General features: G+C 34.4%; 2 protein-coding genes and 1 pseudogene across 2 annotated transcripts; 1 reads left to right on the top strand and 2 right to left on the bottom strand.

Annotated features, from left to right (window-relative positions):
• Positions 1 to 43,068: 43,068 nt before the first annotated feature.
• On the bottom strand, positions 43,069 to 118,076 carry LOC145277625 (methyl-CpG-binding domain protein 4-like). The gene is made up of 7 exons (XM_080129179.1): positions 117,932 to 118,076; positions 94,237 to 94,350; positions 91,436 to 92,259; positions 63,908 to 64,117; positions 60,956 to 61,105; positions 44,979 to 45,082; positions 43,069 to 43,355 (listed from the first exon to the last, which is right to left on the bottom strand). The coding sequence occupies exons 1-7, from the start codon at positions 117,982 to 117,984 to the stop codon at positions 43,281 to 43,283; spliced, it is 1,530 nt and encodes a 509-aa protein (XP_079985305.1). The 5' UTR covers positions 117,985 to 118,076; the 3' UTR covers positions 43,069 to 43,280.
• LOC145278416 (5S ribosomal RNA) lies at positions 79,629 to 79,746 on the bottom strand (annotated as a pseudogene).
• A 4,217-nt stretch (positions 118,077 to 122,293) lies between the features above and the next one.
• Positions 122,294 to 123,175, top strand: LOC145278163 (uncharacterized). The gene has a single exon (XM_080130442.1). It carries the CDS (start codon positions 122,294 to 122,296, stop codon positions 123,173 to 123,175), a length of 882 nt encoding a protein of 293 aa, XP_079986568.1.
• Positions 123,176 to 144,179: the final 21,004 nt, after the last annotated feature.

The following is a 144,179-nucleotide window of genomic DNA, read 5'->3' as shown; positions in this document are numbered from 1 at the left end:
TTCTCTCTGTAATATCCTAAAAACTTACACCCCAGAACATAGACACAAGGAACACATGCGTAACAATACAAAAATACATGCATACAAACCATGACAAGCAAACTACTTAAAATTCTCACATAAATACACATTTCGAACTCATATGTCGTTTTGACACACCGACAAATCACATTAACACTAGATATATATTTAAATCTGGATTTGTTATCATTTGTACCTTTTTTTACATAGAAGCCACCACTTATCAAGGTCCAGATGCCACTCGAGGATAAGGGTTAAAGAGTGTACAGTAGTCAATGGGACAACATCATAGGAATCGCCATCAGTGTAAAATTTGGTAAATGAGATTACTTAAGGGGGGCAGCTCATCAAGAACTTGTTTACATTGGACTTGAAGACGGCCATATTGTAGTCAGCTGGAAAGCAGGCAAACGGGAGATAGCATCGATTTGTTAAAACAAAATAGTAGTTCAAAGACAGTGATAAAGAGAAGGAGGGGCGAAGAGGAAAGATGAGACACATCGAAAATAAATATGGCAGGGAGAGGCATTTTCCAAAGAAAGGGTTACCATATCTGAAGCTGGTCATTCTTTCGCGCTCGTTATAGATACATGTTCTTCCTTATCAATTTGTTTAATAAGCAATTCCATCCCCAATTAGAATCGATTGTTCAGACGATCTTCATAGAAGAAATTTATTCTAACGAATCATTCAATATGAAGAACGGTACATACTTCACTCCTACTCGATAAATAAGGATCAGGTTGTGGATGAGTGCGGAGGTAGATAACTAACACAATTAAATTAACTCTCATGAATAGATAGTGTTTCGTCTTTATTACGAGTGTAACGAAGCAGTGCACTCCTGTGTAACATAGCTCGTATAGGCACGTGTGAGAAAATCAGCAGCAGCTATAGGATAAATAACTAGCGAAAATATTAGCAGCAGCAGCAGCCGTCTTAACACATATGCAAATTAAGCAAGTATGTACGCACTGATGTCACGGAAAGAATGAGAGAAAAAGAAAAAAGGACAGTAGCGAGTAAGGTGGACGTGTGAAGTGGAGTGCGAGAAAGTTCTGGCTATAGCCGACGTCAGGTGGCGGGGAGAGAGACTTTTAAAAAGCACATGTAGTATTGCAGAGTGTTATGAAGCACATTTTAAAAAAACAGTTTTGAAATATAATAAGATGCGTTATTGTTAGAAGAAACACTAATAAATACTTTTCATTTGAACTTTTAAAAAATGCTGAGTCATAATTTTTTATGACTTTCCTTTGTTTATTTGTTCCTGCGACCATACAAGATAACGTGTGGGTCCCAGTTATTGGAATGTAACGATACAGTTAAAGTGTAACGGCCGCGTTATACGAGGGGCGTTCTAAAAATAACTCCTCCTATTTTTATTCCGCTGAATGGATCAGAGGGGGTTGCAAATTGCATTGTTATGATGACTGAAATTATGCATTCATGGCTTGAAAGCGTCATCTCTCTGTTGAAAATATTGACGATGCGAAATTCGAAGAAAACAATCCCTGTCATGGACGCGTGTCAGAAGCAGAGATGCATCATTGAATTTCTGGCAAACGTGCATTGAAAATAGTGGTAGCTACAGTGGAATGATAAATGGGTCGTCCAAAAGAAAACCACACTACAGTTTTATTCTAAAACTTTTATCGAAAACATCAATTCAGGTGGCTTGATTATTTAGTAAAGCTGACATCTGTTTAATATAGCTGCCTTCAGCCTCAATCACCACCTCGATACGGGTCCGGAACGGGGTGCATGCCTTTTTTCACAAGTGCGAGCAGGAGCTTAGCAAATATTCGGCGGATGGCGGCGATAAGGCTAGTTTTGGTGTTGTGAGAGGTCATGTTAGTGAGGTTCTTGGCGTATGACCAAACGAAGTAGTTCAGCGGGTTAGGTCGGAGGAGGAAAGAGCCAGTGAGAAGAGAGTACAAAGTCGTAGCACTCCTTCTAAAGCCAAGCCTGGGTCTATTTGGACTTGTGAGCCGGCTTCACCCAAGGTCTGCCATCGGCCACCTAATTGCACCAGGGGATCACCACACTTTTCAGCATATGCACGTACACTGTGGTGTTGACTTGAAAGCCAATTTCGAAGATGCGAGGTGATATGATGTGACTCTCACTTGAAACCACACCAAAGACCATAACAGTTGTTGAAAACAAAGTTTCCAACATTCCGAATACGTCCTTCAAGCGTTGAACCGTTTTTTTTTGGGGGGGGAGGGGTCTGGAAATATTCTTGTCATAACTTGGATCGGTAGAGAGCATGATTTGGACAGAGGCGCATCTCTGATCTCGCTCGTTAAACATTGTCTCACTTTCATACATAATAGAAGGCTCCTATCGCTCTTGTGGTTTGCACAACTGGTAGATAAAAACATTAAAAAAAAAAAAAGAAAACCGGTTTTAATCAAACGAAAATGGAATCATGTCGTCTATACTAAGAAGGTAATTTTATCATTCCACCCAGTATGTAGAATAAAAATCTGAAACATAAAAGGTCGCCCGTTTGAAGGTACCACTCATTTCTTTGTAGCTCTTTAACTTTTGGGATTTAAATATTGAAGGCTTTACTTTTAGAACAACTCTCGTATGACAAGCGCAGCCATCGTTCATTGCTGTCAATGGGTATCTATTGTCTCTTGAGACAGAACGGAGGCCATTATTTCAATAATGTTTAATATATTAGTAGAGTTTGGTGTATAAAAATAAATTGTTTGTAAAAACAATATACAGAAAACTTTCTGTTTAATTTCATGGAAATGCGAAAATTAAGCCTCTAAAAAGAAGATATTTTTAGATACATCTTTACCATTTAAAACTATTAGTTTAATATTTTTAGATTCATCTTTACCATTTAAAACTATTAATTTAATATTTTTAGATTATCCTTTACCGTTTAAAACTATTAATTTAATATTTTTAGATTCATCTTTGCCATTAAAAACTATTAGTTTAATATTTTTAGATTCATCTTTACCATTTTAAACTATTAATTTAATATTTTTAGATTATCCTTTACCGTTTAAAACTATTAATTTAATATTTTTAGATCATCTTTGCCATTTAAAACTATTAGTTTAATATTTTTAGATTCACCTTTACCATTTAAAACTATTAATTTAATATTTTTAGATTAACCTTTACCATTTAAAACTATTAATTTAATACTTCTAGATTCATCTTTGCCATTTAAAACTATTAGTTTAATATTTTTAGATTCACCTTTACCATTTAAAACTATTAATTTAATACTTTTAGATTCATCTTTACCATTTAAAACTATTAATTTAATATTTTTAGATTCACCTTTACCATTTAAAATATTAATTTATTATTTTTAGATTCACTTTTACCATTTAAAACTATTAATTTAATATTTTTAGATTAATCTTTACCATTTAAAACTATTAATTTAATATTTTTAGATTCATCTTTGCCATTTAAAACTATTAATTTCATATTTTTAGATTCACCTTTACCATTTAAAATATTAATTTAATATTTTTAGATTCATCTTTACCATTTAAAACAATTAATTTAATATTTTTATATTCACCTTTACCATTTAAAACTATTAATGTAATATTTTTAGATTCTTCTTTACCATGTAAAACTATTAATTTAATATTTTTAGATTCATCTTTACCATTTAAAACTATTAATTTAATATTTTTTGATTCACCTTTACCGTTTGAAACTATTAATTTGATATTTTTAGATTCACTTTTACCATTTAAAACTATTAATTTGATATTTGTAGATTCATCTTTACCATTTAAAACTATTAATTTCATATTTTAGATTCATCTTTGCTATTTATACTATTAATTTAATATTTTTAGATTCATCTTTACCATTTAAAACTATTAATGTAATATTTTTAGATTCACCTTTACCATTTAAAACTATTAATTTGATATTTTTAGATTCACTTTTACCATTTAAAACTATTAATTTAATATTTGTAGATTCATCTTTACCATTTAAAACTATTAGTTTAATATTTTTAGATTAATCTTTGCCATTTAAAACTATTAATTTAATATTTTTAGATTCACCTTCACTGTCTAAAACCATTAATTTCATATTTTAGATTCATCTTTGCCATTTAAAACTGTCACTTTCTATTTCCACACTATACCAATCTACTCTCGCTGTTATCGATGACAGAATTTTAACTGATTTTAATTTTGATATCCAATTCTTAAGTATATTAAGCAGGCATTATTAACATTATTTTACTTGTCGGTTCATTGTCACAACTTTTAAATTTCAATCATATTTTAGTAACAATTTATTTTCATCAGCCATTTTATCAGAGTATTTCACCGATTTATTTTCAATAACTCAAGTGATTGCAGTATATGTTACTGCGCTTAAACCTAAAAGAGTCGTAAATATCTTTAAATTTTACGTTAATGAGACTAATTAATCTTTTCGTTAATTTATATAATGAAACTAGATCTCTAAAACACTTAAATGCGCTTGCCAACTTTTCCTTTTATGCTTTTGTCCTTGGAAATCAATATTTTGTTTCAGAGAAAAATATACATTAAATACGCTGTTGAAGAAAAACTAATTTAATCTCTACTGGGACTCATTTATATTATTAATGGCACTTTTTATATTAGGAGCGATTAATTGTAAGCACTACAGATCATGAATATATATTTTTAAATGTTTGGGGATTACTTAAAACATTTGGTGGCTTTTATATTCAAAAAAGGAAGTAAGTGTACATTAACACGCATTAAAATACAGTATGTTAGGAAACTTGTACAAATATTAAGTTCAAAAAAGGAAGTAAGTGTACATTAACACGCATTAAAATACAGTATGTTAGGAAACTTGTACAAATATTAAGTTCAAAAAAGGAAGTAAGTGTACATTAACACGCATTAAAATACAGTATGTTAGGAAACTTGTACAAATATTTCGTTGGAGGTTCTCTTTTATGACACCAGTCAACAGACAACGGACAATGGTAACCTGATACTGATTCAAGGTAGCTCAAGTAATTTTGTTACGGTGTTGATTCCGGAGCAACGCCGAGTAACCTTATCGTCTGTTTGTAAAATAGAATTTTAACATTAGAATGTGAATTTGATAGACTGGAATGTAGAAACAAGTCAATAATTTTAGTATTGATAAGTTGACAGATAAACAAGAAATGTGACAGACATCAAGCGACAGTCATGAGTGATTTGTGTTGATTGTGTCATTAGAAGGGGGATGTTTTTTTATACACGTAGGTTTTAGCTACTTGAAAGTCAGAGTTTATGGAGAGACAGTCGAAACGGGACGAGCTAGTGGCCGGTGGATACTGGCTTAAGACACCTAAGGAAGCTGTCGGGTTAATGTGGATAAGATGTAGATGTTAAGACTTTGCAATGTGGAAATAAAGCTGGAATAAAGAATTTAAAAAAATACAATCGAGACTTGTGTTTTCTCTGGGATGAGTTTTCCTGAAGCTTATCCAAGACCGTCTAAAGAAGACAAGATGGATCGGGTATGTCTTCTCTATTAGTGGGGAAGATTGCTGAAACAATCTTTCACTTGGTGCTTGTATCACTAAATGTAAGATTCTTATGGAATATTGAGATAACCTGCTCCACTATATTAGCCGATATTAAATCCTCAGAGAATTGTGTTCCGTCCCTTGTATTGTCCGTGCGTTATATGTTCTGTCATAAACGTTATAAGCAGTCATTATCTTAGAGACGATCACAAAACATCGCACACGACAAACTACGTTACATGCGCACACGTTGAACACGTATTAAAAACACGTCCCACACCGTTAAATAACTTTCACATTATACACATTCGTTTATATACAACCCCACAATATAACAATTTAAATTAAATATGTTGCATGGAAACTAAAATCAACGAAACCGTGACGTAGGTCTATCACATATGTGTGTGTATTTAAAAACAAGAACAGGACAACAGAAAAACAGAGAGACTGTGGTATAAGACCGTGGAGATATGAGAGGTATCTACAGAATGGGCAGAAATACATAAATGCAAACAAAAACACATCCATGACACGTGTAGCTGACTACTGATTAAAAAGGTTGAATGAATTATCAACGAAAGAATCTTTTGTTTTTACAAACTAGAAAAGAAAGCATAAAAAACTTTTTTCTTACAACCAACAACAGGAATTTTTCGTGTTTATTTTCGTTGTATCTCGGATCGAAAATGGTTTATTTAATGTTTTTCGTCAACCTTCATCACGCCAGTCAGAATTCTCAACGGTTGTGTGAGAGAGATAAAGTGGAAGAGGGATAAAGATAGAGATAGAGTGGGGAGAGGGAGATTTTGGTCAAACCAACCAAATTATTAAATAAATTAACAACTCCTTCCGACTGTTTAAGAGATCTCTCTTGTCAGAACGATGCCAAGACAAACCTCAATTGTCATAACAACTGGCGGATTCCCTTTTCAGTTATATAGCAATGAGGAAATATATGAATCGATTTGACAGAAGACTTAACCTATCAATCAACTGGGGCCACCTCATATCCCCCAATTGAATAAAAGACCGCCGATGATTCTGCTGGGAAATAAGAATCTACCACGTTTTAACAATGGCATTAGATTAGCTGTGGCCTTGCAGGCCGGAAATAACCAAGACAAACACAATGTTCCTATTTACAATGCCTCCCCACGGGACAGAGTCAGACACCAGGGTCGTTTTTTAACGTGGAGAAAAGGAACAAAAATAAAAATTGTCTCAGTCGTGAAGGATTTCTCCTCCACTGACAGAAAACAAGAAATTGAAGTGCAGCATCTGAATAACAGATACTACACTTTTATCTTGTCCCGAAAAGACAAACACAGTGTTATAGTTAACAAATGTGTATAAACAAAAGTTACAGAAGTATACATCATGATTCTGGGGCTGTAACTGCCATATATCGTTACGTGTGATGTTTAGATGCAACTATATTTATTGTCTCTTGATGAGTCCATTATTCCTAAAATGGGTGGTTCGACATCTTACTGTAGCGGTGTTGACAGGTTACAGAGCTGAATGAAAATTAAGCGACGTCATCATCTTCTCCTTTGATCGGAATATGCATGTGATTGGATACTGCTTGTAGGTTTAATATTCCCTAGAGACTCCATCCTACGGAAGAAATCTGATCAACACACAAGTACAGATACTAGTATGAGAGATGTTCACTCCAAGATCTTCCAATTATTCTCAGTGACAGTTTTTTTTTAAATTTTAAAGGGTTTCAGTCTAATGACCTTGTTCAAGTCTGAGATTCTTTCTTTAGCTCGTGGCAGAGGTCGTACTCAGGCAGTCATAAAGTTCTTGGCAACTCTCACAGATCGCCGAGCTCGATAAAAGCTCAAACTTCACCACCAATCTTGTCAGCGTCTAGTGTCTCATGTTGTGCCTTTGCTGTACTAAAGAGTAGATGGACTCTCACTTGGTTCGATGGCGTATATCTGTTATATAAAAGAGTAGATGGGTTCTCACTTGGTTCAGTGGCGTGTCTCTGCTGTGTAAAAGAATGAATGGATCCTTCGTGTTGTTGGTGGACGTTCCTTGCTATAACGTTCAAAACGAAATCACAACGGACGACAAGTAATGTTAGATAAATATATATTGGGGTAATTTTAAAAATAATTTACAGGAAGACGATCTCCAATAAAGAAGAAAACAGGAAATAAAATTAACAAAGAAAAAAACTAGTGTAACAATCGAACACATGTTCAAAACACACAATACATATATGATTTGTCATTTCCTTCTTTTTTTTTTTCTTGTTAGTTCGTCAATGCTATTAACGTCCATAGTAGTCGGCGGTCATTATCAGAAAAGTTGGGAGAGAAAATAGAAAGAGTGACAACAACAGGTCCGCGCACTGTCCACTTCGCGTCCTCGCATCTATGTTGTGGTCTGGGTTGGCGACCTAACTTCGCGGGCTCTTTTGTTAAGGGAATAATCTTTTCAATAGAAAACTTTTTTTTCGGTCCACCACTCGTAATTCAGTTCGAACGAGATTCCATTTCTCGGCGGTGTATTCTGACGTGTTAATTATTTCTGGGAGATGGGGTGGTCCTGTTATTTCTATTCTCGTGATTTTTGCCTGAGTTGTGTCTCTTATACCCAGTTAAGTGGTTGGGTTAGAGCGAAATCAGACTCATCATAAATCAATCAGTGAGTTCCACCTCATCTCCGACTTTTAACTATTGGTCCGTCATAATCAACAGGAGTATTAACCTTTCACTGTGAGATTTCCGATTCTCACAGAACTGAACTCGGGTCAACTTGGGGATTATCCTTGACACCACCTTTTTGACATCAGCCTATTAGGGCGACTGAGTTTTAACCATAATAATTAGCTTTGCGTCTAGATTTAGAATTTGCGAGCCAAAAGCAAATACAGATTTTCACTCATGGTGCGTAAAAACGTAAATGAAAATGGCTCAAATGTATCCCTTTGGAATCAGAATATCCCTTTATAGGTTCAATCCCTGAACACATAGGGTTAGTCCGCATTCACTTTTCACTCCGCCCGCAAATTCTTGGTCTATTTGACGCAAGGTTTATTATGTCATAGAAATTCGTCTGGATATATATATATATATATATATATATATATATATATATATATATATATATATATATATATATATATAGTAGAAATTTAGAAGGCTATCACAATGCGATGAATGAGATATAGTGGTGTTGGTGAGAGAAGACGAAAACAAGTGGCGATTTACAAACCAATTGTAAATCGCCACTTATTTTCTCTTCTCTCACCAACACCGACTATATCTCATTCCTCGCATTGTGATAGCCTTCTAATTCTCTACTACATACCTATCCCATACAATGCTTCAAGCAAACTACATATCAATTCTATATATATATATATATATATATATATATATATATATATATATATATATATATATATATATAACTAAATTAACATCAATGAGGGCGACACTTGAGTCTTGAACTTCCAATTTGTTGGCTTTCAAGGCTCGTGTTAGCTGCGACGTTGTTTGACTATAGAAATAATTCCATATATATATATATATATATATATATATATATATATATATATATATATATATTACTATAATAATTAAATACCTAGAGACACTAGTGTTTCGGGAATCTTCAGTGCAGGGTGGCACGATTAACACCAGTCGAATGATTCGAATTCGGCAACACGAGACATCTCTGGCTCGATTAGCAAAGACCGTATCCATTCGGCTACTATTAACCGCGTGAAATAACGTTAAATTTAAACATTTTAATTTTTAAATGTTCTTTACGGCAGTCAGACAGTGATCTAATCGTTATACGATGATCTATGCATAAGAGCTAAATTGACCGACTTTAATTTAACTGAAAGCGCTCAACGATAAGAAACGAATTTCTTAAAGGGGCTGTCATAATTCATTTTTTACTATAATAATTAATATATATATATACATATATATATATATATATATATATATATATATATATATATATATATATGGAAGAGATAAGAGAGAAGTAGTAAGATAGTGGGAAAAAGAAGGAAATACACACAATATAATGAAAAGTTAGGCGTCAACCTAAATTGAAATTATGCAAAATAATGGAACAAAAAAAAACTAAATTTATGAGTGTTAATTGTTTCCATCTTTTGTATTTGAAGTGAAATATATATATATATATATATATATATATATATATATATATAAATATATATATATATATATATATATACAAATATAAACAATAATATCCCCTTCCTCGATATAGAAATAAAAGTCGACACTGATAAATTTACTACTCACTCATACAAAAAACCTACCAGTAAGGAATCATGTCTTCTTAATTGCAAAAGCGAATGCCCTGATAGATACCAAATAGCTGTCGTAAAAACTCTCATCTACAGAACTAAACGTAATTCCTCCACTAACGAAATATTCTATAAATCACTTTCGAACGTAAAACAGACTTTAATTAATAACGGCTTCCCAAACTACATAGTTGACCCGCAGATTAGACACTTTTTAACTACCATTAATAATAAGAATAATAATAATCACGATAGCAGCGATAATAACATTGACATATATTATTGTAACCAGATGCATGGGAATTACAAATTAGACGAAAAAATAATAAAAGATATTATACACATACATGTCGTAACCACGGAAAAAACTCTAAAATAAGATTTATTATTTATTACAAAAAATTTAAAACTAGCCAATTATTAATAAAAAATGACCTTACATCCGATGGCAGTATGCTGAAAACTAGAAATGCCGTGTACATCTTTAAATGCCCCATAGGAGAATGCGTCTCCAAAAATAATTCGTACATTGGCATGACTCGAACCAGTATCTCCCGTCGTTTAACACGTCACCTGTCTTCCCCAATAGCTCAATCTATCAGCACCTCATAACACACCACACCCCTAAAAATGAGTTTAGAGATATATTAATAAATAACACGGCCATTTTAACTGTCTCATATTGCGAGGTGCGCCTTCCTATCTTTGAGGCATTGTTAATCCACATTAAAAAAACAACGATTAACCAGACTCAAAACGAAACGGAGGGCACGCTCAAGTGCTTCTGAGTATTTTAATGCTTTTAAGTGATTTTAATCGCCTTTTAATCATCTTTTAATCGTCTTTTCATTTCATCTCGCTACTTTCATTTTTCAATTTCATTTTTTATTTTTTACTACTCGCCTGAGGATGACCAATGGGGGTTGAAAACGTTCGCGATTATGAGAAATTTCTTTTTTCACTCGGAGAAAACGTTCGGAAAATGGTCCGACAAAGAGAAAAGGAGGATTACAAGAAAAACAAGCAAGAGTTATCTATGCTATTTAATGAAACCTATATATATATATATATATATATATATATATATATATATATATATATATATATATATATATATATATATATATATATATATATAGGCTATAGCTTACATCGTGTTATCACTAATTATGGTGTTGTTCTTTATTGTTTATACTGCACTATTCCTATCTTTTTATTCTTTTCTTCTCGACTGTTAATAAACAGAAACCGGCATAAAGAGAGTTATGCAAACAAGGGTGATTAGAGAATCTACAAAATAAGAGGGCGTGTTGAAATAACTTTAAGTGAAAAAAAGTTTAGACGAATAGACAGAAACAGTAATGGGCAAGTTAATTCGGAAATTGGAAAGTACGACAATTAAAATGGATATTTTTCAAACTTAACTCAATTTAAAAAATAATGAATATTTTAACTTGTATTTTTTGTATATATACTGCATAATCACGTTGACACACGGGTCCCCTAAAATCATCGAAGTTAAGCAACGTTGAGCCTAGTCAGTATTAATATTGGTGTATGTGCTCTCCGCTTATCTCGATATTGTTTCTAGTCGTCCTTGTAACTAGATTCAGGCAATACCGACACAGGGGAGATGGCGGATTACAGACAGTATCCATTGTTTCTCAATGTATGATTAAAATGTATAAAAAAATGTCTTAGGGAAGCAAACTTCGACTTCGAAATATACTAGATGATGCTTTTTTTCTCTTCCCTGCAACCTCTTTCAAACAGAAAGACGTTGCGAGCCTGTCTCTGCTCTATTATTATTTACATGGCAAGTGCTCGTCTGAGCGCCAATCTGTAATCCCTTGCCAAACTTTCACAAAAACACGTAACTAGCTACAACCACTATCCTGCAACAATTTCCCCAACTCTCTCTCTCTCTCTCTCTCTCTCTCTCTCTCTCTCAATCTCTCTCTCTCTTTATCTATCTATCTATCTATCTATCTATCTAAATCTAAACGCAAATCCCATGACCAAAGTATCTTTACTAGAACTACCCGCCTGTGGAACACTGTTCCGCTGGCTTGTTTTCCGACTGACCACAAAATGGTAGTATTCAAGTCCAATGTAAATAAGTTCTTGTTGAGCCGTTCAGTTAGACAATCAAATTCTACCCAATTTCCACCATTAAGGATTATTGCACTACCACTTTTCATTTATTAACCCTTATCCTCGAGTGGCCTCTAACCCTTGATGAATGGTGACTTCCTTGTAAAAATAAGAAAACTCTGACTGAGTATAAAATAGATATATCTTTTTAGTTTCGTATTTTTTCATCATTCCACTTTTATTTTCTCCTTCTTTCCAATCTTCTTTCTCTTTCTCTATTACTTTTCCCAACATAGAATTTTTTTATTTGGGAGTCACCATTTATCAAAGCCCGGAGGCCACTCGAGGATAAGGGTTAATGAATAATGGGTGGTAGTATAGTAATCGTTAATTATGTAAATTGGGTAGAATTTGATTATTTTTGGAGACGTCCCAACAATAACTTGTTTACATTGGATTTGAAGCCTACAATTTTATATTCAACCGGGAAGCAAGCCAGCGGAACAGTGTTTGGTTCGCCAGTGATTTACAATAGATCATTATTTTTATTATTTAATGCCAAATCACAATATCGAATGCAAACGATTAATTGCGCAAGAATATTTAAATATCAGTTTATATTTACCCAGAGGTGGGGTAATATAGTGGGTTCATACATTGCCCAGCATTATTAGTGCGTAGATGGTTACAATATATCCGATAGGATTTGAACACACCATTCCCGATTTCATAGTCGCGACTTTATACATTAGGTTAATCAAACAACCTTATTTTCATAGGAAGAAAAAAGACAACAAAAACATTTCCCTTTGTTCATTCTTTCCAAGACTGACGTTTTGGGGTATGGGAGTCTCTGCTCTCTATTAGGAATCAGTGCTTCATCAATTATTACCCCAGATTTAATCGCCCTCCATTGCGCCATGGCATAAGATGATTTTTTTTCTTCTTGTCTAAGTTATAATTACATAAAAATGATAAGCCTGAAACATCTCCCATTTCTTTTTATCATACACTTCTCCTCCTCCTTTCTCTCTCTCTCTCTCTCTCTCTCTCTCTCTCTCTCTCTCTCTGTCTATCTATATAGCTATCTCTCCATCTTTTTCTCTCTTCCTTTATCTCTTTCTCTGTGTTTATATATCGTTTCCTTTATCGTCTTTTCTATTTATTTTTCTGGCTCGCTTTTCATTTCTCATTTTCTTAGCTTTTCTCTTTCTTGTCAACATTCTTTCACCTTTCTATAGTCTAATCCCTTTACTAACCCTTACTTTACTAGCCTCTTTCTCCACTCTCTCTCTCTCTCTCTCTCTCTCTCTCTATATATATATATATATATATATATATATATATATATATATATATATATAAAGCTGAATGTGTGTGTGTATGTGTGTGGTCACGAATAGGCTCCTATATGGTTGACTATTTTAAAAAACTGATTACATATAACGATAGAAGATGTATCGAGACACAGGAATGGGTATGTTTGATTTGGCAGAACGGTGGTTCATTAAAATTGTGGGGTCTGCGTACGCGCCTGGTCCACAAAGTATGGAAATAAAAAATTAAAAATTTCAAAAACAAACGTTTACAAGTGTTTTTGAGATATATGTACATAAGAATACTTTGATACGTATGTTTTAATTTAAATAGGGATGGTATAATAAAATTGTGGGGTCTGCGTTCGCGCCTGGCCTCCATAGAATGGAAATAGGCACAAACTTTAATAAACAGTTTTCATGTCTATCTGGGTAAGTATACTTTGATAATTATGTTTCAGTTTGAAGAAATATGGTATGATAAAATTATGGGGTGTTGGTTCGCACCTGGCCTCCATAGAATGGAAATATGTCACAAAGTTTAAGAAGGTTTTTTTAATATAGATCCACAGAGTATTGTGATAAGTGTTTCAGTGTGAACAGGTATGGTATAATAAATTATGGGGTTTATCTATTTTATTTTTACTTTCATCATATTTTGCTTAGGTTTTCATCCCCCCAAATTCAACCCAAATTTACAATCCTTCCTTTTCATAACCTATCATACTTTCATAAATCAGAGTCCATTTTCTGTAGGCTGTTTTTGAACCCAGTCAACGACGGGTACTTTTGCTAGTATATATATATATATATATATATATATATATATATATATATATATATATCCCATTTCACCCCTCTTTCCGGCGTTTTCTCTCTATTTTCTCGCCCTTTTCTCGTGAATTGCTTACGCTCAGCTAAAACCGATACCCCTGTACATTCTGCTAGAAGATTATTTCCGCATTATTTTTTCTTTATTTATTAATAGCATCAAAGCGACATTCCCAAAACTAACGAAATAATAATAATAATAATAAGAAGAAGAAGAAGAAGAAGAAGAAGAAGAAGAAGAAGAAGAAGAAGAAGGAGGAGGAGGAGGAGGAGGAGGAGAAGGAGGACGACGACGACGACAAGACCACGAAGAAAGAAACGAAGAAGGTAGAGATAGCGAAAAAGACGAAGAAAGAGATGACAACGGCAAAGAAAACAAGGAAGGAAACGAAACCAACGAATAAGGAAATCAAAAAGACAAAGAAAAGACATAGAAAGTGGAGACTAAGAAAATGAAGAAAACCAAAACGGAAAGCGAGACGAGGCAAGAAGCCAAGGTAAAAAAAAAGAAAGAAAAGAAGAAAAGGAAGAATATTTGAAAAGAAGAAGTAGAATAGCAAAGGAAAAAGTACAGAAAAAGAAGAAGACAAAGAAGAAATCGGGTGGGGGGGGGGCGAGACAAGTCAAAATGATGAAAAAGAATTGAAAATAAGGAAGAAAAAGAAGTAAAATAATAATGAAGACAACAATAATGGACTAAGAAAAAAAGGAGAAAGGGAAAAGAAAGAAAGAAAGAAGAAGAAGAAGAAGAAGAAGAAGAAGAAGAAGGAGTTGAATTTCCCACCTTATCCTGCGGTGCCAATAACCCATGATAAGCGACAAACCGTCCGACCATTCTTCTCGCTCCTCTCCCCTACAAGTAAACCTTTTAGACAGGAAACTCGCGTTCTCCTCAATTAGTCAGCCATTGTCCAGATGCCTACCGTATCCGGTCCGAAAAAAATTCGAAACAGAAAATCCAATTTTTTTTTTCTCTTGAAATTTTTACCGACAAAATCTTTTAACTCTTTTCAAAAGCATTTTCGTTCAACAATTAAACAAAACGTTCTTGTTTATACGATGTACAAGGCCATTAATATCGAGTTCCCGAAATCAACAATTTTCTGCGTTAGTTGAGTTTAATCTCTAAATATGTTAGATGCAAATTAATGAAGACCAGCAATTTCATGGGATGAGGAATATATTTAACCAACAAATATGATTTGTTGGTTGGTTGGTTGGTTGGTTGGTTGTTTTTGTTTTACGGCATATCAACCCTTTTCTGGTTATTTAATGCCGAATCCAAAGATTTTGAAGAAAAAAATTTTAATAGAATATATTTGTTGTTTTGAAGTCGGTTTCTATTTAACCCATAGCTGGAACCCTAACAGGTACTACCACTCCGGGTCAGAGTGGACCTGGGAGCAATGGTAATTAAAGGGTGGCTCCACACTCCCCAAAGCCCGCAAGCTGGGGCCTCACCACTGGATATAGTTTAAGGTCATATCCAGGACCCCCATTAAGGGACTTTTACCCTCTGCAGGGAGGCAGTCGGTGTATTCTAATGCCCCACCGGCAGGGCCAAATATGATTTGTATGAAACTGATATTTTTCTGAGCAGAAAACCAATAACACGCAGCAAATTTATTAACATTTCTATGAAAATAGTGTGCCAACTGTATTTTAAATATAAAACTAACCCAAATGAGATAAATTAATAAGTATTAATAAAAACTTAGAAAGTAATATTGTGCTACATAGTTCAATACAAATAATAAAATCACATTGTAATAAACAATATTTAATTCATTATTTCAGTCTAGCACCTCTTGGTAGACAATCTTTTTCTTTTGCCCTGTTTCTTTCAAATATTCTCTCTTTTTACGTAACGCTTTGTTGACTTCTTCGGTGATTAACCGCTGTACGTCAAAAGTACTACGAGTTCCTTTCTCACACCATTACAACAATGATCATATTCGAAAATGGGGCTACGTCAAAGGGAGGTTACTCTCATATTCTTATCCAGAGTTACCAGGTTGGTCCTTTTAAGACCAAATTTTGCGATTTTGGCCTTTATTAAGCAGCTTGACCTTCAAAAAATGGATTTTGCCTTTTTCAAAAGAGTAGCGTACGGACTCAGAAAGGAACAAGCAGAATATTATATAGATGATCACGTGAGAGTTTCTTTTCGTGACAAGAAAAGTTTAAGATAAATTACATACATTATCAAATGACTCATGCTTAAGACAATGGCGGTAGATTATGTCGCATAAGAAAGGAGGTTTGTATATAGCTGAGCTGATTTTGATCGTTTGTTTAGCTTCAGCAACAGTCTCCTCGATAAATGCCAAATACGTCCTAAGACGGAGTACTGTTACCACACACTTTCGTTCCCTGACAAAGCTCAAAACTGGCTTCGAAACCTAGTAGGTGGTGTCTTTTATCTTCTTTATAACCTCTTTTGGTCAAATTATATTCAAATTTGCACCGTCATGGAATTCGCGTTTCTTTCGCACGACTCTTTTTAAGAAGAATCATTTAAGGATTTCGCTTTCATTTTGATACAACCATAATTACAATGAGGATCTCTGTTATTTCCGTCAAAATTAGGAACGTTTTCAAATTTTCACCAGCTATGGGCAAATAGCTCCACTGCCTTGTGAAATATTTTTTGTTGGGAGTAAACCCCGACAAAAAATCTGGTTTGGAGTCCAAATAGGCGGATGGTGAAGCACTGCAACACTTTTCCAGCAACTCTTGCAGCTATGCTGTTCCGACCGTAATGGATTTCCGTCTGATGTCTGCAAACCCAAGGCTCTTATACACATACCTAGGCATGTATCTGGAGAGTTAATTCCAACTTCAAACTGTATAACCACAGCAGACGCTGCAGAATGCCATTTTCTTATTAGACATCAGCAACGTCTTTCATACAGAAAAGACGTTGCGAGCCTATCTCTGCTCTATCGTTATTTTCATGACAAGTGCTCAATTGGGCTTCAATCTGTGGTCCTCTCCTGCAAAACCGTCTAGCTACAACCACTCTCCACAATTTTCCCTACTCTCTATTTGTGTTTAAAACTAAATGCAAATTCTATTTAAAAAAATTTTCATAGAACTACTTGCCTGTGGAATTCTAAACCGCGAGCTCATTTCCAGATGACTACAACATGGTCGTGTTCAAGGCTAATGTAAATAAGGTCTTATTGAGTTCTCTGCTTAAATAATAAAATTCTACCCAATTTTCATTACTACCGAGCATTAAGATGTTGTCTCACCGATTACCTGACACTCGTGAACCTTTATACTCGAATGGCTTTCTGGCTTTGATAAGTGGTGACTCCTATGTAAAAAAAGAAAATAAGCTGATATAAAAAAAAATAATGTCGGGTTTTATTTCTAACTTTAAATATTCATAAATAAGCTTAAAATAAACATTATTAATGAAAATAAAACTGTTGGGACCCGTTATTTTATTTATCATCTTTCGATGAGGTTAGACACAAGGTCAAGTGTGAGTTTAATAAAATTGTTTCTGTGAAACGAACTAAATTCGAACTTGACAAACCCAGACTTTCAGTCCATGTCCTTAACCACTTAGTCAAAGTCAATACAGTCATATCTCTTTGGAGAAATTGGGATAAACTGTTTTCATACAATATTTATTACATTTTGGGGAAAAGGGTGTAAGACTTCCAAATCATGTAGTGAATACGTATACTGTCTCCTGGATGCGTGTGTGTCACAGAAAACGTGCAATCCTCGGATAGTTAGCAAAAATAATTATCGACAATTAGACTCTGGGGCATGATATATTTTACACATATATATTTATTGGTCATCAACAACGATAAAACAGAAACACGTATGTACAAAATAAGAACAAAGTAGAGACGAGGAGTTTACTAAACGTAAAGAGGGTCGTAGACTTAATTAACTTACAGAATAGAAAGCATATTGATCATAATTAATACTGCTAGAAAGGAAAAATATAAATTATGCTAAGTTACAGCCGAATTACGGGAGGTTGGAGGTTTCATACGTAGTGAGAATGTAAACAAAGTTCGTTTAGATAAAAGAAATAATAATAAAAAATTATTCAACATTATTCAAATCTATCTTAAGAGAACAGTAAAGCAATAATTCTACCGGTGATACCCAAATTATGTAGTTTTAAAGGAATAGAGAACTATGCCATAGAGATGTGAGAAAGCCAGTTGAAAGGGATCGGGACGTGCATCAGAAGCCTTAGTTGGTCAACAGATCAGAAGGAAACCTCTAACAAGAAAAAGACTCACAAAAGGAGATAAATATTAGGGGATCTATGCTAGACAGAACAAAGCAAGATTTTCTTTTGGGAACTCTCGCACAACACGTAGTAAATAATTAAGATCGAACTTCGTTTCATTTGCTTTTTTATCGGCTTATAGTATTGTTCATCATCAAACTGATAATCCTGTTCTCGAGTTGTTTTTAGCTTTGGTAAGTGGTTACTCATTAGTATTAAAAATCATCTCACCCTTCCTCAGTACGTGTATTCTCTCGAAAAAGTCAATATGATGTTTGTGGAGATCTTTTCTAGAACCGATTTATCTCCCTTTGAGTACAACGTGACTATCAGGTCAAAGTTATTTCCCCCCATATTTCATGGTGGACACGAGATTTTGTGGAGAACTTTCAGCCCACCATATAATTGAGAAATAAGACCAGCTGTTGTCGTTTTGTTTTCTGCAGTTGTCAAGTTTGTTTTGGTGTTTATAGTGAAGATTGGAAAATTGGAAAGAATGTGTGTTTTAGAGTTATACAATCGGTGGCATAAATTCAGTTAACGAATGCAATAAATACAAAATAAATACATTGGAATCTTTAGTGCGGACACCATCAAATGACAAAAAATTATAATAAGTAATAAAAACACATCTTGAAACTAAATTTTCAAGATCCACTTTCTATTCGCATTTAAAATTCAGTTAAAACAACATTTTTCCCCAAGGCTACACCGGAGTTTCCTTAAATGATTTTTTTTACATCTTGTGACGAATCAAGTAGTTCTGTTATTGTTATACGTGAATAACGTAAAGTTTATTTTCTAATTGTCTCCAGACATGTTTTAACTATTGGCAGACACTTGCTTTTGAATAGTGGACTTTAAAAAAATGTTGAATCTTTATTTCTTTGTTTTATTTTTATATTGAGTTACATTCTTTTCTGGTCTTTACATTTAAAGCTCAAGTTCGTTTAATAAAAAAAAAATTCATCTCAAACCACAACGAAAAAAAAGAGTCAACCTCTCAGTAGCTACGCTTACAGAAAGCTACACAAAAAAGAAAAGTGTTGTCTTGTATTTTTATTTAATAACATTAAAAAACAAAAATGCTGCTGTTTAAAAATTACACTGCATGAAATTAAACACGAATCGCGAAAAGGCGAATTTATTAATGAAATTACGAACATTGTTATCGGTTACAACTCGGTGAATGACAGGATAATCATAGCACAGATAAAGGGCAAACCTCATAATATTTTTATAGTTCAATTTTACGTGTCTACATCCACAGCCACAGAAGAAGAGATGATGATTTATACCGTCAGCTATAAGAGGTCATCGGCAAAATTCCTAATAGAGACACGAAATACTTATATGAGATGCAAATGTCAAAGTCGGGAAATCGACCACAAAAAGTGAAACACAGGATCAATTTGAACTCTGAATCAGAAATGAAAGAAGAAACGAACTGATTGACCTTTGTAAAATCAGCAACTTTGTTACTACCAACACCTGTTTTCAACATCACTGAAGATGATTGGATGTCACTGGACGGAGAAACAAGAAATCAAATAGATTACATCATAATCAATAAAAACTGGAAAGCTTGTGTAACCAATGTTCAGACCTACCCGGGAACTGACTGTAACAGCGACCACCAGCTTCTTGTAGGAAATGCAAAGTAAAGCTTAAAAATATACAAAAACCCTCCACCAATGCTGAGATTTGATACCACCTTGATTGACAATGAATACACTGTTGATGTAGAAAATAAATCTGAAGAACTGCTGATGTGTGAAGAAAAGAAAAGTTCAAATGAAATACAGGAAACAGGAAAGAACATCATAATGAAAATTGCTAAGGAAAAAATCATAAAAAAGAAAAACAAACAAAGTTCTCATAGATTTCTAACGAAACTTTGAAAGAAATAGAAAAAAGAAGAACGATCAAAGCAAACGACCTCTTAAAACCAGAAGGCAGGGCTGCATACAAAGAACGAAATGCAGTTGTCCAGAAAATGATGCGGAAAGACAAAGCGGGCAATTGATGAATAATACAAACAATTAAAAGACAAATCGGTCACCAATCTACAAAACAACGTTGTCAAAAAACAACGTTGTCAAAAAGTTGACAAAACAGTTTAAACCAACTAATGATACTGTAAAAAGTGAGACTTACCACAAGATAAAGAACGATGGAAGACATAATTTGTAAATCTTTACACGAAATCAAACATCTGACCAGCCGACCAAAACGCAAAGGGGGACCAAGAAGATGAACCCTACCAATATGCGCAGAAGTTGAAAAAGTAATTAGAAACTTGAAGCCGGCCAAATCTCCAGGAATAGATGATCTTCAAGCTGAACTTCTGATGAAAAGGGGAAACAACGTTATTCAATATTTTCACAAAATGTTCACAGCGATTTGGAAACAAAAACATGGCCATCTGACTGGAAAACATCAATTTTCGTCATACTTAAGAAAAAAGGCGACACATTTGAATGCAGAAACAACTATCGCCTTGATTAGTCACAGTAGTAAAACCATATGAAAAATGATAGCAAATCAGATGCGGAACACGTTAAGTGCCGAAATAGCAGAGAAACAGGCTGGTTTTAGACTAGGGAAAGGAACTAGAGACCAAATGCTCAACCTAAAAATGATGTCTTAGAAGAACAGGGAGGTATGAACAGATGTTTATCTCAGTTTCATCAATTATAGAAAAGCTTTCGACACAGTGGTACAAAAAGTCTTCTAGAATATGATGGCAGATATGTGATCCTCCATACACATAATTATTCTCATCAGAAACATATATGTCTTCCAGAAAGGAACAATAAGAACAACTCACGGAATGACAGACTTTTTTTTTAAATGGATTAGTGTTAGGCAAAGATGCATATTGTCACCCCGCCTGTTTAATATATATATATGCCGAACAAATAATGCAAGAAGCACTCGAACATCGCCCAGCAAGAATCAAAATTGGTGGAAGAACAATCAACAACCTGAGATATGTTGACGATGTAGTTCTGATTGCAACGTGTATGTAGGAACTACAAGACTTAACAAACAAGGTAAATGTTGTCAGAGAAGTAACAGGACTCTTACTTAAGGTCAGAAAAACAAAGTTAATGAAAGTAACACAGGACCCAAATGATGAAAACCTAATAGTGAACAATCAAAATGTTGAAAATGTAGATCTCAACTACATGGGTGCAGTTTTCACAAACAAAATAGATTACACCAAAGAAGTAAGACGACATATTGCAATGACAAGGACAGCAATGATTGCGCAAACCAATATCTGGAAAGACAGATCCATTTCACAATGCACAAAGAAACGAGTCCTGCAAGCATTGGTATTCTCAATAGCAACATACGGAGCAGAATGTTGGGTCTTGACGAAAGTCGATAAGAGAAAAATTGCTGCTTTTCAATTACGGTGCTACCGTAAACTTCTTTGTGCAACTTGGGTGGACAAACGTACAAACGAATAGGTTCTTCAGAAAATTGGGTCATGCTAAAGACTGCTGGTCAGCATCAATGACAGGAAATTGCGATTTTTTGGAACATGTGGTCAGAACACACAGCCTAACAAAAGATCTGCTCTTTGGTACAACCCCTGGCAAAAGAGGACGTGGAAAACCAAAACTAAGAATGTCAGAAGACATCATGGACATTAGCATGGCTGAGTTGCTCAGAATGGCGTAAAACCGGAGTAAATGACGACGAATCGTGAAGAGTGCCACGGCTGATTAGTAATGATCATTCCATCCAAGAGAGAGAGAGAAAACAGAAAATCACAAATAAAGACCAGCAAATACAAAGCAGTTTTTTATGCGTGATGGCGGAAACGATCGTCATACCAAAAGCATTACAAAAAAGAAAAAAAGTACTAGTACTCCTTATAGAATAAAGGCTTGGAAGGGGGTATTATGGTGACTTACCCATTCACTCGTAATGGAGTCTTTTAATTATTATAAAAACCTCCGAGTTTTATACTCCCGTGGAGAATTATCGCGACACAACGCGAGACTAAAGACAGTCGGAAATACCAAAAACCTTTCTTTGAAACTACTATTGTACAATATATTCTTTTCTACCTAAACCTGGTGTTCGAATCTTTATTTATGACCCTTTCCTAGGGCTACAACAGAAACGGCACAAATAAAAATCGAAGGAAATAGTAGAAGATAAAGGGTATAAAATCTCTGTAACTTTGACATGCAAACAGAAAAACAAATCTTTCAAGCAAGAAAGCAACAAGTGTGTCTTGCTAAAGATGAAAAGAAGTAAACTGAAGATATCGGAATGCATGGTGCTGCCCAACTAAGAAGAGATTATGGCGTTTGGTGATTATGATACTTAAAAATATTTTGAAGGTCTGGAAGAAGACATCATTAAATTTATTGAAATTAAAAAGAAGATAGCAAAAGAAGAATAAAAAAAACTCCATTAAATTATATAGTATAATTAAAGGAATAAATACACGAGTAGAACACTAATGAGATAATTTGAACGATTCATAGGCTGGAGAAAAGAAAAACTTAAGCGTCTTTGTCAATAGACTAGGAAGCTAGTGACCATGCACTACAATCGAAAGATTATATTGACCGAATCTATCTGAAAAGGAACGAAGAAAGAAGAGGACTAATAAGTATAGAAGACTTGGAAAAACACGTTGCACAGAATACATAATAGCAAAAGAGAAGATTAAAATGGATAACATATCACGCAGGGAAATTAGAAACAAAAAAGTGGGAAGAGAAACAATTACATGAATTACGTAAGAATCGAAAATACCTAGACACCGTTAAGAAAAGGACACATTTATATACAAATAAGAACGCTACTGACAATTGCACAAAACAATGTGATAAGAACAAACAACATTAAATCTAAACTAGATCAAATCCATATTTGTTTTCATTATTTATTGACTTGTTATATATATTAATTATTATAGTATTATGTTCTGTGGTGTAAGTTAGTTAAGCTGTGTCTACATTTAAGTTCTATTCTTATATGTTTACTAGAAAATTGTGTTTGAGTTTGCAATGAGCGCTGATTCAAGGAATTTCAGCCTAAATTTGTTTAAGGTGAATTTAAGAAGTTTTAGCTTGTTTGAAGTTAAAAGAATGATCATGCTGCAATGGATGAGAGAATAATGCATTCAAGGAATTGTTTGTTTGTTTTTTTACATATCTTTTATGTTCACTAAACATTTTCTCTCGTCACAATTTCGCAAACGTATATTTGATGACGGTTAATGCATGGGACAGTATGTATCCCTGCATTAGATATGAGTTTGTTTTGGAAATGTTTGGTTGCTTTTAATGTTTGTTTTATAATTTGATATGTGGTTTGTATTATTGGAATTCTTAGTTTGTTTAGACTGTTGTAAATTATTGTATTATTGGCATGGATGGGTGAAAGAAAATGTCTATTTATGAGAAATGTGTCTGCTGTATATGGTTTTTGCTTATTGTTTTTAGAAAATATTTGTCTCAAGGTTATATCTTGAATCCAACCGTCTCCTCAATCTTCATTAATGGTTTTCCAAATCATATTCTGGAATAATTTGTTAACATCTAGACAGACGTCATAACTATCTGTGGCAGTACCTTGAAAAAAATGGATGCCAATTCTCTTTTCAGATCTAGTGTGAGATCACGTGCTCGCATGCTCGACAACAATCACCGACCCCAACCTTAGGTATCATTGATTTCTTGTTTTCATATTCTCTTCTGCCGTGTTCTCGTCTCTCATGTTAGAGGCTGTCGAGGAGTTCGCAGTGACTCACATATATAAAAAATAAAACAATAAAAAGAAATCATAGAAAATATCCCTAGGATATCAGTTGGGCTCTGGGTGCGTGTTTATCACCATCGCGGGAATCGGCCCTCTTAAGATTAAGGTCCACATCTACACAACCTACCAAGACTTCTTTGTCGTTGATTAATGTCAGCGCATTTCGATCTGCTCTGAGGTATGACCTGCGTTCAACTGAGTCAAATTTGCAACTGCTCTCAACTCAAAACTGTCCTCAAGAATCGCAAACCCAAGACTGTCCATAAACCGTCTTTAACTGTTGTAAACTGTTCACAACCTCATTGCCACTCATAAAACTAACTGCAAATCAACTCATAATATATCAACCTCCGTAACAGAGTGCGGACGCACGTATGTAAATGCGCATAAAATGACGTTTCGGGCAACTATTCGTCGCAAAGGCCAGGGGAATAGTTGGCCGAAACGTCGTGAAAAAAAAAACAACAGCCAATAAAAGATGAAAAACAACAACTAATAAAGATGAGAATAATAGTCCGAAATAAAAATAAATTATTATATATAATTTTCATCGCAAAAATGAATTCCAATTAAGGAATAATATATATACCAATCAGTAGGGACCCGACTATGGAAGATCAGATAATAAATAAATGTGGATTTATAAGATCAAAGAATCCAACCTCGATCACCTTTCGGGGTCCGTGGCGCACTTGATAGAGAAGTTGAATCTCTACGGTTCCAGGTGGAGATTGTCTGAAGATAGCGGTTTCAATCCTATCCAAAGCCAGCCAGAAGTTTACTTGGCCAAAAACGTGGTAAAACGACAACGACTACAGATGGCAGTGATTGCTGAGAATGCCGTTAGTAGATTCGAAGTTCCTATCCGTCGCGGTTACCATCTGACGAAGGCCAGAGGAATAGTTTGCCGAAACGTCGTGAAAATAAACAACTAATGAAGGATGAAAAACAACAACTAATAAAGATGAGAATAATAGTCCGAAATAAAAATAAATTACTATATATATATATATATATATATATATATATATATATATATATATTAAGTAATGTGATTGATAATTTAAAATTTAAAAATCAAATTATAATCGAATAAAAAATCCGTTTCATAAGAAGGAACAACAACAGAATCAATTATCTGTACGATCGTTTCGGAAAACAGTGTTTTTATTGTGGTATACATCAAGTTACGTACAATAATTATATATAGTTTTTTAATAAGCAAGGTCTCCTCGTCAGCAAATTTTGAAAGGTTTTTATTGAATTTAAAAGACACCATAAATAAACCTAGCATTAAAAGTAAGGCAGATGAATCTGAAAAAATTGAAATAAAAGGTCTGGATTTAAAATTTATAAGAAAATTAATATGGGTTAGAGATATAAAATAAATAGAGTAAAATATATATTTTTGAATTTACATTATAAGTTTGCTTTAAAAATATAGAGAGATATTTACCTTTTAATTTTTCGCTTTTTGAAATCAGGAACTATGGTTAAAATACTCATTTAGATGTTTGCTATAGCTTTTTATTTTACTGAATGATGAATTTTAAAAGGGGGGGGCGCCCGTGCAATAAATTATTTCCGTTAGCGTATTTTTGATTTAAAGACGATACGGCTTATATTTCAATTGTAAGGGGAGATAATTGTCATGTTTTCTTTACTTTATTTATTTGAAGGGTGTAAGGGAGATAATTAGTCCAACTTAATTTAAAAAGAAAAAAAAATTTAATCTATTTTTACTAATAAGTAATTTTTAATGGTTTAAGGTGGTTTATATTTATTAAATTTAAACCAACGTTTATGACTGCATGTAAATATAAGCTCCTGTCTTAAATTTAATAGTGTGGTTGTATTTTTTATATCTTCATATTTTAAAATTTTTAGGGTCTCTTTTGTACATAGTGCACAAAATTTATCTCCTGGTTTATATGATTTGCAAGTCTCAATTATTCGCCATTTTAAGTTGAAAGAAATGTTGCTATTTTTAGTTGCCAAATATAGTTGGATAGAGTAGTTTGGTTTGACAGGGAGTTATTTTTAAAAGAATGTTTGTGCGTTGAAATTCTATGTTTTATTAGGCCAGATGTGGAACCAAAATATATTACCTCTTGCTTATTGTGATTATTTTCCGTTAGGTCTGTTGTTGGATTATTATATGGTGGGTTGATTTGTAATTGATCGGTAGATTGGTTTAAGTTGGTGTTATTATTTAATCTGGTAGTTGAGTTATGGCTGTTAATAGGTTCATGTAGATTTGGAGTTTTTGATACTGTGCAGCTATAGATAACATTTTTAATTTCACATAAGCCTTGTAGGGGACATTTATTTTTTCTTCTACAGTTACAGTCCGATGTATTTTGTATAGTTGTATTTTGTAGCTTATTAATTTTCTTATTATTAGAGCTAATTATTTTCTGATGAAGGTTAGGCATAGTAGAGTAAGAGACTTTAATTGTGTTCTTATTGAAAATTTTATTATATCTATGGGGGGCTTTAAAGTTCTTATCTAATATTTTAAAAAAATTCTCTGGCTATGTTTGTCTCTAGGTTTTTGGAATATGGGGGGTTGAACCATAGGATCTCCTTATGTCTATTCTTACGTTTACGGGTTTTGGTTTGCTGTTTATTTGTATTATTATCTAATATTTGTGGTTTGGTTTTATCTTTTTTTGTCTCTTGGTTATTTTTCTTAACTCACATACAGGAAGACATTGCCATATATGTTATTACGCTCTTAATAGGTTTATTTTCAATGCAGTTTATGTTTCTATCATTTTTATTTATGAATTTAATTTGTGAATTATATCCAGAGTTTTTAAGGGCCTCATTATAATATTTTTCATTTTTGGTAAATATGGATTTAGTAGAAGACAGTCTAGAAATTCTTAAAGCGATATTGGGAACTATTGATTTTAATATTGATTTAGGGTGGTTTGATTGATTGTGGACATATAGTAGTGATTGGTTAGGTTTATGATAGGGTTCAAAGGTAGAATTCTCAAGATTTAAGGTTATGTCTAAGAAATTAACAATTTTTTTATTAGGGTCGATTTTTATACTAAGTCCATAATTTTTAAATAATTTATGTAGAGCTTTAATTGCTTTTTCATAATTTTTATTAGTAGAGTTAGTTACGAAAAGTGCATCATCTCTATATAGTCCTCCTTCAAGTTTGAACTGTTTATGGAGTATACAATGTATTTCATTTAAAAGGAAAAGGCCAAATAGATCAGTGACCTGAGTCGAATCCGTCGATCCCATTAAAATGTTGAAGTGGTTAGGGGTATTTTTCCTGGTCCAATATTTATTATCAAATGTTATTAAAGACTCTCTAGCTATAAGTATTAGTTTAATCTCGTCTTGAGTTATATTAGTTAATTTTCGTGCCATTAATAGAGATTTATTTAGTAGGATAGGCGATATAGATTGGTAATATGATTCAATGTCAAAAGAAAGAAATTTAATGTTATTTTTATCTTGAATGTTAGAAAACCAGTCGATTACTTGGTTGGAAGATTGCCATAGTGGGTATTTTATTATGGATTTAATTTTGGGGATAATTCTATCTAATATGTTTTTACTAACCAGTCCTATATCTGATTTCGAGGGGCAAATGAGTCTAATAGTAGGGTCAATATTAAAGCTTTGTTTGTGGTCTTTTAAAGTAAATCTCGGGGTACCTGGTACCGTTATTTCTGTGTATTTATCTATTTTAAGTTTAGTTAAAATGTTTTTTGCATCATTGTTTATTTTGTTTAGTGCTGATTTATTTGTTGTTTTATAATTTTTATTAAGTTCCTTATATATTAGATTTTTATATTGTATATAGTCCATTGTGTAGAAATTCCCAGTTTTATCTGCCGGTATATATATATATATATATATATATATATATATATATATATATATATATATATATATATATATATATATGCATGTGTGTGTGTGTGTGTGTGTGTGTGTGTGATTATCCACTGACACGTCGTCTACGATTCACCAGAGTGGCTGAATCTAGCGAGATTCGAAATCTTCTGCAAGTAAGCTATCTTGCATGACAGCTGATTGCATCGTATTTTTATGTACATGTTATTTGTTTTTGTTTTGCGATACTTTTTGAATACATTCAAATTTTTATACGAACGGGCATTTTTACCTAAATGCGAGTTGGGAATAATTTTCCCTTTGACCTATGTGGTACCCTCAAATGGGGAGCGGCATATGTATTGTTAAAATATAATTATTCACTGACACGTGTTTCGTCGTCACATTCAGCAGTCGTGCGAGATAGCCTAGTGGTCTCGATATCGAATCTCCCTAGATTAATCCACTCGGATGAGTCGTAGTGGATAATTATATTTTAACAGTACATATGCTGCTCCCCATTTGGGGGTACCAAATTGTCAAAGAGAAAATTATTCCCAACTCGCATTTAGGTAAAAATAAACTTTTGTGTAAATAATTGAATTTATTCAAAAAGTATCACAAAACAAAAACAAATAACATCTATCTATCTATCTCTCTCTCTCTCTCTCTCTCTCTCTCTCTCTCTCTCTCTCTCTCTCTCTCTCTCTCTCTCTGCTGAGAGAGAGATTATAAACCAAAAATGAAATTGGGGGATGGCAGTATCGTGCGAAAAGAAGTAGACTTGTTTATCGGGCATATGTAGAACAGTGAATTATGGTGCATAATGGATGTCATTATATATCGAAAACTACTTGTCTCCGCCAAAGTTAAAAGAGATTATATTATTCAGCTTAGTTCAAAACCTATAGAAGTCTTCAGTTTTAAAGAAAATTATGTAGGCGGAGCAAAAAGTTTATGTCTGAGTAAGAAAAAAAGAAAAAGAGTCCTCAAAAGAGAACTAAAATGAAAAATAATTATAGTAAAAAAAAACAAATATATAACAAATAAGTCTATTTGTAGGCAATGTAGTGAAGGGGAAATTAGTACTTTAGCGGCGTAAGTTATTTGACAGACAAAAATTATAATCACTGACGTAAATGTAGTCGGATAAAAACTGAATAAAAATTAATGAAAATGAGAATTTCTCTAGGTGCAATTCAGGCGTTGAGTGTAAAATGGGTTTTATCGAATAAGAAATATTTTTTTATGATTTGTTAGTCTGTCAACAAACGAAGTATCTACAGTAGAATTAAATAATAAAAACGCAGAAAAATAGAAATCAAAATGCCCCCTAAAAAAATAAAGGAAAATAAAACCAAAAAAGAAAATATGATAATGTAAGGGTTTAGGAGACGCTCCAAAATCGAAAAATAATTTGTTATTTTTATTTATTTATTTATTTTTTTGCCTGATTACCCCAATCTAGGTGCCATTTTGATGCATGGGGACTACTACAACTCTCTTTTATTAAGAGATTCGTTCATATTTTCATCTCATAAATTCGGACGCCCGATCGAACGATAAATTTTATTAAACCAAAACATTAAAAAAAGAAAGCTGAGACGAATTTTTTTTTAATGTTAAAGACAAATGTTTTTAAAACGCTACCATGATACGTACTGTTAAATAATAAAAAAAAAAGAAATAGTTACTTATTTTGTAAATGTTTTCATATAAAGGAAGTATTGTTGGTTCGTAAGTTTTTTAAGAACCGTACCATATCACTTACTGTTAAATCAAACGAAAAAAGTGCCGCCGCTTCTTTTGTAAATGTTTTCATGTAATTAAAGTATGAGTGGTTCACTGGTTTTATGTTAATACTCGGGTAAAGACAACAGTTTGTATTCGTTTACTCAGAGATCAGTTCATTAACGATAGGAAATTATAATTGATTTAAAACAATGCGTGCCGATGTGTGCGGAATTAAATGTGGGAGTATAACTACATAAAGTTATGAATATGAGCGTGGTAGAATTTTGTATTGGGTTTAATATGCATAAAAGTAATGGTTCGTGTAGATTGAGCGGCCATATTAAATAAGGTTTTACGTGTTCGTTTTTTGTAGGAATGTGTGTAATCCGGAATAATAGAATTTTATGGTCTCAGCCATTAAGAATAGTCGGAATGTTAGTGAGGAGAATTGATTACTTTCGAATAGTGAACTGTAAAGGTAGTTGTATGTGTATGAGTGTTTCGTCCAGTTAGTAAGGGTGCCAGGGCAATGTATTTATAATGGTTAAATAATTACCTGATGTTGACTGGGAGCGGTGGGAGGACTTTTGATTTAGAGGAGAAAATACGAACTACATCATCTAAAGATCTTGGCGATGGTGATGATGTCGTTCGTAGGAACTAAGGAAAGATTTTATTATAACGAGTGAATCTATCTGTGACAGCGTTCGAAAGTTACATAAGATAGTGGGTAATAGTTTAGACATAATAAATTTGTGTGTGGCATTTGTTATTGCAAACCTACCATAATTTGGTCCAGAGGGGAATTTCTGCAATCATTTTATTATATATACTAGCGGGGGTACCCGCCGTTGCCCGGTTGTTTGGAGGTATGTGCGAAAGAAGGGGGGGGGGGGGTAAAGTAAAGAATAAGCGAAGAAATAACCCTGTTAAAATATCAAAGAAAGAAATAACGATGTTAAACTTCTGTAACCAAAACAAAAAAACAGCGAATAGATGTAAAACTTCTTTAAAAAAGAAATCGGAAAAACAGAAAGCATAAATCAGGGAAAAAGATGATGGCGTATTCTGAAAAACGAAAACAAAAAAACAAAGTGCAAAGCGAAAAGTAAAAAGCGAAAAAGTAGCATAAATAAACCTTCGATTCGCTTAAATCCAATGGTGCGTTTCACCCAGTAGAAAACATAGAACGAAAAGGAACGTTAAAATCCCATTACATTTTTTAAGCAACTACGAACCCAAACCGGTGTTTCTTCGTACTGTCCCTTGTAAACGGATCTGCATCGGTGTAAGTGGTAGCGGGGGTAGGAGGAATTTATTAGAGAGAAAATATTTTACAACTTCCATTGATTCTAACCGATTTTGGCCGTGAACTCTCGCCAGAAAAAATGTAGGAATCCACAATTATCGAGGAAGTGTAGAGGTAATAGGCCTATAACACACCTCAGATAATGTGCTGCAGTTTGTGCAGATTACATTTGCATGAAATGCCTTGATTTTCAGTCCTATTAAGGTCAAAATCAGAGGTGAAAAATAAGTTCATTATATATATAGTGTTAAAAGTCCACGTATGTTTTTCTAGGATAGTGATTTAAAGGTTATGAGGTGTTTTTGAAGCATGAAAAACAATGTTACTTTTTGTATTTAATATTTTTATTGTTATCTTTTATATTTCAAGTGTTAAATATATATATATATATATATATATATATATATATATATATATATATATATATATATATATATATATATATATCCAGGTAACTTGATTATGTAGTAGAGTTTATATCTATTCAATGTCGCAGCTTTCATCCTAAATCACCGCCTCGGTACAGCTCTTAAACTGCGAGCATGCCTTTCCGCAAGCGCTGTCAGGAGCTCAGCAGATGGCGGCAATCAGGCTGCATTTGATGTTGTGGGAGGTCATGTTAGTGATGTTTTCGACGTCTGACTAAACGCAGTAGTCCAGCGTGTTTAGGTCGGGGGAGGAGAGAGGCCAGTGAGAGAAGGGAACAAAGTCGTAGCACTTCTGAAGCTAAACGTGGGTCTCTTTGGACTTGTGGGCTGGCACCGAGTCCTGGTGCCACCCAATGTCTTTCAGCGGCTCCCTGATTGCACCAGGGCATCACTACATTAGGTGCACTTTGGTGTTGAATTTCAAGCCAACTTAGACGATGGGGTGTGGCATGATGTGGCCCTCACTTAAAACCACACCAAAGACCATAACCATGGCCGTAAACTTTGTTTTCATCACTCTGGCTACGTCCCTGTTATTCGTGGCAATCCAGCGATGCATTTTGAGGATGCTGGCAATGGTCCTATTGTCATAAATTAGATCGGTAGAGAGCATGAGTTGTATAGCGGCGCATCTCCAATTTCGCTCGTTGAACATTGTACCACTTTCAGACATGATAGAAGGCTCCTATCGCTCTTGGGATTTGTACACAAATGGTCAACTAGTAGATGATCTGCAACATAAAAAAGAAAACCGATTTTAATCAAACGGAAATGGAATTATGTCGTCTTTTCTGGAGCCACAATTTTATCGTTCCACCCTGTATACATTTATTTGGTGGTTTAGAGTAACAAATAGTTTTGCTTCAAAAACTCGCACTACTTTTGCGAAGAAGTTTCCTCAAGTGACGTGAAAAGGCAACTAATCTTTTCTCAACTGCGAAGTACAAGGTTTTGTCATACCACCATTATGAAGAAGATGAAGAAGAAACATAATGAGACGAAAAGAAATTGAGAAGAGAGGAGAGGAGATTAAAGAACAGTTTTCTTTTAAGCAGCACTGTGGTGGTGGGGATGGGGTAATAGTTCCTTGCGTTGCAAGAATCATTTCCACTTCTAATCGGTTAAACTTTGCGCCAACAAGTATTTTGCGTTATTTTTGTAAAAGGTGGAAATATATTTAGTCATAACTAAATTGATGACAAAAACTAAATTTGTACATTATACTTCATCAGCTTCGTTCAATAGGCAAGTGTTAGTAAAAGTTAGGAGTTAAATGTTCATATTTATTGATGGTTGGTTGGTTGCTTGCTTTTGTTTTACGGCATATCAACCCTTTTCGGGTTATTTAATGCCGAATTTATAATGGAGAAAGTTGGGGGCTTATTTAGAATACTTATTAAAAAAAAATTTAATACAGAAAAATCTTTATAATGTACGTACTCGTCACAGAACGAAGATATCATATTCCAAAAATCACGTAAATTGATAAAGTATTTTTTTTTAACTAAGAAGATCAAATTTTAGTGACTACGCGAAACGCAGTGATTTTTGGTCGGTCATGTTTTTGATCCAGATTAAATAAGGAAGAGACAACTTAATTCTAACTATTCAGATCAAAATCAGCCTTATAATGAATACATTTAATATCTTTTAAATACATTTAATATCGAAATCGCTAAAAAAAAATCGTAAAGTTTTATTTCCTTAGTTAAAACAAAAACTACCTGATCAATTTACGTGATTTTCGGAATATAATATTTTCGTTCTGTGGTGAGGATGCATCTAAAATGTTATTTCAAACTTAAGCGTGGCAGAAGAACTGACAAAAATACCATTTCAAATTTAAATATGACAGACTAACCGATGAACATGCTATTTAAATTTTTAAGTGCGACAAACCAACCAACAAAAACGCTATTTCAAATGCGTGACAAAAGAACTGACAAAAATGCTATTTCAAGCATAGGCGAAAAACTTGATAGTTTTAATATAAGTGTGACAGACCTGCCAACAAAAATGTTGTTTGAAATTTAAATAAGGAAGATTAATTAACATACATTTTATTTAAACTTGAAGTGTGACAGACTAACTAATTAAAATATTATTAAAAATTTAAGTGTAACATACGAATTAACGAAAATGTTATTTTATATTTAAATGTGACAAACCAACTAATAATAATTCTATTTCAAATTTAAATATGACAGAATTGATGAAAATTATATCTTAAATTTAAGTGACACAAAACAACCAAATAAAATTGTTTCAAATTTAATTGTTACAGAAAAATTGACAAAAATGCTATTTCAAACTAAAAAGTGACAGACCAACTAACGTTAATGCTATTTCAAACAGACAGATAAGCAGAAGGACAAATTATCTTACAGAGATGTTTGTATGCATCTAAAAAAAAAAAAAGAAGTGTGAAAGGGTGACGTGGTCAAGTGAAGGCGTACACTTTAGACAGATATTGTATGAAGGGGTGGTCCAAAATTAATGTCTCCTATTTTTTAATCTGCCTAAATGGATCAGAGGGAATTGCTTTGTTATGATGACTGAACATATGCATTCATGATCTCAAATTTTCATTTCTCTGTTGCAGATATTGATGGTGTGAGACTAAGAAAGCAACCCTTGTCATGGACGTGCGTCAGAAGCAAATATGTCATTGAATTCCGCCATGCAGAAAAAAATGAACCAATTAACATTCACCGGATCCTGTTAAATGTTTACAACGTCGATGCACTCGCTGTCAGCACAGTTATAAGATGGGTTCGTTGATTTCAGAGTAGTGACAGAGATGTGTGGCAAAGCATGCTATGGACTTTTACAATTAAGGTATCAAAAGAGGTTGGAAAAACGTATTGAGAATGGTGGTGATGATGTAGAAACATAAATTCTAGAGCTCAAAAAGTCGTTTGTTTTAATGGTACCACTCCTGTCTTCATAACTCTTCAACATATTAGTTTTTGAGTTAAAGAAAATAGGAGGGCTTACTTTTGCAACGCTCCTTGTAGTCAACTCATCTGTAGTTTAATGCAAGAAAAAAGTGTTCTTAAATATTGTATGCATTTCTCTCTCTCTCTCTCTCTCTCTCTCTCTCTCTCTCTCTCTCTCCACACACACACATACACACACACACATACACACACACACACACACACATATATATATATATATATATATATATATATATATATATATATATATAATATAAAGCTGAATGTCTGTGTGTGTATGCGTGTATGTGGTGTGTGTGTGTGTTTGGTCACGAATAGGCTCCTATATGGTTGACTATTTTTAAAAATTGATTGCATATAATGATAGAAGATGTATTGAGGCACAGGAATGGGTATGTTTGATCTGGCAGAACGGTGGTTCATTAAAATTGTGGGGTCTGCGTTCGCGCCTTGTCCACAAAGTATGGAAATAAAAAATTTAAAAATTAAAAAAAAAAAACGTTTACAAGTGTTTTTGATATAGATGTACATAAGAATACTTTGATAAGTAAGTTTTAACTTAAATAGGGATGATATAATAAAATTGTGAGGTCTGCGTTCGCACCTGGCCTCCATAGAATGGAAATAGGCACAAACTTTAATGAAGACTTTTCATATCTATCTGCGTAAGTATGCTTTGATAATTATGTTTCAGTTTGAAGAAATATAGTATAATAAAATTATGGGGTGTTCGTTCACGCCTGACCTCCATAGAATGGAAATATGTCACAAAGTTTAATAAGGTTTTTTAATATAGATCCACAGAATATTGTGATAAGTGATATGTGGGGGCAGCCCACATATAAGACCTTGGTCCATGTCGGTGTGAACAGGTATGATATAATAAATTATGGGGTTTATCTATTTTATTTTTACTTTCATCATATTTTGCTTTGGTTTTGATATCCCCAAATTCGAAGCTATCTCTTTACAAACCTTCCTTTTCATAACCTATCATACTTTCATAAATTAGACCCGAATTAGTTTAAAATGATCCAAGTTTATTAAAACAAAAAATTAGCGATTGCCTTTATTTCCCAAGGCTGGGGTTAAAAAAAACCCTTAAGAAAACATTTAAAATACATATAAAAAATACAAAAAAAGACGTCAATCCTTACTTGCAAGAAAGGCTGAAAGAAAGAACATATAAAAAACGGAAAACAGTCCTTGTTTTGAATTCAGTCCTTTTAACGAAATGTTCAGTCTTTCTTTGACAAAATGTTCTTTTTTTTTCTTTTCCGAAAGGACAAACAAAAGTTTCTTTGGCCTAAAATGGGAGAAAGAAGTATTTTTTTCTTTGTGAAGGCTCATTCAAAGAGGAGAAACAGAAGACCATAAAGCCGCTTTGGTAGGCTTTATGCGTACAAATACGGGATAAATTCTCGTATTATAGAAAATTTCCTTTCTGAAGGAAATTTCGGTTGAAAAATCTTTCAAAGAGGTGATATTCTGATCGCCTTTCTAGGGGTGATATTCTGCTCGTCCCATCAGCAAAATTAAATTTTGTTCTTCTTAGAACCCCACAACACACGGACCTTCGTTAGTCCTTTGAGAATAATAATTTACCAGTTGTAAGACTCGTTTGTCTTTTAATAACCGGTATTAATCTTCCAGTCGTAAGACCTAGTTGTCTTATAATGACTGAGAATAAAATAACGTTAACAGTTTAGTACCACCCAAATGGAGTTCTAAACAAACGTCTTTCTCCAAAGGAGAAGAGAAAAAAACCGTAGAATTTAACGTCAAGGATCCTTTTTTGACGGAGCTGAATAGCGTCCTTCTTCTTGGCTGGCTAGATTCGAACTGACGAAAACGAGCAAAAGCCCTTTCCTCCTCCTCCTCCTCCTCCTCCCTCCCTCCCTCCAGATCGTAGGAGTGGAGCCGGCTGCTCGAAAGTGAACTATACCGATGCTGATGATGATGATGCAAAGACCATATGTGGGGGCAGCCCACATATAAGACCTTGGTCCATGTCGGGACAACCCTTCATACCAATTGTCACTATCTAGCTCCCCTACTCCCCGGGGAGTTGGTCCCCATTTCCCCTTCACTCCTCACAATAAAAATCGGCCTTGTGCCTAATTTGTTCGGTGGGGGAGCAAATAAATACCGGGTCAAGATCAAAGTGTAGTATCTGTTCTTCAGATGCTACACTTCAATTTCTTGTTCTCTGTCAGTGGAGGAGAAATCCTTCACGACTGAGACAATTTTTATTTTTGTTCTTTTTCTCCACATTAAAAAAAACAACAACCCTGGTGTCGAACTCTGTCCCGTGGGGGAGGGGGCCATTGTAAATAGGAATAAGAATGCTGGAAGTAAACGTTTTATCTGGACTAACATTATCTGCCTGAGAGACAAACATCCGAACCTTGGAATAACTCTCAAGGAGACTGTCTTATCAGCACGTGCATAATACCGGAGCTGCTGTATTGGCATTTGGTGAACGAATTCTGAACCATGCAATAGTTTCCAGTAGGGCCTCTCGATGCCATATTACCGTGAACTGTTACGGTTTTTCTTTCTTCAATGGTCTATACAGATAATCTTTTTTTCTTTCTGAAGTCCTATTCTTAACTCCTCCCCTGACCTCTTTCACAAATCTTCCAATGCCAACATAAATCATAAAATAAAAATAAAAATGTTCCTATTTACTTGCCTCCCTACGAGAGCAGAGTTAGACACAAGGTCGATTTTTGATGTGGGGAATATCCAGCTCCCAAAAAAAGGGCACTCTGAAAAGGAACAAAAATAAAAAAAAAATGCCTCAATCTAGAAGGATTTATCCTCCACTGATCGAGATCAGAAAAGGCGAAGTGTAGTATCAGAACAGATACTACACTTTGATCCTAGCCAAAATAAGGAGTTCAAAGCTTGAAGTGTAAAGAGGTCCCCATGATTTTTATGAAACCACCAGGTGTTTATTAAAAGGGTTATTATATGCTATAAATTTATCAAAATTTATTTCAATTAATGTCACACTAGTTACAATCCCCTTCTCTCATGCAATACTGAGTACATCCCCAAAATTGAATATTATAAAATATAAAAAAATAAAACAGTATTGTTATATTATGGGTTGACTGAAAAAAAAAAAGGAATAGTACTCAGGTAATACGATGTTCTGCTAGTAAAAAATAAATTGTTCAAAAAAGATTGTGTTTTTTTTGTTTTCTTTTGTTTTTTTTACTCTTGTTGACCCCAAACAAATCATATTGCCACTCGGATGTAATGTTATATAGGGAGGTGGATTATATATTATAAGACAGTTATATATGTTACATTGAGAGGTGGGAGATATTAAAACGGTTATATTGTATTGAGAGGTGGGAGATATTGTTCTTATAACGGCACCCGTTATAAATGTATAAATTGTATGTATTATCGTTTAGCCAGAGGATATGATATTGATGTATAAACCGAGTCATGTTGTATCAGAGAGTTATCAGACGGATATATATATATTACAGTTCATATTTACATACGAGGGGCGTGCAATAAGTAATGCCCCTGATCTTCTTCCAGTTGTCTAATCTAGCTGAAATTTTGCATGTGCAATGATTTATATCTCTACGGGTTATGTGGCAAATTACAGCTCTGAACTAATTGTGGTTTCTGTTTTACAGGTGTTTGAACTGAGTCAGGTGTGAAATGGAGCCTGTTGAATGTCGAGCAGTGATCCGGTTTTTGTATTTGAAAGGACGCACACCACAGGAGACTTTTGATGAAATGAAAGAAACTTATGCTGATAATGGCCCATCATATGACCTTGTAAAACGCTAGCATCGTAAATTCAAACATGGCCGGAAGTCTGTGGAAACAGCTCCCAGACCTGGTCGCCCTCCTTCTGCCATTGATGGGGCATGTCCGTCAAGTTGAAGCTGCCATTTTGGAAGATCAGCGAATTACTATTCGTCAAATAGCCCAAAATATCAAGATTAGTACAGGGTCTGTGGAAACTATCATTCATGACCATTTGCATATGCATAAGTTGTCTGCTAGATGGAATCCTAGGTTGTTTACACCATTCCAACGCGTCGAGTGCTCAAGGATGAATTTGGAGATGTACCAAGAAGATTAGTTAAAGTTTTTCAAAAGACTGTTTGCACAGGATGAAACCTGGGTCTATCACTATGATCCAGAGACCAAATCCCAGTCAATGCAGTGGAAGCACTTGGACTCACCACCTCCAAAGAAGGCAAGGGTTCAACCCTCCGCTGGCAAGGTCATGCTAACAGACTTCTGGGACCAGGACGGAGTAGTGATGACAGATTTCCTGGCAAAGGTTACCACAATTACAAGAGCCTATTATGCTTCACTTTTGAGGAAATTAAGAGAAGCTATCAAGATCAAGAGGCGGTGCAAGCTCAGCAAAGGTACCCTCCTCCTGCAGGACAATGCAGGAGTGGGGGGAATTATTGATAGTGTTTTCAGCTAGACGAGTGTTTCTTGTGAAAGTTTGGCGAGAGGGGACCATAGACTTAAGCTCAGTCAAACACTTTCCATGAAAATAACGATACAGCAGAGACAAACTCGCAACATCTCTTCTGTGAGATAGAGGTGTCATGGAAGAGAAAAGAATATCTCCTACGAGACTATGAAGTCTATTTTGAACTCTATCAAGGCAGGACAAGTCTTTTCTAGAAGCTTCTGCCCAGATGTGGCAACAGTATTCCATCCTTGGATGTACCTGGCTCTTATATAGATAGAGAATTGCATCAGCAGTGAGATATCTACTGGATCGATAGAAGGATCCCACCATTTTTCCAGCGGCCTTGGCAACAGATTTGATGTACCTGTTCCATTTAAGATCAGGAGTAAAGGTCAAGCCCAGAAGCTTGTCAAAACTTGAGGCCTCCTCGAGACGAGAGCCATTTATTCCAACTGATGCCAGATGGGGATCAGAACATTGATGATGTAAAAAGAGAAGCTTGGTTTTAGATGCATTAAAAGTAACCAGCCACTCCTTTCCCCATTGTAACATGTGCTCAAGATCAGAGGAGAGAGAATCAGAAAGAACTTCATCATTTACTGACTTAGATGTGCTACCATAGATGGTAGTGTCATTAGCATAAATGTCTACAAATGATGTAAGAATGTGATTTGGAAGATCATTAATGTAGATCAGGAAAAGAGTTGGGCCCAGGATGGACCCCTGAGGAACTCCAGCATTATTACTGTGAGCTTCTGATTTTTGCCCAGCAACTACTACTCTTATGAACCTATCAGAAAGAAATGATTTAATAATTGAGAAGACATTTCCAGATATACCATAGCTAGAGATCTTGTGAAGTAAACCTTCATGCCATACCCTATCAAAGGCATTATATATGTCAAGAGTAATTGCCCTAGAAAGGTTGCCTCCATCAAGAGATTCGCTAATCCTATGAGATATAACTGTAAACACATCTGCTGTTGATCTAGCAGAATGGAAACCATATTGTGTGTTATTTTTGCTGGGATGGTTGATTACTTCTCTTTTTAACACAGATTCCAGCAACTTACTTATGACGCACAGGAGACTTCTGGCCTGTACTGAGAAGGGGATGAGCGATCACCTGAATTCTTAAATACAGGGCATACTGATGAGATTTTCCAGGGTGATGAGAAGCAATTCTCCTTAAGACAACGTTTAAACAGTTTTGTAAGTATGGGCACTAGTTCTGGTTAAATTTATTTCAGTTGTCTCAAATGGTCTTCACAGTGTCTGCATTTCTTGTCTACATGCTTGTCCTTCACAGCCTCGCTTCCTGGCTTGAAGCACATCTATTCACTTGCGTGACTAAACTCCAACTCCCTCAACTGACTAAACTTCCCGACCTCCTGACCTCAGTTCCATTACGTCATTATTCAAAAAGCACACTATCTCTAACATGTGACCTTTCCACATCTGCCTGCCCAAGGTTATTTTGTTTATTTAACCTAGCTAATTTATGTAAACACCCTCGGCTAAAACCCATTGCTACATTTTATTCTATAAACAATAAATAACTCCCAATATATACTATTTTAACAATATCATTGTATAGATAGATACATTGATAGATAGACAGATAGATCGATAATAATTAATTAACTTTTAAGAATGTTAATTATCCAACAGTAAGAGACTACCATTTGGGATAATATCTACAGGGACACTATTTAGGGAGTTGAGCAGCAAGATGTCTGTTTGTATTGCATTTAAACTTTTACATGCTAGTACAATCAGAGAAACATAAAACAAAGAGGGAATTCCAATGTTTAGCAATTTGAGGAAGGAAACTATTAAGATAGACAGCTTCCCAGCATCTAGGGACCTCAGCAGTGAAGGGGTGAGATTTTGCTGCTTGACAGATTAGTCGGCAATATGTACATCGATGGCGCACAAGTGCTATGTGTTTATAAGAGTACATTCCATTAAAGTACTTGCATAATGGACACAACAATGCAACATTGTGGCAATGAGACAGGGATTGGAGCTTGGTTGAGAGTGCGGGATCTACTAGATTGGAGACTCTTTTTTGGACCTTGCCTGAAAAGAAGAGACTAGCGGTAGATGCACCAGCCCAGATGTGACAACAATATCTCATGCTTAGTATAATGGTAGCTTTGTCGTGATGCATGATACTCTCAAGTGTGAGTAGTTTTTCGAGCATGGTAGAGGGAACCCAATTTCTTTGCAGCAGCCTTGGCAATGTCTTCAATGTATTTGTTCCAATTCATGTTACCTGTGAATGTTCATCTGAGGAGTTTAAATGATGAGCTCTCAAGCAGGGTGTTATAAGTCATGGTTATTAGTGGTTGAGAAAGATTGTTATAATTGTTAAATAAAAGATGCTTACATCATATTACAAGCAGTTGTACAGAATGTATATATAAATTTGCTTGGCATATTTTTTATGCGTACAAATATATATATATCAGTTTCTTTGTACCTTGGTGAAATACACTTGTTGAAACATCTACCATGTTAAATAACAAAATACAATTTCTCTGTTTATAAAACAAGTTTATTATGACAATCAGGCATTGGTTGTGGAGATAGAGAGACATGGGTGGGTTTGGCATGGTGGTAGGCAACAGCAATGGAACATGATCACACATATCTGGTCAATGTTAACTCGTCTCTCCTTTCTGACCTGTTGACCCTAACCAATCCATTTTTATTGCCATTCCATGAATCGGAATTTCCATTGTTCTTTTGTTCAAATTGACGTCACACTCTGGTCAATTTACGTCATTGTTCCATCTGATGTGACGTCAATCCTAAACAATCAATAATTCAAACTTGCAAGATTTTTTCTTTATTTTTGTTTTTAATATAGAGGGAGTTCGGGACAAAAGTCGAAAATATCAGTTAGAAATGTGTTTTGTCTTTAAATCTGAAATGAATGCATGTAGAAATGTAAAATTGGTAACGTTAACCGATAGGGTCAATGCTCAAAATGTTTTCAAGAATCGTTTGATTCTAAAAACCCAGCATTACCCGGTTATAATCCAACACCTAGTCTTAGTAGCATTAAATGTTTTTTTCTGTTTTTTTTTTGTTTGCCTCCCCATGAGGGCAGAGTTAGACACTAGGTCGATTTTTAATGTGGGGGGAAACATCTCCCCAAAAAGGGGCACTCTGATCAGTAACAAAAGTAAAAAATGTATCAGTAATGAAGGATTTCTTCTCCATTAACCGAGACCAAAAAGTGTAGTGCACCATCTGAAGAACAGATACTACACTTTGTGTTATTATATTTTTTATTTACTCTGAAAGTTTACAAACAAAACAGAAATAAACAAAAAAATAGGCACAATGCCACTCAAAAATTGGGGAGAGAGTGTCTATGGTCATCCTCGTCCCTGTACCTTTGCTAGTCTATGCTTGATCCTACCTAAAGTTCTCATTCACCACAGTACCTCAAACACACCGGGGGTCGTCCTACCTAAGATTCCCAAATCATATCATGTGTGTGTGTGTGTGTGTGTGTGTGTGTGTGTGTGTGTGTGTGTGTGTGTGTGTGTGTGTGTTTGTGTTTTGTTCTTTTTTGAATAAACAATAAAATAAATTTGTAAACATCCATGGCAGGTGCTCGTCTGAACTCCAATCTCTGGTCCCCCCCTCGCCAATCTTTCACAAAAAACACCCGTCTGGCTGAATCCACTGTGAAAAATTTCCCCCACTCTTCATCTGTGCCTAAATCAAAACGTGGATTCCATGAACAAAGCTTCTTTCTTAGAACTGCACGCCTGTGGAACTCTGTTCCGTCTGCCTGCTTCCCACCTGACTACAACTTGGATGTCTTCAAGTCCAACATTAACAAATTCCTAATGAACCGCCCCCTTAAGTAAACACTTCATCAAATCTCCACACCAACGTACTGTACTCACAATAACCCTTATCCCTGAGTGGCTTCCGGGTCTTGATAAGTGGTGACCACCGTGTAAAAAAAAATAAATAAAATAAAATAAAATTTTATAAAAAGTTGTTACTACACTTTGATCCTAGCCCAAAGGCCAAGAACCCTTTTTTATGGCCCTATTTCACTACAAACTGTATGCAGTATTTAGTCATGCAAAGCAATGTCAAATTGTTAAGAAATAGATATTGTATTATTTTTTTAAGATTTATAAATGTTTATTTAGATTAGAAAATTTACACAAAATTAAAAAAAAAAAAAAGAAAATTTCACAAAATTATAGAAGAAATGTTTTGCCCAAATATCAAGCAAAACATTTCTTCCAAAAGATTTTGATTGAAGTACAAAAGCTTTCTTGTTTTAATATCACAGCGTTTGGTAGGTGTCTTTCTTAAAATTCAGAGTCCGAGTTTTTCATGATTGTCCCATAACCATCGATGATAATCATTCAGCTTATGATCAGTTGGAAAAACCTGAAAAGAAAAGTTCAAAGATTTACCACAATAAAACCTTACTGTTTATATATTTCTGCAGAAAAGACTTAACATTTTTAGACATTTTTTTATGTGAATAATTGGTTCTTGTCCATATATTAAAAACAAAAATAAAGAAAAATCTGTACGATGCACATATTCGTAACAAAATAAAAATATCAGATTAAAAAAATCACATTGATTAAATAGTTTTATTTTTTATAAAGCCAATCGTTTTTAAGTGATTAATGAGAATTCATAGGCATTACAATATAAACCTTGCAAGTTTGAATTATTGAGTTATCTCCCTTTATTTTATTTTTTTTAAAATTATTTTCAAAATGGCAGACATTCATTGTTTATTCATAGCTGAACATTTTGCTAATTGCATTTCATTTCCTCTGATGATATGAGTCATTACTGAAAATCCATGGATTAAGGAAATAAATATCATTTTTCTCCATAGATTCCTTGTTTCAAACAATAAATTCTTAACCTAAATACATTTCTATATATTTAAATCTACAGAATTTAACTCTAATCATTAAACCTATATATTGCTCTATTTTTACATATTGAGCTTTACCTTTTTGGCTAGGATCGGCCTGAAAATATTACCTCACTGTAATATCGACAGGAAAATTCACTTGATCTCAAATCTATGACTTATCTCATTTACATATACATATATATATATATAAATATATATAAATATATATATATATGCATATATGCATACATATATATGCATATATATATATATGTGCATATATGCATACATATATATGCATATATATATGCATATATATATATGCATATATATATATATGCATATATATATATATATATATATATATATATATATATATATATATATATATATACTTAATATTATATGCACATCTATTAAACATGTACGCGTTTCCAAGCTAAACTAGGGATCTCCATTTGTACTTCGCTTAATAGTATAATCTAGCACGAGACAATGCCTACAAACTTACGAAAACAAGGCATGGGAAGCGACTATTATGGTTCCTGCTTAAAATGAGTGTTTTCCAAGCAAATTTTGGATCATGCATGTTATCCACCCAACCGCAGGGACAGACTCACACACCATAAGTTATGTAATATTATAGTTCTGGCCCGTGGGAAAAAAAGTTTTTTTTTTCTGTTTGTTTTGTTTTCTTGTTGCTGCTTTTGAAAGAACTGACAGCTAACACTAAAAACCAGTGAGATCTGTTGAGGCTATCAGTATTTACATATACACTCTTGTCATTATGTAGAAATTTTTTTTAAAACTTTATCATTTAAGAAATATTATGAAAATTGAAACATGCCCCCCCCAAAAAAAAAAAAAATCAACAGAGATTAGTCCATTCCTGTTGATTTTGGGTCGGAGTTAAGTTCTGTACAGTTCTAGTAGGTCTACCCTCCCAGGCTTAGCCTTCTCTCTTTGAGAAGGGGTTAGCTTATAACTAATCGCCTAAGACGCCCCAACCGGGGAATACCTACAAGCTACCCAGGCACTTTTTGCAGGTCAAAGTGCCCCTTCTCGGAAGCACTGACTTCTCAGTCTCTGGTTCTTGCAGTGGGAGAGAACTGAATACCCTCTCAAACGCTTACCTGTTTCCATTCAGAAACGCAGAATATCCGATAAGAGTCGTTTCCATACTTTCCAATTCCATAAAGTTCATCTGGATATGTCCAGTTCTTTGAGAGAAACTCTTCTGTGAAAGATAAATATATTTACACAAATTTAATTAGAGTTTGGATTGATATTTTCATTAAAAATCATAATAAAAACTAGTTATATTGTTTATTCACAACCAAGATTGATTTTTATATAGACTGCATTTATTTATTTACAAAACTTGAAAATTTTCAAGTGGATTTTCGTGACACAGAATACATCTATATATTTATAAAACAATTTAATTTTCGAGTGGATTTTTGCAAATTGATATTTTTATAAAAAATAATAATAAAAACGATTTATATTATTTATTTAAAAAAAAATCTGTAAACTAATTGAGTGGTTTTAATTAGAGTTGTGTGAATATATAAAAAAAAAAAAACACTCTTGTTGTTTGCAGAGGCAATGTGAGTTCGAAGGTCAAGGTAAACTGATGTCAACCAATATGTGTTCTTTTTGGGATTTTTTTTTTTTTTTGCATTGAAGTCAATTGGGGTCCGTATTCCATACTTCGTCCTTTTTTTTCAATTGTCTTCAATTATCAAAATTCCAGATGGGTACATTTCTTTTGGAGAATAAAAAAAAAAAAAACTATTTCGTTCAATTTATATTTTATTTTTGTAAATCCTTCACAGAATTTAAATGAAAACTTTAAGAATTATTTAATAGAAAAGAAAAAAAAAGCAGAACCAAAATCTTTCCATCAAATGAAACAAGTCTATTTGTGGAGATTTCTATCCGTAAGAGTAACATTAAATTCTCACATGATAGAAATAGGAATTGTCAGGGTTTGTACAGATTTTCAATGTCCATTTTCAATGACTTTTTAAGGCTTTTCAAATTTTTTCAAGGCCTCCTCCAGACAAAATTCAAGTTTTCAAAACAAAATTTGGCATTTCTTTTACATTTCACAGCGATGTGAAAAAAATGGTAAAAATCAAATATACAACAAATAAATGTTACCATAGCAAATAACAGTCACTTTGCAACCTACCTGCCATAAGGCAGTTATATATCATATTCCAAAAATCACGTCAATCAATCAAATTTATTTTTAAATAAAAAATTCAAATTTTATGAGTAACCAAAGAATGTTTGTCTTGTCTGCCACTTTGAAAAAAATGTAAAACAAACAAAGGGAGATAGCTTAACAATAATTCAAACTTGCAAGAATAATAATAAATCAAACTTGCCTACGAATTTCCATTAGTCGCTTAAAAATGATTTTCTTTATAAAAATAAAGTTACTGGATCAATTTACATAATTTTTGGAATATGATATTTTTGTCTCATGGGTATGTACGTCATACAGGTTTTTTTCTTTATTTTTGTCTTTTATATAGAGGAAGTTCTGGACAAAAGCCGAAAATGTCAGTTAAAAATGTGTCTTATTTTTAAATCAGAAATGAATCCAAGTTGAAATCTAAAATTGGTAAGGTTGACCAACAGTCAATGGCTGCCCACATAGCTCGAGTTTATGTAAAAACCCAAAGTGAATGAAACTGAAATGCTCTTTTTTATCATATCTTCAGGAATTCATGTGGAGAGAGCGAAAGAATTGTGCCAAATAAATTTGATGAGATGTTTTGCTGTATAGTATTCAGTTATTCTTAATTTTAAATAAATTTTTTTTTTTTAATAATTACATATTTTCATTAGTTATTTGTTTTATTTACTTTTATTTCTGATTTTTTAATAAAATATTTTTTTTACAATTACACAACACTTTTATTTTGCATTTTATTTCATTTTAGTCTAATTTATTTCATTTCAATTTCATTCAGTTTAGATTTTTATATAAACTCTAGTCACGTTGCTCTCAGCCCCATGTGACCGTTGATGCTGTTGGTCAACATTAGCATAAAATTTTATAAATAATAAAATTATGAGTATCAGCTTAATTATGAGCATATGTGGCCATACATACAGGAGGTGCTAAGGGGCTGAAATTTGAATTAGGGAACAAAAGAGCCAAAATCACAAATGGACTCAACTGTTAGTGAAAAAGAGAGTGAGTATTTTTTATCTCTTCTCAGAGAAAAGAGGCTGGAGGCCATTTGACTGGCATTCGGCATCAGGTTACAGATGGACAGTTTTAGCATTTGAAATCACGGGTGGTCTCTGACTAAATCCCTTAATCGGGTAATCTGAATAGTTAAGAATCAGGGCTCAATTTTTCAGCAGGTTTCATTTGTTAAAAAGCTTATGAATATCGAGACTGTCCGTTCATAGAGTTTGGATTATTTCTACTTGTACTGTCAAACTCAACTGATTTCCATTGCTGATAGACTTGGCAGAATAAACAGACTTTCAAGAAATGACCCAAGAAAGAAATTGTCCTGAACCTCCTGAACCCACCCCAACTGCTCTTTCCATCGACTTCTTGCTTTCTTGTTGGTTTTTAGATGACAATCTAAACTCAGGTGTTAAAGTTCTTTTGATATGGACAGAAGCAATTTGGTTTCAAATTCTTCACTTACTTAAGATTAAATCTTACTGTTATTTTTTTTAAGAGATGGTGAGAAAAAAAAATGAAATTGGACAAAGTAAAATCAATAAAAAAGACTACAAGATTCCAACATTTGTAAAAAAAACAGTTGTGTGTTTTGTGTTTAGTTATTGCCAGTAAAAGAAAACAACATATGCTACATTATATATTGAGCTGTTTTCATTGATGCTATCGTTTATATGGATAATATTACTAAATAAGATTTTTTTGTTCATTAAAAACAGGCAAAAGTTATAGCCCATTGACTTAGAATGGGTGTTTTATAACAAATTGATTGTTGAATATAGTTATTTGTGCTTCATTTTGCATTAAATACTAATCTTTATTAATCTCTGACTGTGCTTCAAATGAATACCAAAATACTTAGTTTACTGCACCTTATCATAACAAACATCCATAGCCAGATCAGTCCTGTAGTTTCTCAGTAAAAAAATGGACACACAAGTAGACATATTAAGAAAAATATAATATAGAGAAATGATTATTTAGTCCACGGGACTGGATATAAACAATGAATATTACAAAGTGATAACTGAAACTTGTGACACAATGAATAACTATGACTGACTATGGATAAGAAGATTCCAGGTTCAAATCCTAGTGAGTTTATAATATTCTTTCAATACACTATGTTCACTCTATGACAAGGATTTAATAGAGAACAGAAATTTATGGAACTTGTGGCGAAATGATAATGCATTTGATTGCAGATCAGGTTTGAAACTTTCACAAGATGGTAATATTATTTTTCCAATGAGACTTGTATAGGATTCGAACTTGTGCTTCAGAAGAGGAACAGCCATGTGTTTCATATTAGATCACTTAACTAACGAGTCATATGTTTTCATTTTTCACTTTGTGATATTCTTTATTCATATCCAGCCCCGTGGACTAAATAATCACTTATTTAGTAATATTATCCATACAAACAATAACATCACAACAAAAAAGGCAGTGTAATATATAAATGATATGTCCTAAGGTGGCCTATTATACGGACAATCAAAGATAAAGTATTCCATGAACGGAATAAATGAATATACACTGTGGTTTGAATACTGAAAGAGAAGTTTATTTACGTATTTACATAGAGACAAATACAGCGTGTTAACGTTCAGGGAGGAAGTCTCTGTTTTTTCTCAAGGTCTTATTTTTCTTTTTAACATATACAGTGGGGCTTGCTCACTCAGAATAGTCAACTTTTTCGACTACACCATTTTCCTGCAGTCTTTGCAATTCAATTTTAATATCTTTTTTTGAAGAAAAAGGCACGTTTCTTTTTGGCTTAAAAACAGGTTTCATATTTTGCTTTAGTTCAAAATTCACTTCAGTCTTAGTACACATACCTAACCCCTCAGAAAAAACCCTGGGGAATTCACTTTTTAAGACCGTAATAAAATCCTCATTTTGCTTTGAATTTTTCTTTTCAGCTACACTCAAACTGTTACAAAATGAATTTATGGGTAGCTTCCATAAATCAAACAAAACGGTCCAATCAATTCCGGAAAGGCAAGAATTTATACCTGGAACAACTGACACTTTTGTAGAAAAAGTTTTTGATCCAAGGGATACATCGCAATTAAATTCTCCCATGAATTTTAATCTCTTGCCGGATACTCCTTTGGCAATTTTAAATGTTTTTTCTAGTTTTGGACACCCAATCAACTTCCAGGTCACTTCGTTGATAATTGAAATATCGCTACCTGTATCCAAAAGTAATTTCACTATGTGACCATTTATTTTGGTATTGACAAATTTTCTTTTACCTCCTTGTCTCACTTCTTCTTTTGACAACACCACATTTACTTTAGACTTAAATTTTTGTCCTTGTTTATTTTGTTTAGTTCGGCACTGGGAGGCTCGGTGTCCGACTAAACCACATTTGGCACAAGGTTGGTCTTTAAAAGGGCAATTTTTTCTTAAATGCGAAGTCGCACGGTTCCAACATTCAAAACTTTTTCCTTTGTTCTTGGGAAATGTTTTTTGCTTTACCATTAGGGCGTGGGATGTAGTTTTTCCCTCTATCCTAGTGGTATCCCTTTTCACATTTATCAATTTCTGACATTCTTCTGTTACTTTCTGATAGTTAATTTCTGGATCTTGTTCCATAATCAATACAATCCTTGACCTTAAATCCTCGTCCTTTGGTGCTGTCAGTCCCTGAACAAATATATAACACTTAAACATGTCAACTGCCAAATCTTTAATTTAAATAGTTCACACTGGGCATTGACTTTACCTGCTTATGTGACAATATCATCAGTGTCTTCTTTTTGCATGTTCAAGCACTTATACCTTCTATGAAAAAGGCTGTCTCTTTCACCAAATATCGAGTACAAAATTTGAATCATTTTCAAAAAAGAAATATCTTCCAGTTTCTTTGGTAAAATCAAATTCGTAAATTTTGTGTTTTTCTCTATACCCAATTTCTGAAGTAGGAGTGTGATTTTTTTCCTTGTTCGACCATTTCTCACATCTTTTTGTAAAAATCGTCTTGAACCTACGATAATAGGCAGGGAACGTATCACCTTGTTCTGGGTCATATTTGAACTCCGCTAGAGAGTTGGCTATACACTCTGCCGAAAAAAATCTAGATGTGCCATTTTTATATTTTTGTGACAACACAGTTTCACATAATAGACGATTCTCTGTAGTTTGCTGCATGACGAGTGATTCAAAACCTTCTTGCTGAATCAATATCTGTTTTTGAAATTCAATTTGAGCTTTTTGCTGAATGATCAAGCTTTCAGTTAACGTTTTTGTCAACTCTGTTATTTGTTCGGAACACAGTTTTTTTTAAACGCACAAATACAAAGTCAACGTATACAAAATTTTGTTCCAAAAAATAAGATGTTCCCCTCCAGATCTCATCACAAAAAAAAATTGTCAGCACTTGAGAAATGTTCGAAGAGAGAATGATATGTCCTAAGGTGGCCTATTATACGGACAATCAAAGATAAAGTATTCCGTGAAAGGAATAAATAAATGTACACTGTGATTTGAATACTGAAAGAGAAGTTTATTTACGTATTTACATAGAGACAAATAAAGCGTGTTAACGTTCAGGGGGAAGTCTCTGTTCAAAAAGGGCCAGTGAATCTGGTGACTCGGTTCCTTATGTAGAATGTTCCGGGTTGGTTACCTATCTCCACATAACAATAATAAATTATATAATGTTGGAAATAAATTTCCAATATAAAAAAATACATATTACAAAACTCTTTAATATAGGAACACTATTTATATCCAGCCCCGTGGACTAAATAATCGCTTATTTAGTAATATTATCCATATATACAATAACATCACAACAGAAAAGGGCAGTGTGATACATAATAAATTGTATACTGTTGGAAATAAATTTCCAATATAAAAAAAGTACATTATACAAAACTCTTTAATATATGAACAATAATGACAAAAAGCAAAGAAAAATTTTTCCACTTATGTTGTCGTTTGGCAAAACTATTATTAAAACAGTTGAAAATATCAGTGAACAAGTGTTTACTTTTATAAATGATAAAACTGAAAAATAAAAACAATTTAATAAGAGAAAAACGTTTTACAAGTGATTTTAAAAGAAATTTTTCACTTTTTAACAATCATTTTTCCTTTAAATTTCAAGCACGTATCATGCCACAAAATAATTGTCTTATTTATACATTAGTGCACTCTTATTTTACAGTGTACACATTCCGGCAAAAAATGGCAACAAAAACTTCACCAGTATTCTCACTAATATTCACATAAAAATTATAAAATTATGATTTCATTTTTGATATATAATATTAACTAGCCTGGATGCCTAGCATTGTCTGGGTGTTTGGAGGCGTGTGTTGAGCAAAAGAAAAAAGTGGTAGTAGTCAGGCAGGCTCAAACTCGTACCGCAAAGGAGGAAAAGAACGGTAAAAATAAAAAACCTTACGCCTTTGCTGTTGCACCTATCGCCAAACCGGAAGTGGCAAATGTTTAAATTAAGGTTAGTCAATCGAAAAGAGGTGATGACTTTCAAAAACATCATCGCAAAAAGTGACCCCTCCGTGTAGAAAAGTACCTAGTTGAGGGTGAAAGAATTCATTTTTCAATAGTTGTCATCTGAAGGGTCGAGCTTTAAAACGATACCAATCTCAAGAAAATCTGTCGCCTCTGTCAAACGTTTTAGGCATACATACATACATACATACATACATACATACATACATACATTTAATGACTTAATTGAAAAAGAAAAAAAAAACATGAACTGTTGAGTTTTTATTTATGAGTGAAGGATTATTTTTCTAAATACGTTAAATGGTTTCATCAAGCATGTGTGTTACTTTCATGATGGGATGGGAAGTACACACACACACACACACACACACACACACACACACACACACATTAGTAATGGGACAATTCCCATATTTTTCTCGATTCCAATACAATTACTGATTCCTTACTAAATTCTTGATTCTGACCATTCTCAATTCTGATTCTTTATAAATCTCTAAATATAGAGTTGTTATTTTCTCTGGATTATTGTAAAAACACATGTTAAACATATATATATTTTCTCTGATACCCCCAAAAAGTCTCTATTTTCTGATTCCGAATTCCAATTCCAATTAATCTTCCCAACACTAATACATACATACATACATATATATATATATATATATATATATATATATATATATATATATATATATATATATATATATATATAAAGAGAAGTGTCATTGAAAAGCACAGAATTCCTCTGTTTTACTATCTTCTTTTTTATCTAAAATAGTTTGTTTTTTTTGTGTTTTTTTCAAAGTTGTTTAGGTTGGATCCATAAGTTTCTTTAGCAAGTGCTTTCGATAGGAATACTTCCATCATCTTCAGGCATATTGTGTTATAGAAATTATGTTTTTAATTATATATATACATATTTTTGTCATGGTCACGTGCTGGCTTATTACATGACCAAACTATGTATATATATATATATATAATTAAAAACATAATTTCTACAACACAATATACCTGAGGATGATGGAAGTTTTCATATCGAAAGTGCTCGCTAAAGGAACTTATGGCTCCAACCTAAACAATTTTGAAAAAAAAAACACAAAAAAAAGTATTCAGAGATTGGAGAAGATAAAAAAAAAAAACAAGATAGTAAAACAGAAGAATTCCATGCTTTTCAATAACACTTGTCTGAATGAGAAGATGCTGCCTAAATATACACAATATATATATATATATATATATATATATATATATATATATATATATATATATAAGTTAATTATTTACTTGTAACGTACTCAGTTTGTATATACCAATCACAATGGATTATAAAATCTTTCTCATAAATAAAGTTTTGTTTATAATGAGAAAACAATTTTAATATAGAGTTTAAAAATTCTGAAAAAAATCCAAGTTTAATGAATGGCTTTTTTATTGGGTTTCAGAGCATATATAATGTAATATAATAATTTTCCAAGTTCCAAATATCAAGTTTTCTCAGTTGGTCATTTAATTGCTTTTCAAAAGATAGCCATTACAAACGAGAAGGAACGGCAGGGCGTGTTGGTTGCATGAATCATGTAAGTTGTCCAAAATGGTGTTTTTTTTTTTTTTAAAGTTTTTTAAGGTAAACATCTGATGAGTATGTGACTAAATATGCAGCAATAACATAATTTTATAGGCTTGTTAATCGCAATACGAAACAATATTGTAATGGCTACCCTATGGAAAGCAACAAATGACCAACTGAGAAAACTTGAATTTTCAAATTTGGAAAATTATTATATCAATATTACACTATATATATACCATTAGTTATGATTTTAACAATCGAAAGATGTAATTAATTCACATTCATAAAATTTTATTAGTTTTTTTTTTCTTTGAAAACGCCTGAATTTTCCTTATAGTATGTGTTACACATGGTTTGCTGAACAGCTTGAAATCATTAAACAACTCCTCAGAGACGACTGGTTGTTCCATCAAAGAACTGCTAGAAAGTTTATATCAAATGAAAAAAGAATTTGGAGAAAGCAAAAAGATTAAAAAAAAAAAAAATAGAAATGGATATATGTAAAGTCCTCAGAAATATAGATTTTAAAAAAATCACCTTATTGTTTATAGGTATCAATCTCCTCGAAATTCAAAATACACATCGGTAACGTCTTATGTTGCTATATTCATACATACACACACACACAAATAAATATAGACATGTACGCGTATACATCTTGACATATACACTTTCGCAGGGGAAGCACATATAGTGATCTCCCTTACACCATTCGCTTTAACCAAACCGGATATTTACACAACACCAATACACCGGTCATTAACACTCCTACATACACACTTTAAGTGTAATACGAAAAAATTAATCATATATATATACATTAAAAACAGCTACAATAATTCCCAACAATACTTGATATTTATCACAACTCATATCCAGTTTGCGACACTGACTTTCAGAAATAAAGAAATAAATAAAAAAAATAAGATTTTTGTTTCTTAGAGGCAGGCGCTGGTGTGTCAGAAACTTCGTGAAAAATATTGAATAATTCGACCCCCCCTGTCTTTCCAAGCTTATAACTACTCGAAAAATGTAATTCAAACCCTAATTTTTTTTTTCAATTAAAGGAACAAGGACCAAGGTTTCATTTAAAAAAAAAAATCGACGTGGATTTTTAAAAAGAAAGTTTTTTAGACTTCGGACTTTACAGGTAAATTTCTAAAAAACACTTCCTTTTTTTTGTTTACAATTTGAATATATTATTTATTGATCTTTTATCTTCAATTTGTGATATATAAAACTTTGGTGAGTAAATTAATTATTTACTTTTTAATAGACATTTCAAAATGGGAGGCGTGAATTAATTCGACCCCCTGTCTTTCCAAGCTTATAACTACTCGAAAAATATAATTCAAGCCCTAATTTTTTTTTCAATTAAAGGAGCAAGGACCAAGGTTTCATTTAAAAAAAAAAAAAACAAACAAACAACGTGGTTTTAAAAAAAAAAGTTTTAAACTTCGGACTTTACAGATAAATTTCTAAAAAACACTTCTTTTTTTTTGTTTTAAATTTGAATATATTATTTATTGATCTTTTATCTTCAATTTGTGATATATAAAACTTTGGTAAGTAAATTAATTATTTACTTTTTAATAAACATTTCAAAATGGGGGCGGGGGCGTGAATTAAAAATAAACGTTTCTCTAAAATATTATATTCGGTTTATTGGAAAGAGCATAAAATTTCACATTGACCCTGAAAATATCGTAAAAATAGAATCAATAGAAACATTTTGATAGATTTTTAAAGTTTAAAAATTGAAAAATACTGAACTCATAAAATTCAATTAATTTCATTACTGTTTTTTTTTTAATAAAAAAAATAATATTTCTATTATTTTTTATACAACTTTGTTAGTTTATTTTGGAAGTATAATCCATAAAGAAAATAAACAACCCACTTTTAAAAGAGAAATTGCGAGATTTTTATATTTTATTTGCAGTTTCATGTTAAGGGTGTCAAAAATTCTTACAAAAATTCTGATACACCTAGCGCTGATTGAGTTTAAATAAAATAAATACGTATTATATACGTTTGAAGCCAAAACAACACATTATTACAAAATAAACAGACATTTATTTTGTTTGATATTTATATTGAAATTCATAAATATATTTCGAAGATATACTTCATCATCAGTATGACTTTCCTTCTATTTTTCTTTTTTTTTCCCCATGTTGTTGTTGGAGCAAAGAATCAGTAAGTAGAAGTCCGTTTGTTGTTTTTACGGTAGTTTTTTAAATGTCGGAAAGGTGTGTTGGTCACGCGGAATGCACGTTAAGATTTTTGTTCCTTAGAGCCGCTGGTTGAATTTGAATGTTTATTTTGTAATAATGCGTTGTTTTGGCTTCAAACGTATATAATACGTATTTTATTTTATTCAAACTCAACCAGCACTTCTAAAGAACAAAAATCTTAACGTGCATTCCGCGTGACCAATGCACCTTTCCGACATTTAAAAAACTACCGTAAAAACAACAAACAGACTTCTACTTGCTGCTTCTCTGCTCCAACAACAACATGGGAAGAAAAAAGAAGAAAAATAGAAGGAAAGTCATACTGATGATGAAGTATATCTTCAAAATATATTTATGAATTTCAATATAAATTTCAAACAAAATAAATGCCTGTTTATTTGTAATAATGCATTGTTTTGGTTTCAAACATATATGATACGTATTTTATTTGAAAAAAAAATAAACAAAGGAAACCCTCGCCGAACAGTTTTTTTTTTTCGTTTTTTTTTTTTTATTCAATTTTCACCCCAAACAAGGCAAGTGCCACTTTGAAGCAGGGGGCTACTATCAGGGACTTAATTAGCGGGATCATTATGAAGGGAGATGTGTAGAAAGATGTTTGTTGACATTACACTTGAACTTCTGCATATCGTTGCAGTTGAGAAAGCAAAATCCCGGAAGGGAGTTCCAAAGACCCGCAGTTCTGGGGAAGAAACTATTGGAGTAAAAGGCTTTCTTGCACCTAGGGATCTCTACTGTAAAGGGATGAGACTTAGTAGCTTGTCGGGTTTGTCGGGGGTAGTTACGTCGGGGAGGTACAAGTGTTTGTAGTTCGTCAGAGCATTCACCATTGAAGTATTTGTAGAACAGGCAGAGGGATGCAACATCTCGTCGATGGGACAGAGGCTGAAGCCTAGATGACAGTTCAGGACCTATCAGGTTGGCGACTCTCTTTTGAACCCTGTCCAGGAGCGAGAGACAAGAAGCAGATGCACCAGCCCAGATGTGACAACAGTACTCCATACATGGGCGAATGGTTGCCTTATAGAGGTATAGGATACTGTCAGGCGTAAGTAGTTTTCTAGCATGGTAGAGGGAGCCAACCTTCCTTGCAGCAGCCTTGGTAATGCTCTCAATGTATCTATTCCAGTTCATATTCCCTGTAAACGTTAGGCCGAGGAGTTTAAAAGAAGTACTTTCAGGTAATGTGTTCTTGGCCATTGCTATTGGTGGTAGAGAAGGTTTCTTATAGTTATTGAAGGAAACAAGCTTAGTCTTAGCAGCATTGAATGTGACCAACCATTTTTGTCCCCATTCCACTACGGATTGGAGGTCATCCTCTAGTGTTTCTGCCATTTCCTTGGATATGTGTTCATTTGTTTTCCCCTCATATCTGTTATAGAGAGTGGTGTCATCGGCAAATATACCCATCTCCGAAACAATTTTATCAGGGAGGTCGTTTATGAATATCAGGAATAATAGAGGTCCAAGGATAGACCCCTGAGGTACTCCCGCATTTATGTCGTATTGTTTGGATGTACGCCCGTCGAGGACAACTTTGATTTTTCTATTACTTAAGAAGGATTTAATTACATTATGAATTCTTCCAGTGATTCCATATGATCTAATTTTCCTTAGAAGACCATCGTGCCATACCCTGTCAAAAGCCTTAGATATATCGAGGGCCACCGCTCTACCCTCCCCTGTTTTATCCAATGAACGGTATATACATTCAGAAACTACAGTTAAGATATCTGCTGTTGAACGGGCTCGCCTGAATCCATATTGTTTGTCAGTCAGGAGTTTAGCAGCTGTTAGGTGCTGGACTAGGGCTTGATTAACTAAGGACTCAAATATTTTGGCGAAAAGCGGGAGGAGGCTAATGGGGCAATAATTTAGTGGGTCAGTTCTTTCACCAGAATTCTTGAAGACTGGTACCACAGAGGCGGTTTTCCAGCAGTCGGGAAAACAAGATTCGTTAAGGCATTTATTGTAAAGTTTGGACAGAACTGGAGCAACCTCGGCAGAGCATTTTTTTAATAGCACAGCCGGGATGAGATCTGGTCCACACGCTTTTGAGGTGTCTAGGTTTTTTATAATAGCATGTACCTGAGAAGGCGTTTCTTTTTATTCACCCCACCCCCACCACCCGAAAAAGAGATACTACTCTTGAAAATGAGGGACATCAAAAACTACCATCTTGTAGGACATTATGTTGGTAAATAAACGTAATATAATAAAAAATTATTGAAAATTTCTTCTAATATTGTCATTATTCTTTTATATGCCAACTCATGTCCACAGTGTTTCCTACAAACCGTATTGATATAGCCTTCAAACACAACTCCTTTCACATTTATATTTATTATAGAATGCAGGATTTAATTTTATGATGAAATGTAAATTCATCCATCCAGTTCTAGTAGTCTCCGAAAGGAACAAGTTTAGCATCCACAGAAAACATGTTGAACAAGAATCTTTTTATGATTCTCTGACAAATGGCATTAACATGTCTTTTTCTGGTAGATGAATGTATTTCAAATGAAATTTCATACAAATGTAGTTTATGTATCTGGCAGTGTTCTTAGACGGGTTTCGTATCGGAATGTCTTTGATAAGTATTGATAACCAATAATCGGAAGGGAGTTAACTTTGTATTGGAATGTCTTTGATAAGTATTGATAATCAGTAATCGAAAGGGAGTTAACTTATCTTCGCTTACTATTTAACTTGATTAATATTAGTATCATTTATGACAACAAAATTTGCTGATAAACGGCATTAGAAAACCTAGTTATCGGTTGATTAATTGGTAATTGGCCAATTATCAAAGTAATCAGTAATCAGCCAATTTGCTAATCGGTACATTCCTAGTCCCCAACTAGAACAGGGAATCAATTGATTTGATTGAAAAATGGGTGATTGCACCAATTTCGATGACAATAAAAATATGAAAGTGTGAAACATTCATTGATCCAATCCCGGGCAATGTTAGGTCTCTCTGCTAGTAATAACTAAGATGCAAATAGTAGTTAAAAAGAATACATAATTAAACAAAAAATATTAATTATTTTGACAATTGCTTTATTTATTTATTTTTCTTTTGTAAAATTTATTTTTAACAATTCCTTAGGTGATTAAATTACAGTAGCTTTTAATGTCCCCATGAACATTTTTTTTCCATAACACACTAGCCCTAACCCACCCAGTTTGTGCTTTTTTAAATTTTTTTAACAACATTGACTTAAGGTTAATGTTTATTAACCTAAGAAAAATAAATATTTTTTTTTGTAGCGATTGCTTTTTGGGATGCATAGGAGAGGTAAAACCGACTTCTAAAGGTTCCCCTAACATTAACATTGTGTAGTCCGCATTCACACCTGACAACCACAAACAGCAAATAATTGTGTAGTTCATGCATAAGAACTGAAAAAATAAATTATTTTTACTATTGCTTTTTTTCTGCAAAATGGATCTTGTGATTTACATTAAGGATTTACTGGATTACCACTTTGCTTCTCGGATAATTTTACAGACTCTAATATGCTGTCTTTCTGAAGTTTGGACTACAATTACTTATTTTTATTTTCATCTTTACTTTTATTTTTATTTGAATTTTTATTGTACATCTTTTTATTATATGTTTTAATTTAGTTTATTGTATTCTTATCGTTATTCTTCTATATTTATTATTGTTTAATTTTCTATACTATTCTTTATATACTATATTGTACATATACACGTTACCAGCGAGCCCTCTACACAAAATCTAGACGTTATTAATGATCTCCATTTGACACGAGGAGAGATCAGTTATCACTGACCACCCTATCCTGCCTTGCCAGAGTTTAAAACCAACTTCGAAACCTAGTAGGTGGTACCCTTTTCTCTTACCTGCAACCTCTTTCCCACAGAAGAGATGTTGCAAGTATGTCTCTGCTCTACCGTTATTTTCATGGCAAATCGTCTGAGCTCCGATCTATGATCCCTCTTGCCAAACAACACTCGACTAGCTACAACCACTATCAACAATTTCCCCCGCTCTTTAACTGTGTCTAACTTTAAATGCAGATTCCATGAGTAAAGCTTCTTTCCTAGAGCTTCCCATCTGTGGAACTCTGTTCTACTGCCCTGCTTTCCAGCTGACTACAACATGGTTGTCTTCAAGTTCAATGTAAACAAGTTTTTGTTGGACTATCTTTTTGAATAATCAAACTATACTCAATTTTTTACACTAACAATTACTATACTGTTCTACTGGTGACCACCGTCCACTTTTTAACCCTTATCCTCGAGTAGCCTTCGAGCTTTGATAAGAGATGACTCCTTGTAAAAATAAAATAAAAGCTCGGCAATGAAGAAAAAGAAAAGAAATAATATAACTGTGTCTATAACCCAATGAGGAAGAGTAGTCAGCTGAAATATTTGATTTATATTGTTTTTATTTGTTGAAAAGAAAACTTTGGTTTAAAAAATGATTATATATATATATAATGAATGAACCCTTTTTCAGGGTCAACGGCCAACTAGCACCGTGTATATTTGTGTGTGTGTATATATATGTGTTGGGGTGGAGAGGACTCCCGTAAGCCATGGTGAAGGCAACCTTTCTAGGAGAAGCAAATCTCTGATTTAAAAAACCATAAAGCGGGAGACCAGTACCCGCATTAAGCTGGTTTGCAGTTTAACTTGTTGCTGGCTATCTTGCTCTTGCTTGTTGCTGGATCTCAACATTTTGAACCGAGAGAGAGACTTAACTGTCGTACAAGGCTAAAACTCTGTAACATCATCTTTGTATAGATACTCCCTCAGGCATTTGGGCTCATGGACATTAAGTGTCTGAGGGAGTGGCACTCGTCTTACAAGACGTTGCAATCATCATATATATATATATATATATATATATAAACGTTTGTTTCATTCCCAAAAGAAATCATCAGTTTAATATCAGACATTTAACTTTTCTAATTTATTAAGCATGTCCCGGGCAGTGCCGAGTAGTGCTGCTAGATAAATGTGCAGTTATTTTCATAAAGTAAGTAATCTCCCTATGACACTTTTTTTACTCACTTCTCTTTCCTATTCCTATTACCCACTGCCAGATGATTTCTCTCAGGAATCAAACACAAACGTTTCTGAGTAACTTATATGCTACGAGTATATTTTTATAGTACTACTAAGCTCTACTTACGCATTGTAAAAAAAAAAAAAAAAAAAAAAAGCTCCGTAAAAGATAATATATTATGTCTATGTTTTTTTGTTTCAGTATTTAATTTAACAGTGAACTGCTTAATATACGAGTGAGTAGAGCTTAGTAGTACATAGTATAAAAATATAAATCTTCATCCTGCAACTTTGCTTGGATGGAATAAAATACAAACGTTTCGTGTGACTCACTTATTTATAGACAGGCACATTGATCGCAAAGAAATGCCCATGGGATCATGAATTAATAAGTAATACTAAATAAAAATATCAGAAATTTTAACAGAAATAATATTTTTAAACGAGGGCGTTTATTACGTCAAGGGGAGTAACTCTTCTTTTCGTAATGAAATAAAACAAATCTAAGGGAGACAACTTTGCTCTTACCTGAAAATCTAATGATGATTTTGGCTCTTTTTTCACTTAATCCCAAGGGCTGCATTAATTTTGATATTTCGCGCCAATCAGCTTTTCGGGCAATTTCGGGCGTTTGATAAAGATCAAGAAAGTCCCATAGCAAAGGAATGGCACATTTTCCTGAAGACAAAAAATAAACAAATTAAACAAAAACAAAAAGAAGTTTATAAGACGAATTTTTGGAAAGATTAAAATTTCTAATAAAAATGGCTAAATAGTCTTTTTTTTATATATTATGTAAATCTGTGTGTCCGTTACACTTTTTTCTCGAAAATTACTGAGCCGATCTGACTAAAATTTTGTATGAACCTTATTTATGATAAGGTGCAGCAAACTAAGTATTATGAAATCCATTCGATGCACAGTTAGGAATTAATATGCATTAATAGAAATTAGTCACTACAATGTCACATTTACTCTAAACGAGATCTAAACGTGTGCAGAAGGCTTCGGCAAAATTAAGAGACAATGTTCATTGATTTATCTAAAAACGGAGGGATATAATATACAAGCTACCTTCAATAAGTTTCTAGACTTCTTTTATGGGTACTTTTATCAAGAAAACACACATGAAACACTAGTCCCCTTCAAAGTAATCTCCTCTGGCTGCAATGCACTTGTTGTACCATTCCAACCACTTCTGGAAAGCCCTTGTGTGAGCATGTCAATGACCCTCGTCACAGCCTCTTTCATCTCCTCAATTGTCTCATAATGACAGCCTCTAAGGTTTTCTTTGAGCTTAAAGAATAGCCAAAAATCACAGGGAGCAAAGTCTGGACTATGGGGAAGGTAAAGAACTGCCTTGATGCCCATCTTGGTCAACAGTCCATGACAAGGATGAAGTCATGGACTGCACTCTTGAGACAAACTTTGTGCAAATCTTCCGCATCTTCAGTTCCTCACAAATAATTGTGTGCACAGTTCCCACACTGACATCAAACTGTGCATTTATTGTCTCTATAGGTCCTTAACCATGAAATTCTTTATCTGACTAATCAACTCTGATGTTCTGACTTCTTTACTCCTTCCACACCTCTCGTCATCTCTCACAGAATCCTTACCTTCCTTGAATCTCTTATGCCACTCAAAAACTGATCCTTCATTGATGCAAGATTGTCTAAAAGCAGTCTGAAGCATTCCATACATTACTTTAGTATTTTTCCAAGTTTAAAACAGAATTTTATTGCATATCATTCTTCTAAAATATTCTCCTGTCTAAATTGCATTTTTGAAATTCACCAGCTACGACAATCAGGCTTTAGTAGGGTGTATTCCAGTTCCTGCTGTAGCTGTCGTTTAAACCTGAAATGATAAAACTGGTCAGTTATCTCATAAGATGTATAGCAATAACATATTGAATTTTCAAGAGTCTACAACAATTTTGAATGCCTGTACAAAAAAATCTGGAAACTTATTGAAGACACCTTGTATATGAAAACGTGAGATATTGTCATTTCTTCAGTATACATGAAATCATTATCAAAAACATCATTTACAAGATTTCCTAGATGTATTCTAAGAACTCAGTGGCCATTTTCTTTCTAGGCTGTTGTGCATAAACATTACCACTTCAGTTTATCATTGACTTGTCCACCAAGTTTTAATCATAAATATCCAACAGTTTTTTTGTTTTATTGTCATTCAAGGACAAGTATACCTGGATGCAAACTCTGAATAACTTTGACACACTTCTTTCTTGGCCCTACCCTGATCTGGAGATTGTCTGCAAAAGTCACCGCATAGCACCAAATGCATTGCATGGGTTGCAATATTAAAACAAGAGAGATAATTGGTCCTTACTGATTTGAAAATAAAACTGAACGGTTAATCATGATCAATATTGAGCACTACTAAGTGGTCATTAAGAAGCTTTGGGAAGCTTTGGGCAGATGAAGAGGTGATGTGAGAGATGACTAATGGTTTCACTAATATAGGGTAACTCTCTATAGTTTAAATGACTCATTGGAATAGCTGTAGGGACACTCTGGTGATCGTCTCATCAGTAGGTGTGAACCTGAACAAACTTCCCACTCACTGGAGATTAAATCTCACTGATCCCATATTTTTATTTGTGTGGTCACCTCAAAGATAATGTATCCGAACAATCTCCAGACAATTCCTGAACTGAAGAGGGCCCTGACAGACAAAATCAGGACAGTGCCAACCGAGGGATATATCAGAATTCCTATTTACTTGTCTAACTCATAATGGCAGAGTTAGACACAAAGTAGGTTTTAAATGTGTTGAAAATCCAGCTCCCTAAAAAGAGGCACTCTGGATTAGAACAAAAACGAAAATCGATTAAATCTAAAAGGACTTCTCCTTTAGTGATTGAGGACAAAATAGATATTCCAGCTGACTGCAATATGGTCATTTTCAAGTCCAATGTGAACAAGTTCTTCATGAGCCATTCCCTTAAGTAATCCAATTTACCAAATTTCCACTACTAACGATTACTACAATATTACCGATTGACTACCATACACTCATTAACCCTTATTCTCGAGTGGCCTCCGAGCCTTGATAAGTGGTGACTCCTTTGTAAAAAAAAAAAACAGATACTATACCTTGTTCCTAGCCACAGAGTTATTGCAGATCATATCAAAATGTGTTATCACTGCACACACTTATACAGGTATGTTCATCATTGAATGGCAATAAAATAAAAACTGTTGAACATTCATAAGTGAAACTTGATGGACTCAGTCAGGCATTGACTGAAGTTTATTTGTATCAAATATAGTTGGACTGTAAAAAACATTGTGAATTTTATTAACGATTTAATGAGTGACTTTTTTGAGCGTCACTCTGTATGATGCATTTCAATTAATATAATTTGGTTTGAATAGTAAACTTAAAACAATATACATCAAAAATATTTTTATCAAATCAACAATCAAATTTGTTGGTTAATGATTCTACCTTGTGTTCTGTTTAGGAAAATCGTTGCCACAAGCAGTTTCCATGGATCGTGAAAGAGGCTTTCCTGTACCAAACAATATGGAGACTTTGGTGGTGTCCATTTTGTGCGTTTGCCAAGTTGAAGTTGTGGAATTGTCGACTTGGATTGGACTTGAAAATATTTACTCAAAGATAATTTAGTCTTCACTTCCTGACAATTTGTTTGAAATCCTATAGTTAGGGAAAAAAGAAAAAAAAAAGAAATAAGAAATTTAAATTGTAATTTTGTAAAGAAAATTTTACATAAGAAAAATTGACACAGAAAAGTTTGGTGCTTCTGCAATATAATGGGATTTCAAACAAATGAATTTCATTTCAGATAAAAAACACTTACATGTATGGAAATTAGAATAAATTTTTAAAAAATGATGAAAAAGATGATCCAGATGTGCGAGATCTATTTTTTATAAAAATAGCCTATTTCAATTTTAATTGAAAACAAGGAAAGAAAGGGAGGTAAGTCAGTTTGTCATACAAAATTGGTCACAAAGAAGTCTTTCACATTAAAACATTCGATAAAACTGAATAATTTGATAAATTCTATTTTTACTTGTAATTATTTTTTACCAAAATTTATGAAAAATAAATCTAGTACAGCTACAGCATCATTTTTCATATTGGTTATAGTCAGCTAATGTACTTCCTAAGTTCCGACGTAGCGCTACTGGAAGTGGTAACAAGGCAAATCAGTTTCTTCACTTTTATTGTTCTTCAGTATTTCTATTGTGAAGCAATTTATTGAAATAAAATATAAAAAAGGACATTATTGAAAAGTATACAATAAACGTTAACAAAATTATAAAAAGATAAAAATAACACAATTAGTCTTTATTTGCACGTTTAATAAGAAAATTTAAAAAAATAAAGTTTTTGTTTTATTTGGAAAGGAATATATGTTTACGAGGGGCATGCAATAAGTAATGCCCCTGAACCACTTCCCATTGCAGTAGAGCAACGAAACTTGGCACAGTTATTAGTCTTTCCCTACATAGAAACCACTCAGAGTTATGCATTTCTCCCATTGTTATATGCAGCTCTGGAGACCGTTTTTGTAGAACACCCCAGGTTGGTCCTCCAACCACGATGTGACTTCAGAAATCAAGGCTGCATCATCTGGGAAACGCTTTTCTTTCAAAAACAACTTCATGGCTGGGAAGAGGTGAAAGTCAGAGGGTGCAAGGTCAGGAGAGTAGGGAGGATGGGGTAGGATTTCATAACCATACACCCGTGCTTCTGATCTGGCGACATGCAAGTTGTGGACTGGAGCGTTGTCCTGCAGGAGGAGGGTACCTTTGTTGATCTTGCCCCACCTCTTGATTTTGATAGCTTCTCTTAATTTCCTCAAAAGTGAAGCATAATAGGCTCCTGTAATTGTGGTACCCTTTGCCAGGAAATCTGTCATCACTACTCTGTCCTGGTCTCAGAAGACTGTGAGCATGACCTTGCCAGTGGAGGGTAGCACCCTTGCCTTCTTTGGAGGTGATGAGTCCAAGTGCTTCCACTGCATTGACTAGGCTTTGGTCATAGTGATGGACCCAGCTTTCATCCTGTGTAATCAGTCTTTTGAAAAACTTTGACTCATCTTCTTGGTACATCTCCAAATTCATTCTCGAGCACTTGACGCGTTCTTGCTTCTGGAATGGTGTAAACAACCTGGGAATTCATCTGACAGACACCTTATGCATATGCAAATGGTCATGAATGATAGTTTCCACAGACCCTGTACTAATCTTGACATCTTGGGCTATTTGGCAAATAGTAATGCGCCGATCTTCCAAAATGGCAGCCTCAACTTGACAGACAGATGACTCATCAATGGCAGAAGGGGGGGGGGCGACCAAGTCTGGGAGCTGTTTCCACAGACTTCCGGCCATGTTTGAATTCACGATGCTAGCGTTTTACAAGGTCATATGATGGGGCATTATCAGCATAAGTTTCTTTCATTTCATCAAAAGTCTACTGTGGTGTGCGTCCTTTCAAATACAAAAACCGGATCACTGCTCGACATTCAACAGGCTCCATTTCACACCTGACTCAGTTCAAACACCTGTAAAACAGAAACCACAATTAGTTCAGAGCTGTAATTTGCCACATAACCCGTAGTGATATAAATCATTGCATATGCAAAATTTCAGCTAGATCAGACAACTGGAAGTGGGTCAGGGGCATTACTTATTGCACGCCCCTCGTATGAAATTATAAAAGTAAATTTTTTTTTTATTTTAAAAATAAGTTTTTTATTTAAATTTATATAATAAATATATGTTTATGAAAGTATAAAAATAAAATTATTGAAATCAAAAAAACGTATCCAATACATAATATTCCCAAAATAGTTTTAACAGATTTTAAAAGGTGTTTCCAATAATTCTTTGGAAAAAAAATAGAACTCATTTCAATAATTCTTAATTAAAATAAGATTAAAAAAAAAAACTTTTTAATGATTATTAATTAATAAAAAAAAAAAAAAAGAATGACTGGGGAAAAAAAGAGTACACGCACAGAGGAGATATAAGCATGAGAGAAAAAAAACCAAAGGAACTAATTCGCCTTGTCACCACTTTCGGTAGCGCTAGGCCAAATGTTAGGAAGTACATTAGCTGACTATAACCTTCTTAATTGTTGTGAATTTATATTGATTACGATATGACATGTAAATACATAATAGTGTTGTTACATAAAATGGATTTGTTTGAAATTCCATTATACTGCAGAAGTACAATTCAATGTGAAAAATAACTCAAATTCACTCTTCAGTTTTTAACAACTGCGTCACCATAGTGCAATAGTTTGTTTATTATAAAAATCAGTTTCTTTAAATATGTAGTTTTAAGCAAAAGCAACAGTACTTACTTGTCACGTCGAAAATAGTAATATATCCACAAATTATGAGAATTCACTGAGTACAAAGTTATTTATAGTTAAAAGTAATTTTTACTGAGAATAGAGGAAATTGCATTTGCCTTCATGTAAATACCTTGAAGATTGCGAATACAGGGAGCATACTTATCTCTCTTTTCACCACTTTAATGGATGATGTTTTGCTTTAGACCATTGTGATAAATATTTTTTTTACTAAAACACAATAGCAGTTGTTCTACTCAATGAATTTTCATCATTTTGGGATATATTATTATTTTCGACATAACAAGTAAGTACTGTTGTTTTGGCTTAAAAACCACATATTTAAAAAAAAAATCAATCGGATGACTCTATCTTAACATGCACCAAATATTGTTTATTCTGGTGTGTTTGATTCCAACTGAGAGTCAAACTGAAATATACTTAAGTTAATTCCCAAATCAGTTCATTCCAAAAAAAATCACTTTCACTTAAAATGTTGGCAATCTTCACATGGTTCCTTCCGTAAGTACTCGATGTCTTTCTAGAAAGAATTCTGACTAAAAAAATATCGGAGAAACCAATTCCAATAATAGAATCTTCAAATTCATAGGATATGATGATGGCTTCTTGGCTTAGTTATCGTCAAAACGGATATTGCTAAAAATGGTAAAATAACAAAATTCAGTCCAAGACCTAAATATATTTTTTTAGATGTTTTTTTTAATTAATTATGTGAATTAAATGAGGATTAAAACAAGCACATTTTCAGATAATTTTTAGTTGAGATATGAATTTTTTTCATTATTCGTTGTCATAAGTGCACTGTGATGCTGTCTCATCATCCGTCATAATTGAATACAACGTGAGAGTATGAAGAATCAAAACGCAAAACAATTACAGCAGAACCCTGGGATACGGTGGCCCTAGGATACGTTGTTTTTTTTTTTTTGTTTTTTTTTAAAGTCACGGTGTTATTTATAATGTTATTTGATTATTTAAGTCACGATGCTATTTATAATGTTATTTGATTATTTAAGTCACGGTGTTATTTATAATGTTATTTGATTATTTAAGTCACGATGCTATTTATAATGTTATTTGATTATTTAAGTCACGATGCTATTTATAATGTTATTTGATTATATACATGTGTATTATGTACTGAACTGTATTTTGTTACTAATTTTTAATGCCGTATTCTTGTTTTTTTTATCATTAATTCTTAAACCATAAAATTCATATTACAAGGAAAAACGATAATAAAAGTAGAAAAAAAAAACACTAACAGTTCGAAAAGGTATGACCATGCAATTTTACCCCCAAAACTATTGAATATCAACTGCTTTGAAACCATTTAAAAATGTGCAGACATGCAGATACTCTCTATCAATCTGATAGAGAGTAACCGCCACACTTTAAACGCTGTGCTTCCATGGGCTTGGATTCATTAAAGCTCTGACGTCTAGCAACTGATTTGGTAAACATGTTCAAAATCATTAGTTTTGATTGATCAACTTAGCTTTAACATTATATAATATATATATATATATATATATATATATATATATATATATATATATATGGTGAAAAATAACAAAGAATTAAATCTGAACATTCCAGAATTAAGTAGAAAGCTTCTCTGTCACTGGCTAAGGAACACGTGTCACTTTCGGTAAGCTGCTTCAATTTCATTATACTTGCTATCGCTATAATACATATATGTCGCTATATTTTTTTTTTCTACTTTGTTTAATGATGCTATCTTTTGAATGAATTGAAGTTTCAACTAATGATGATACATCAAAAACATGATGCACATTTTTAAACACACATATGACTACAAAGTCAGAAAACAGCAGGGGACTGTCCACATCAATTGCAGGCACGCTTGTAGCTGACAAGCCCGATGCAGGACAAGCAAGTTTGGCCTCAGCAGCTGCAGTCAAAAGCCACATCAGCTACGGCTGCTGAGGCTTCCCAGATTTCCCTCTTGAAGCATTTCTCCTGCAGATTCTCTGTGCAAGAGACCTCAAAGGAGGTAACAGCCAAATAGACAGTGTGTCACCAGATGTCTCGGTTAGCAGCAAGAATAGACCACTGGTGATGGTCAATGTGGCAGTCACTGAGGGACTTCTTCAGAGTCTTTATATTGTTTCTTCGGTGCCCCTCTGTCATGGCAGCTAGTGGAGAGTTTGCCATATAGGGCTATCTTGGGCAGGCAATGATCCTCCATTCTGGAGACGTGCCTGGCCCAGCGTAGCTGTCACTTCAGCAGCATGGCCTCAATGCTGATAATCTCCGCCTGCTTGATGACCTCAACATTGGTGACATAATCACTCCAGTGAACGTTGTGGATGGTGCGGAGACAGCGCTGATGGAAACGCTCAAGGAGTCATAGTTGGTGACCGTAAGTTATCTACAACTCAGAGACGTACAGGAAGATGGAGAGTACTACGGCTTTCAATACACTGATTTTGTGTTCTTCTTCAAGTGTCAGTTTGTCCAGACTCTGTTGTACAGAGGCAAACCAATAGTCTCTACTTAATTGTCATGTTATAGTAATAAATATATCCAAAAATTATGAAAAACGATAAGGTAGAAAAGTAATTATTAAAGAAAACATTTTTTGACGTAAATTAGCAAAAATAAAATGTTTGACTAGAAAAAACACTGGAGAGTTTCAAAGGGAGGTAAATAGTATGTAACAATTGCCAATTTTTAATAAATTGTGCGTTTTTAGTATAACTTAGTTACTTCCCATTGTTATTACGTCCCGTGTTACCAAAGGTAGATATCTAACTGCTGATGAAATTCTCTATATAAGAGCTAGGTACGTCGAAGGATGGAGTACTGTTGCCACATCTGGGCAGGAGCTGTTAGAAAGGACTTATCCTACCTTGATAGAGCTCAAAATAGACTTTGTAGCCTAGTAGGGGATGCCCTTTTCTCTTCCCTGCAACCTCTTTCTCACCGAAGAGATGTTGTGAGCCTGTCTCTGCTTCATCGTTATTTTCATGGCAAGTGCTCGTCTGAGCTTCAATCTATGCCCCCCACTTGTCAAACTTTCACGAGAAACACTTGTCTAGCTGAAAACACTATCAATAATTTCCCACACTCTTTATCTGTGCCTAAACCTAAACGTAGTTTCTATGAACAAAGCTTCTTTCTTAGAACTGCACATCCGTGGAATTGTCTTCCATTTTCCTGCTTTCCAATGTAACAAGTTCTTGATGAGCCGTTCCACTTGTTAACAAATTTACCAAATTTCTATTACTAACAATTACTATATTGTCCAATTGACTACTGTACACACTTTAACCCTTATCCTCGAGTAGTCTCTGGGCCTTGATAAACAGTGATGCCTATGTACAAAAAAAAAACAAAAGCAAAAAAAAAAGAAATATGGCGACGGGTTCTTACAATAAAGATTGAAAACAAAGCTTATTTTTTAAATGTGGTCATTGTTTTCAGTTGAAATTGACATAAAAATCAGTAGATAACATCGTTTTTTTTTATTTGTTTTTTGGAATTTCACTATTATATTTTAGCTGCACCAATTGTTTATAAATTTTATTTTCGAAAAATTATTTTATTTATGACTTTGTTTATTATTAAAATGCATTTAAGGGAAAGTGGAGCAATCACTTAATGGTTTCTCCATAAAATCCCTGGTCCCTATTACATCACTAGGTTGGCATCAGGAGAAAAAAAAAAAAAAAAAAAATCGGTGGTTGTCCAGAATTGCCCTATATTAAAAAAAAAACATTTAAAAAAGTAATCTGCATGATGTACAGACCCGTGACGTCACTAAAAGATCATATTTCGAAAATCACATAAATTGATCAAGTAGTATTATTTTCAATCAGATTTTACGAGTAAACAAAAAGGAACTGCCTCGCGTTGGCATCTTGATAAAACAAGGGAAGATAACTCTACAATAATTCAAAATTGTGACATCAGCCTTGTAATGCCTACAAATTCTCATTAATCGTTTAACAATGATTTTCTTTATAAAAATAAAACTACTCAATCAATTTTTGTCATTTTTGGTATACAACACTTTCTTTCTACCACGCCATTCATTTGGTGTTTGGTTGCACTTCAACCTAAACAATCAATCCAGCAGTAATTAATTTCAGTGATGTTTTATCTGGCAGACTGAGGCTTTCATTCTGGGTATCCCTAGGAATCCCATCCTGCCAGGCCTTACCCCCTGTCTTTCGGATAAAGTAAGTTTATTGCTTACCTCCTGAGGCGCCCAAACCGAGGAATGCTGCCAGGGATGTCCAGACAATTATTAAAAAGCTAGAGTGCTCTTTCTTAGTGGAATATTTTAACATGTATTTTGTGTGATTATTAAAATATATAGGAAAAAGGTTGATCAACTTAGCTTTAGCATTATATATATATATATATATATATATATATATATATATGGTGCAAAATAAAACAAAAAACAAAGAATTAAATCTGAACATTCCAGAATTAGTAGAAAGCTTCTTTGTCACTTCCGGTAAGCTGCTTTGATTTCATTATATTTGCTATCGCTATAATATATAGACGTCGATTTTTTTTTTTTTTTTTACTTTAATGATGCTATCTTTTGATTGAATTGAAATTTCACCTAAATATATATAATTATTTTAATACCTACAGACACTAGTTTCATCCTTTCGGGAATCATCAGTGCAGGGAGTTACGATTACAGCTAGTTGGGATATATATATATATACTATGGATTTTATTTTCTCTTCTCTAATATTCATGATCAATTCATACACCACTGTCAATAATTTCCCACATGTTCTGCCAGTGCCTAAATCTAAATGCTCATTTCATGAACAAAGAACAAAGATTTCTTCCTAGAACTGCCCACCTGTGGAACTCTGTACTGCAAGCCTGCTTTCCAGGTGACTACAACATGGTCGTTTTCAAATTCTTGTTGAGCCATCCCTTTAAAGAATCAAAGTCTACCAAATTTCCACCAATACCGGTCAGTTCACTCACTAATCCTTATTCTCGAATGGCCTTCAGGCCTTAATAATGGTGATTTCCACGTAAAAAAATATATCAAAAATATATTTTATTATCATGTACTACTTTTACTATTATCAATAATATTATTTTTATTATAATTATATTATTATAATTATTACTAATCTTATTTCTGTAACTAGCAAGGGAGGGGGTGGGGGGTCGCCCGGCCTTGTCTGGTCAGAAAATATGCTTAAATATATTTTAATTCATGCAAATTTCGTCTTTATTACAAAGCCAATTCTCTACTGAATATCATATATAGTACTTATTTCCAAAATTTTTTTAAAAATGACGTGGGTGCCATCAGCTAGAATCGAAATCAAAACATTTAGTGTTCCAGCCACATTCCCTACAGTTTGAGCAACAGACAGATAATAAAAATTTTTAATTAAACCACTTCAAGCTAGAAATGAATTTGTGCACGCGCAAAAGTAATAGAAATATGTGAGCAAGTTGTAATGAACAGTTTGCATTTCAACTTGTCGACATATTTCTGTGTGCGTTATTCATCCATCCAAAGATTTTACTCGTTATAAACCATCCTTGGCGTATGATTACTATTTCCTGTTAATTTATGTGTTATGTGACCAATAGTTTTAAGAGTTTATTGGTTAAATATTTTCACACACACACATACATTTACTGTTTTATTTATATAGAAAATAATGGTTATTGCTCTCATTGTAATTACCACTAAATATTATTATGATTATTATTATCTTGACTATTCGTGGAATTAATTTTAAGTACATGTACTGTTCATTTCTTTTTTTTTTTTTTGTAAAAATTTTAAATGTTTGTGAAATGAGTAAAAATTGTTTTTGTTTTTTCACTGAACTCATTTTGTGTTCTTGGTGGAAAGCGCTGAAGAGACATATTGGAATTTATGTAAAAAAAAAAAAAAAAGAAAAGAAAAACTAAGAAAATAAAAAAACAATTCTTAAGCACCTCGGAACCGATCATATGCCAAACCATTGTTGATCTTGAACTGTAATAAATAATATTGTAAATTTATTTATCACTATTCATTATATATAAATGACCTTGTCTGTCTATGTGAGGAACCAAACTCCTCCATCAAATGCAACTATATATTAATATAGGGGATTTGGACCTGTGGAATAAATTCGATTTGGTTTTTAGCCAATAAAAATAGCTGCTAAGAGAACAACATTGAAAAAAATTGAAATTTGGCAGCCAACTAAACGTGTTATTTCTACACATGTGCAAATATATGTTTTATATCTTTAACGACATTATTTTCTAAAGTTTTTTATGTACGTATGGACTTAGATCAGACAATAACAAATAAGGCTGGAGAGCTACATGTTTTGGTTTCATTCTAGCTTGATGGCACCAAAATCATTTTTTTAACTTTTAAAATCACTATTCAGTATTAGCTCTATAATAACTATGAAATCTGCATAAATTAAAACATCATCATTAAGCATATTTTACAACCGAGCCACACTGAACAGCCACTATTATATACTGGGTACAATATAATAATCAATAGAGAATTGTCTCTATAATAACATATGAAATCTGTATAGATTAAAATATATTTAAGCATATTTTATGACTGGCAATGCCGAGCAATCTTTCAGTATATATATATATATATATATATATATATATATATATAAGTGAAACTCTGTGTGTGTGTGTGTGTGTGTGTACATTTCCCTAACAAATAACTCTGTCAATTTTCAGGCTACAGACTCGAGATTTGACATAAAGAGTATTGAGATTTTGGAAAATCTTTTTAATCGGTTTTTGCCTAGAAATTTGGCTGTCAAGGGATCAAAGTTCAACGATTTGACCTTTGAAAACTCTACCAAACTCCTCTGCCAATTTGGGTCTAAACACTTGCAATTTTACATGTAGGTTACTTGGATATGGATCTAACTTTATAATTTGGTTTGAGCCCCCAAAAATGTTAAGGGGTCAAAATATTTTTAAAAATTGACCTCTGCGGTCTCTACCAAATTGCTTAGCCAATTTCTGGTTTAAACATTTGAAATTTTACATAAAGTGTATTTGGAGATAGGGCAAGCTTTTTAATTGGTTTGGGTCCAAAATTTGAGCTACCAAAGGGTCAAAGTTAAAAAAAATTTGACCTCTGCAGTGTCTAGGAAACTATTCAGCCAATTTTGGGTCTAAATATTTGAAATTTATACAAAATAAGTATTCAGACATGTGGCAAACATTTTAATCAGTTTTTGGGCAAAAATTTGGCTGCCAAAAGGTCAAAGTTGAAAGAGTTGACCTATGCAGATTCTACCAAATTCCTCCACCAATTTTGGGTCTAAAGACTTGAAATTTTAGATGTAGGTAACTTGTACATGGATAAAACTTTTTATTTTGATTCGAGACCAAAATAATAAATGATAAGGGGTCTAAATTAGGGTCAAAGTTTAAAATAATTGACTACTGCGGTCTCTACGAAATTACTCAGACAAATTTTGGTCTAAACATTTGAAATCTTACATAAAGTGTATTTACACCAATTTTCTATTGAATATATATATATATAACATACTTTGGGGTAATTGTGCCAAATCCGGGGGTAATTGCGCCAGCTAAAAAACAAGTGCTCTTTATACGTGTGGTTGCCAAAAGAGGACTTTTAGCTAGTTGACTCAATTATCCTGGACTTGGCACAATTACCTCAAAGTACGGTATATATATATATATATATATATATATATATATAGTACTGATTCCAAAAATAAAAAGAATGACAGGTTGGGTGCTAGTATCGAAACCAAAGCATTTAGTACTCCAGCCACATTTGCTACCATTTGAACTCACCTGACAGATAGATAAGAAAGTTATAACATTAAACCACGATTAGTTTATGCATGTGCAAACTAATAGAAATGTCAGCAAGTTTAAATGAACATTTTGTATTCCAGCTTGCCAACTTCTGTATGTGTTATTCATCCATCCAAACAAAGATTTTACTCGTTATAAGCCATTCTTGGTGTATGATTACTACTTCCTATTAGTTGATGTGCTACATGACCAACATTTTAAGAGTTTAGTAGTTAAATATTTACACACATCTATTATTTTATTTATATAGATTAAATACTTTGATTATTTAATGCTAAACCAAAATATCTATTACAAATGACTCACCCTCACTCATAAGTTTATTTTGTCATCCATAGTTCCTGGGAAATTTTAGGTTCATACCTTCCTTAACTTAGCAATTATACGAGAAACGTTTTAATGTAAGAGGAACATTCCAAAGTAGGCTTCCTAGATCAGAGGGGATGTCAGATCGCACTGTTATGATAATTGAACTTAGACATTCATGACCTGAAAGTTTCATCTCTCTGTTGCAGATATTGACGGTGTGAGACTAAGAAAGCAACTTCTGTTCATTAGAAGTAGAGAGGAGTCATTGAACTCCTGGAAAAAGTGCATTGTGAATGGTGGTGACTATGTAGAAAAATAAATTCTGGAAAGGTTGCTCGTTTTAATGCTACCATTCCAGTCTTTAAAGCTCTTTCACTTTTTGTCAAAAAAAAAAAAAAAAAAAAAAAAAAAAAAGGTTTGGTGGGTTTTTTTTTAATATGGGGGAATTCTGGACAAGAATCGAATTTTTTTTTATTGTAGAAATGGATAACCACTTATCAAGGCCCAAAGGTCACTCAAGGATAAGGTTTAATGAGATCAGTCAGTTGTATGATGAACAAGATTATGAGAGGATTGAAAATAATGAGTAGAATAGTCAGAATTTATTTGATTAGAATTTGATAGCACTGAACTTGAAAATGATCATGATAATTTTGAGTATTCTGATGACTATTCTCATCTTAGTTGTTACTTGTTTTTTTACGTTTCGGACATGCAAGAACTCATGGAACATCGAACTGAGATTCCATGTAGATTCCCGAGTTTGACAAAAATTCAAGAAGACTGGATGTTACATCAGGTGAAAAGGTGTAAAAAAAAAAAAAATTAAAAAATAAAAATAAGAGGAAAATAGCAGATACATACAATTCATTACATTTATGAAAAAAAGTAAATGGATAAAACTTCAGTTCCTTACTTAGGGTGAAAACGAAAAGATACAAATAGGGAGGGGGGCTGTTTTACACAAGTATTAATCTACTGAGAGAAAAAAAAAATTAAATTTGCAATCATAGATTGCTCTCCCCTCTTCCTTAATAAAAACTGAAACATTAATGAAATTTGTTCGTATTATTTAGATTTTTCGGACTATTGTTCTCACCGTGAGTGTTATTTTCATAATGTTTTGGTGTTCACGTGTACCTTGTTGAACTTGGGAATCTGTACAGATTTTCAAACGTACATGACGATAGCATGTTCTTGTTCTGCCAGCCATGACTGGATACAGTCCTAAGTAATTCACAATTGTAATTTGAATGTCAACCATACTGCGGATACAATATTCAACCTACAGAAGAGTGCAACTTTACAACTGAATTTTACCAAGTACCTAATCCATTATGACATAGGTCCTTGCAGAAAATTCTAGTATGAACTTTAGGAACCTTAAACCCATTTTGTTTCTAGATGTACAATCTTACTACTTATTATATATCACTGTTTATTACTATTACCAAATATATCTTTTTTTTACTAATATATATATACATATATGCGAAGATTTTGCTTGAAGCATTGTGTGTAGTGTGAAAGGGCTATTACGATGCAGTTTGTAGAAAAAGTCTATATAACAAAGAATAATGACAATATGCCAGCTCAAACAAAAAAATGTAAGCCCATCCAAGAGTTCTTTTTATTCCCTGATGAAGAAATATATTCTTGAAAATTATGGGAACTTTACACATACCATCTTGTACATACATATATATATAATTGAAAATTATTGAAATTCCTTCATATTGTCATTCTTTACAAGATAGTTCCCACACACTTCACTGTTATAGCCCTAAAACACAGCCCTTTTATATATATATATATTAGGGCTCCGAAACACGCGTGTTCGTAGATTAGTTTTTAAAAATAATTAATAAATAAAAAAAAATATGTCCAAATAAAAAATGGGCGACTTTCTAAGAACATTAACCTTGATATCGTTTAAAAAATAAACAACAAAAACTGCATAAACAGATAAACGATAAAAAACTAAACAGTAAATTGTCTATGGAATCATAGCGTAATGGGTTAGGGCGCTGGACTGAAATACATAAGGTCCGAGGTTCGAATCCTAAAAGTCAAGCTACACTGAAGAGGAATAGGGCTCCGAAACACGTGTGTCCGTAGATTACTGTTTTTAAAAATAATAAATAAATATATATATATATATAATCTTTTGACGATGGAGAAAGAGAGAAGAGGTGATTTGTACAATTAATGGTTCCCATATTGCATTAAATTTTTATACTAGGTGTGCTTAGCAGCTGATTCTTGTTCAACATATGCACTGCTTCAGAGTCATTTTACTTTCCACCATTTTTCTCTGTCTATAATTTAGTTCAAAGAACCCAAATAATACAAATAATCAATCCTCATCTCTAAAATTCAAAAACGTAATGAAATTTATTTACCAAATCCAGAACACAAAATCATTTTCTTTGTTAAAGAAAAGAAAAAAGATGAAAACATAAGCCTGAGTTGCGTGAGAATCAAGCTTATTCACAACAGGTTTTACGATGGGATTATTAATATTAATAGCATCATAGGAAATAAAAATGACTACAACGCACCTACATTTACAAGAGAGAGAAAATATAAAGTGAAAATAAGAACAAAGACAATATATAAAAAAATATTTCATTTATTTCTTTGTGTTCATATATATATATGTATATATATATATAATGTGCAAGAGACCGTGCAGCATGTGTAACAATAAAGTATAATAAAAAAAGGGGGGGTGTAGAAAAAGTGGAGAATAAGTCATTCAACAAATTCTGAAATTTATTTATTTTTTTAATTTTTATTTTTGAAAAGATTTTTTTTATTTAATAAAAAAAATCCTGATTTTGGTTTTTTAAAGAAGTTTCTAGAAAATATCTCAATCTGAAGACATTAAAGTTATTCTGCAATAATTACCAAGATTAAGAAATGGCAGTGAAAATGAACGAGTTTCCATTCCAAGAAAACTGCTTGCAAATTCCAGAATCCAATGATAATAAATCAATTATAAATAATGATGGGTAGAAACCTTTAAAAATCGCATGTAAAATTTATTCTGTTGAAATCAAAGTAAATTCTAACTTTACTCCTCATGTTAGTTGAAGGAAGAAACAATTTTTTTTGTTTTATAAAACAAAAGTTGTTTTTTTTTTTTTGAAACAAACATTTTCAATCCTGTTTTGGAATTTTGAGATGAGAACTGATAATTTAATTACCAATCTCTCATGTTTTGACTGACATAAAATTTGACCTTTTTCAGATGCGTCTCGAAAATCTTTCAGAACTTGAGGAACCTATATGAAATTTCAAAATGACTCTTATCCATGAGAATAAATTGTTTTTGTTCAGTCAAGAAATTTTAATTAATTATTATATTATATGGATCCAGTATAGAATTAAATATTAGAAACAATAATTTTTTTACTCCACAATAACAATTGGAGAAAAAATGTTATATAGTATAAATAAAAAAAAATTAATTAAAACATAGGATGGCCCAATTAAAAGTAATCTGATCTTTCAACCATAATATTTTTATATATCTTGATTTTCCGATTCAAAGTTTTTGGTTAAGGTTTGTTTTAACCAATGTATGCAAACAATGGCAATCAAGTAGATAATAAAAGACCTATTTCCACCGTCTCATTCTCACTTAGTCTTCCGATCGACTAGTATTCAGGCTAATTTTAAGTAGTTCACTCTATATATATATTAAGTAAAATTACAAAGATACAGATAATATTTATCTTTAAATTAGAACCTATCTGGATTATAGAAAGCTCAATATATATTTTCATTAAACTTCTATTTGAACTAGTCATTTCATATTTGGCTTGGCAGGAAGCATTTTTAATGACAACTTTTATTTATTTATTAATAAATTGATTCCCTATGAACACCTTATATTTTGGATATTATATTTTTTGGACCTTCAATTTACTTTTAACTGACTTTTTGGATTTCATTATATCCCAATCACACCTCGGATTATGTGTCATTTTGGACTTTACGAAGTACAATTTCATTGAATTTGACCTTTTGGATTCTACGATGATCCCTTTATAGCTAGGATTGCATTTTCTTCATTGTAGACGTTATTGGATATAACTTCATTGATTATTTGATTTTTCAAATTTTAACAATTTTTTTTTTTTTTTTTGCGCTACTCTGTAATTCATTCAAACTTGAGTCTTCCTTTCTATTTCATTAATTTGATTAATTGCTTTTTTTGATTTGTTATTACATTAGAAATGCCTTTTAGTTCACAAAAAAGATTTATGATATATTTTATATATTTTCGAATTTATGCTAACCAGTGATGCATTTTTTTTACTAATGTTTATCTTCTGATGAAAAGTACCTATCTTTGAAAATCCATGGGTTAAGAATTTTTTTTTAATTATAATCCGTTTGAATTTTTGATGGATTAATAAATATTATAATTTATTCCATTTTTATTTGCATCAAATATATATGGATGTTCGTCTGTTGGAATGATGAGGACCATCTGATCATCTTGAAAGGATGTTGGATGACACTTGCTAAATTTTGAAGCAAAGGTTGCACAATCTCTAACCACACCTCTCCTGAGTCGGCACTGCTTGATTCCAGTGGCAAAAAGTCCAGCATGACTGGAAACAATGCCAAGATAAACAGAGAGCACATACAGTACCTGGTATTCCCAAATGGTCACCCATTTTAGTACTGACCAGGCTCAATGATGCTTAACTTTGGTGAGCCAATGGGAACTGGTGTGTCAACTTGATAATGCCATATCCATGGACACACCAATGAATAGTAACACTTCACAACAAAAACAGGATCAGGTTTAAAGATACCAAAATTCATATAAGAATTTTCACATAAATCTGTGACGCAACAGTTAAAGGCATTGATTAACAATCAGTTCTAAATAACATTTTAGGGATTGAAAGTTCGATCTCTACTAGAGGCAAGACTATGATTTATATTTCTACCCAGATCAAATAACAGGTTCATTTCAAAGTTCCATATAGTTCCAAGTTTGACTAATAGATTCTCAAGTTCGGAAAGATGTACTTCAAGAAAGTCAGTGGTTATACCATCACATATATTGTAAAAATAACAACCAAGGTAAGAATAGTAGCCCGAATATTCCAAAGTACAAAACAAAAGTAGTTTTAAATAAAAGTTTCTTTTTTTTTAAGCAAACTTATCCAATCCTAAAATATTTGACTCCTCCAAAATATTTTTGAAATTTAAAACTAAAACATGAAATACATTTAAATAAGGACAAACAAAATAAATAGAAAGAGAAGTGATTGATGTAGTTTGTTTAAAGCATTGTGTGTAGTACATATGTATATGAGAATTTACAGCAAACGATTCCAAGGCTTGTTATAGATACAAGAGAATTTTTTTTTTAAATTTAAAAAAAAAAAAAAGTATGACATAGATAAGCTAAATTGAAGTTTTTCAATTTCTTTAATTTTATTATTTTTTGTGTGGAGCTTTTTATAATTATAAATCTTATTTAAAATAACCATAATTACATTCAAAATTTATTTACTGCTGTTATTGATCTCAAAGGATATTTTTTGCTCCTTTCAAAAATCGAGTTGAAATCCATATTTGTATAGTGAAATTTTTCCTAAAATATGTTGTACCGATCATAAAGAGTAAGATTTGTAAGTATATATATATATATATATATATATATATATAATAAAAAAAAATTTGGTGCAGTTAAAAAAAAATTACACGTTTTCACTTAAAATCCATTTTTTGTAGATATCCAATTCTAATACACAAACACTGAAAATTCATATGAATACAGAAAAACGAATTTCACTTCTGCAAGTCTTATTTTGATTTCAATTCCTTTATATCCGTTACATTGCTACACTGGAATCACCTATAAATTATCAATATAAACATGCGTTGGTTTAAAAGATCACCAATGTGAGCAAACACCATTTTTATTTGAAAAGGATTTGAACAACCTATGATGGTGGTTGTTTTATGAGTTTTTGAGCCCAAGTCTGGTTGCTTTTCTAAAGGAATTTGACCATGACAAATCATTTCACTCGCATTCACTGCTTCTGCCTCACTTCATTTGCACACTTTATATAACACATCACCGGCCAAAAATTATTTTACAAAAAGTCTTTAAAAAAGTATTTACTAAGTTTTTACTTTAACTGCAACTCAGCATTCACCTTTAAATTGACAACTTCTATAGATTTTCGAGTATGCCAAAAACGAATGTTAGGGCAGACAAGTAGTTTTCTGAATATTAGGACATTTTTTCAATGTATTTATTAATGAATTTCAGTGGTTGGCGCCATTCTTAACATAGATAGGGGGGGGGAGTAAAAAAACAAACATTATTATTACTTGTTCAGTTGGGAAAGAAACATGGCTGCCAGTGAAAACATAAGGATTACATTGGATAATAAAGGTCTTAATATCCAGAAAACTACTTTGCCCCAAATTTAAATGAGATATTCATTTTCAAGGAATGGGATGTTTTGACATGGCCGATTCGCTGGGCGAGACTATATACACCAGTCAGCATTTTTATAAAGATTTTATAACTTTGTTTATTTTAATTAAAAAAAACATATGGAAATATATCACTTTAACTGTTTTTAAGAAAAATAATGTTTTTACAAAAGTCTTTTTGGTTAATTAATTTTTTAAGGATTAAAAACTTATAAAATATTTTTAAAGTTTCTTTTTTTTTTAATTAAGAAAAACAATATGAAAATATAATTTCATTGTTAACAACTGTCTGTTTTTGTGTTGTGTTATAAATAAACATGGTTCGAAATTTTGCTTTGAAATTTTTAAGTATTTTATTCAAGAAAAAAATAAAAACACTATTTTTTTTAAAAATAAAATCTCAATAATAAATTAATCCAAATATTTTTTTAAAATATATTTAACGAGTTTTTTTTATTAACTTTAGACAAGTTAGCTTGAGTTTAAATTTTAAAACATTTTGAAAATTACTGTATTTAAATTTCATTTTTGGATTCAGACATTTTTTCTTTTAATAATTTTTATTTCAATTTTATTCAAAGAAAAAAAATATATCTTCCTTCATTGAATTAATTTTAAAAATATAAACAAAACTGACTATAATGAATAATGATGAAGCTCTAATTTGCCACTGAATTGTCCCCTTGTCTGATTGGCCATACCAAAAGATACCAAACCCTCATTTTTTTACATGCCTGAAAATCTATTAAAATCATCAATTCAACAGTGAATGTTGATTTGCAGTTAAAGTAAAAAAAAAAAAAAAAATACCAAAGAATTATTTTGTTCTTTGGTTTTCATCTTAAGTGTTATTTTCACAAAATTTTGGCCGATGTAACCACCAACCTTCTTCAGGTGTGTCTCGTCAAATTCAGAAATCTACCTCCATGGATTAAATAAATGGTTACATGCTGATTAAATAAATGGTTACATGCTGATTCTTAAGTTCAATAGAAAGATTCCAGAGTTTGACAAGATACACCTGAAGAAGATTAGAGGTTACACTGACTGAAACACTGAAAATGGGAACAGTGGTCCAAAGAATCTAAATAATACAAAAAAGAAGTGTTGAAAACTTTCAAATTAATCATACAATAAAATTTGTTTTCACAAGATATTGGTCATTATGAAACCATCATAAGGAGACATAAGTTGGGTTTCTACTGTGCAAGATATGGCTTCAAGAAAATAAAAACATTTGAGACATCAGTTGAATTTACAAGCTTAGAGACAGGAACAAAGAAAATATTTCAGAGAGAGATGGGGGCAGGGGGGGGGGATTAATAAAACGTACAAATTTCATCATTTCAGTGAGAGAAAGACAGAGAGAGAGAGAAAGGGGAATGAGAGATGGCTGTGATGAAGTGGACTAACAACTTAGGTGTGACAAGTTCAAATCCAATCACTTCCCTAGCACCACCATCACTTATAGAAGTTGGCAACTTTTATGTAGTTATAAGTAGTTAAAAAAATAAATAAATAAATAAAAAATCAGGGAAACCAAGGTTAACACTGTCAAAAATGTCATTCCATGCGGATTCATATTTTCTTATTGATGAAATTTTAGAAATGGTTCATCAAATGATGGAAAATACAATAAGAGCAGACATTTGTGATCATCAGAATAAAAACAGATTTGGTTCTTGCCCAAAATCCTCCTTATATTAAAAAATCAAAAATAAAGAAAATCTGTGCCCATGACAAAATGAAAATATCATATTCCAAAATTTATATAAAAAGATCAAGATGTTTTATTTTTATACAGAAAATCATTTTTAAGCGATTTTCATAATTTTCAAAATTCTCACAAGTTTAAAATATTGAGGAGTTTTCTCGCTTTGTTTTAAAAATGGTAAGCAAAACAATCATTTCTTGGATACTTTTCTTGGTTTAAAAAACTACTTGATCAATTTAATTTGATTTTTGGAATATCATTTTTCATTTCATCACAGGTACATTACATGATACAGATTTTTCTTTTAGTTTTTGATATAGAAGGAATTCAGATTTTTGTTCTCAACTCATCCATCCAAAACCCACTTTTTTCTACAAAAGCTCATTTAAGATTTGTGATATATACATTTTTTTTTTATTGTTGATAATTCTTAATAAGCTTTAAAGAAATTTAATTTCAATAAGGAATTCCTTCACAAACCACAAAAATCTTTTCTTTTTTTTTTAATATACAACATAAAAGAACTTTTTCTTTTTTTAATTATTTGTTAAATTATGTAAACAACAGACACATTAAGATGATAAATTTCCACCTTTCAAACTGTCTTTTCCTGTATTTGAAAGGCTTGGTGTCCTTTTAGCAAAATAGACATTCAAGAAAAATTGATTTTCTCTTGCTGGTGAAGTAAAAAAAAAAAAAAAAAGAAGAAGCCCTACAAAGTTTAATATAATGTTAATATTTCAAGGTTAATTGGTTATATTGGAGTGGTTAGCTTACAAAGTGACTGCAAAATGTTAGCAAATACTTTTGCCTGGTTTCACATGTAGAGACTGGGGAAATTAACCCCACCATATGAATTTATTGTCTGATATCTGCCAGTTTTTTTTTTTTTTTTTTTTTTTTTTAAATAATACTGCTTGATTTTATTATTATTATTTATTTTTTTACAATACAAAACATACTCTCTTAATCATAAGTCCTAGTGGCAATAATAATTTTTAATAAACACTAGTTGATTTTATTATTTTTGTTAATTAATGTTTGAAAAATATTTAAAAAGTCTGAAAAAAAAAAAAAAATGTTTTTTAATTATTTGCAAAATAGTCTGCAAAAATCCAGCCATTAGAAAAAACATGACAATGTCATCGCATCACTTTTGGAGCTCAGAATTTGTCAACATTTCACCTATACCTGCTCATATCGGATAACTTGAGTCAAGTAAAAGTTGAAAAAAAAAAACAAAAAAAAACTAATATTTGCAAAATTAAAAAGAAAATAAATCTACAAATATAAAGACAAAAAAAAATCAATATAGTGGATTAATTTGCCCTTTCACCATCTGGGGAGTGGGGGAAAAAACTAGTTAATAAAATTTGGCAGCCATTTTGGAAGTTAATCATTCCAATATAACAGATTAATCTGCAATAGTTTGAATAAAATATAGAAACCCCCCTAGAAATTGCATCTATTAGTCAGGTTACCCACTGCAGCCCAGAGACATGCATACAGCAGACCTGTATGTCAGTGGGTAGAAATAAGAAAATAATCAAACTTGCTCATTTATTTATGCCAAGCAAATATGCCGTGCAAAAAGAGTTTAACACATTCGCTGCCAGCTATAGCTCTATTAAATTTAATGTCATTGCCAAGTTATTTTTTCTGCAATTTCTAAATAATAAAGTCAACAATTAATGTATATGAATATAATATGGAATATATATTAAATTTGTATGTTTTTTTTAAGGAATTATCACGAGCCACTTTTATTAAAGGAATTGCCAGTTTTTATCAGTTTGTATAATTTTTGTAATAAAAATAACTCAAATCAGCTTTTATTTATAGTGAATCATTCAACTTATAACTTATATACGTATTCGCTAGAAAAAACATAATACATGGCAGGGGCCAAATACGAGATAACTCGTAAGCATACTATTCAATGTGTTGTTTTGAGATGCTAGTTCAAGTTAAAGACAGTTATTGTATATGTACATTAATAGAAACAGAATTTTGTTATTACAAGTTTACTCGTAGCAGGCAAGGCTAAGCAAATGTCAGGGTACAAGAATACCCGTAGTTGGCAGCGAATGCATTAAAGCCAACTTTAAACCAATCAGAAAATGAAAGAAAATACAAATTCCTCATTATGAAATGGTCTTGTACTAGACTCTGCAGTAAGAAAAATGACAAACCCACCCCTCAAAAGTACATTTTCATTATTTGTATTCGTGCACAAAATATATTTTAACAATATTAAATAAACTAACTGTATTTACCCAGTGTTACCGAAAAAAAGAAAAAAAAAAAAGGTTCAAAATATAGTTGTCTACATTTTTTCTTTTAAATAGGATTTAAAATGTTTTTATTTTCCCTTATTTTTGATTCTTAGAAAAAAAAAAAAAATTTGTATTTATCAAAATTACATTTGAGCAAGAGATATGCAGACACAAGAGATCTAGCTTGACAGTTTTATTAGTAAAGAGATTATTAATTAATAAATTATATAGTTAAAACTTCGATGAGGAGAAAAGTGAAACTCTTTGATCTCACTTGATAAATCACTTGTTTGGTTTTAGCAGGGATGTGAAATTCTTTTGTTCTTTTTGTTTCATTGGGGGGGGGTAGCCAATTTTGAAACTTCATGTATTACTTTTTAATTTTATTTCGTTGTATAGTAGGCAAATTTTCACTGACTGACGAATTTTTCATTCTTTCAAAAATAAATTTAATGGTTTCATAAAGAAATTTTAATTTACAGATACTTATTACAAAAAAGACAAAGAAAAATGATTGCTTTCTATAAATCAGACACGTCAAACATGGGACCAAGCAGCTGCATACAGCTCTCTGAAAACACACTTGCAAATCACATAAATGTCATTTAATGGCAAAAATTGCAGTTTTTATAATTTAACTAACAAAAATATTTGGAAATAATTTTATCAAACAACTTTAATTCATTGCATGTGGCCTTCATAACAATACAAACTTATCTACATGGCCCTCCATCTGCTTTAGCATACCTTCCATAAATAATATATGGTATACATAAGTTCTTTCAATTTCAAAATTTGAAGTATTTTAGCTAACAACTCCACGGCTGTCTTTTTGCTGCTGTTGTTGTTTTTAGTATGATTACTAAATATATTTTCACCTTATCATTGAAATAGGGCAGGAATACTGCAAAACAATTTTGTAGATGTGATTAGGTGTTCTACACTTTGCCAGTAAAATTAAAGATGTTTATTTATTCCTATTATTTTGATAAAAATATGAACAAAGCTCCTTTCTTAGAATTCTCTGCCTATGGAACACTGTTCCACTAGCCTGTTTCCCGGTCAACTACAATATGGTAGCCTTCAAGTCCAATGTAAACAAGTTCTTGTTGATCCGTCCCCTTAAATAATCCAAATTCTACCCAATCTACACCGTTAACGATTGCACTACCACCTTACATTCGTTAACCATTATCCTCGAGTGACCTTCGGGCCTTCATAAGTGGTGACACCCTTGTAAAAAGAAAAACAAACGGATTTTTCTTTTTATGGAACTTGCTCCAGACAAGGCATGAAGCCACTTGATATAAGAAACTAAAAATCATTCCTATTATTTTGATAAAAATATGAACAAAGCTTCTTCCTTAGAATTCTCCACCTATGGAACACTGTTCCACTAGCTTGCTTCCCGGCCAACTACAATATGGTAGCCTTCAAGTCCAATGTAAACAAGTTCTTGCTGATCCATCCCCTTAAATAATCCAAATTCTGCCCAATCTACACCGTTAACGATTGCACTACCACCTTACATTCGTTAACTGTTATCCTCGAGTAACCTTCGGGCCTTGATAAGTGGTGACACCTTTGTAAAAAGAAAAAAAAAAAACAAAAAAAAAAAAAAGTCTGGAAACAGGAAGAGCAGAGATATTTATATATCAATCTAATTTCAGAAGCTTGATCTTTTTGAACTAATACGGTGTCCATAAGATTTGCTGCTTTGAACCATTAAACCTGTCACCACTTGAGGGGGGGATTAGTTAATAAAATTAAAAGTAAAGTTAAAACAATCAGATCACTGACAAAGAAAAAATTGAAAGAAACAAAAATACTAGAATGAAAGAATAGCCTATTAGCAGATTTATGCACTAATGAAATCATTGATGACCGTCGTTTTATGGCAGCACAAGGGTATCTGCATCAAATTTAGTCGATAGAAAAGCCAGGCGTATCTTTTTGAATTCAGGAATCTGTACAGATTTTCTAACTGAACCCTTTACTTAAAAAATGGAGGTAGATTGTCCTCCTCTCTTCAGTCACAAGACAGTAAAAGTTTTCAGTAATTTTGTTTCTATTCTTTGTCATGAGAACCAATAACTATAAATAGTGAAAACATTACAATATAAATATAAGGCATTGATTAACAATGAGTTTTAAATGGCAGCCTTCTGGAAATTGAAGGTTCAATACTCACTACAGGCGATACTAAGAATAAAATAAAAATTACTTAATGCTTTTACTCAGTCATTGCTGATGGAACAAGAACAATGGATTTTTCTTTTTATGGAACTTGCTTCAGACAAGGCATGAAGTCACTTGATATAAGAAACTAAAAATAATTTTTTTTAAATATTACTTCAAGGTCAAAAACTAACTAACAATAAATGTCAGATAGATTGTTAGAAAAACAGCAATTCTTCCCCCTTTGTCAAAAATATGGCTCACATAATGCAAGGCTTAAAGGGCAAAATAAGGGAAACAATAGTCACAAGGCTGCCAAAAGAAAACCCACGGTCTATTTTCTACTCTCCTATAATTAGATTCAAGAATTATGCATAAAATTTATAATTTTAATGAAATATGAGAAACAATTTCAACTGGACATACTTTTTACTTTAATGAGTTCCATATGAAGATATATATATATATATATATATATAGAGATAGATAGATAGATAGATAGATAGAAGTGGTTACTGACATGGCATTGTGCTATCAGGATTATTACTTAAATCTCACTTCCCTCCCTTATTTTGTCCTTTAGTCCTTACATTCCTTGAGTGATGTTTCTGACACAGAGAATTGCTGTTTTCTAAGTCAACTTCATCTGATACTTATCGTTGGCAAGTTTTTGACTTGAATATTTTTTTAGCTCCTTACATCAAGTGGCTTTATGCTATGTTTGGAATGATTTCAAAAAAGAAATGAAAAAATGTGCTTCTTGATTAAAAAAAAATAAAAGATTAATTTCCTTATACCTAAAAAAAAATTAAATAAATAACTTTATGGAAAGCATGTGAATTATAAGTGCTAATATAATTTTTTTATATTTCTGACATCCTCTAGTCTTGTTTCCTAACATGTATATATATGACAATTGTGGTAGCATTTTTTCACTTAAGCAAACATTGTTAAATTTTTTTTTTAAATTCTTTTGATTTTAACATAAAAAAAGAGTAAAAAAATTTGTAAAATTAAAAATTTTCAGCTTAATTATAAGCCAAAGATTTCTTATTTTTAACAATGTTTGCTTCATACATACATATGTATAAACAAACATTAAAGATAACAGAAAGTTTCCGTTTGATTAAACCTTTTTTATTTTTCAATTTTTCTGATAATCTTTTTAGATCAATCCTTTCGATCCACACAGTATAAAGATTATCAGAAAAATTGAAAAAATAAAAAAAGTTCTAATCAAACCAAAGCTATGCTGTCTTTAACGTTTGTTTAAATGAAAGAATGCTACCTAAATACACACAATATGGTGTCCAAAAATTAACCATCTATTTTGATGCTAATTGATGGTGAAATTTGAAACGCCCTGTATATAAAATATTAACGGATATGAAATGTTTATGCCTAATTGGACATCAGATGTAATCAAGTCATTTTATTCAAGACTTTCTTTTTATTTTAGACAATGCTTATGATGAGCATCGTTTGAAAACAGAATGTCATCAAAGGATAGTTAATATAAACTTGTATACAATGAAAAAAAGACTCTAGAATGTATCTGATATCCAGTTAAATTTCCCATTTACTTTTATCAAGAAATGCATTGTTTTTTGTTTACAAAAGAACATAGGAGTCCAAAAGTAAAAATTACACAATCACTTATAATTCACATGATTTTTGTTTTCCATCAGCCTATAAAAATTTTTTTTTTTTTTTAAATGTTATGAAATTCATTATTTTTATCCAAACAAACCTTTTTAAATTATAACAAAAAGAATACACATAAATTAATCATAATGAAACAAAAAAAATTACACAAACCAAACCACTTCAAATCTAAATAACCTGGCACAATGTTTACAACTAAATCACTTTAGTACACCAGTTCTTGTCAGATCAAGAAAGTTAAGCAACGTGGACTTAGGTTAGTACCTAGATTGGTAACCATTTGGGAATTCTAGATGCTGTAAACAACCACATCATCTAAGTGTATAAATTGCTAAGCAGCATCACAGAGAATTGTAACCCGTGACAGACTAGCATCTCGTCATTATATGTGTATGTGGAGGGGGGGGACTTCAACTGCTCTGTCTAATGCTATAAATCCGTGGTTAAGCATGGTTCCTATCAGCCTTTAATATTTATAAAGGAACCATGAAGAACGTAATCATATATGGCAAACCTGCGACTCTAAGCACATTGTCTACATGTAATCCTTTTAGACAAGGTTCTACAAGATGTTTTGCATTCTTTACGCACTCAACTTTCAACAGCAACTAAGGATACTTCTCCCTCAGGAACGATTATTTAACTGATTGGAGACTGTTTTAACATGGCGCTCAAACATCTGAACCAGTTCTTTTGAAATGCCATGCAAGACCTTCTTGCAAAGACGGGAGAAATGATTTAATTCTAGTTATGTACATATTCATGGCAATAAAATGATATCTTCTCAAGGCCTGGCGCTAGGAGATATGTATTAAACAGCCTTTCTGAAATACGAGACTTAATCTAACCTTCTTCGAAAAAAAAAAAAATTAAAAAAATAAAAAATATTGATATATTAGATGACCAAAATATAGAATCAACCATTGTTGTAGGAGACATTGGTTCCCCACAAACCCAATAACAAGGTTCACACCAATCAGAGCATGTGCATCATAAGCTTTTTGATGGTTTATAGAGTAAAATTGAGTTCATAAAAATCTTCTTGGTTGGTTGATTTGATTATGACCATTTAGGTTTTTTCGAGATGCAGAGGAATGACAGGGTTATGGTATGCGACTTAAAGAGAAAAGTTAGTTCTGACTCTCTGTTACTGAAACTGATTGTTCCCAGACTCAGTTGGTATGGTGGCATGGGCATGTTGAACAAAGCTCTGGTTTGATAAATAGATATATATATATATATATATATATATATATATATATATTACACATAGGTTAACAATGGGAAAAGATTGATGAAGACTTGCAATAACCAAATCAAGGATAACCTTAAGTAATGGCACATTGATGGTAGTAGAATTTCATGGAGAAAGTCACTTTGTACCATCCAGGCCAACATGCACTCTACATGTGACATGGAAAAGGCACATTAAATGAAAATAAAATGAACTTAAAAGTTAGTTTATTACAAAAATCTAATTAATTGTATGGATTTCTGTTAATCTCTAACTTTAAGATTAAACAAGTCATGAAGATGAAGATTGAGAAGGAAGATTAAGATGGGGAAGGGAGTGGAATTAAAGTTAATTTATGGAAATCGTTTTGATAAATCCATAATTCAAAAGTGGATTATCTTAACTAAATTTCTGTTAAGAGAAAAGAAAAGAAAAAAAAAAAAATCGCAAAGAAAGAAATTAAATTCAGAAGAAAATTTCCCCAAATTGGTTAAAAAAAAAAAAAAATTTTAATCCTCCAAATAAAATTAAATATAAAATTGAATCACACCATTTTTTGGGGGGTTACAGAAAACATGGAAATTTCCTTTGTACAAAAAGAAACAATTAAAAAAATAAATAAATAAAAAAAATATTAAAAAAAAAATACAAGTTAGGCACTTTTTGATATTATGCAGAACAGAATCAAATTATCAGCCTCCAAACGCTTTGCTGCTCCCTCCCTCACCCTCGCTTCCTTCTCTTTACAGACCACATACTTCCTTTCATACATAGTGACGACAGATTCTTACACACATGCATAGAGTAGGGAAGTAGGAGAGGAGAGAGAGGAGGCTATCTCACCGCCACATTTATAAAGAGTGATACCTATTCTCACACAGCTCTCGACCGTTATTGTGCCACAGAGAGCTGCTCACCTTTGTCAGAAGAGAGTGCCGCAACAGAAGACTGTTTGTCTAACATTTCAAATTTGGAAACTTTTTGCAAACTCAAATTCTTTACAGGTTCCAATGAAAGATTAAGTTTTCGTTTCTTTAAAGGAATTTTGTTGCATGTCGGCTCTCCGTTTTCCTTAAGCGCACCGGATTTTAATTTAGGAAGGCCACTATCGAATGGAGAGTCTTTTAACAGCTGTCCGCAGCAGTTCTGATCCGTTGAAAGGTTGGACAGATTTCGCTCTTTGAGTTTCGATAAGTTTGTCTTTGTTGAGGGATTCTTTTTAGGTGGAGGTTTTTCACTAGTTTTATTTTTTTTCCGTTCCGTGAGGGGAGGGGAAGGGGGCGGAGTCGAGCCTTTTAACAAGAGCAACCGTTTCAAGCTGACTTCCTCTTCCGTCGATAATTCCCATTTGTTTTTGAGTTGCCCACATTCTTCAACGCTCACACAATCTTCGAAATAACGCCAAACATTAGCGTGAGAAGGATAGAATGGGCGATATTTTATTGGAACAGGAAAAGAAGAAATTTTCACAATCAATTTTTTTCCTTTACCCAAACAATTGGGAGGGAATGACGACTGATGAATTTTTTTGGGGCTCGGTTTCTTAGGAGAGATGACCGGTTTCTTAGGAGAGATGACAGGTTTCTTTTTCTTCTTCTTCACTGGAGGTGTGTCAACCAACTTTTTTGTTGACGTAGCACCTGTCTGGCAGAACTCAAAATCATCGATGTTAAAATCCAAGGCTTGTTCTTGAAAATATTCAAGCAATTTTACTCTAGAGCGAAACTTCTGGTTTTCTGGACTGAAAGATAAAAAAAGACAAAAGAAGCTTAATAAGCAAGTCAGGATTTAATTTTAAAATCAAGAGTTTGTAAAAATAAGGTTTTTCTCTTTTACGATTGGATGACTATTTATCAAGTCTCAGAGCCACTGGAGGGTAAGGATTAACGAAATAAAAGGACTGTAAGACGAAAGATAAAAAAAACTGGGAGTACTAACATAGATCAACAATATGAATTGCATTTAATTACTTGTGCAGCGGTTAATGACAATTTGTTTGTACTGGATTTTAAAATAATCAAGTTGTAATCAACAGGGAAGCAGTCCCACAGTTATCCCAGAAAATCCATTCTGGCAAAAATTTACTTTCACCATGACTAATGTTTGTGCAAAAGTTTTAAAAAATTCAAGTGGTTATTGAGAAAAATGGATGAATGGGAGTGAATTACTAGGTCCAATCCCTCTTTTTTCAGAGGAACAGGAAAAAAAGAAAAGTTCAAATATGGTTCTGTTTCATTATTTTCTGAAATGAGAGAGCTTACCCCCCCCCCCACTTACTGTGCTATGGAGATACCTTTTTTTTTGGTTACATTAATCGATGGAACAAAAGAGAAAGAAAAAAATATTGACTGCTTTGTGTAGTCAGGAAAATAGTAGCAATTTGTACACTGAATGATAGGTCTGTTTAGTGGGTGAAATAGTAGCAATTCGTATAGTGTATGAAGGATTGTTTCAGTGGTTGAGACAGTAATCATGACAGTTGATGACGAGTGTTTCTGTATTTAAAATAGTAGCAATTTGTACAGTGAATGAAGGGTCTGTTTAGTGAGTAAAACTGTAGCAATGTTTACAGTGGATAAAGAGTGTGCTTAGTGGGTGAAATAGTAGCAATTTGAACAGTGGATGGTTGAAAAGTAGCAATTCATATATTATATGAAGGGTAGTTTTAGTAGCTGAAACAGTAGTAATTGTGACAGTGATGAGAAGTCAGTTTCTGTATTCAAAATAGTAAAACTGTACAGTGAATGAACGGTCTGTGTACTGGGTGAAATAGAAAGTTGTACAGTGAATTAAGGTTCTGTTTAGTGGCTGAAACAGTTGTTGTGACAATGGATGAAGAGTCTATTTGTGGTTAAAATTAGTAGCAAGTTGTACAGTGAATGAAGGATTTGTTTTGTGGCTGAAATAGCAGCAATTTCTACTAGGGGATAAAGAATATGTTTTGTAGTTGAAATAAATTTTTATACTAATGGTTTACTAAGGCCAAAAGCCACACAAGGATAAGAGTTAGACTTTTAAATTCGACGATGGCACGGTACTCTGATGTGACATATTTTTTTAATTTTATTATTCAATTTTCACCCCAAACAAGGCACAGTGCCACTTTGAAGCAGGGGGCTACTATCAGGGACTTAATTAGCAGGGTCATTATGAAGGGAGATGAGTAGAAAGATGTTTGTTCACATTTTGTTGACACTGCACTTGAAAACGACCATGTTGTAATCTGTAGAGAAACATTACTGCAGTAACGTGTTCCATAGGTGGGCAGTTACTGAAAAGAAACTTGGTCTATGAAGTTCGGTAGAAGAAGAAAAGAGTTCTTTGCCATGTTGGTAAAAAGACGAGTGCTATAGTAGCTTATGACCTTTCCCATTACATTCCGTAGGTTGAGTGTTCACGTGGAATTATAATCTAATATCTTTTTAATACTGAGCTTCTTGGAAAGCATTATTTCTACCAGGATAACTGACAGAAATCAACTTTTCTCATTTTGTTACTCTTTAATCCAACTAAAAGATCAGATTGAAAATACATTATTGGACTGTTAATAAAAATTTGCAAACATTAAAAAAAAAAAAAAAAAAAGGTTTTATTTTTAATTAACATAAAATGCAGTATACGGAAAATATCTACTTTATGTGAAAAATTTAATTTAATTTTGGGGGATTTGAAATTAAAAAACAAATAAATTTTTGAAAAAGAAAAAGTGTTTATTTACCTATAGAAATAAACGTCATATTTGCCCGCCGTTTTCCCAGACAATCTCTTAACAACATTACGTCTCCAACCTTTTGGTAACGGGCGACTACTTTTTGGAGAGTCAACATCCACACTGAGAAATTAAAAATAAAAAAAAAAAGACATTAATAAAATAACATGGAGATTTTTTTTTTTATGCATTTAATTTACTCAAATTATATTTCTGAATTTTTGACATAAGAATTATTTGTACAAGCTGGATTATTCGGACTCTTGTTCTCATCTTGAATGTTATTCTCACAACATTTCAGTTGATGTAACCTGTTGCCTTCTTTGGGTGTATCTCGTTAAACTCGAGAATCTCTCTGTACGGATTTTTGACCAGAATCCTTTATTTAATCCACAAGGGTTGCACACTCACATTCCATCAGTCATGATGGAGTAGAAGTCTTAAGTAATTCACAGTCATATTCTTAATACTATCCGCACTGAAAATTGAACCATTAACCTCCAGAAGAGTGTCACTTTAAATTGAATTTAACTAAGTACTTTATCTGTTACGCCAAAAGACCTTGGAGAAATGTGCGAATAACATTCCAGATGAGAACAGTCATTTAAATAATCTAAATTTACTCAGAGTTTAAATCGTTTTTTCACTTCACCATTTTTAATTATTGTACATTTCTATTAGACTGCTATGAACATAATAAAAATTAATATAAAAAGAAAACACATCAAATAAATAAAATTGTGAACCCACTCCATATGTTTGTAAAACAAAATTTTTCAAATCCTATTTACAAAGACGGATTTAATTACAAAATTAAGTCCATCTTAATGAATAATTGCTGATAGTCATAATTTGTGACACTTTGTCATTTGTTAAAGAATCTGGAAGCATTGAAACAGGTTAAAAAGGAAATCATTTCTGGTTTTAAAATTCTTAAATCCTTCTGCATTCAAAAATGATCAGCTTTGGAAGCTATTTACATCTAATAATTTAGAGTTTAAAACATTACCTTAAGAAAATTAGTTTTAACTTTATAAATATTGGATTTCATTATTAAATTTAACTTTTAAAGTTCTATCATTACAAGAAAAATAAATTTGGTTAAAAAAAATAAATAAATAAAAGACTCCCCTCCCGGACAACACAGGATAGGTAGAGATTGTTTGATTCTTGTCCAGAATTCCTCCTATATTAAAAAAAAATAATAAAAATAAAGAAAATTTGTAGGATATACATACTTGTGAGGAAATGAAAATATCATATTCCGAAAATCATATAAATTAATCAAGTAGTTTTATTTTTATAAAGAAAATAATCGATTTATGAGAATTCATAGGCATTACAAGATAAATCTAGCAAGTGTAAATTGTTATCTCTCTGTTTCTTGAAATTGTTTTCAAAAAGGTGGGTGAAAGTCACTTTTTGGTTATTCATAAAATCTGATTTTATTCTCTCCATTTATAATATTTTGATTGCAGAAATTCCCCTCTGAACCAAAGTACTGTAAGTTTGCAACAACAAATGCTACATACAAATTCAATACATCTACTCTGACAGCCACTATTTTATGTAGCTTACAACCATCATTTCTGCAACAGTCACTCGTGATAATAAAATGCTACATTACATCCGATGAGCAACACCATCACAATCGCCACATCTACAGAGGAAGAAGTTCCTATTTCTCTCTCTCAATATTTAGTGCTCTCACCGCCACTAGTTGAGACCGGGTCAAATTCTATATTTTCCTACTGTATTGTGCTCGCACTGCCATTAACTGGTTATTACATACATACACATAACAATCTTTCTATTTCCTGATTCAAAAATAATAAATTCTCCCTTCCCAAATTCCACCCATTTTGATTGGCTGATACCTGACTATTTGCATATTCCGGAATCCAATTCTACAATAAATAAACGAACGCTCCAGAAATTATACAATATGGTATCATTCTCTACAGAAGAAAATCGTGCTAAAAAAAAAAAAAAAATAAACGAATAAAAAAAAACAAATTAAACATATTAACCGATTAACATAGCTAAAAACAACAAAATCAAACATATTAACTGATTGTTGTCACACTCTACAGATTACAATCATGCTGAAAAAAAATAAATAAATAAAACAGACAAAATTAAACATCAACAGATTAGCGTCACTATACAAAAGACAATACCTTTTTTTTTTTGTGAGTAAATTTTTACATTAGCTCCACCTCCACAATTTTCTTTAATATGATAACTTTTATAGGTTTTTGACTATGCTGATTACGAAAATCTCATTTAAATTTGGCAGAAACAAGTACTCTTCAATGGTTGGGATTGTCTATTCTGAAAGCTTTTCTTAACATGAGGAGGTTGTGGGTTGGCCACCAACAAGCATATTTTCATTTTTATAGGGGACCGGAGTGGAAGGGAGGGGGCTGCATCAACCGGGCAATGCCAGATAACGAGTTCTGCTAGTTTAAAAATAAAACTACTGGACCAATTTATGTGATTTTTGTAATATGATATTTGCATTTGTCCTGGGTACATACATTTTATATATTTTTATTTTTGTTTTTTTTTAATATTGGGGGAATTCTAGACTAGAACAAATTCTTTTTAATAATTGCTAATACTACTAAGCTAAGACAGGATGGGAGCCATTCACTTCAGAAATAAAACAGATTTGTTGAGTTTAGAAGAAAAAGGAGAGGATTATCTGATAGGCACCATACAGGTTTTGGCGCCTATAAAGATACAGTCATTAGATCAATTTTTTTAATATGTGGTTTTAAGTAAAAACAACAGTACTTACTTGCCATGTCGAAAATAGTAATGTATCCAAAAATTAAGAAAATTATTTAGTAATTTTTTTACAGAAAATTGGGGAAAATAGCATTTTCTCTAGATTTAAACACTTTGAAGATTGTGAATACAGGGGACATACTTATCTGCCTTTTCATCACATTCGTTTAGCCTTATAGCAATACTCTTTTTTTTTACTAAAAACAATAGCAGTTGTTCTACTACATGAATCTTCGTAATTTTTGGATATATTACTATTTTCGACATGACAATTCAGAAGTAATGTTCTTTTGGCTTAAAATCACATATTTTAAAAATCGATCCGTCAACTGTATTTTAACAAGCACCCAGGTTTTACCTTTTTTTTTTAAAGGATTTGAATAAAGGACAAAGGCACAGATTAAAATAAAAATTGACCAACTTATATTTCTGTTTACAATTCTAAGAGACAGGATGCAAATTTATTTATTTCCTTCCTCTCACCCAAAAAAAAGACAGGATGTGACTGGAGACTGGATCTGCTTTCTGCCTCCTTTGCCGAAAAAAAAATACAGGATGCAAATTTACTTGCCTTTCCATATTCACAAAAGAAACTGAATGCAAATTTTATTTGTCTACAGTATGCAACTTTATTTGCTTGTAGGATGGGCATTGGGTAGTTGGGACAATATTGGAATGGGGGGGGGGGTATTAACAAACGCTTACTACCATTTAATGACACGAATATGGCACCAATGACTAGAATATCATACATGCAAACTAATTAAGAAAATGCTGTATATTTCAAGTCTTCCTAACTAACACTTCTGACTTCTCTTCTATGCTTCAAATGACACTTATAGTAGCATACGTTGTCATACTGAAACATGACGGATTTTTTTTTTTTTTTTTTTTTTTTTTTTTTACAGTGATCACCACTTATCAAGGCCCGGAAGCCACTCAGGGATAAGGGTTATTGCAAGTACATTACGTTAGTGAGGAGATTTGCTGAAATGTTTACTTAAGGGGCGGTTCATTAGGAATTTAACATTGGACTTGAAGACATCCAAGTTGTAGTCCGGAGAGAAGCAGGCAGACGGAACAGAGTTCCACAGGCGTGCAGTTCTAAGAAAGAAGCTTTGTTCATGGAATCTGCATTTTGATTTAGGCACATATATAGAGTGGGGGAAATTTTTCACAGTGGATTCAGCTAGACGGGTGTTTTTCGTGAAAGATTGGCGAGGGGGGACCAGAGATTGGAGTTCAGACGAGCATCTGCCATGGAAATAACGATAAAACAAGGACAGGCTCGCAACGTCTCTTCTGTGGGAGAGAGGTTGCAGGGTAGAGAAAAGGGCATCTCCCACTAAGCCACGAAGTCTATTTTGTACTCTGTCAAGGCAGGATAGGCTGTTTTTGGCAGCTCCTGCCCAGATATGGCAACAGTATTCCATCCTTGGACGTACTTGGCTTTTATATAGATAGAGAATTGCATCCGTAGTGAGATATCTTCTGGAGCGGTAGAAGGATCCCACCATCTTTCCAGCGACCTTGGCAACAGACTTGATGTACGTGTTCCATTTCAGATCAGGAGTAAAGGTCAAACCCAGAAGCTTGTCAAAACACGGGGCCTCACCCAGACGAGAGCCATCCATCACAATTGATGCCAGATGGGGATCAGAGCGTTGATGATGTAAGGATAGCAGTTTGGTTTTGGATGCATTAAAGGTAACCAGCCACATCTTCCCCCACTGAACCACGCGCTCGAGATCAGAGGAGAGAGAATCAGAGAGAACTTTGTCATTTACATCCTTTGATGTGTTGCCGTAGATGGTCGTGTCATCAGCATAGATGTCAACGAATGATTTAAGTATGTGTTTAGGGAGGTCATTGATGTAGATCAGGAAGAGAGTTGGGCCCAGGATTGACCCCTGAGGGACTCCAGCATTTATATTGCAGGCCTCCGATTTTTGTCCATCTACCACTACTCTTATGAGCCTATCAGAGAGAAATGATTTAATGATTGAGAAAACATTTCCAGTTATACCGTAGCTGGAAATCTTGTGAAGTAGACCCTTATGCCATACCTTGTCGAAGGCCTTTGATATGTCGAGAGCAATTGCCCTAGAAAGGAAGCCGTTGTCAAGAGATTCACTAATCCTGTAGGATATAACCGTCAGCACATCTGCGGTAGATCTTGCAGAGTGGAAACCATATTGTGTGTCACTAAGAAGGTTATTCCTGCTGAGGTGGTTGACTATTTCTCTATTTAATATGGATTCCAGCAACTTACTCATAACACACAGGAGACTTATTGGTCTGTATTGAGAGGGAGATGACTTATCACCTGAATTCTTAAATACAGGGCAAACTGATGAGGTCTTCCAGGGAGTCGGAAAGCACTTCTCCTTAAGGCAGCGCTTAAATAGTTTCGTAAGTATGGGAGCAAGTTCTGGTTGAAGCTTTTTTAACACTATAATTGGGATGCCATCAGGGCCAGTTGCTTTACTGGAATCTAGGTTCTTTATTAGCTTGGCGACCTCATGCACGGATATTTGTATGTTACCTAGCTTGTTCTGTGTTATAGGAGGAAATATGGGGAGTTGATGGCCTTCGTCGCATAGGGTAGAATTAGCTGCAAAGTTCTTTGCAAATAGTTTGGCCTTGTCTGACGCTGACAAGATGACCTCTGGTCCATTGATAATGGTTGGGATAGAACGCACACTTCTGTTCAGGATCCTATTTGTTATTTGCCAAAACTGGTGGGATCCAAGCCGCTGATCAGCTACCTTGGATTTAACAGACTGGGCATATAGCTCTTTTGCATTTTTTATTACTCTTTTACAGTGGTTGCTGGCAGACCTAAAAGCAGCTTTAGTCTCAGTTCATCTATTACGTTGGTAGCTATGGAAAAAGTGATTTCTGTGCGCGATAGCAGCAGCACATTCTGGGGAGAACCATGGCTGGCCGTTAGGTTTTTGTTGGAATTTTTTAGATGGTATGAATTGGTCTATGCCTGCAATTAACCATTCGGTCAGATCTGATACTATAGAGGACACATCCTTTTTAAACATGGAGTGCAGAGGTAAATCAGATATGAATGTACGAAAGCTATCCCAGTCGGCCATAGAGTATCGGTATACAGTACGGTGGAGGGGAACGTCTGGGGGCTTCTTACATTTCGTTTTTATCTTAACTGATACGACGGAGTGGTCGGAGGATCCTAGAGGAGAATGAACGGAATATGAACATAGCTCAGGGGAAGTTGAGAGAAAAAGGTCTAAGAGGCTTGCATATTGACCGGGTGTATCGGGCACACGGGTGGGTTCGCGAACAATCTGAGTGAGATCATAAGCAATGGCAAAATCATGACAAAACCTCCCCTCATCGTCTGTCTTATTTGAATGGGTCAGCCATTCCACGTTATGGACGTTGAAGTCACCACATATGTGGATGTTAGCCGAGGGATGTGAAGACAGTATGTGGTCTATTTTCTCAGATGCTATACTATTTGCAACTATAAAAAATTTGCAAAGATTTTTTTTTCATTTTGAGCCACTCAAACACAGAGTTTAACATAGGGGTGACTGTAGAGAAAACCTCAGCAAATAAAAAAAAAAAGGGCACTCTTGATTAGGCTAAAAATAAAAATTATCTCAGTATTAAAACAGATACTACACATTCGATTATGGCATACAATCAAGGAATAAGGAAAGGATAAATACGTGCGTGGATGCCATATTTTTTGCTCAACTTTATTTTTACTTCTTCTGACTACTATTAACCAATAAATATTGTTCAAGTTTTAATATGATGCCAAAATAGCTTGAAAAGGTAATTTCAGTCATGTAAATTATTTAGTTCAAAGAACATACTTGTGTCGAATTATTTTCAACTCTTCACCTAAAAACAAAGACCTCCACCTTTAGTATTAACAGCAGCCAGACTTTCTTCTTTTCCAACAAAGATAAAGAACAACAGTCCAAAACACACACAAGCGACATGGAAGGGGGGGGGGCAAAACAAAACTTACTCTCAAGACAAAAAAATTTGTCTTCTTTTATTAGTCCATTTTGGATTCCCAACAGCATAATCATACTTGCCTAGTACTCAAATAGTTCTAGGGTTGCATGTCACTATTTCCTTACAGAGGGCACATGCTAATCATGGTCACATATTCCTGCCTCTCCATAGTTACCACAGTAAAGTGGTTCAATTTTATGTATAAATTTTGACCTCCTTTGATAATAATCTCCGTTTTGTTTTTCTTTTTTTTCACAGGCAAGTCAACACTTATCAAGGCCTGACCAAAGGTCACTCAAGGATAAGAGTTAATCCATATTCAGTGATGGAAATTGGGTAGGAATTGACTATTTAAGGGAGTGGCTCAACAACAATTTGTTTACATTGGACTTAAAAACGATCATGTTGTAGTCACCTGGAAAGCAGGCTAGCAGAACAGAGTTCCACATCTAAGCAGTTCTAGGAAAAAACTTTGTTCATGGAATATGCGTTTAGATTTAGGCATAGATAGAAAGTGGAGGTAATTGATATTGGTTGTAGCTAGAAGAGTGTCTTTTTGTGAAAGTTTGGCATGGAGTGACCATACTTGAAATCTTTTGTTTTTTTAGTGGGGAGGTGCTTTATATTACTATAATATAGATTGAAATGAAATCACAAGATTAATTTAAAAAAAACGTTGCATCTTAGGGGGTGGTTTAGTTTGCAATGTAAATTACTGTAAAAATGAAACCCTCTACTTAGAAATGGGTGTAAGAAACTCAGAATTTTTTGTTTAAAAACCAGTTGAAAAACCAACAAGTCATTTTACTTTCAGTAAATTAGGGAGTTCCAAAATGTGCCAAAGAATTGTTGACATCACCATGTTGTGCATACTTACGTAGATGCATTTTATATAGTTTACATGCATTTTTCATTCATTGTATTTTTAAATCTCCCAAAAATAAAGTTATATTTATAGGAAGTTGTTTCAAAGTCAAATAGTTTATTCAAATATTAAATCATTAAACTAGGAAGAAATATCTTGAAAAATAAGTCAACAAAATCTTAATTTTTTCTACCATGACTGTTTATATACCAAAATAAGTTTTCAATATCTACAGATTATCAAAAGCAAAATATAATATGAACAATGCTGACGGAAGTAGTTTGTCTAAGATGTGCATTCAAACTTCTAGCATATTAAATGTAAAAAATTACAAGCACTCATCCCTTTTTTTTGTGTAAAGACCCTCTAACAAATAAAACATGTATTTACAATCATAAATTTCGCTATTGACAATAGTCACTTTTATGCTATATTGAAATATTTCGAAAAATTAATATTTTTTCTCCGAATTCTGTTTAAAAATGAACATTTTGGAAGAATGGAGTGAACTCATTTTAATCTCTTAAAAATTAATTATTTTTGACGTTTTTTTGCTATTCAACAAATTATCTATGTATCTATAAAAGTGAGAATGTGTGTGTGTGTGTGTGTGAGGACAACTCTCAACCTATATACTCAATGAATTTTTGACCTACAGTCTTGAAATTTGGTATATAGATTATTCAGATATGTGGAAACTTTTAAATCGGTGTTTATATGTAAAAGGTTGGTAGGGGTTCAAAATTAAAAAATTGGCACCTAAAAATTGTCTGCCTAAAACTTTTGACAGAGGTGATGGATTTTTACAAGATCAGTATCGTTTTAAAGTTTAACATTTTGGATGACAAATATCAATAAATTAGCTAAAAACATTAATATCTTCACCTTCAACTGGGCACTTTTTTACAGGGATGAGGACCACTTTGTTGACCGATATTTTTGAAAGACTCCTTTCCTTTCGATTGTCTAGGCTTAATTAAAACCTACGTCACTTCCAGTTTGGCGGTGATCATAACAGCAAAGGCATCACGTTTTTTTCCCATTCTTTTTCTCCTTTGTGGTACGGGTTCGAGCCTGCCTTCCTAGTACCACTTTTTTTTTCTTTTTTTTTTTTTGCTCCACATACCCCTCCAAACACCCGGGCAACGCCAGGCTGAAACGCTAGTAATAAAAATATGTTGATTCAGAAGCATAGGCGACCGTACCGATGTCAGGTGAAAACCTAGGGTCATTCCATGTCAATTCACCAGGCCATTACACCCACCGAGACCGAATTACTTGAAATTTGCCACAAATATTCCCCTTCAGGAGTTAGGAAAACTTGCCAAATTATTTGGTCCTAAACCTTACCGTTCGGATTTTAGGGGGGTGTAAAATTTGCATATTTTGCTTCTAAATTTATGCCGCAAAACGTCACGGGATTTCAGAGTTTTATGAAATTAAAAAAAAATACTTGCACATGTTCAATATTTCTGAAATTTGGTAGGAAGGGCATTTAGGGACTGTAGAATCCAAATATTTAATTATTTTAATCCAATACCTGGCAGAAAATAAAATTTTGCTCACCCAAAAGCATGTACCCCAAATCATCAATTTTTTTTTACCTATGTAGCTTACGGTCAGTCTAAAGAAAATATGTCCTCTTCAATTTTCATAATATTTTTTTTATATAGCATCTACTATGACTGCTTAAGTTCTCAAAAAAGTTTTGTGAGGATTTCTAACCTACTTTAGAAGATATGGCAATGCAAAGTTTAGCTTTTTTTTTCTATGTACACACGGTAATTCAGTGAAAGATTGATAAAGACAATCATCCTAATGCTCCAAAACTCCTCAAATGTTCATATTGTGCTAAGTAATTTCTTAAACTATTCAATAAGATGATCTTTGTTAATTTAAAAAGAAAATAATTTAAATATATTTTGCAGATATTGCATCTTGTATGGTACGCACAGATTTTCTTTAACAAGTGATAAACATTGACTCATGCATTAGGATCAACATTTTATGGTATTTATTTGCTTCCCCACAAAAGCAAATTAGGCACAAGGCTGTTTTTAATGTGGGAGAAACCAGCTTCCCTAAAAGTAGGTTAAAAGGGGGCACTCTGGTTGTGACCAAAAATAATTGTCCCAGTATAGAGGGTTTCCCCTCCATTGACTGGTACAAATTATCTTAAGTGCAGCATCTGCATAACAGATACTACACTTTGATCCTGGCCGGAAAAAACTTTATAGAGTTTTTGTAGATGGCATTAAACATTAATTTAAAAGAAATTATTTCTGATTGAATTAAAAAAAAAATTAATTGCATTATTTTCATGAAACAAAAAAATTTAATTTTTTTTGTTTTAAATGCATGTTAATTTTTAAAACTTAGAATATTTGTAATTGGCACTAAACATTTATATATTTTTTTATCCATAAAAAATGCTTTCAATTTCATCACTTTAAAAATTCTTTATATTTTTTACAAGTTTTCAAAAAGTTATTGTCATTAATCTAAAACTTTTTTTTCCATTTATAAGAAAGTGATAATAATACATACATTTTAAACTATGCTGTGCACCAAATGTTGTGTACATAGGATTAAATGGTTTTGTATACAATTTTTTGCACCAATAATTTACCCACTTTGGACATATGATAAACTCTACCATTTGGTGTTGTAGGGACATCAATAGTGCACAGAATATTTGCTAATGGCACAAAACATATATCCTTAAAATCCTCTTTCCAACAAAACGAATGTGATGGAAGAGCTGGATGCATGAACTTAATCAGCAAGTCCTTATTTTCCATATTAATTTCTACAACCATGCAAATCCAAACGTTACTGTCATACCTACAACAAACATATTCTGAAACAAATTTCATCAGTTTGTTCAATCTCAATAGAGAAGTCATATATCAATTCATAGTTTTCATCTTCACTACATTGTTTCATGACTATTTTATCTCTGTCGAGTGGAATAAATTTATTAAAACTTCTCGTCCCTGGAACTGTGAATACCTTTTCAAATCTAATAGTGAGACTTCTCCTTGCTTCCTCAACTTCTCCCTTTTTAATCAAAATGAATTTGATTCCTTCAATTGTAGATTTTCAGTATTCAAACATAGTTTCTGTTGAAAGGATTTGTTTGGAATTTGGTCATCATAGGCTTAGAACTGTGATATAGGGAGGTGTAAAATTTGCATATTTTGCTTATAAATTTATGCCGCAAAATGTCACGGGATTTCAGAGTTTTATGAAATTTAAAAAAAAATACTTGCACATGTTCAATATTTCTGAAATTTGGTAGGAAGGGCATTTAGGGACTGTAGAATCCAAATATTTAATTATTTTAACCCAATACCTGACAGAAAATAAAATTTTGCTCACCCAAAAGCATGTACCCCAAATCATCAATTTTTTTACTCATGTAGCTTACGGTCAGTCTAGAGAAAATATGTCCTCTTCAATTTTCATAATATTTTTCTTATAGAATCTACTATGACTGCTTAAGTTCTCAAAAAAAATTGTGAAGGTTTCTAGCCTACTTTAGAAGATATGGCACTGCGAAGTTTACCTTTTTTTTCTATGTACACGCAGTAATTCAGTGAAAGATTGATAAAGACAATCATCCTAATGCTCCAAAACTCCTCAAATGTTCATATTGTGTTAAGTAATTTCTTAAACTATTCAATAGGAAGAACAACACGTATCACTTCTAGATCTGTTTTTGACCACAGTTCCTGATGATTGCATAACGAAGGCCCACAGCCCACTCGGGAACACTGATCATGCAGTGATAATGGTTGAAATCACCCTAAACTCTAGAGCCAAAACTGAAGAGCCAGTGCTCAAAACAACGAGATATTATAAAAAGGCTGACTGGGAAGCTATCAGGGAACTAATCAGAGATGCCCCATGGGGAAATATTTTTTCTCTCCCTGCTGAACAGTATGCAAACGAGACCACTGACTGGTTCAAAACTGCAATCGAAGCGCATGTTCGCATGCGGAAATTTTATAGTAAGCCCCCACTCTCCCCAAAGCTTTACTTCGACTTGCGCAACTGCCATTGCTCAAAAGCAGAATGCATACCGCAGACTTAACCGACATAAGTCCAGTTCAAACAGACTGAAATATATAGAAGTTAGAAATAACGTTAAGAAAGAAATAGCGACAGCTAAGAGAGAATTTACGGAAACCACTAAAAAACGCATCGAAGTACAAAAACTAGGAACTCGAGAGAGACTTCTGGAAAATCTACAACAGTGTAGTAAATAATGGGCAATCAACAATTCCCCCACTAACCAACAATCACGAGATTGTTTCCTCAGCAACCGACAAGGCTAACATGCTTGCCAGTTGGTTTGCCTCAAACTCCACACTGGACCCTTCCAACCACCCCCTACCTGACTTTCCTATGCGGACAGACGCCTCGCTAGATGATCTGAAAATCACCCCTGCTCAGGTGCATGCTATCACAAAAAACCTTGACACTTCAAAAGCATGTGGACCTGATCTCATCCCAGCTGTGCTATTAAAAAAAATGCTCAGCCGAAGTAGCTCCAGTTCTCTCCAAAGTCTACAACAAATGCCTTAATGAAGCTTGCTTTCCGGGCTGTTGGAAAACTGTTGTACCAGTATTCAAGAATTCTGGCGAAAGGACTGACCCATCAAATTATCGCCCCATTAGCCTTCTCCCACTTTTTGCCAAAATATTTGAGACCTTAATTAACCATGCTCTAGTCCATCACCTTACAGATGCTAAACTTCTGACTTACCAATAATATGGATTTAGACAAGCCCGTTCCACAGCAGACATCCTAACTGTAATCTCTGAACGTATATACCATTCAAAGCGGGTGGGGGCAGAGCGGTAGCTCTAGATATATCTAAGGCTTTTGACAGGGTATGGCATGAGGGTCTCCTCAGAAAAATTAGATCATACGGTATCACTTATAACATAATTAAATCCTTCTTAGATAAGAGAAAAATCCAGGTTGTCCTCGACGGTCGTACATCTAAACAATATGATATAAACGCAGGAGTGCCCCAGGGATCTATCTTTGGACCTCTATTGTTCCTGATATTCATAAATGACCTCCCCGACAAAATTGCTTCTGAGATGGGTATATATGCTGATGACACTACACTATGGCAGGCACGACAGGAAGACGAATGAACACATTTCTAAAGAAATGGCAGAAACACTAGAGGAAGACCTCCAATCTGTAGTGGAATGGGGACAAAAATGGTTGGTCACGTTCAATGCCGCCAAGACTAAACTAGTTTCAGTCAATAATTACAAGAAACCCTCTCTACCACCTATAGCAATGGCCAACGACTCTTTATCTGAGAATACAGCTTTCAAACTCCTTGGCCTAACGTTCACAGGAAACATGAGTTGGAACAATTACATTGAAGGCATTGCCAGGGCCGCTGCAAGAAAGGTGGGCTCTCTCTACCGTGCTAGACAACTACTAACACCCGAAAGTATCCTGTACCTCTCTAAGGCCACCATTCACCCATGTATGGAGTATTACTGTCACATTTGGGCTGGTGCATCTGCTACTAGTCTCTCGCTCCTTGACAAGATTCAAAAGAGAGTCGCAAACCTGATAGGTCCTGAACTGGCATCTAAGCTTCAGCCTCTGTCCCATCGACGAAATGTTGCATCCCTCTGCCTGTTCTACAAGTATTTTAGTGGTGAAAGCTCTGACGAACTGCAATCACTTGTGCCCTCACGACGTGAGCATCCTCGACAAACCCGACAGGCTGCTAAATCCCACCCCCACACTGTAGAGATCCCTAGATGTAAAAGATCTTTCTACTCCAGTAGTTTCTTCCCCAGAACTGCTAGACTTTGGAATTCCATTCCAGGTCCCTGCTTCCCTAACAGTACTGACGTGCAGAAGTTCAAGTGTAACGTGAACCGACATCTTGCTGCCCAAATCCCTACATAGTACCCCAGTAGTTGTTGCCCCTGATAGTAGCCCCCTACACCAAAGTGGCAATTTGCCTTGTTTGGGGTGAAAATGTAATAAAATAAAAAAAATAGGATAGTCTTTGTTAATTTAAAAAGAAAATAATTTAAATATATTTTGCAGATATTGCATTTTGTATGATACGGATAGATTGTCTTTAACAAGTGATAAACATTGACTCATGCATTAGGATCAACACTTTATAGAGTTTTTGTAGATGGCATGAAACATTTTTTTTTTTTTTTTGTTACAATTTTTCAAAAAGTTATTTTCATTAAACTTAAACTTTTTTTTATTTAGAAGAAAGTTATAATAAAATGCATTTTTCAATAGTTTAAAACATTAAGTATGAAGCTACACTGAGCAATAAATTTTTGTAGACTATTGTTTAAACATGGTAATATCTCTGATAGGTAATAATTGTAATAAATTTAGAATTAGGTCAACCGTGAACTCTGAATGACCCTCTTTTGACCCAAACTGGAACTTGTTTGTGGCACCTAAAATATTTATTAGTCACTTTTCCTCCAGTATCCAACGAGAAAGGTGGCATTTTCCTACTTGGATTTTTTACTTGCACACAGAATAATTAAAGTAGTTTTTTTTTTTTCAGATAAAGATGAATTGTTCTATTTGTAGTAAAATAACAGTTGAAATAAGTACTAATTTAAACAGGTTGGATTAATTTCAGTGGATCATTTGGATGCAATGGATGTAAAGCTTATTGCTTATCGGACAGGACTTGATGAGGATAAAATACAGACTATCTGTGACCATCATAATCAGACCTTAACTAAGTATGAGTGGCTTGAAAAGAGTTGTTGCAATCCATTTAAAAAAAAAGGCAGTTTGAAAGCAATTTCTTTGAAGTTGGCAGATAAAGCAAAGGCTAAGTTGTTATTCCAGGCAAGAAACTCTGTCCTAATTGCCGAATACGAATCAGCAAACTTCTTGATGATGAAAAACAAAGGCATGTATCGGATGAGGAAATGCAAGAGCTTGATGCAAGTACTTCAACGAAAACAGAAGACAAATATCAATGAATGATTCTCTGCTATTAAAATTTCTCCAATGAAAAAAGGGCTTCATGACTCTGGAAAGGCTCGTTTAGGTAAGAGAAAACTTTGTTCTGCAATCAATAGGTCATTAAACATTGACTCTGAGCTGTTATGTGATGAACCCTTAAAATTAAAAAATGAGATTTTAGATAAAGCTAAGTGTTTTGATAAAATAATAGAGGTTCTTGCAACAAAAATGAAGACTGTGGAATCCACTAAAATGAAAATACAGATCTTGATACTTGCGCCCCTACCGATTGATCACACAAAAAATCATGAATGTATTTGATGTTTCAGAACACATTGTATGCAAGGTTCGCAAATGGTGTTTGGAAAGTGGTATTTTAGCTGTGCATGAACAAAAAAGAGGCAAGTCTTTTTGTTTTCAAAATTTTGTAGTCTTAGACCAAAATGGTGTGTCCTTGCTGGTAGCGCAGATACACATTCTGTATGTGCATGCACTATCCACGAAAACATCAAACTATTACTGGAACCACTGAATGTACTGTATAAAGATCCTTTGAAATATATTGTCTGCAATACAAGTAGTAGACTGGTCACATCCAATGCTGCTAAGACTAAGCTTGTTTCCTTCAATAACTACAAGAAACCTTCTCTACCACCAATAGCAATGGCCAAGAACACATTTCCTGAAAGTACTTCTGTTAAACTCCTCGGCCTAACGTTTACAGGGAATATGAACTGGAATAGATACATTGAGAGCATTGCCAAGGCTGCTGCAAGGAAGGTTGGCTCCCTCTACTGTGCTAGAAAACTACTTTCGCCTGACAGTATCCTGTACCTCTATAAGGCTACCATTCGCCCATGTATGGAGTACTGTTGTCACATCTGGGCTGGTGCATCTGCTGCTTGTCTCTCGCTCCTGTACAGGGTTCAAAAGAGAGTTGCCAACCTGATAGGTCCTGAACTGTCATCTAGGCTTCAGCCTCTGTCCCATCGACGAGATGTTGCGTCCCTCTGCTTGTTCTATAAATACTTTAATGGTGAATGCTTTGACGAACTGCAAACACTTGTACCTCCTCGACGTAACTACCCCCGACAAGCTACTAAGTCTCATTCCTTTACAGTAGAGATCCCTAGGTGCAAGAAAGCCTTTTACTCCAATAGTTTCTTCCCCCAGAACTGCAGGTCTTTGGAACTCCCTTCCGGGATTCTGCTTTCCCAACTGTACTGATATGCAGAAGTTCAAGTGTAATGTGAGCAAACATCTTTCTACTCATCTCCCTTCATAATGACCCTGTTAATTAAGTCCCTGATAGTAGCCCCCTGCTTCAAAGTGGCACTGTGCCTTGTTTGGGGTGAAAATTGAATAAAAAAAAAAATAAGAATTTAAAAAAAAAAAAAAGACAGTGTATGATGATTCATAAGTGCCAAAATTGTCCGAAATCATCACAGAAGCTGGAAAAATTTCTTTATGACACCCTTGAAGAATGTATTGGTAATGAAAACTCTATTGAGTTCTCCCAATGGACAACAAGTGACAGACCAACTTTAATAACTCACAAGGAATCCTGTCAAGCTTATGTGGATTTAGTTATTTTGCAATTAAATAAATTTGCACCTCATTCTTACCTGGCTAAATCACAACCCAGATATTTAAAGCAAAAAAAAGATATCAGTTTTATCACTAAGTTTTATTGCTTGGGGATTTTGCTGAAAATTACAAATTTGTTCAAGATGAGATCCAGAGTTTTCATTGGAGTACCTCTCAATGTACTTTACACCCAGTGGCACTCTATTTTAAGCTTGAAAACATAATGCAGAGTCAATGTTTTTGTATTATATCAACTGACAACTCCCATGATGTGGCATTTGTTTATATGGTACAGAAAAACATTATCGAAGTGATCAGGGCTAATTTGCCAAATGTGAAAAGTATTAAATATTCTACAGATGGTTGTGCAGCACAATACAAGAATTATAAGAACTTTGCCAATTTGTGCAACCATCAAAAAGATTTTGGACTTGATGCAAAGTGGAACTTCTTTGCAACTAGTCATGGTAAACAACCATGTGATGGCATAGGTGGGACAGTGAAAACGGTAATAGCAAAAGAAAGCCTATAATGACCAAATTCCAAACAAATCCTTTCAACAGAAACTATGTTTGAATACTGAAAATCTACAATTGAAGGAATCAAATTCATTTTGATTAAAAAGGGAGAAGTTGAGGAAGCAAGGAGAAGTCTCACTATTAGATTTGAAAAGATATTCACAGTTCCAGGTACGAGAAGTTTTCATCAATTTATTCCACTCGACAGAGATAAAATAGTCATGAAACAATGTAGTGAAGATGAAAACTATGAATTGATATATGACTTCTCTATTGAGATTGAACAAACTGATGAAATTTGTTTCAGAATATGTTTGTTGTAGGTATGACAGTAACGTTTGGATTTGCATGGTCGTAGAAATTAATATGGAAAGTAAGGACTTGCTGATTAAGTTCATACATCCAGCTCTTCCATCACATTCGTTTTGTTGGAAAGAGGATTTTAAGGATATATGTTTTGTGCCATTAGCAAATATTCTGTGCACTATTGATGTCCCTACAACACCAAATGGTAGAGTTTATCATATGTCCAAAGTGGGTAAATTATTGGTGCAAAAAATTGTATACAAAACCATTTAATCCTATGTACACAACATTTGGTGCACAGCATAGTTTAAAATGTATTATTATCACTTTCTTATAAATGGAAAAAAAAGTTTTAGATTAATGAAAATAACTTTCTGAAAACTTGTAAAAAATATAAATAAAGAATTTTTAAAGTGATGAAATTGAAAGCATTTTTTATGGATAAAAAAATATATAAATGTTTAGTGCCAATTACAAATATTCTAAGTTTTAAAAATTAACATGCATTTAAAACAAAACAAAAAAAATCAAATTTTTGTTTCATGAAAATAATGCAATTAATTTTTTTTTTAAATTCAATCAGAAATAATTTCTTTCAAATTAATGTTTAATGTCATCTACAAAAACTCTATAAAGTTTTTTCGGGCCGGGATCAAAGTGTAGTATCTGTTCTGCAGATGCTGCACTTAAGATAATTTGTACCAGTCAATGGAGGGGAAACCCTCTATACTGGGACAATTATTTTTGGTCACAACCAGAGTGCCCCCTTTTTACCCTACTTTTAGGGGAGCTGGTTTCTCCCACATTAATAAAAGCCTTGTGCCTAATTTGCTTTTGTGGGGAAGCAAATAAATACCATAAAGTGTTGATCCTAATGCATGAGTCAATGTTTATCACTTGTTAAAGAAAATCTGTGCGTACCATACAAGATGCAATATCTGCAAAATATATTTAAATTATTTTCTTTTTAAATTAACAAAGATCATCTTATTGAATAGTTTAAGAAATTACTTAGCACAATATGAACATTTGAGGAGTTTTGGAGCATTAGGATGATTGTCTTTATCAATCTTTCACTGAATTACTGTGTGTACATAGAAAAAAAAAGCTAAACTTCGCAGTGCCATATCTTAAGTAGGCTAGAAACCTTCACAAAATTTTTTTGAGAACTTAAGCAGTCATAGTAGATGCTTTAAAAAAAATATTATGAAAATTGAAGAGGACATATTTTCTCTAGACTAACTGTAAGCTACATAGGTAAAAAAAAATTGATGATTTGGGGTACATGCTTTTGGGTGAGCAAAATTTTATTTTCTGCCAGGTATTGGATTAAAATAATTAAATATTTGGATTCTACAGTCCCTAAATGCCCTTCCTACCAAATTTCAGAAATATTGAACATGTGCAAGTATTTTTTTTTAATTTCATAAAACACTGAAATCCCGTGACATCTTGCGGCATAAATTTAGAAGCAAAATATGCAAATTTTACACCTCCCTAAAATCCGAACGGTAAGGTTTAGGACCAAATAATTTGGCAAGTTTTCCTAACTCATGAAGGGGAATATTTGTGCCAAATTTCAAGTAATTCGGTGTCGATGGGTGCAGATTTCAACTTTTTGCTAGTGTTTTGACATGGAATGACCCCATAGTCTTGATGTAAAAATGTTCTGATGTTCCGATTACTTTTAGTTTAAGATAAATAAGCAAATTGACATGAAAGAAAATATGTGAAACTTTTGAATACGTTTTAATTTTTTGAATATATTTTACAAATTTATTTTTAACTATAACAAGAAGTCTGATTTAGTAATCGGAACATTTTTACATCGAGGCTAGGTTTTCACCTAACACCGGTGTGTGTGGTCGCACTAAAAAAAAAAAAAAAAAAAAAAAAAAAAAAAAAAAAGCTCGTGGAAAATAGCCATTACTGAAGAACATTGTTTTAAGATGTAGATAATAATGTAAACACGATTTTTGTCTCATTTTAATTATTTTCGTACGCTGAAAAAATTAAAAACTGATTAACAGTTTATTTTAGATTTCTTTTGAATGGTAAAAAGTATAATAATATTAACTATATTAAGGTTAATTGTGTTAAGGGGGGGTGTATGGTGCGTTTTTGCGGCGTTTACGTTAAATGTATGGGATTTCAATTTCCTACGCAAGTTGAACGTAAAATAACTAATTTTCAGATCGGTATTTAGTATAATAAATAAATAAATAAATAAAATTGTCCTGAATCAATGTCAATCTGAAGAAAACTGGCCCATTTTACTTTGACAATAACAAAATGTCATATCAAGGGAGATAACTTATTTGAACTTATTTTTGTTTTTCAAGACATTTTTTCCTATTAAAAATAAAAGCTAACATGACGATATTGGGGAAAAATATCCCCGTTTTTTTTAGTATAATGGTGATCTTTTAACGCATTTCAAGCGAAAGAATTATTACGTGGTTACGTGTTAAAGTCGAAAGTAGTATAAATTCTAAAAGTTACGAAAAATGATTCAGTAGACGTACTAGATGTATTTTTAAAAAGAAACCATCTACAATTACGTTATATTGTGTTAAAAAAAATGGCGAACCCTTAATTTAAGTGAATTCAAGTCAAGAGGTATAAATCAATTTGACATACTGAATTGATCGCACAATTCTTCCACATTAAAACCATACGATAAAACTCGATTATTTTTTCGTAATTTTTAGAATTTATACTAATTTCGACATGACACGTAAATACATAACGTTTCTTAACCTGAAATACGTTGGTTTAGAGCTGTTTACTTCAAGATCCTAAATCGGTACAATTGATGTACTTCATAAAAAAACTGACTCCCTCCTTTCACTTATCTGAAAAGGTGCATAAATTGATAGGTTTTATCATAAAACGTACCATTGTCCGCCCCAAAAATTCTTCTACAGATTACATTTAAAGCCCTTGTAATCACTATTTACTTGCTTCCAACGAGGGCAAAGTTAGAAACAATCCAGTTTTTTTTTTTAATGTGGGCAGGAATCCAGCTCCTCAAAAAAGAGGCACACTGGATTAGAACAAAGGGCCCTTGTAGTCTCATTTCACATTAAGTGACGGATTTTTTAAAAGTAGGAAAATACAAGGGAGAACAAAAATTGAACACCGTTTCCTGCCACGTGACAAAAACTAATCAGCACAAAGTTTTTATGTGTACGTTAAAATGTAGTGAAAATTCATGAAAATTTAAATAAATGTTTGTGATGCAAGTTGTGTAATGGTTAACATAACACGTTCTGACGTTCATGTAGGAAGGTCTAAATAATCGCTAAAATATCGAAAATTAAAATACTGGTAGAAACCAAACCGATAAATGTCACTGTGAGGTTTTCGTTTTATTGACTATACTACAAAATATGCTTATTTATGTATTTATTTATTTTTATAAATAAAACATTAGAAAAACATTTTTGGTAAAAAAAAAAAAAAAAAAAAAAAATTTTAAATGGTTCCTTGTCCTTAATTACGAAAATTAATTTGAGTTACGTCCCTTTCTCGAATATTTAAAAAAAAAACAAAAAACAAAAAAAAAAACAAGACTACAATTTTTATTTCTGCGTTTCATGTTTACGATGATAAAAACTCGCTATAAATATGTTTTTATTATAACTATTTCTTTTTTTTTTTTTTTTTTTAAATAAAACATGGTTTAAGTGATAATAATTCATGTTATCCCAACGGGGAACGGTCTCAGTTTTACTTCCAGTTTCTGCTGGACGGTCTGCTTTATGATAAATGAATGCGCTGGGAAAGTTCCCTCTGATTAATGTTTACCAGTTTTAAAATATTCTGTTATTCTGGGAAAATGGCCAACTTCGTTTGCTTATTTTAAAATTGGTAAACATTAATCAGAAAGGACTTTTCCAAAGCATTAATCGTGAAGCAAAACGGTCAGCAGAAACCGGAAGTTAAAAAAAAAACACGCGGAAGTTGGTGATGACCTAAGTTATGGGGTAGTGTAGAAACCCACTTCATTAAATAATTTACATCACAGAAAATAACTTAATTGTATTTGAAGAATCAGAGTTTTAAAAAAAATCAGAAAAAAAAGCGAGGGAACTAAGTTAGAACTTGGGACAGGAGACAAGTGCGCGATTTGTTTTGCCCTGCGGAGTTTTTAAAACAAATCAAATCCTTTAATTTGTCATTTTGAATAAAATGCAACGATGAGTCAATTTAAATGCTACCCAAATAGTATTAACAAGGGACTTTGGTGACGATTCTCTCCCTCTCAGCTGATTGTTTTTTAACGCTTATATAACTGAAGGCAACAACAACAAGACGCCGCCATGACTAATAACAATTTTATCTTTATTTATTTATTTTTTTAATAAAAAATGGATCTGAGCCACTCCCAATGATTTTCAAAACACCAAAGACAAACAATAACAATTCGTGAAGAAAAGTTTACACTTTTAAGAAAAACACGGCGAACGTAGAAGCTTACTATTTTAAATGATAACAATTTTGACAAAAAATAAAAACAATTCATTTTTTTAATACAAAACTAGTTTAATTTAATCTGTGATACCCGGGTGGAGAAAAAAATAAAAATACTTATAGAATTTGGACCGGATTGGAAGAATAACGTTATCTTTTAAAAACCTATTCTTAACATTGGGAGGGGTGGGCATTTTGTAACTATTTTGTACTTTCACCTAACAATTTAAGAAAAGATACCGTAAAAATTGAATTTGAAAATACTAAAGTACGGTCCGTATTCTGTAGAAGTACCCTGCTGAACGGTTTTGTTTTGTTTTTTAAGTCTCAGTTACAATTCTGTAGAGGTACCGGGTGCCCAGAGGATTTCTGTTCCGAGTATTAAGGGAAGAATCTAGTCAGTCTCGGAAACTGCCGAAGCAATTTACGCTTTGAAAGCCACCTTTTCCAAGTTTTTATTTTTATTTCAAAGACTAACAGAAATATTGCCCCCAAACCATGTTTAGTGTCGTCTATCCTTTACGCGATTTTCGATTATAAACAGCTTCGACCATTCCGAGAATGACTATTCTCCGTCAATATTAGGAACAGACACATGAGAACTTAAATCTTCCAGGTGCTGTGTATTCTTAGAAGTACAAAAAAAAAAAAAAAAAAAATTTAATGTTTACAGTTTGTTTGCTTTTTGTAATATAATTTTCAACAAATCATTTGTTATTTTATTTTTGGTTTCAAATATTCGATGACTAATAAAGAACAAATAATTCAATGCGCGTTTATTAAAGTTACGTATAGGCGAGAAACACAATGTTTTGTCTGATAGTTTTATTAGTAAAGACAAAGGGGAAAGGATTAGCTACTTACGTCATCATGAAAAGTACTTAAACAATAAAATAACATTCGTAACAAAAAAGGCGGAATCATTTTTTTTTTTTTTTTTTTTTTTTAATCATACGCTAAAATTTCCCGCGACCCATTGGGTCAGTATGTGCATTCTTTAGTAGGACAGTAGCTTTTCAGATAAATATTTATAGTTAGTTTGAACAAAAATACTTAACCTTAGTCCATAACGTTTGATTCTGGTGGAAACTACTTTCGCATTTACGTGTTTAAAGCCTTCAAAAACACATTCGAATTTTCCAGGGCCAGGTGTTTTTATACAGCATTTTTTTTTTTTTTTTGCATTATTATACAGCATTGTTTTTTTGTTTTTTATTATTTTGTTTTTTTTTTTTGCATTATTATAAAAATATTGTTCGTGATCGTGGGAAATTCTAAGGTGATTTTGAAGCCTTTAAATTGGCGGGTAAAAAAGATTTCTAGCCAGTAAAGTTGATTAGAAAAAGTCGAGTGTTCAGGTTCTAAAGCAACGATAAAACCCAATATTTTTCATAAAAGCCAGGTTCTTACAAAAGGATTGAAAAATAAAGTAAATTTTGTAGGGTTACAAAAGTTAAAATAGATTAAAGGTTGGTTAAGACTTTTATACGATAAAAATTGTAAATTCGTTAAAGTATTCAACAATTTCTCCGACCACATGGCTCTTTAAAGTAGTAAACAAAATAACCATTCTTTCGCAAAGTATTAATTATTATTTTTAAATGAGACAAAGGCAATCGTGAAGCTCTGTTGAATTTGCAAAAAAGTAAAAAAAAAAAAAAAAAAAAAAATACATAATAAACAAACTTAAAAGCGGGAAATATCTCCGAAAAGATTTTTTTTTTAGAAAAAAAAAAAATGAAAACAAATCTTGTTTTTCTTTTTTAGGGGGTGAGGGTCAACACTTTAGAGAACAAAAAGAAAATTACTCTACAACGTAAACGGAGATTTTACAGTTTACAAACTAAAATGTACGAAATTAAAAGTTTTAACGTCTGCTCTGAAAATCGTAAATGACAAAAAAAAAAAAAAAAATTAACAGATAGAAACACGTGCATTGTGTTTAGGAATGTAACAATAGGATATACAGGACGACGAAAGAGGAAGTTAAAAAAAAAAAAAAAAACAAGAGAGAGACAATTTACGAAGTTAACATTTATGTAGAAATAAAGAATGAATTCCGTTTACAAACGAAGTTAACACATTTAGTTCGAAGTATTAAATCAAATGACATTCAATAATACTTTTTAAAAAAGTCTTAGTAAGACTTAAACCTACTTATTGGGATTATTGGCCAGCGCTTTTTGCTTTTTTAAAGGTGACTCCACCATGTTGAACCGGATTATGACGAAATTGTTGATAAGAACGTAGGGAGGAAAAAAAAACGATTCGCTACTCCGGCAATCTTCGGCCTTTTCCGTCACGGCGCACCTCATAGCTCGCCACATCGGTTCAGAAGATTTATTGTTGCTATCGCTCTGCTTTAATAAGACTTATATATATTATAAATAAAATAAATTGATTTATAATTAAAATAAACATATCTCTTTTAAACAAATTTGTAATTTTGAAGAATGCATGCAAAAACTAATCAAGTATAATCATCTTAAGTGCGTTTGCATAATAAATTTAGTAGATTTAGCCGCACAAATTATTTTAAATGTAATGTGTTTGGGGGCTGGATTTCGTCAACTTTTTAATCAATTAGCCCGTTTTTTTTTTTTTTTTTTTTTTTTTTTTTTTTTTTTTTTTCTTCGAACCAAAGCCAACAAATTCTCTTTTTTTTTCTTTTTTTTTTTTTTTTACATGGAGTTCACCACTTATCAGGGTGATTGTGTGTATAGTAATCAATGGGATAGTGTAGTAATAGTATTGGAGAATTGATAAAGTGTCATTACTTAAGAGGGCGGTTCATCAGGAATTTGTTTGTGTTGGACTTGAAGACATCCAGGTTGAAGTCGGGAGGGAAACAGGCAAGCGGAACAGAGTTCCACAGGCGTGCAGTTCTAAGAAAGAAGCTTTGTTCATGGAATCTATGTTTTGATTTAGGCACAGATAAGGAGTGGGGAAAGTTATTGACGGTGGTTTCAGCTAGTCGGGTGTTTTTTGAAAAAGATTGGTGGGTGGGGGGGCAGAGAATGGAGCTCAGACGAGCACTTGCCATGGAAATAACGATCTTCCCTGTTAACTAAGGATAGTATGGTTCTAAGAGGTCCACTCTCCCCAGACTTTGCCTTCTTTCTTTGATAAGAGGTTAGTTTGTAACTAATCACCTGACACACACCTATCGGGGAATGTCGACGAGGCTGCCCAGGCATTTTCTGCCGGTCAGAGTGCCCTTCCTCTTGGGCACTAGATTTTCAAACTTTAAATAACTTGATGATAATTAAAGCATTTTTTATTTAAAATAATTTATAGCTGGTTGACTCGTCTGCAAAACAAATATTGTGAAAAGTTGGTGACAAACCAAAACAGTGTTGTGATAGATTAGACATCGAGATGCAATTCGAACGAATATTGAAACGCAAATGGTTCTAATTGCTTAATCTCTTTCTTTTTCTAGTTCATTTTGATATAGTTTCTTCGTCACTTCCTGGGGCTATCAAGTTTTAACATGAAAGTGTTAACTCAAAGAATTTTTAACCAATGAAAATTTTTCCAATGTAACACATACACGTGAAAGTAATAAGCCAGTATTAACTTAGAGTAAATCTCGTTGACACACTGGTTCTCGTCAGATCACCAAAGTTAAGCAATGTTGATCCTGGCCAGTATCAGAGGAGGTGACCATTTGTGAGGGCGAGGTGCTGTATGTACGGTGAGGTAAAATACCAGGTTGAGAAACTGGTGTAGTCTATCCTTCTCTCAAGGGTAGATAGACTCTCTTAAACCATGGTAGGCACCCCATCTAGTCACAATAAAAAATACCCTTGATAGCCCTGGCGAAGCATCAAGTATTCAACTACCGACAAGATTTGAATTACACTACAAACTTGTGTAGTGAGTTCAATCTCAGCTACGACCACGCTGGATAGATGGACTGGTCAACTTAGAAATTCCTATAAGACCTGGTCAAGAAAATTAGTTTTGAACAAACTTCACCAGCTACACCTGAAAGACATCAGAACATACACTCTTCCTCTCCACCCCTGGTGGTGAGGGAGGGTCACAAAGAAAATGACTCACATATTCGACTTTTATCAACTGGAACATATTTATTCATGCACTAATATGAACACATGCATACACAATGCCATACTGTCAAATACTCACAATGTGAACATTTATAGTTGTGACTACTTTGCATTTAATTTCTCTATTCAAACACGTGCTTGTACTTTGAACTTTTTCATCATTGAAAATAACTTTATATTCTTATATTTTGTATAAAAGATGTTTTGTTATAAAATTTCGTTTTTCTCAATTTCTCATTTATAAAACTCTGTTTATGTTTAAGGTAGCGCTGGCTTCTATTCTTTCAATATTTCATTTATTACCATTTGTATATGCATGCCCGTGTATATCCGCTCATTATCTTCCTTTACTAAAAAATAACTTTTAATATTCCAATTCATATTAAATCTCTGTGTGGTTCTTGGCTATACAGTGGCTTCCTTCAGTTTTGACAGACTATGGATACTCACTGAAAGGGTGTCTGCATGTGAAATTTTTGTGGCAATCTCCAACCACACCTCTCCTGAGTTGACATTGTTAAATGCCAGTGGCAAGAGGAGGTTCAGGATGACTGGAAACAATGTTGAGATAAGCAGAAAGCACATACAGCACCGAGAATTCCCAACGACGTAGACACCCTTGACAAACCCGACAGGCAGCAAAATCCCACCCCCACACAGTAGAGATCCCTAGATGTAAAAGATCTTTCTACTCCAGTAGTTTCTTCCCTAGAACCGCTAGACTCTGGAATTCTATTCCAGGTGCCTGTGTCGTGGGGGCAAGAAAACTACCTTCCCCCACTCCACCGTGTTTAAACACGCGTCATCTCTAACATGAGCGACGGAGAAAAAGAGAGGCGAATGGACGAATAGCCTCACCTAAAAGGCAAGGTCAGCAGCTGACCTACTTATGTCTCCCTTCCAGCATCCTCGCTGTTAAAGGGAAACACTCATAAAAATTAATCTTTTACGATTAATAACGAAATGATTGTCTTTTTTGTTTCAGACGGAATGAAATTAAATACAACTCTCAAACTGCCAAACTAAGTTTGACTTGTAAACATTTCGTCTGGAATTAATGACTTTCATTTATCCTTTTTCCGAGACCGACGCCAGTTGTAACACCCTGTCTCCACAAAGAAAGCGCCTCTCGGCCAAAAAAGTTATTCCGGCTAGGGGGCTACGAGTCCCCTCAATTGGAGATCCACTCACACTAGCCGACGGATCTCATGCGGTAGCAGCAGCGGTCAGAAAACACCCAAGAACCAGAACCAGTGCCGAAGCAGCGACAGCAGTATTCAAAGAGCCCTTTTCAGGGCTAGGTTCCTACGAAAGACCTACCACTTTGTTTACTCTGTTAGCCCTCCTCAGAACCACTCCAGGACCAGCGCCGATGCAGCTACAGCAGTAACTCAAAGACCCTTTTCAGGGCTAGGTTCCTACGAAAGACCTACCACTTTGATTACTCTGTTAGCACCTCCTGCCTGCAGCTTCCAGCTTCCTGCATCTCCTCCTGCAGCCTCCAGCTTCCTGCATCTCCTGCCTGCAGCATCCAGCTTCCTGCATCTCCTGCCTGCAACCTCAGCTTCCTGCACTGCACTGCATCTCCTGCCTGCATCCTCAGCTTCCTGCACTGCACTGCATCTCCTGCCTGCAGCCTCAGCTTCTTGCACTGCACCCGCATCTCCTGCCTGCAGTCTCAGCCTCCTGCACCGCTACCTCGCTCGCACCTCCGGTCCACTACCTCGCACCTCCGGTCCGCTACCTCGCTTGCACCTCTGCACCGCTACCTCGCTCGCACCTTTGGTCCGCTACCTCGCTCGCACCTTTGGTCCACTACCTCGCACCTCTGCACCGCTACCTCGCTCGCACCCCCGGTCCGCTACCTCGCTCGCACCTTTGGTCCGCTACCTCGCTCGCACCTCTGGTCCGCTACCTCGCACCTCCGGTCCGCTACCTCGCTTGCACCTCTGGTCCACTACCTGGCTCCGTACCTGTCGTCCGTTCCCAACACTGACCCCCGAGCTCTCAGTGTTCATTCCGCGTTCCGGATCGCCCTGACGCCCAGCTGACCATTTCCATACCCAGCAAGCACCCTCTGAACCACACTACGTCCAGAATACCAGTCCTGACCTCCAGACCTTGCCTCTAGTGACGTGCGACCTTCCAGGCGATCAGCACCCGGATTTGAACATTTTTGTTTATATTCAAATAAAAGACGAACCCTCGTCTTTAAATCGAACAACCTGTGTCTGTCATTCTTCTTTGCCTTGCATGCTGTTCACCTTTTGCCTGTGTTTATTTTGTTAGTTGTTGGGTCGATTGTCTCCGGACGACCGGCCCCCGCAACAAGTGGTGACCCCGATGTGATCCTTAACACAGGCAAAAACAGCTGGCAGAGAAGATTGCTAAAAATACAGACGGACTCGACGCGACTTTCGATACGGGCAAACAATTGACACAGAAGATGGCGGAAGGCACCGAAGAACATGAGATTAACACATCAACTCCCTTCATTCAACTACCGCCATATAACCCCGTGAACACCAGGAGTTGGTTTATTCAACTGGAGGCGATTTTCGCATCCAGGAGAGTCACACGCCAGGACACCAAATATGCTGCAGTGGTACAGGCCCTACCTGCAGCCGTCGTGGAAGAAGTGGAGGACATCCTGATGAATACACCCGAACACCTTCCGTACACCCACCTCAAAGATGCCATCCTTAAGCGCACAGGCCGCTCGGATGAAGATCTTATCAGAGACCTGTTCTCTCACGTGTCTCTCGGCGACAGAACCCCATCCCAGCTCTTGCGCCTTATGAAGAGTCGCCTCGGAAACAACACCATGGCCGAGCCTATTCTCCGAGGCCTATGGATGGATCGGTTGCCCTCGAACATCACTCAGGTGTTGGCCCTGGTTCCTATAGAAACTCCCCTGGAAGTGTTGGCCGATTCAGCAGACAAGGTCTATTCCCGGGGCCATGAAAGAGTCCATCAAGTGGACGACACCCACGAAAGAGTCCACCAAGTGGAAAGGACTCACCAAAGAGACCACCAAGGCGATAACAGCCCTCAAAGCCTTGCACGACGCTTCGAAGAGGAGATGGCTCAGATGAGAGCCGAACTCCAAGAGCTGAAACTCACCTTACTCCAGAGGCAACGAAAGCCAGACACCCACACTCGCGGTCAAAGCCCAGCCCCACACACGCGTTATAGAAGCCGTACCCGCAGTTCGAGCCAGAGACGGAGCTATAACCCCAACGAATGCTGGTACCATCAACGTTTCGGTGACCAAGCTCGCAAGTGTCAACCTCCCTGTACACGCCAAAGGACACAGGGAAACGAATAAACCAGCAGGCAGTGGCTACAACCCCTGCTGGTACACACATGCATAGTCGTCTTTTTTATGTGTGGGACCAGAACAATGGCCTAAGATTTTTAGTCGACACCGGTGCAGCCATCAGCGTCATACCACCCACCAACAAGTCAAACCAAAGACCCGCCCCATTTCAACTTCGGGCAGCAAACGGTTCCATCATAGAAACCTACGGGAACCAAGAACTAACTCTGAATATTAAGCTTAGGCGTGACTTCAAGTGGTCATTCACGGTGGCAAATGTCAAAACCCCCTTGCTCGGTGCTGATTTCCTGGCACACTACAACTTGACCGTCCACATGAAGACAAGGACCCTATCCAACAACACCACATCGCTCAAGGTTATAGGGACCCCATCAAGTAGCAACACAACCGGGATTAGCGTAGCAACTCAACACGACCCACGCTATGCGGAAATCCTGTGCCGGTACAAGGACATCACTCAACCTATCAAGCCTACCGACGCAGGAGAACATCAAACCCAGCACCACATAAAGACCACTGGACAACCCGCATTCGCACGGCCACGACGACTCCCCCCACACAAGCTGGCATATGCCAAGAAGGCTTTTGAAGAGATGTTGGCGGACAACACTATCCGTCCCTCAGACAGCCCGTACGCATCACCACTACATTTGGTACCCAAGCCTGATTGGGAGTTCAGAGTCTGCGTGGACTACCGAAAACTAAACGCATCCACAGTGCCCGACCGGTATCCAGTTCCACACATCCACGATTTCGCATCGGGCCTACAGGGGGCTCGTATCTTTTCGAAGATCGACCTGACCAAGGCATACTACCAGGTACCAGTTGCTCCAGAGGACATACAGAAGACAGCCGTTACAACCCCTTTCGGACTGTTCGAATTCCTAAAAATGCCCTTTGGACTACGTAATGCAGCCCAGACTTTTCAAAGACTTATGGACGAGGTTCTGCGTGGCCTGCCATACGTCTACGCCTACATAGACGACATCTTGGTGGCCAGCAGAGATGTGGAGACCCATGCAAAACACCTGGAAGAAGTGTTTCGCCGTCTGAAACACTATGGACTCCGAATCAACCCAGACAAGTGCGAATTCGGAGCACAGCATATAAACTTCCTAGGACACCACACCGATGCTCATGGGATCACTCCACTTCCGGCGAAAATAGAAGCGATACGAGATTTTCCCATGCCAACATCCATAAAACAATTACGACGTTTCTTGGGCATGGTAAACTTTTACCGACGTTTCATCCCCAAATGCTCAGATCTCCTCACACCCCTGACAAACGTCCTCCAGAGAAAAAACAAATCCATCACTCTGGAAGGGGAACAAGTAAAAGCCTTTTACGCAGCAAAAGCTGCTTTAGCAAACTTCACAAAGTTGGCACACCTGAACAAGGACACCCGGACGCACATATATCTCACTACAGACGCCTCAGATACTGGAGTAGGAGCTGTCGTGGAACAGGAGAGTGAAGACCAACGCAAACCTATAGCCTTCTTCTCCGCTAAACTTTCACCAGCTCAGTCGAGATATAGCACTTTCTCCAAAGAGCTTCTAGCAATCTACCTCGCTATCAAGCACTTTCGCCACCTACTCGAGGGCCGCAGTTTTACTGTTTTAACGGACCATAAACCCCTGACAACTTCTTTGTCCAAAAACTCGGACAAATATTCTGCTCGTGAGATCAGGCACCTGGACTACATCTCCCAGTTTACCTCTGACATTCAATATGTCAAAGGCGAAAATAACACTGTTGCTGATGCCTTGTCCAGGTCCAACATCAACGCCATGGAAGACAGCCCGCTCAGCCAGGACCGGATAGCAGAGCCACAGGACTCTGATACAACCCTCCCAGATGTGTTGGCAAACACATCCCTGCAGTTAAAGGAATTCCCGGCTCCCTTCAGTAGCAGAACCATTTACTGTGACACCAAACTGAGCCATCCCAGACCTTACATACCTCCAGCACTCCGGAGGCATATCTTCAACCACCTCCACGGGATGTCACACCCCAGCAAACGGGCCACAGGAAAACTCATCACCGACCGCTTTGTTTGGCCAAATATGAACTCGGACATCCGGAATTGGGTGTCAACGTGTCTTGAGTGCCAAAAATGCAAGGTACACAGACACACAAGATCCCCACCAGGCACATTCAGCAATCCCGATGCTCGTTTCAGTCACATTCATATCGACATAGTCGGGCCTCTTCCAATGTGCCAGAATTACCAGCACCTCCTCACTGTTGTGGACCGTTTCTCCAGGTGGCCAGTGGCAGTTCCCATCAGAGACACCTCGGCTAACACAGTAGCAAAGGCCGTCCTGCAAGAGTGGATTGCAGTATTTGGTGTGCCCGGCATCATCACCACAGACCGCGGTGCACAGTTTCAGTCCCTACTCTTCCAGGAGTTTACCCAACAACTTGGCGTCAAGCACATCAAGACCACAGCCTATCACCCTTGCGCCAACGGCCTCGTGAAAAGATTTCATCGGACACTGAAAGCTTCTCTGACCACAAGACACCCCACCAACAACTGGGTGGACGAGCTACCTCTTATCCTCTTGTCAATTCGAAACTCACTGAAAGAGGACCTAGGTTGTTCCCCAGCAGAAGTAGTCTTCGGCACGACACTTTCTCTACCTGGCCAGTACTTCGAGGATACCACACCCAACCTTACTTCGGCAAGTCCTTTCACTCAAGGGCTACGCCATAAAATGTCCCAACTCCAGTACTCACCACCCAGACAACCATCATCACCAACCGTCCACGTCCCTCACCAGCTGCAAGATTGCGAATACGTCTTCGTACGGAATGACGCAGTAAAGAGACCACTAATACCATCATACCAAGGTCCATTCAAAGTCTTGCGGCGTACTGAAAAACATTTGACCATCAACCGAGGAAACCGGAACGACACCATTTCGATCGATAGAGTTAAACCAGCTTTCCTGGAAAAGACACCGCAAGGGGCAGAACCCGTCTTGACTCACCCAGACGCCGAACCAGCCCCAACAACAACACAATCGCAGCCAGCTCGCCAAGAGACAGACCAAACTCCAGAATTGTCCAGCCCTCCCACCAAACACACCAGGCGTGGGAGAAAGGTTACCTTTCCAAGTAGATATAAGACGTACATCTACTACTAGCGGATTATACCCAAGTACCCAGAGAGAGGGCATGACCATCAAAAAAACCATCATATTTGTAATTGAGTATGATCAATTATCCAGGGAGAGGGCCTTGTCGTGGGGGCAAGAAAACTACCTTCCCCCACTCCACCGTGTTTAAACACGCGTCATCTCTAACATGAGCGATGGAGAAAAAGAGAGGCGAATGGACGAATAGCCTCACCTAAAAGGCAAGGTCAGCAGCTGACCTACTTATGTCTCCCTTCCAGCATCCTCGCTGTTAAAGGGAAACACTCATAAAAATTAATCTTTTACGATTAATAACGAAATGATTGTCTTTTTTGTTTCAGACGGAATGAAATTAAATACAACTCTCAAACTGCCAAACTAAGTTTGACTTGTAAACATTTCGTCTGGAATTAATGACTTTCATTTATCCTTTTTCCGAGACCGACGCCAGTTGTAACACCCTGTCTCCACAAAGAAAGCGCCTCTCGGCCAAAAAAGTTATTCCGGCTAGGGGGCTACGAATCCCCTGAATTGGAGATCCACTCACACTAGCCGACGGATCTCATGCGGTAGCAGCAGCGGTCAGGAAACACCCAAGAACCAGAACCAGTGCCGAAGCAGCGACAGCAGTATTCAAAGAGGTTCCTACGAAAGACCTACCACTTTGTTTACTCTGTTAGCCCTCCTCAGAACCACTCCAGGACCAGCGCCGATGTAGCTACAGCAGTAACTCAAATAGCCCTTTTCAGGGCTAGGTTCCTACGAAAGACCTACCACTTTGATTACTCTGTTAGCACCTCCTGCCTGCAGCTTCCAGCTTCCTGCATCTCCTCCTGCAGCCTCCAGCTTCCTGCATCTCCTGCCTGCAGCATCCAGCTTCCTGCATCTCCTGCCTGCAACCTCAGCTTCCTGCACTGCACTGCATCTCCTGCCTGCAGCCTCAGCTTCCTGCACTGCACTGCATCTCCTGCCTACAGCCCCAGCTTCTTGCACTGCACCCGCATCTCCTGCCTGCAGTCTCAGCCTCCTGCACCGCTACCTCGCTCGCACCTCCGGTCCACTACCTCGCACCTACGGTCCGCTACCTCGCTTGCACCTCTGCACCGCTACCTCGCTCGCAACTTTGGTCCGCTACCTCGCTCGCACCTTTGGTCCGCTACCTCGCTCGCACCTCTGGTCCGCTACCTGGCTCCGTACCTGTCGTCCGTTCCCAACACTGACCCCCGAGCTCTCAGTGTTCATTCCGCGTTCCGGATCGCCCTGACGCCCAGCTGACCATTTCCATACCCAGCAAGCACCCTCTGAACCACACTACGTCCAGAATACCAGTCCTGACCTCCAGACCTTGCCTCCAGTGATGTGCGACCTTCCAGGCGATCAGCACCCGGATTTGAACATTTTTGTTTATATTCAAATAAAAGACGAACCCTCGTCTTTAAATCGAACAACCTGTGTCTGTCATTCTTCTTTGCCTTGCATGCTGTTCACCTTTTGTTGGTTGTTGGGTCGATTGTCTCCGGACGACCGGCCCCCGCAACACCTGCTTCCCTAACTGTACTGACATGCAGAAGTTCAAGTGTAATGTGAACCGACATCTTGCTGCCCAAATCCCAACATAGTGCCCCAGTAGTTGCTGCCCCTGATAGTGGCAAATGTGCCTTGTTTGGGGTGAAAATGTAATTTAAAAAAAAAAAAAAATGGTTACTCATCTGGTACTATCCAGGCTCAATGTTGCTTAACTTCAGCGATCTGATGAGAACCAGTGTGTCAACATGATTATGCTGTACGGCTATATGCAAACATGCTATCATCATCGAAATTGGCCTCTAACAAAGCCAGGAACCACACCACAGTATCATACTAGAGAACTTCAACTTTAAGTCTGGTTTGCTCATTGCAGTTGTCATCATTGTTCAATATTAATTCAACAACTAGTGAACGGCAAATCACCTTAGATCTGCAACTTGGCACTAGTCATCAAAATCACAGTGCAAGAATCAAAGAGAAGTATATTTAGTAAGGCAAAAGAAGGTTTAACATTAGCTTGATTATAAAGACAAACTCTTCTACATTTTAAATCAATTGTATTCATATATCACTTCACCAATTGGTTATCATTTAAGTAGGAGCAAACCATAAAGTAAATGTGGTACTTTAATAAGAGTGTCTAGTGTAGGGCTATGGATTTGTAGATACTTTATATATTAGTTCTATGTAAAAAAAACAATGCTTCATGTAAGGAAAAACAAAACATCTTTTAACACAACAACAAAAGGATTTATTTAAGTTAATGAAAATTGGACAGTGCTCAAGTGAAGAAAGGAAAGTTCTTTGGACTGTCAAAGATTGCCAATGCTGAACAGGGACAGAAGAGAAAAAGAGAGATGGAATATCTTTCTTCGTTGCTTTCAGGCTTCTCTCTGCTGAATTACCATGATTCCCAAAGGGGCTGAAGTAGATCTTCAATGACAGATGGAATCAATACACTCTGCAGGCTAATTGGTCAGTGTGAGGTTAAATCACCTAGCAGAGGCATTTTTTCACAAGAGAAAATAATCCTTATTTATGGCTGCTATATTGTAAGTCTAAAAAGTAGGTCCTTGTCAAATTCCTCCTATATTTAAAAAATAGAGAAAACTTTGTATGATGTACATACCCATGTCAGAAAGAAAATATCATACACTAAAAATCATATTTGAGAATAGCATCGAAAAACTCATTTCACGCCAAATCTATCTATCTATATATCTATAAAAGTGAACGTATCTGTATGTCTGTGTGTGTGTCTGTCTGTGTACATTTTCCTTCGAAATAACTCTGTTAATTTTTAGTTTACAGACTCGAAATTTGATATATAGGGTACTGAGATTTGTGAAAATCTATGTGATCGGTTTTCGGCCAGAAATTTGGCTGTTAAGGGGTAAAAGTTCAACGATTTGACCTTTGAGAACTCTACCAAACTCCTCCGACAATTTGGGGTCTAAACACTTGAAATTTTAGATATATGTTCCTTGGACACGGATCAAACTTAATAACTCGATTTGAGCCCAAAACAATAAATTTTAAAGGGTCATAATAGGGGTCAAAGTTAAAAAATTTACCCATTTTTTTTTTTTTTGCTCAGCATACACCTCCAAAACACCCGGGCAACGCCGGGCACCCATGCTAGTATATCTATAAAAGTGAAATTGTGTGTGTGTGTGTGTGTGTGTGTGTGTGTGTGTGTACATTTCCCTACCAAACTACTCTGTCAATTTTCAGTCTACAGACTCGAGATTTGACATAATGGGTATTGAAATTTCAGAAAATCCTTTTAATTAATTTTTGGTAAGAAATTTGGCGATTAAGGGATCAAAGTTCAACGATTTGACCTTGGAAAACTCTACCAAACTCCTCCGTCAATTTTGGGTCAAAACACTTGAAATTTTAGATGTAGGCTATTTGGACATGGATCAAACTTTTTAATTTGTTGTGAGCCCCAAACAATAAATGTTAAGGGCTCAAAAAGCCAATTTTGGATCTAAATATTTGAAATTTTACATGAAGGATATTCAGACATGCAGCAAGCTTTTTCATTAGTTTGGAGCGAGAATTTGACTGCCAAGAGGTCAAAGTTGAAATTGTTAACCTTTGTAGATTCTACCAAGCTCCTCCGCCAATTTTGGGTCTAAACACTTGAAATTTTAGATGTAGGTTACCGGGACATGAGTCAAACTTTTTAATATATATATATATGCATATGCACATAAAGTTATGAACAGTACATAGGCCCGAATAAAGCCGGGCTGAACTGCTAGTATATCTATAAAAGTGAAAGTGTCTGTTTGTGTGTACATTTCCCTATGCAATAACTGTCAATTTTAAGTCTACAGACTCGAAATTTGATATACAAGGTACTGAGATTTGGGAAAATCTTTGTAATCAGTTTTTGGCCAGAAATTTGTCTGTTAAGGGGTCAAAGTTCAACGATTTGACCTTTGAGAACTCTACCAAACTCCTCCGACAATTTGGGGTCTAAACACTTGAAATTTTAGATATAGGTTCCTTGGACATGGATTTAATAACTCGATTTGAACCCAAAACAATAAATGCTAAGGGGTCATAATAGGGATCAAAGTTTTAAAAAAATTAACCTCTGCGGTCTCTACCAAATTACTCAGACAATTTCTGGTCTAAACATTTGAAATTTGAGATAAAGGGTATTCAGAGATAGGGCAAGCTTTTTAATCGGTTTGGGTCAAAAATTTTTAGTTACCAATATATAAATATATGTATGTATGTTTGTTTACATGTCTGCCTAAAATTTTCGACAGAGACAACGGATTTTACTAAGATCAGTATTGTTTTAAAGTCTGACCTTTCAGACGACGAATATCGGAAAAATGGCTAAAAACATTAATATCTTCATCTTCAACTGGGAACTTTTCTACACGAGGGTGGGGGTCGCTTTTTTCGCCGATACTTTTGAAAGTCATCCTCTCCTTTTGATTGTCTAGCCTTAATTTTTAAAAATATCACTTCAAGTTTGGCGGTGGTCATAACAGGATAGACGTCAGGTTTTTTTCCTGTTCTTTTCCTCCTTCGCGGTACGGGTTCAGGCCTGCCTTCCTACTACCACTGTTTTTTTGGGGTTTTTTTTTTGCTCAACAGACACATCCAAACACCCAGCAACGCCGGGCTGAAATGCTAGTATATCTGTAAAAGTGAACGTGTCTGTGTGTGCGTGTGTGTGTCTGTGTGTGTGTCTGTGTACATTTCCCTACGCAATAACTCTGTCAATTTTAAGTCTACAGACTCGAAATTTGATATACAGGGTACTGAGATTTGGGAAAATCTTTGTGATCGGTTTTAGGCCAGAAATTTGGCTGTTAAGGGGTCAAAGTTCAACGATTTGACCTTTGAGAACTCTACCAAACTCCTCCGCTAATTTTGGGTATAAACAATTGAAATTTTAGATATAGGTTCTTTGAACATGGATCTAACTTAATAACTTGATTTGAATCCAAAACAATAAATGTTAAGGGGTCATAATAGGGGTCAAAGTAAAAAAAAATTGACCGCTTTTTAAAAATTTTTTTGTTCTACATACACCTCCAAACACCCGGGCAACGCCGGGCTGAAATGCTAGTTAAAAAAAAAGAGAGAAAACTTTGTATGATGTACGTACCCATGTCAGAAAGAAAATATCATACACTAAAAATCATATTTGAGAATAGCATCGAAAAACTCATTTCATGCCAAATAATTTATATGACTAAAATTCTAATTTATTAAATCAAATGTAATTTCAATGTTTATCTTATTGTTTTAACGTTTTTATGGTGAAACGTTAAAATTGTCGCCCTAGAAAAGATGACGATGCATTTCCAGTTGATGAAAACCGGTTTTCTTTTTTGTTGCAGACCATCTACTTGTTGGCCAGTTATGTACAAATCCCAAGAGTGATAGGAGCCTCCTATCATGTCTGAAAGTGAACAATGTTGAACAAACAAGATTGGAGATTCACTACTGTACAATTCATGTTCTCTAACGATCCAAGTTATTACAACAGGACCATTGCCAACATCCTCAAAATGCATTGCTAGATTGCCACGAATAACAGGGATGTGCTCAGAGTGATAAAAACAAAGTTTCCGGCCACGGTTATGGTTTTTGGTATGATTTCATACATTTTCGAAGTCAGCTTGAAAGTCAACACCCAAGGATGTGCTGAAGATTGTGTTCATCCCCTAATGCAATCACATGGCCACTGACAGACCCTTGGTCTGGCAGCAGGACTCGGAACTGGCCCACAAGTCCAAAGAGACCCAGGCTTGGTTTCTGAAGGAGTATTTTTGAACATGTTTTTTTCCTCACATACACATACCTAGATATACGCACTCACACACGCACACATACACACATACATATATTCACATTCACGTACATACACTCACATTCACGTGCATACACACACACACTAACGTACACACATGTACGCACACATACGTGCACACGTACGCACACATGGGCAACGTCACTTCCCTTTAAAGGAAATCCAGACATGCGCAGTCAGAACACTGACCCCGGTATAAAAGTCAACAACAACGTTCAACTTCCTCTTTCTTCCCTTTTTGCCTTGGTTCGTCAACCAGACAAGTTCGCATCCACAGCTTGTGGCCTGAAGACACTTCCACATGGACGGCTGCTACCATGCACGCGCAGCTTTACTGAGGTCAGCCCTCTCTTTCTCTTTCTTTTTCTACATGCTGGACTGCCATTTCTCTTTCCCCTAATTTATTTCTCTTTTTTCCACACGCGTAGTCGTCAATGACTGAACTGAACACGTGTTCCACCTAAACCATTTATTTTCAACAGAAAATAAATGACATGTTTATTTTATTCAGCAATTGAGTTTTTTTTCCTTCCTTCCATTCATTTCATTATTTTCTTTTTGTAGTGAGTTAGGATCATTATATCCTGGTCCGCAACAAGTACTGTGACTTTGTGCCCTTCTCTCACTGGCCCCCTCCTCTCCCAGCCTGAACTTGCTGGACTACTTCATTTGATCATATGTCAAGAATATCACCAACATGACCTCTCACAGCACCAAAGCCAGTCTGATCGCTGCCATCCACCGAGTATTTGCCAAGCTCCCGCAGATGCTTGTGGAAAAGGCATGCTCCCAGTTCTAGACCCGTATTGAGGCAATGATTGAGGATGAAGGCGGCTACATTAAATAAATGTCAGCTCTACTACACAATCAAGTTATCTGAATTGATTTTTTTTATATAAAAGTTTTAAAATAAAGCTTTAGTGTTGTTTTTTTAGCGATAAATTTATCGTTCCACCCTGTATATCTAAGAATTCAATCACCAGTTGTTTTTGTTGTTGTTGTTGTTGTTGTTGTTGTTGTGATCATCATCACCATCACCATCAGTTTTAAATGCTGGCATGCATTGAATATCTTTATCTTCCAAAGCAACTTATCTCTGCCCAGGTCTTTATTTATTCTTCTTTCTCTTGGAGCCATTGTTATCATTTCCTCCCATGTTTTCCTTGGCTTTTCCCTATGAACTGAACCTGCTACCTCAACTGTTCTACATTTATTAACACAAGAACTCTTGTCTACTTTTTCAATGTGACCATATCACTGAAGCCTACACTTTCTGCGTATATCTCTCTACGATGTCCATATTTAATTTTCCTTCGAGATCATCACAAATAAGCTTGTCTTTAAGACTCACATTACACATCCATCATATTATTCTCATATCATTTCTCTCCATGCAACACATATCCTTAACCCTCCTTGGCTAAGTTTCAATTCATAGATCATCACATTGTGTACATTCACTCCTAACTTAAAATAGAAAACTTAAATCAAATCACTTGTAAAGATCGCTGAAAAAATCGTTGGATTACTCTGCCGCTCTAGTCACAGTCCTCTAGTTTTCTAAGGTGTTGGGAAGCATTTTACCTTTAGGTAACCATTTAACAGCTTTATAAGATGGGAGCTTGTTCCGCTAATAGCTTTTTAAGAACTATGATTGGAATTTTATCAAGGTGAGTGGCTTTGCTGCCATCCATGTTCTTGGTAAGTTTGGCAATATCCCAGACGAATGTATAGATATTGCTCAGAGTATTTTCAGTCACAGAGGGAAATTCAGAAGATAGACAGCCCTGATAGCAAAGGGTGGAATTTGGTGCAAAATTCTTGCATAAAAGTTTAGCTTTATAGAATGCTGAAGAAATCACCTTTATTTCATCGATGATAGTTGAAATAGAGGTCACATATCTGCCCGCCCAGGACTCTGTTTATTATTTGTACAAAATTTGTAGGAACCAAATTTCTGCTCAACTACTCTAGACTTATGATTGTGAAATTTTTACATGAGGATTGATAATTCGTATTATTTGGAGTCTTCGGATTACTGTTCTCATCTTGACTGTTATTTTCACAACTTTTTGGTCGATGTAACCTCCGATCATCTTCTTCAAGGTGTATCTTGTTGAACTCAGGACTCTTTCTGTTGAACTCGGGAATTTGCATGGAATTTTGAACAGAATTCTTTATTTAATCCATGGGGGTAGCAAACTTTCATTCTGTCAGCCATAACTGAGTAAAAATCCTAAGTAATTCGCAATTGTATTTTGAGTGTCGCCTACACTGAGGATTAAACTTTCAACCCCTAGAAGAGTGTAACTTTTAAAGCTGAATTTTACAAAATACTTTATCCATTGTGTCACAGGTTCTTGCGATCCAAAGAATCCAAATAATATGAATGCTGTAGACTTAATGGAATGTCATATGATTCTCTAGCATTTTCTATAACCTTTTTTTCTTTTTCTATTTCTATAACCGTTTTGCAGTGGTTGCTTGTAGTCCTAAAGACAGCTTTGATTTCAGAATATCTATTTCGTTGAAAGCAGTTGAAATAGTTGTTTCTATGTGCAATGGCAGCAGCATGTCCTGGAATGTTCCATGGCTGGCAGTTTGGTCTCTGTTGAAGTTTCTTGGAGGTATGAAACTCAATATGATACAAGACTCATTTTTTTCAAATGTGGAATACAGTCAACCATAAAGTAAAGATACACTGTGCAACAGAGAGTTACACCAGAGGTCTTGATGCACTTCGTTTTGATTTTAATTGAGACAACTGAGCAATCTGGAGATCCCACTGAATGAGCACAGTTCAGGACAAGTTGTCAGAAAAAGATCATGAAGACTTGCGGAATCAAGTAAATTTGTCAACAATAATAATGGGAAAAAACTAAAAATGATCCAGAGCGTGAAAAGGAAAATATTCTTGTCCAAAATTATACCAGGGGTGGGGAAAGAATCTTAGATCATCACTGATAAATCCAGTGGCTTCTCCTGGATTCTGAATAACACCAAGTCTAACTCGATATCCAGTACTCTCTTTCCCATTCTGTTATTATTGCATCTTACCTGGCGTTCTCACACCAGTGGTTTACCAGTGATTATTGTTATTCACTCACTAGTTTTCAAGGGATCACTTACTGGTAAGAACAAATGATGTTCCCTGGAGTCTGAATGTTAACAAGTCTCCCCAAATTCCTAGTACTCTCAGCTTCTTTGGATTATCATTGCAACTCAATTTGCATTCTTGTGCCAGCCATTTATCACTGATTTTTTGTTGATAACAACTGATGGTTCCCTTGAATTTGAGTGACAATATTGTATAATGGACCCAATGTAGACAGACTGACAGAATTGAGAATTGGAGCTCATTGCTTTTAGGTTTATTTTGAATATTTTACGAGCATAGCTGTAGATATATATATATATATATATATATATATATATATATATATATATATATATATATATATATATATACATATAGAAATATATATATATATATATATATATATATATATATATATATATATATATATATATATTGAGTATATATAAGTTGGTTTGTTTACCAAAAGTGTCATAACAATATTAGAGAGAGAGAGAGTAGAGTCAAATAGGCGAAGAAATTGTTGAAACATGGTGTAATGTCATCAGTTGCAATGTCACGGAACCGTTCATGGGACGTGCTTTGGAGGAAGATTCAGGTGAGATCGCAGAGAGTGTGATTCTGGGTGACAGAGAGAACATATATAAAAAAAGTCTGTCTTTGGATTACAGAGAAAATAGATCAGGGAGAGTTATCGTGGGGGTGATGAGACGAAGGAAATGGTGAAATAAAGACCTCACACCCTCCTTCTAAGGTTACAAAAAACAATGACATGACTTCAACTGTAGTAAAATCATTGTGACTGGATAAAACCCAATTATCCAAAAAACAAAAGCACAGAAACTCGTGTTTGTTACTATGTATTCAGAAAGCTTTTGTTTCTAGGAGCAAGGAATGGCTGGACACAAGCAACTCAAGGACATAACCAAGAGGCACGAGATAATAAAAGGTATGTGTAGTTTTATTGCAATGAATACAACATTTGGTTCAAATTCTGTAGAAGTTGTTTCTCATGTAAGAACATTTTTATAAACCTCAGAATTTTTTAGGTGTTGTAATTGTGAATATTAATGAAATACAACCTTCCCAGAATTCCAATGCTCTCCTTCTTGATTTTTTCCATCCTTTCAGATTTAGTTTTGGAAATTTTTGGAAGATTGATAATTTATATTATTTGGATTATTCAAAATATTGTTTTCATTTTGGATATTATTCTTACACTATTTTGGCTGATGTAACCTCCTGTCTTCTTTGGACAGATCTTGTCAGGAATCTTTATGCCAAAACTACAACTTTGATATGGCCACCATTTTTCTACAAGTAAGTGATAATTTAATGTATCTCAAAGATGAGTCAATAAGCTACAAATTGCTGTCTTTACATTTTTTAATCACATGGTTTTAGTGGATATCAAGTTGTTTGAGATTAGAGGGTAGAACGATAAAACTGTTGCCCTAGAAAAGAAGACATGATTCCATTTCTTTTTTTTTTTTTTTTTTTTTTTGCAGACCATCTACTAGTTGGCCAGATATGTACAAATCCCAAGAGCAGTAGGAGCCTTCTATCATGTCTGAAAGTGACACAATGTTCAACAAGCAAGATCTGAAATGCACCACTATATAACTCGTGCTCTCTACCGATTCAAGTTATGACCATTGCCAGCACCCTCAAAATGCATTGCTGGATTGCTATAAATAACAGGGACACCCACAGTGATGAAAAAAAAGTTTCCGGCCACAGTTATGGTCTTTGGTGTGATTTCAAGTGAGGGTCACATCATGCCACCTCACATCTTCGAAGTCGGCTTGAAAAACAACACCAAAATGTACCTGAATGTGCTGAAGAGTATGGTGATCCCCGAGTGGAATCAAGTGGCTGCTGGCAGACCCTTGGTGTGGCAGCAGGGCTGGCCAACAAGTTCAAAGAGACCCAGGCTTCAGAAGGAGTGTTCCAACTTTGTACCCTTCTCTCACTCACTCCCCTCCAATCCCAACCTGAACTCGCTGGACTACTTCATTTGGTTTTACGTCGAGAACATCATGAACATGACCTCCCAGGACATCAAAGCCAGCCTGATCGCCACCATCCGCCGAGTATTTGTTGAGCTCTTGCCAGTACTTGTGGAAAAGGCATGCTCCCAATTATGGGCCCATATTGAGGCAGTGATTGAGGCTGAAGGCGGTTACATTGAATAGATATCAGCTCTACTATATAAAGTTACCTGAATTGATTTTTTTCATTAAAAGTTTTAAAATAAAGCTGTAGTGTTGTTGTCATTACTCACGACATTTTTATCATTCCACCCTGTCATTCAAGGACCTGTGATGCAACAGATAAAAGTACTAAGTAATAATCAATTAAAAGTGACAGACTTTTAAAATTTTAAGATTCAATTCTTAGTACAGGTGATGCTAAGAATACAATTACAAATTACTAAAATCTTCTACTCTGTCATGGCTGACAAAACAAGATTAAATAAAATGCTATGCTGAATTAAATAAAAGGCTTTGTTCTAAATTCTGTAAAAATTCCCGAGTTTGACATAAAGACTCATGGCAAAATGTACCTGAAGAAATCGGAGGTTACATTGGCTGAAACACTGTGAGAATAACTTCCAGGATGAAAAAATTAGTTTGAATAATGTAAACTTTCGGGTTCTTTATAACCATTTTCTGGACTACCAACCAATGCTGGTGTATTTATTTACTGAGAAGATGTGACACAAGGGTCGGAAAGTGGCATTGAAAAATCATCACCCCTGAGGAGGAGCGTTCTAACCTACGAAAAAAAATGCCTGGACAGCCCCGCCAGCATTCCCCTGTAGGGGCGCCTCGGGCGATTAGCAATAAACTAGCCCCTTTTCAAAGAGAGAAGGCAAAGTCTGAGAGGGTAGACCTCCTAGAACTGCACAGGGCCCAGCAATACATTGTAATCAACGCAGAGAAGGTCATTGCAAGAATGGCCTAGACTCGGTTGGTTTTGGTGTTGGCACGTTTTTTTTTTTTGTGAGTGGGGTGGAGGAAAGAAGTGTTTTATTATAAGATTTTTTCTTATATATGTACTCTGGCAGTTTTACTTCCTTTAGGTTTGTGTTTGCATAGAACTATTCTAGTTCAACTTACTCGCAGTTGGTTGGTGTCACCTTACTATGTGGATTGGTTTCTGCTGATATTGGTGCTACCGCATTTTTTACATTTTTTTGTAAAGTGAGAACATAAGTATTTTATTATTATTATTATTATTATTATTATTATTATTATTATTATTATTACTACTACTACTACTACTACTACTACTACTATTTACTAGTTTTCACACAAGTCATTATCAATGATTGCTCACTTGCAATAGCAAATAAGTGGTGTTCCCTGAAGTCCGAGTAACAACAAGTTTCCCCAGATTTCAAACATTCACTCCTTTGATAACCACTTACAAATCCCTTTGCATTATTGAAACAGATGCTTATCATGGGTTTCTTGTTGATACCGACCATATTTGGGCTGGTGAATTTCTGTCCCATTTGAGGGTGCATTTGATAAAGTGCAGAGATGTATTTGCCTCACCCTTTCTTTTTCTTGAAAGCCACTCTCTCTCACAGACGTGATGTTGTTAGTCTCAGTCATTTGTATAAAGACTGTTATAGCGTGTCTTCCTCAGAATTGTCTGATCTATTCCCTGCTTCCCTTGTTATAGCTCATTTGACTCGTCAGTCTAGTCGTTTCCATCAATTTGCTGTTTTGGTATCTCATTGTAATACAGTTTTTTATTCCAGTAGCTTCTTTTCAAGAACTGCAAACTTGTGAAACTTTCTTTCTACTCACTGTTTTCCTTCTACTTGCAATTTTTTTTTTTCAAAACTAAGGTCAATAGGCATCTCCTGTCTTTGCAATACTCATCTTTCATTATTATTAGCTTCTTACATCAAGTTGCTTCATGCTTTGTCTGGAGCGATTTTTCATAAAAAGAATTGACTAAAATTTTAATGGCAATAGCTCCCTCCTCTCAAAATTTCTGTGTTCTCTGCAGACATCTAGTGAAGGTCTCTCCCTCTTCGATGTTTCTATCCGCATTAATCCGTAATAACTATTTTGTGTGATACCAGCCAAGGTCGGTGCCATACTATTTTTAGAGGTAAGAGAAGTGAGCAAATTATGAGATTCCTACAAATTCCCTTGGATCTGGATTTCTGGCAGTTTCAATTCTTCCAGATTCGGACTTGGATTATTATTAACACATCTCTCAATAGTATCTGATCTGACACATCGATGGTGCGACACATAAAAACATCCATATAATTTTTATAAAGTACTCACTTTCAAATGGTATGTAGTAAAATTTTAGCCCAATCGGATAATTAGTTTACAAATTACAATTTTTTAAGTGAAGTTACTGTTATAAATTTTTAAAACAATGGAAAAATCTTAATTTTGTAGATTGATAAAGCATTCTGACAGAAAAAATACTGTTCAAAATAAGTTATATATATATATATATATATATATATATATATATATATATATATATATATATATATATATATATATATATATATAAGATTTAAGGATCAGACGAGTGCAAAATTGATTTTAATAAACATTTCTGTTTATTAAAATAAAATTGAATTTTTTTCCTTCAAATTTTCAAATAATAAGATATTCTTCTTTAGAAAATACAGAGAAATTTTTCTTTTTCTTTTTTTTCTTACATGTCATGGTGAAGGTATCACCCGGCAGAGGTTGGAAATTGAGGCTGAATGATGTTAAAACATCTAATCAGAGTGTTACCATTGGTTGACTGCATGGGTCAATGTAATAGGAAATCCACTGTTTGAAAAGCACCCCAAATCTAAGATTCAATGGTTGAAAGACCAGATGAGTGCTAACATTGATTTTAATAAACATTTCTATTTATGAAAATAAAATCGAAATTGAATTATTTTTAAAAAAATTTTTGAATAAGAAAATATTCTCCTTCAGGAAATACAGACAGTTTTGTTTTTTTTTCCTTTTTTTCTTATGTTGGGATATTTTAAATAAGATAGTCCATAGAATAAATGCAGTATTGTGGTTATTACTCAAGTGGACATAATGGACAAATGATGGAAAAAATTAAATGACTCAAAATGCGTTTTCTTAAGAATAGGATAGACAAAAGATGATCAACAGCAATCCCATTCCCCACATTTTTTATGGCCATATGCCTAATTTTTTAAATAAAATTTTATTATATTTACAAATTATACATAATCAGTTGCTTCAGTCATAACTACCAACTACTATAGACTAGATCAAACACCTCTGCTAATCTCCCAGTAATCTGTCCAGATGTCAACTGGTTCAGTTTTTCCCAGATGTTGACCCAACCCATTTCTTGGTATTATGCTGTTCTTTTCAGAATACACTGTCCTTTTCAGGACGATAACAATCTACAGCATTAGCAAATACCACTGTCTTCCTCAAGACAGATCCTATCCTTTTCAGGATCATTCTGTTCTTTTCAAGATAATTTCTCTTTTGATCTGCTAAGCTGTGCTTCAACAGTAGTGCCACTTGTTGAGCACTTGACCATTTGCCACTTCAGTTTGCTAAGCTGTACTTCAACAACCATAGTATGATGATTTCTCTTTTGATCTAACACTTTTACCGTCCTCAGTGATGTCGGCAACTTAACCCAGTCATACAGTTATTTTTATGTATATCTTAATTTCTGTGTTTGTTTCCATTTTCTAACTATTGCTATATGGTGTTTGTATTTAACAAGTTGTAAGACCAATGAGTGCAATATGTTGAGGCAGAATTATTTCCCTTGCCCCACAAATTCTAATGAGATTAATTACAACCTTTTAAACTGGGGGTGGGGGTGAAGCCTGTTTCCTGGTGTTTTGAGTTATACAAATAAAGAGGGCATGGAGCAGTCATTTTTCGGTCTTAACCACAACTTGTTTTTTGCCCTGGAGAACTAATCTCATGTGTTTTATTTATGCAAGGTGTTACTGCTAGAGTATAATAATCAGTAAACTCTTGCAACATTATACACCGTTTTTAAAAAACAATGCTAATTAACTCTGCTAGTGTAAAATAAAATAATTGTGTAAATTATAATTTTTGAAAATGAAAATGGATTCGTTCTTTTCATGATTGGGATAATAACAAATCTATTTATAGAAAATATTATTGCTATCAGTGAAAAATATCTGTTCTTGTGTCTATTTATTCGACCCTTTTCTCCTCCAAGAGCAGAGTAAGCCACAAGGTCGGTTTTTAATATGGGGCAAATTCAGTTCCTCCAAAAGAGGCACTTGTTATTGTATCTGCTCAAAAAAAAAAAAAAAAAAAAAAAATTCAATTATTGTAATTGTGCTTCTTGATTATTTATATAGAAATAGTCATATAGAAATGAGACAATGAGATGGATTTTCATTCTATATTAATAAACAACTTTATTTGTTATCTTTGTTAGTAGCGTTAGTAGAAGAGAGAAACGTGTTCGTAGATTGAAGTGTTCTTGTGTAAAGATAGAATTAATATATTGCCGCTCAGTCCACATGTGTTTATAGCTAGTAGTCGCTGGTACGAAGGAAGCCGATTAAATGAGAAAGAAAGGGCAAAATCTTCAGTGTATTAATGTGTTGTCATGAGTGTGTGTTGGTGTATGTTCTTTAGCATGATAAAGTGAAGTCTGCTGCCCAGCAGGATCAGAATGAAAAAAGAAGAAAGGTTTGTGATTTTGTCTTTTTATGTATTCGGTCATGTGATTGAGAGCTGGCTTGTGATTGGACAAGCCAAGAGGAAATGGATTTCAAATCTCGAATCGAGAGAATTAGCTTCTGCCTGTGATGTAACGAGTGTCAGCTGCTGCAGTCACTTTGAATGTTATCTAGTTTGGTTTAGTTTGATCGTTTTATTTTACACCATATGAATCCTTTTCGAGGTATTTTATGCTGAATCTAGTCATTTTGGGAAAATTTTATGCTTCAAGTTGTTTATATCTTCAAATATTTATTCATGTTGTTTGGTTTGGTTGTTTTATTTTACAGTATATCAACCGTTTATAGCTTATTTAATTTTCAATCTGGTCATTTTGGTAAATGGTGTTTTGTTTCATTGTTCTGTGGAGGAAAAATATTATTCTTTTTTAGGTTTTGCTTGCTTGATTGATTGATTGATTGATTTTATAAGGGAAAACAATCACATCATTGCTTGGTGCATTTTAATTTAGGAAGTCAGTATCTTTAGACAGTTTGATCTAGTCGCACCAACTGAACATTGCCTTCAACTTGCAAAGAAACAGAGGAATTTTGTGAGATGTATTGAAACGATCACCTTTCAACTATGAAGCTTCTGGAATAGGAGTTGGTTCTGTTGGTTAGTGACTTGTGAAAACAGTACTCGTTTTTGCCACCCCAACTTCATCCAAGATCTGATAAATTTTGAGGTGTGAAATAGAATCTGAGCAACAAAGCAAAAGGTTCGTAGGGAACTGGTGTTACACGATTTCCCTGGTCTCATCCACAAAATTAGCCCAGAAGAATTCAAAAGCAAGCCTCAACTGAAGCCGCCTTAGGTAACCTGACAAATAGAAACACTGTGCAATTAATGATGTGATACCAAACTATTTTATTATATATTATTTTTTATTTTTATTTTATTTTATTTTTTTTTACTTGAGAGTCACCACTTATCAAAGCTTGAAGGCCACTCGAGGATAAGGGTTAATGACTATAAGGTGGTACTGTAGTAATCATTAATGATGTAAATTGAGTAGAATTTGATTATTTATGGAGAACTTGTTTACATTAGATTTGAAATATACCATGTTGTATTCAGCTGGGAAGCAGGCCAGCAGAATAGTGTTCCACAAGCGGGCGGTTCTGGGAAAGAAGCTTTGTTCATGGAATCCGCGTTTAGACAGGCACAGATAGAGAATGGGGGAAATCGTATATAGTGGTTGTAGCTAGTCGAGTGCTTTTTGTGAAAGTTTGGGAAGGTGAGACCGTAGATTGGAGTTCAGTTGAGCACTTGCCATGAAAATAACAGTAGAGCAGAGACAGGGCCGCAACGTCTTTTCTATGGGAAAGAAATTGCAAGGTAGAGAAAAAGACATTACCTACTAGGTTTTGAAGCTGATTTTGAACTCTATCAAGACTGGATAGGGTGCGTGGAGCAGCTCCTGGCCAGTTGTGGCAACAGTACTCAATTTTAGAGTGTACCTGGCTCTTATGTGGATAGAGGATTGCATTGGCAGTAAGATATGTACTGGAGCGATAGAGTGATCCAACCATTTTTCCAACGATCTTAGCAACAGATTTGATGTATGTGTTCAATTTCAGATCAAGAATAAAGGTTAGTCTCAGAAGCTTGTCAAGACATAGAGCTTTCCCAAGATGAGAGGCATTCATTTCAATTGGGGTGTGATGGGGGTCAGAGCGTTTATGATGAAAGGAGAGAAGCTTGGTTTTCGATGCATTAAAATTAACCAGCTACTGGGCTGGCAGTATTTTTCCTGAGATGTCCTTATTTTCTCTTATTTTATTTTTATTTTTTGGAATCCTTTGAGATGAGGCTTCATAATTTGTGTATTCATTCTTAGTGAGAACTGTTATCTTCAATTTCATAGTTATTGTTGCTTCACCACGATTCAGGCAAATCATCCTCTGGACTTCTTCAGGTGGTTAACTGCGACAAGATAGGAATGCTGAGTCTTGTAACGTTATTCCCAGGGATTACTGCCTTCCATAGTTGTTGTTGTCTCATCACGTTTTTGCCTGCTTTAGGTAGGATTGAAACCGCTTTCTTCAGACAATGTTTACCTGGACAAAAAACGTGGTGAGGCAACAACAACTATTGAAGGCAGTAATCACTGGGGATATAGTTACAA

Source organism: Euprymna scolopes, chromosome 6, assembly GCF_053919585.1.
Source record: "Euprymna scolopes isolate OS-2025 chromosome 6, ASM5391958v1, whole genome shotgun sequence".
In the NCBI taxonomy this organism is placed as follows: Eukaryota; Metazoa; Mollusca; class Cephalopoda; order Sepiida; family Sepiolidae; genus Euprymna; species Euprymna scolopes.
This window is presented reverse-complemented; position numbering and strand designations above follow the sequence as displayed.

Excerpts from the sequence above, each read along its gene's own strand:
- LOC145277625 (XM_080129179.1), bottom strand. The coding sequence starts at position 117,984 with ATGGTGGAGTCACCTTTAAAAAAGCAAAAAGCGCTGGCCAATAATCCC. Across the intron at positions 92,260-94,236 it reads TATGACGTTTATTTCTATAG|TCCAGAAAACCAGAAGTTTC; the intron begins GTAAATAAACAC and ends TTTATCTTTCAG. Across the intron at positions 43,356-44,978 it reads GCGTTTCTGAATGGAAACAG|GTTTTTCCAACTGATCATAA; the intron begins GTAAGCGTTTGA and ends TTTTCTTTTCAG.
- LOC145278163 (XM_080130442.1), top strand. The coding sequence starts at position 122,294 with ATGGCGGAAGGCACCGAAGAACATGAGATTAACACATCAACTCCCTTC.